Source organism: Saccoglossus kowalevskii, chromosome 21, assembly GCF_978046115.1.
Source record: "Saccoglossus kowalevskii chromosome 21, keSacKowa6.1, whole genome shotgun sequence".
Classification (NCBI taxonomy): domain Eukaryota; kingdom Metazoa; phylum Hemichordata; class Enteropneusta; family Harrimaniidae; genus Saccoglossus; species Saccoglossus kowalevskii.
The window spans coordinates 12,227,267-12,352,471 of NC_140661.1; the positions used below are offsets into that span (position 1 = coordinate 12,227,267).

At 34.1% G+C, this 125,205-nt stretch overlaps 5 protein-coding genes across 7 annotated transcripts; 2 read left to right on the forward strand and 3 right to left on the reverse strand.

Moving 5' to 3' along the window:
• The first annotated feature begins 3,852 nt into the window (after positions 1-3,852).
• Positions 3,853-14,308, forward strand: LOC100368890 (uncharacterized). The gene is made up of 7 exons (XM_085495031.1): positions 3,853-3,912; positions 4,120-4,448; positions 7,823-8,040; positions 8,353-9,647; positions 11,065-11,199; positions 13,162-13,342; positions 13,925-14,308. Exons 1-7 carry the CDS (start codon positions 3,853-3,855, stop codon positions 14,080-14,082), a joined length of 2,376 nt encoding a protein of 791 aa, XP_085351157.1. The 3' UTR covers positions 14,083-14,308.
• A 7,621-nt stretch (positions 14,309-21,929) lies between these two features.
• On the reverse strand, positions 21,930-44,189 carry LOC102809534 (UBX domain-containing protein 4-like). The gene is made up of 10 exons (XM_085495337.1): positions 44,006-44,189; positions 37,860-37,965; positions 35,410-35,438; positions 33,868-33,986; positions 32,610-32,768; positions 31,024-31,316; positions 29,871-29,973; positions 29,629-29,760; positions 25,246-25,490; positions 21,930-24,572 (listed from the first exon to the last, which is right to left on the reverse strand). Exons 1-10 carry the CDS (start codon positions 44,085-44,087, stop codon positions 24,425-24,427), a joined length of 1,416 nt encoding a protein of 471 aa, XP_085351463.1. The 5' UTR covers positions 44,088-44,189; the 3' UTR covers positions 21,930-24,424.
• A 244-nt stretch (positions 44,190-44,433) lies between these two features.
• Positions 44,434-72,954, forward strand: LOC102809269 (stAR-related lipid transfer protein 3-like). Of its 2 annotated transcripts, none has more exons than XM_085495336.1 (12): positions 44,434-44,661; positions 61,678-61,899; positions 63,120-63,278; positions 64,006-64,062; positions 64,823-64,982; positions 65,235-65,372; positions 65,630-65,757; positions 67,949-68,104; positions 68,858-69,033; positions 69,661-69,765; positions 70,091-70,187; positions 71,096-72,954. In XM_085495336.1, exons 1-12 carry the CDS (start codon positions 44,647-44,649, stop codon positions 71,207-71,209), a joined length of 1,527 nt encoding a protein of 508 aa, XP_085351462.1. In that variant the 5' UTR covers positions 44,434-44,646; the 3' UTR covers positions 71,210-72,954. The 2 variants fall into 2 exon arrangements, with proteins under 2 accessions (XP_085351462.1, XP_006819426.1); XM_006819363.3 differs by lacking the exon at positions 44,434-44,661 and adding an exon at positions 55,215-55,433.
• A 435-nt stretch (positions 72,955-73,389) lies between these two features.
• On the reverse strand, positions 73,390-108,117 carry LOC102809380 (transient receptor potential cation channel subfamily M member-like 2). 2 transcript variants are annotated; one of them, XM_085495334.1, is made up of 33 exons: positions 107,966-108,117; positions 101,493-101,656; positions 100,504-100,589; positions 99,942-100,113; positions 99,671-99,851; positions 99,049-99,218; positions 98,678-98,861; positions 96,079-96,289; positions 95,498-95,700; positions 95,189-95,289; positions 94,446-94,580; positions 93,950-94,009; positions 92,732-92,993; positions 91,581-91,788; positions 90,784-91,012; positions 90,297-90,398; positions 89,476-89,555; positions 89,008-89,155; positions 88,638-88,766; positions 87,407-87,661; positions 86,736-86,910; positions 86,298-86,445; positions 85,684-85,892; positions 84,528-84,660; positions 83,717-83,852; positions 82,582-82,690; positions 81,883-82,052; positions 81,101-81,297; positions 80,711-80,797; positions 79,976-80,081; positions 79,539-79,682; positions 77,961-78,074; positions 73,390-76,645 (listed from the first exon to the last, which is right to left on the reverse strand). In XM_085495334.1, exons 2-33 carry the CDS (start codon positions 101,616-101,618, stop codon positions 76,529-76,531), a joined length of 4,887 nt encoding a protein of 1,628 aa, XP_085351460.1. In that variant the 5' UTR covers positions 101,619-101,656; positions 107,966-108,117; the 3' UTR covers positions 73,390-76,528. The 2 variants fall into 2 exon arrangements, with proteins under 2 accessions (XP_085351460.1, XP_085351459.1); XM_085495333.1 differs by lacking the exon at positions 107,966-108,117 and adding an exon at positions 102,312-102,383.
• A 14,359-nt stretch (positions 108,118-122,476) lies between these two features.
• On the reverse strand, positions 122,477-124,024 carry gbx (gastrulation brain homeobox). The gene is given in 2 exon segments (NM_001164886.1): positions 122,477-123,171; positions 123,495-124,024. Coding segments are annotated over 2 exon segments (888 nt in total). The 5' UTR covers positions 123,919-124,024; the 3' UTR covers positions 122,477-122,707.
• Between the last annotated feature and the right edge of the window lie 1,181 nt (positions 124,025-125,205).

The following is a 125,205-nucleotide window of genomic DNA, read 5'->3' on the forward strand; positions in this document are numbered from 1 at the left end:
ATACTGCATTGAACAATAGGGATTGGTTTAGTCACAGTATTTATGTAAATTAGTTTGTGGTTGAGTTTTCACTTGTTGTCAAGTCATCATCATACTCGGAACTTTGACAAACAATGATGTACCGTCATACAAAATCATTATTGAATGTGAGTGTGTTTTCTATTAACATTAGTCTGAGATGCACACTTGAATCAAGTTTTTTCCTGTGTAGTCATTAGATTGCACCATTTTGAATATTGTTTTACTCATGTTTTTTTTTTCGGTCAGCGCCTTGCTTAGGACTGCCACTAACCATGTTGCATCACATCTTTTGCAATTGTGACAAAATCATGCATGGAAAGTATGATGTAGCATGTGATATATCTTTCTTCCAGTTTTAAATCCAACTCTCAGGTTGGTGCACTTTCATGATGGGGTGTGACTTACTGGCTGGTGCAGCCCACCTGAGGAAACACAAAGTGACCCTATAAAACAAAAATGCTGTCACGTAGCAGGCGTAGACCACCCTCTACGACCTGACAGTCGCGTAAAACAGGATACTTGAAATGGCAAAGCTTGGTATGAATGAAACAATCACAATGGAGACATGTACTATTTTGATTCCCGAGTTTGTCATTTACAGTAGTCCAAGATTCACAGACTGCCTATTCTTGGGCTAGGGTACCGGTTACAATAAATTGTTTGAAAATTTTCCTAAATATTCGATTTACAAAGAGTTAATAATAATAACATTGTTTTCTAAATTAAGGTAATAATGACATTAATTTATTTGTGCTCACTTTATTGTTGCTCCCATGTACCACTGAAACCTGGACTACCAAACATTACCATAGCACTATCAACTCAACCCAAATTATCAGCTCAGCTGGAAATGTTTAATTCCTGTCATACAATTTTACATTTTTCATTTTACAACCTAAAAATGAAAGGTCAAAATTTGTGTTTAAATAAAAAACAATTATTTCCACCATACCACACCTTTTATTTATAATTTTCAATGTTGTGTCGCATATTTAAATACAATGCATGATTTATGGTCACCAGTCATTTCCTATTCGACTAAATCACCAATTTATAAATACAGACATTTATCATATAAGCAACTGTGATATTCACGGTGTCCTGTTGTTCTAGCTGCTGTACTATTCTCTGGTATTCAATTCACACCACACAATATCTTTTGATACAAGTGTTATTTTTTGACTCCAGAGATAACATTATTTTCCAGCAACCAGTGTTTAGCATTTTGCAGTAATGTCTGTGATCATCGGTTTGTCAACACTGACAATGATACTGATGTTTTGATATTTTACCCATTTATTCAAGAACCAACTCAAATAATCTCTGACATGATGTCTTGTTTACTTTAGAACGTACACTCCATTCCCTAATGTGGATTTTCTCGTTTTGTGCACATTTAAAATTGTTTGCAAATTTAACATTGCTCAGTACTAGTAAATCAGAAATTGTTCAACATTCTCTAGTTTTAGAAATAATTTGCGTCATTAATTAATTATCAAATATTTGCATGTTTCACAACAAAAATGAGTACACACTTTGTTCTACTACTTTTCATTCTATTTTTCAGTTCGTTTTGTAATTTTCTGATACAGTTGTACTTATGATAAAGAGATCATTTGTGGGTAACATGTGGCATTGCTCAAAGCAATATTGATAATTTTTCTCACTACACACTCGAAAAATATAAATACTGCTTTTCACAATACTATATTATTATCTCCAGTTATACCCACGAATAACCTCTGAATATGCGTGTGAATAATTTCTAGTAGCTTACGTGCACATCATTTCTATGTACATTTTAAGTGTTTGCCAACTCTTTAGCTGACACCTGTTGTCTAAAACAGATGTCCATAATATTCAGCAGGAAAGCTATACTGTAGTGATGTTATTGAAAAGTATAGTAAACAGTGTTACTCTGCACAGTAAATGAAATAAAGTAAACATCTTAGAATGGATACATTTTATTTGAATATACTTAACCCTGGAAAACAGATGAATTTATCTCATAGGTAAAATAATGTCATTCTGACTGGTATGTAACGTTGACTAACAGTGACTAAAATGAAAAAAAAATTTACAGTTGTGCCATCAGTGTATGTGAAGAAAGATTCACCAACTGGTAGTTGTTGTTAATATAAAGCAGATTTTTCAATTTTTGCAATGCAAATATGCACATACAAACAATCAATGTTAAATATTGATTCACAACATTTCCAATTATAAAACTTCACTCCTAGCAAACATATTAATAATAAAAAATAGATTATTTGAATCCTATTTTAGTGAACCCTGCTGTTGCTTTTGGTCTCGACCTAATTTGTTGTCAAACTTGACAGTGGTCCTAATAAGCTTCACTCATAAGCTTACGCTACTCTGTCTCATTTCTGTTTTCATAATACGGATTTACTAAAGTTTGTCACGCATGTGTCGAGCCAAACACCATGTGCATTGCAGGACATTGATACAGAACAATACACGATAATAGTAAACTTCAGGTTAAAAAGGTTAATTGTTGTTTGATTAGTAATTCAAATAAGATCATTGTGCACTACTAGTGACCTACTCTGCCATCTGGAAGGGTCACATGTACATGTACTTACACCTCAATCATGCCTGAAACATGTTGAGACGCATTATCATAATCGGCTCAACAGATTTCAGTTAGGCAGCTGACAGTCATCAGTGATACTACCCTGACTCTTGACTGCTGTATTCACCCTCTCTCTCTGTACACTGATTCTTTCAACATACAGCATGATATTCAGGCATAATAACAAGGTAGGGGATATTCAGTTGACCTAAGTTGTGACAACCTAATTTGTGATGTACGGGTCAATACACTGCCGGCTAGGGAAACAGTTTGTTGTTCTGATGTGTGGCTACTGTAGAGTGCTACTATTTTGTTGACATTGATTGAGCTATGCTAAAACAGATTTGAAAACAGTTATACCCTGTAGCAATATAAGGTGGCACATAGAAATATACGTAAGCCCAACCATGACCCTATTTTGAGTTTCATTGATGATTACAAATGACCTGTGAAGTGTTTACAAATATTCATGTAGTCAGTCCTCAGGAAATGTTGGCACGCTGTCAATGGAAACAGATGTGTTGCATAACCTTACATCTGAAACAAATATTGATTGTAGAATTTTGTTCATGGCCCTTAAACTGGCACCTACCAGTACAGGGTATCAGTTTCAATTGCCTGCCATCCTTGTATTCCACCCTTTTTTACAAACATTGTCCACCACCATTTTGACAGGAACCGGCATTCAGGTTTAATGATTCTTGATTTTAACTGTGATCTGCTTGAATTTGCAGAATTTAGATTTACATTTTGCAAGGACCTTCACAAAAACAAATTAACAAAGTTAAAAGTTTAACTTCACCTGTGATTTTTAGGCTAGAAAGTAGGAATTTGTTCACCTATCTGCTCAGGGCAGGTTAATCTGCTTGCTTCAGACAACTGCAATTATATTCTTGTTGATGTTTCTGCAATTTATCATAGTGTTATTTCACATCTGTCTGCAAACACTTCAGATTTCAACATTGTATTTTACACATAGAGCCATCAAAGGCGATTGCTTTAGCTCCTATATGCCATGTTTTATAAATTTTGACATGGAAAATAGGTGCCTTCTCAATCCAACAATTTTTCTTTTATCAATCTGTCTTGGGTGAATTATTGCAATGGTACATAAATAAAATTGTTGAAGAATAATATAAATTTATTTCTGCTTCTTTCTCTAGGAATTCTCCTCAACATCTGGAACTAAGTTTTATGATTCTGACCTGCATAACTATAATAATGATGACACGCATATCATGGTTAACAGTAATACCTATCCGTCTGACAGCAAGGACTATACACATATGAATAGAGAGGTAATTAATAATTCTCATTATTGCACTTCGTTTTGTGTACCAACAAGTGTATGAATGAATTGTTAGTACAGTATCAATAAACACTTGGCCAAAGTAATTAAATTTTTGAACTCAGCATGACTCCGTTCAAAACAAGCATGTTTCTTGTAATCTGTTTAGTTTAACTGTAGAACAGCTGACAAACTTAATTTTATTTTATTTTTGTAGATCACACTCTATTCAGACAATGTGTTGCCTACTACTGATGATCACCTTCTACAAACTCTGAATTACAAACATCATAATACTGCATCTGACTACTACACACCTTGGTCCACAACAGTCGATAGTAATCAACAAAATCTTGCACCCAGTAAAGTGTTTTCAGTAGATGACGATATTCATATACAGTATTCGGATAGATCCCATCACAGTGATAATCCGTTAGATAGATCTGGTGCCCTAGATGATTTGGTAAATAAAATAGTTGATGAAGATAGTTTTGATAAATATGATGATGAAGATCCATACACTCCAGACTCAGCATTTTTTGAAAGGTATGTTAAAGCTTGCATCATATTAACTGGTGCTTTATTCTATGCTTGCACCAGTTTTTATTTAAAGGAAAACAACTAATAATTATTTTACTTTTTCAGCTCCGCTGTTGACAAAGTCGACACAGCGGAGCTGTTCATATTACTGATTGTCCGTCGTCGTCGGCGTCAACTTTACAATTTCAACTTCTTCTTCGAAACCACAAGTCGGAATGTTTTCAAATTTGATATGCAAGTACCTTGGATGGTTCTTTCTGAGATTTGTTCATTTCATGTCAAAATCTCAAATTCTCTATTTTTGACTCCCGTGTGCGAAGCACAAAAGGGAGTCCTTGCAGTTACCCTGTCTGTATGTCTGTATGTATGTATGTATGTCACTTTTTTTGTTCCACCGTTATCTCAAGAACCGCTAATCAAATTTTGGTGAAACTTGGTACATAGATGCTCTGGGATAATGCGCAGAGTTGATTAGGTTTTGGTAAAAATCTATGAATATTAATTACCTAATTTGCATGATAATTAGCTGATTTTTAGCTGTTCCAAGACTGTTCCACTGATATCTGAAGAACCACTCATTGGATTTTGATGAAATTTGGCACATGAATGCTCTGAACTAGTGCGCAGATTTGATTAGTTTTGGGTAACTATCTATGAATATTATTAATTACCTAATTTACAGAATGATTAATCAATTTTCGGCTTTTCCACTGATATCTCAAGTACTAATCATAACATTTCAATAAAACTTGGTACATAGGTGTGTCATATGACACTGCACATACCTGATAGTTTTTAGGGTAATATCAGTACATATTAATTACCTAATTTGCATAATTAATTAATTTTCAGCTTTTGATATTTCGAGTAGTAATGATCACGTTTCAATGAAACTTGGTACATAGTTACTTGAGGACTGTGCAGAGATCTAATTAGTTTTTGGGTAAATATTTGTGCATATTAATCACCTTATTAGCATAATTAGTTAATTTTCAGCTTTTCACCTGATATCTCAAGTACTAATCATCACATTTCAATGAGACTTGCGACATAGATATTCTAGGACTATGCAGAGACCTGATTAATTTTGGGATAAATAATTGTGCCTTTTAATTACCTAATTTGCATAATTAGTTAATTTTTTGCTGTTCTATGATGTCTAAAAACCACTCATTGGATTTCAATGAAACTTTTAAAGAGTACCCATCACATTTCAATGAACGTAAGACTATGCACCATATTAGTTTTTGGTAAATATTTATGCTTCTTAATCATCTAATTAACATTAATACTGATATCTCAAGTATTGATCATCACATTTGAATAAAACTTGGTACATAAATGCTCTAGGACAATAGACAGTCTGATTAATTTTGGATTAAAATCTGTTCATATTAATTCTCTAATTAGCATAATAATTAATATTTTTTTGGTTCTTATCACATTTCAATGAAACTTGGTACATTGTGCAGACATTATTAGTTTTACACTTAAATCTGTTCATATTAGTTACCTTATTTGAATAATTAGTTTTCAGCTATTCCATCAATATCTCAAGTATAAGTAATTTTGAATTAATTTTTAATGTGTCTCCAAAACTCTCAGCACACGGGAGTTCTTTCTAAGCTTTCTTTGATTGGTGAATATTTTTGTCATTTTTGGTAAAAAGTGATATTTTCGACTTCTTGTTAAAAACTGCAAGTCCAATTGCTTTGATATTACATATGTAGGTACTACATGTGAACCTCTTTTGGATTTGTTCATTTTGTAATGATATCTTTAATTCTCTAATTTTAGTGAATATTTTTTTGTCATTTTTGGTAAAAATTGATATTCTCAACTTCTTGTTAAAAACCTGTTCTTTTGATACTACCGTTAAAATCCTATTATAAACCGCATACCTAATAGTAACTGCGCACCCCCCCCCCCCCCCCCCCCCCCGATTTTGGCTTCAGTGTTAAAGGGTTCTCAACAAAAATTGAAAACATGAAAAGTACCTATTACTAACCGCACCCCCAATTCAACAAGACCGTGACTGACTTTGTTTCAACCAGCTGGTACATTGTTCCTAATCCTATTCATTTGTTTCGACAACGTGCCTAAAAATATTCACACCTCTTTATTGTTCAGTAGTGTTAGGATGTCAAACACGCAGTGAAACTGCTTTTGTTCTTGCGACAACTTTTGTCAATACTCAATCTGTCAACGTGTCACAAGTTTTCGACAATGAGCTGTTATCACCGAAAAACTGTTAAATGCTTTTTCAATGCTCAGTTTATCTTTCGAAAACAACAAATTTTTTAATTTAAAAAAAAGGCATGTCGTTTTTCCATGGAAATCAAAGCCAAAAGATTGCACGACATTATCGGTAAAACTCTTCCAGGTTTCGTTCACCATGAAGTCGGTGACCTGTCATTAACATATTTAAATGAATCAAGGTAATTTGAACACGTGGGCACCATCCAGCATTTTGATTGGTTAATTAGCGACTTGACCTATTTGGTCAAGTAACGTCTCGTGTGCATTCAAACTACATGCCGGATGTCTTATTGCATCGATCGTTTACATGTGACCGAAATAATTCGCTAACGGTAAAACTAAGTTGAATTTTACTTGCATTTGATAACAATTCAACGAATTTATTTTTCGTCCGTTATTATAATTACTACTGAGTAATAATCAACAATTTCAACACTTCGAAAACAAGTAAGTTATTCACTTGTGAGCTGAAGCATGGCCCACGGTACTGTACTTTTTTAGTGCTTGTTTTTATTTGAAACTCCTGTCAGAATATACTTTCCGTTACAAAGAAAATTAAAAAAATAAATGCATATTACACTAAAAATACTGAGTATTATTTTTTTTCATGTGAACAGTTTTTTTGTGATGTGACGCTTATCACTCTTCCCTGACATCTAAATTGGAGTTACCCTTATATTCAAAAGATGTACGGTGTATTGTTTGTTTTGTGCAAGTGATGTGGGGAAAAATGACCATGCTCATTTAGTGATTGCAATATGTACGTAATAGAAACCGCACCCCGAACTTGAGCTGTTGATCCCAATTTTGTATTTGATACATTGTAATATAAACCGCAGTTTATAATAGGATTTTAACGATACCGGTATGCATATTGTTCATTTTCTAATGATATCTTCTGTTCTTTAATTGCAATGTGCATTGCTAACAGCGGAGCTATCTCAGCCGACAGGCTGCTTGTTCTCATTTGCAATTCTTTTCATATTATCTCATAATTTATTATATATTCATGTTTGTATTCTAATATATATTAATAATACACCTTCACATACATGTACTTGTTGAGTATAAAGCATATTATATAAAAGCTCCTACAATATTGTTTTATTTTACCTCAACAGTTCTCCAACTTGTAGTTTTCAAAACCAGATATGGTCCACTGGCAACAGCGATTCACCCACTTCTGAGAAATTATCAGCATTGCCATTTACTTCAGACGTAAGCAATATTATGAGAAATGGATTGCCATCTCAACAACTGCCATCACCATCTATTGTCAACTCCTTATCTAGCAGGGGTAAAGAGAAAGAGCTGACAGAAGAGAGGCTGCAATACCATAGTAAGTGTCTATAGATTATGTATTACTTCTTCAAAATCGAAAGCAGCTACTGCACATATGTGTTTATGTCTTGTATATTTTTTCTTTGACATGTTTAAAAGTGAGACAATAAAAAAATTTATAGAAGCCATGAAGGCAACTGCCTTGATGCCCTTCATAATAGTCAAATATTTCCTTCATGATTTCAATCAGTCCAAGACAATTTTTGGCCTTGAAATTGGGTGCCCTCAGAATACTGAAATCCAACCCTTGATAATGTATTCAAAAATTGTGTTAACTCTTCCTGATCAACTATTTATTTGTGTCATATAGATATAGACCTACAACAGAAGAGGGGCTATCTACATGAAACTGGTGTTCAAGGCTTTCACACTTCATCTCATCTTCCAAACGAAACTTTTGATCCAGCAAGCAACAAAATGAACGGCAGTTTTCAGCGATACAACCACAGAGATAATCATGACTACACCAAGAACGAGTGGGCATGTGATGAGAACAATAGCAGTATTATTAACAGCAGTAAGAACAATAACAACATTGGTAGAAAGGTCAGTGGTAGATGGCCGAGTGGGGATAACAATGGAATGATGAAATCACAGAGTATGACTTCTCCTCCACAAAGCAATGGCAAAATAAGCTGGAGTGGAAGAATGGCTCTCCAAAGTAAATTACAACCTATCAGCGTAGTGACCACAACTGATACAAGCACGGTTAGCTCTAATCCGTCTTGTTCAAATCCCAGTACGCCTAACTCTGTCTCTGATATTACTAGTGTGTATGCTCCCAACGAGAAGGTTAATCGTACTTACGGAAACAGCTTCCATAATCATGAATTTCAGACTTCCGCTAACTCTCAGTATAGTCAACAATCGTTTACACAGAATACACCAACTAAACCTTGCAACAGTAACCCACTGCCCATAAATGGATATGATCCCAAATTGATAGCAGCGTTTCAGAAGATGAATAAGCCTTGTAATGGTGAAGTCACTAGTCAAAACTTGCAAGAACACAGTTCTGCTCAAAAGAGACCAGTGAAGCAGTTCGCTAACTATCAAGGTAGGAATAAAACACAGAATCCGGAACAAGACCAATACTGGCATCATACGACCCAGGATGATGTCAGACGCTCCTTTTCAGATTTACGCCCTCACAATGAAGAAGCTTTAAATGTTGATTACCCAAGAAATCAACAACATTATCCGCATAATAACATGCCCATGCCAATTTTCCACCCAGATGGGAAATATTCCCACCACTATCTGCCAATGCCTACCCCGCACATGATGCACCATCCGCATTCCAACCACGACATCCTGCCTGTTATGGACTATGATTACTACTATGGTGGCTACAACCGCAACCACCCAGGAAAACATGCTCCAGGCTATTATGGTATTCCACCACCTGAGATGTGTATGCCTGAAATGTGCCATCCGGAAATGTACTATGATATGTACCATCATGCTATGTCCTTTTACGGATACCCAGGAGCATTCGGTCAAATGCGTATGCCACGTAACCGCAGTGGACCATCTAATGAGTTACACTTTCGTTTGGAAGAATGCTATGACCAGTTTCGTTTCATGGAGAAGGAACGTAAAAAGGTGAGTTCATCTTTTGTTATTGCTGCTCCTATGCATTGATGTTATTGTGAACATGAAGTGTCTGTTACCACAAAGTACATCCCTTCCAACCAGAAGTCTTTGTTCTATGCTAAGAGCAATAGTCCAACCCTTAACAAACAAAAACACTTCACATTTAATATGACATAGAAATTGTGCTCATAATATAACAATTGTGGTACTGTCAAACCTGTGTATAGTTGTGGTGTATATTGTTGTTTAATAAGAGGCAATTTGTCAACAGATATTTGAAGATAGGGAATAAAGAAAAAGTATATTTGTTTGTCTTGATTAAATTTCAGTGTAGACACAAGCATAAAATACTAAACATGTAATCATATTTTTGGCCTTATACACTGCTAATTGTGTTAACACAAACCTAAATATTTATGCCGACCTAAATAAGTCACGCCTGGTAAGAAGTGTCAGGGCTAGCCTTAATTTTAATCCCAAAATTAGGACGACCTTACTACAGTATGCCAATTAGGTTTGTGACCTTTGTACCAAAGGCCAAAATCACAATCGCAACAACCATGCAAAGTGGTAGATGGGGAAAGTCCTGCGATCTCCTCAAAACCATTTGTGTCCACCAATAGGTTTCGTCATGTCACCGGGTTTCTTTTCAACAGTTCAAAACAAACCATATATCCCAAATCTGCCATTCATGATTCAAATTAATTAGAATGATTTAAGACATCATTCTGATGATGCAAATTATGTCTTCATCAAGATTTGCTTCAAAATACAAAAAAATGCAGATAGGAAACAACACATTGAGGTCCGCCAATCTGGACACTTCTGATATAACAAATCTGCATTACAAAGAAAAGAGGGTGCTTATGGCGGGCCTAAATAATGACATTTTGACTGTGTAAAAGGGAACCAATTTTAATCTTGTTTATTCAACAAACAACAAATTTGAACAGGTCTTAGGCACACTAAATGTGAAACAGGCTACTAACAAAGCTGTGATAATGCATGCTATAGAGTAGTCAAAAAAATAATTCTTATTCTAGAAAACACACATGTGGGTTTACAGTCTTAATTTAGGTTAAAATCCTTTGCAGATGTATCTTACTGCATTATATTTGTTGATTTTGTGTTTTGGTGACACTTACTGTACATGTATGTTGTGTCTAGGCTGTCAATAACATGTGGACATCTCTCAAATACCATTCAATCCCTTTATAGGTCATGGTTTTCTTAAATAAAAATATAAATTTTTATTGTGACAATTAAGCTAATATTGGTGTTTCAAACTAACAGATTATGCTGGATTTACATAAAATTTATAATATATTTCTATTAAAAATAATCAAATGAATGGCAAATATCACAAAGCTAATAGCACTTTCATCTCCCATATTCACCATGAGTTATCTTTTTAATGTTATTACAGACGGAGGCTGACTTAGCTAGAATGAATCCTGGTAAACGCTTGTCAAGTTCTAATAACACACCAATACCTCGCCTGCCATCAAATCCATCACGTGTTGATCGACTCATAGTGGATATGCTACGTGAACACAGTAGGGTAAGTGCAGTCTTCTATTGTACAAATTTGCCATGACAAATACCTATTTGAACCTTTTCACCACCAGTTTCTTTTTTAGCTCTGCTGTCGACTTTGTCGAGCGGAGCTTATCATATGAGTGATTGTCCAGCGTCCGTGTCAATGTTTTACTTTTTCGACTTCTTCTTGAAAACTACAAGCCTGAATGCTTTGATACTTGGTGTATATGTACCTTGGGTAGACCTCTCTCAGATTTGTTCATTTTGTAATGATATCTTTAATTCTCTAATTTTGGTGAATATTTTTGTCATTTTTGGTAAAAAGTGATATTTTCGACTTCTTGTTAAAAACCGCAAGTCCAATTGCTTTGATATTACATATATAGGTGATACATGTGGACCTCTCTCAGATTTGTTCATTTTGTAATGATATCTTTAATTTTTCAATTTTGGTGAATATTTTTGTCATTTTTGGTAAAAAGTGATATTTTCAACTTCTTGTTAAAAACAGCAAGTCCAATTGCTTTGATATTACATATATAAGTACTACATGTGGATCTCTCTCAGATTTGTTCATTTTGTAATGATATCTTTAGTTCTCTAATTTTGGTGAATATTTTTGTCATTTTTGGTAAAAAGTGATATTTTCAACTTCTTGTTAAAAACCGCAAGTCCAATTGCTTTGATATTATATATATAGGTACTACATGTGGATCTCTCTCAGATTTGTTCATTTTGTGATGATATCTTCAATTCTCTAATTTTGATGAATATTTTTGTAATTTTTGGTAAAAAGTGATATTTTCGACTTCTTGTTAAAAACAGAAAGTCCAATTGCTTTTATATTACATATATAGTTACTCCATGTGGACCTCTCTCAGATTTGTTCATTTTGTAATGATATCTTTAATTCTCTAATTTTGGTGAATATTTTTGTCATTTTTGGTAAAAAGTGATATTTTCGACTTCTTGTTAAAAACCGCAAGTCCAATTGCTTTGATATTACATATATAGGTGATACATGTGGACCTCTCTCAGATTTGTTCATTTTGTAATGATATCTTTAATTTTTTAATTTTGGTGAATATTTTTGTCATTTTTGGTAAAAAGTGATATTTTCAACTTCTTGTTAAAAACAGCAAGTCCAATTGCTTTGATATTACATATATAGGTACTACATATGGACCTCTCTCAGATTTGTTCATTTTGTAATGATATCTTTAATTCTCTAATTTTGGTGAATATTTTTGTCATTTTTGGTAAAAAGTGATATTTTTGACTTCTTGTTAAAAGCCGCAATCATTTATGGTGAAAAATGATATTTTTGAATTCTTGTTGAAAACAGCAAGTCCCATTGCATTGATACTATGCATATTGTTCATTTTCTAATGATATCTTCTGTTCTTTAATTGAAATGTGCAGTGCTAACAGCGGAGCTATCTCAGCCAGGAGGCTGCTTGTTTGGTTTAGCTGCTGATATTTCAAGTACTAATCATTAAATTTCAATGAAACTTGGTGCATAGATGCTCTAGGACTATGCACAGACTTGATTAGTTTTGCTGTAAAATATGTGCATATTAATTACTTAATTTGCATAATTAGCCAAGTTCTAATCACATTTCAATGAAACTGGGTACATAAATGGTCTGTGACACTGTGCATATCGTATTAGTTTTACATTAAAATCTGTGCATGTTAATTACCTGATTTGCATAATAATTATCAGCTTTTCCTTCAACATCTCAAGTACTGTTTTAGGAATTAATCATCACATTTTAATGAAACTTGGTACATTTAATAATAACAATAGCAAACAATACCATTAATAGAACTTTGGGTTGTACGTTCTGACCAGTTACCGTGCATACATGCAAAACATAAACAAGTGCACCTTCCTGTATGTATTTTTATATAATTTTGAATTATGTATTTATTTTCCATATGTTTTACTCTTCTCATTAAGTATGTACTTTACTTTTGCTAGGTTGTGACTCTCACCAGCAAGATAAGTGGACAAATTAAAGAGAGTTTACATGCTAATATTGGAGTAGCAATGGACAAATGGTTGGAAGGTATTCGTAAAGTACAGGCAAGACGTAAAGAGGAAATAGTAAATGCTACAAACAGACATAGACATGGTGGGGCCAAGTACCAAGAAGACAGAGGTAGGTTGAAAACTAGGAGAAAATATAACTTACTTGTGACCTTTGACATCTGTGGCTATGCAGTAGCCTCAGTAACTTGTATCTGTGATAAATACACATGGCACCTTGGTGAGCCGTGCAACAGGTGTCTGGCTTCATGTACTGTAAAATACTTAATTTTCGCTATTTTCACTGACAGAGTGATTCAGTAAAAATAAAATCCGGCAAATATACCCTTTTTCCTATATTTCACATTCAACTCGTCAAAAATCAGTGAAAATAAATTCCCTACAAAACACCTAAAAAGTCTTTTCAGTGAAAATTAATTCTAGCTAAAATAAAGTATTTTACAGAAATTAGTGATATTTTTACAAAGAGCATCTGTATCCCATAAAGATGTGTCATGTTGTTTTAATAGGAGATAATGTTCAGTGTGGTTCTAAATTAAGACAAAAATTATACTATAATATATCAAAATGCTGCACACAAGTTTTGGTCAGAAAATTGTGACACTCGCAGTGTTAATATATATAATCTCAGTAGAACCTTATTAATTACAAAGTAACCACACTAAATTTAACCTATCTTATGAATTCTTTTTAGATGTTTTGGCTTTGGCTGCAAGCATCCAAGAATTAACCGGACATACACGTAAGTCTCGCACGGCTCTGTGGTGTAGTTTACAGATGTCAAAGACAGCCTCTTCCAAAGGAGCTGATGAAGAATCAAAAGGCAAAGGCCAAGATACAGAACAAACATAGAAGATCATAATTCTGCTTCGGCTTTTGAATGTGGTAAATGATTAGGTGTATTTTAATTGGGAGGGTATTCATTCATAATTGTTACTTAACAGATTGTGCCAGTAAAATACATTTGTATTCTCCCTTAAAAAAAAGTATGGAAAGTTGATTTAGTATAGAATTTGTTCAAAAGCAGAAATGCAGAGAAGATTACAGTAATTAATGATAATAAAGTATCTTAAAATAATAGATAGACAATGGTTTAATTTTACCCTAAAGTGACAAATTGTCTTATCTTTATCAATCTGCCGAAAAATGTGAAATATACGAATATATTATCAAATGGATAGATTTTTAACATGATTCTGATTAATTAATAAGGAGCTTAATTTATTTTGAGATATATATGTATTATATAATTTTTTCACATAATATTCTTGGGTATACTATAAGTAATAGTCTGTGAACCGTTGGTTTCATGGAAACCATAATTAAAAAGGGGTTAGACATGGTGCCAGTCCACATTGTTGAGAATTACCACACAGTTAGGTATAAAGCATGCAGACATTTTGGGTGTCTATTCTTCCCAGTACTGTATTTACTTAATATGGAAATGTAGAGAGTGAAAAGCATTATAATTTGTTGTCTAAAATTTAAAATTATTCACAACAGGGTCTATTAATAATACTTCATATTTTATCACTTTGAAATCATTGCCTATTTGAGTGCACACGTCTTCTGTGCTTAATTGTTACTCTTCCACAAGATGTACAGAAAGATATATAGTATTAGCGCATGTGTACATCATTAATAATTCATTTCTATGTGTGCTGACTTACACTTATTTAGACAGACACAACCTCCATCACCTTGAAAGAGATAGAAATACCGCATTTAGTAGTTTTTTTTTGCCAGTCATAATTATTTTAAGCCTTTTGGCCTCATATCAGGGAATATAATATATGAGTACATGTGTATAGGTAGTTCTTGAATTCGTCACCAATGCAGTAGTTTTAGCACTGCAATACTTGTACCAAAGTGTAACTTTGAATTTAATGTATTTATCTATTACCAAATTTTGCAACAGATTTCTATTTCCTTATTTCCCTTTTGTTTGTGGTGCTTTTTTTTCTAATTTTTGACTCGTTTTGTTCCTAGTTCTCATCCTTGACCACCATCATAAGAGTGCTGAATGTGTAATTAATTAAAAGTTGTGAGTATTTTGCATATGAAAGATGAACTGAACTTTATATTGTACTTTGAGCAAATTTATGCAATTTAGCATTTTTTCAAATTAAATTTTTTCTAAGATTTGTAAAGATAAAATTAATACTATTTTCAGGTACCAGTATTTGTAAAAAAAAAAATCTGTATGGTTAACTTACTTAGACAATTCTGCAGTAGTTTCCAGAAAATGTCTGCAAACTAAAAATTTGTCATTATCTTTTTAAAATTGTATTTACAATGTGTGGTTTACAAATTCTTTACTAATTATTATGCAGATTTTGTTGTTTTTTTAACAAATGATCTGTGCTGTTCAGTCATCCGTCTAACGGGTTTAAGTTAACGCTTCTTAATTTGTTAATTTTCTCATTATTAAATAATTGGGCAGCTCTTATTAATTCAAAATATAAAACAAATGAACTGAAAGTTTCTGCATGAAACTATAGTTATATAAAAAATGTTACTCTAACATTAATTAATGTGGAAGCTTTTTTTTTTTAATATTTTGTCATCTGTTATTTGTGATGTAGAGTTAGTAGAGCATAAACAAGTAGATTTAATACTATCTTTGTGTTATATACCACTTAACACAATTGTTAATTTTTGATGTCGTTATCCATCCATTCAATTATTTAATTATCGATAGAATAAACCATGACATCTTGACAATTCAGATTAGATTGATATAATCCAGACAGATCTTATTCAACAGGAGTCTTGATGTATCACTTAGAGTTAGAATTTTATGGTTGCCGTATTTGACCAAAAATGTATATGCGAAGTGTTCCCTCTCATTTAACTGTCTGCAGATGATACGTCTGATTTCACAAATATAGATGAAAAAAGCAGAGCAGTGTTAGTAGTTTGTGAGGGTTCACTGCAGTTGAGTTAGGAAAGCCTACAAGGAAATGCCTTTTAGAGGATTTTTTTTTGTTCTAGAATTATGCTGTTTTATTCAGCTATGTTAACAGTTTATAGTTGATAGTTTATAAAAAGGCATCAAATCAAGTCTGTGATTAGATTTAAAAAAAATCAATTTTGACAATTGCACTGACTGCAGAAAACTGAGCAACCTAAGATATGCATGGGGTGCTTAACTGGTGCATGTTTAATATCAAAACTTCCTAGATGGATTTTTACTTTTTTTTTCATATTTTTGTTGAAAATAAAATGAACTTATATTTATTTATATTTTTTAATTTATGTGATGGTAATAACTAGTTCAAGTTGTAGAATATATTATTACTTTATTTTTTGAGGTTTTGTTGTTAATATTCCTAGAGGTAGCAACTTGGAACTAAAGTGAAATGAGAATTGTGTTAGTCTTCAAAATACACATTTTTTCTACCATGTACTATATCTCTTCTAGTAGCACACTTGCAATAGTAGCAAGTGGATACTGAAATTTATATCTTTTTAGCATGTATGTAAATATACTATATATTTGCATATTGTAAGTGTGCTTCTGATAGAAGAAGTATGGTACTAATTATCATGCTGTAGCAATTTACTGTAGCTAACTTTTCCATGATGCACTCAATGCATTATACTCATTTATTCTTAAAAAAACATTTGGAATATGGTGTTCCCTCTTCTGCATAGTGACTTCTCTAAGCTGAATGATTAATATAAATTGTCAGTCTTGTGCAAATGGAGTGACAATAAAGCTGGTGCTGAGAGGACACTCTCTGGTGAAAGGTGGTCATATGGTCGTTTAGCGACACTAGTAAAACTTTGCACTTGATACATTAATGTGTTATATGTCAGATGGGGGTATAGTGCAGTAATGTACTAAATCACCCTGTAGAAGAAAGCATTGCTCATAATATATTCAAAATCAAGATTGTAATTACATTTTTTTTTCTCCCATGAAATGTTTTTCGGGTGTTCTACAACCCAAATAGATGACTAGGTCATTAGTATTCAAGCAACCAGTTACGGATGGAGAAGGCGACTAGTAAAAAAATATGTGGAAATCTTAAAAGCACTACAAATTCTTTGTTAGTTTGCTGAGTGAAAGGTTCTATCAAATATTAAAATGAGAAAAAGCAAATACAAATTGGGATACCCAAACTTGTTTCTATGAAAACAATGACTTTGTGGTTTCCTCATTGGACAAAATACAAACAATTGAGATTCAGTAGTCAAAAAATAGTTTGGGTACCTTAAGTTATTTCTTCAGATTTTAAAACGGCCAATCCAACCATCCGTGACACAAATTGAACATGTATTTTGGAGACAGCGCCTGTGACATGTATGCGTAATGTGGTGATAATAAATCGGTTGTGGCAAATGTCAGTTGTCAGTGCAGATGTGATTTAAAATGAAATTGAAGTGTGCATGACTGTATAAGCTGACGTTGGTGTTATTTAACTTAAGCTTATTTAATAGTTAATTCTGGAGCAGCAAGCCATTTGTCTTGACTGGCTCAACACAGATTTGTTCATTGAGAAAATGTGAATCTTATGTTACTTGTTTTATATAGATTTCCATTTATAGTTGATTTAATATATTGTATAAAATATAAGGTTTTACTATTTTAGATATTTTTCAGTCTGAGACTGTCATGGGACCATTGCTGTACTTATACAATTTTTGTTTTTAACTGCCTTAGATATGAACTGGTTCAAATAGTTCAAATGTTATGAATTATTGCAATAAGTATCTGTACAAGGAGAACAACATAGAATGAACAGAAGTGAGAGAATGTGCTGTACTATTACTCAAAATTGAGACCTTATTATTAAAACTGTAACATTATAATCTATCATTTCCAAAGAGACAGCTTGGTACAATATCACAACTGAAGTACATACATATATATGTAATTACTCTGCAAATCACTACATTTGTTTGAAACTTTCTAATTGGGTGTTGAAAATTGCAAGTTTGGAAAAAGACACGGCCTATAAAAAGAAGATCATCTATATGTTGATCTTTTGCAGCCAGTCTGAAAAAGTGTTGAAAAAGTTAGAACAGAAATATGTAAACAAATACTTACCCATAAAAATACTATGCCGCACAAAAGATCTTATTTGATTGAATCAAAAATAGTTGAAAATGTATGAAGTTTTACTTCTGTAATGCAGGTTACGAAAAGCCTAACTTGAAATTCTGTTGTTCTAGGTTGTTGCCTTGTCCGATGCTGTTATGTATGATCAATTGTACTTAACCTTCAGATCTTCTGTAGAAAAGTAAAAACTGATAATATTTATACATTTATCAAGATGTTTTGTTGAATTGCTACCTTTATAAAATGTAGTATTTTACACCATCACCAAATATTATACCTTTTATGATGATAATTTTCAGTAAATTTTCCAATTTGATCTTTAAATTTGCAGTGCCAGTGACTGGTCTGCAAAAATTCTGCAAATGCATACACATTTATCTGCCATTTCAACCAATCCAGCTGGTTATGCCTTTCATTTATCTTTTTCAAGTTCTAAGAATTTGTTTATACTTCATATCATTCATGGGTGAATTTGCCAATTTTGTTAGCGGTCCATTAACGCTACAAGTCTGATATTATCTATTATCAGTAGTTGTTCAGATTGTGTAACATTTGTATTTTTGTTGTAGACATTCCAAGCATTGTGTGGTTTTACCACTGTAGTTGTACTTGTACCAAATTTTCTCTATCAGGGAACAGCTTTAGACATCGCTGTTGTTACTCCTATTTTACTTGTATGTGAAAGTCAAAACCCACATACAGTGCATTTAGCCACGGAAAACATATCCCATTGTTTGGACATTGACAGATTTATGTAATCATTTTATAACAATTTAAAGCTAAGTCCCAGTGTCGCATAGTTTAGTGATCAAATGGATCTCTGCCTGTGGCTTTGGCCTCCTCCACATGAGTCTGATCACTAGTCTAATGCAGAAACTACTGTGCTACTGGATATCAGTCTATAAAGTGTATTGCTTCAAACAAAATACTTTTCAATATGTCAGGCATACACAATCTTCATCTATAGAGAATCTATGGTACATGTATGATTTTAATTTCAACATAACTTGTATGAGAATACTGTATTTTACCTTAGCTTGTCACAGCAAAGAAAATAGCTTGTTACTTATTAAGTCAGGATTGCAGCTAGTTACATGTTGCACCAACTTGTAATCTGGCTTGATCTTAACAACTTAGATCAATGATGGATAATCTCATCATCTCTTAAAGAGGCATGATGCAGTAATTTAAATTGATGGACATTGATTCCAACAAATAGAAGTATCACATTTGTTTGTAGTGTTAGTTGACAGAAAGCAAATCGTGACAGATTTCCCCCAAGCAAGTTTTTATTTTTGGACTTTTTACGTAGAATATATCACCACTGGTGCCAGCCATATCCAATTGCAGCTTTATCTTTGAGTTTATACGACTGAATTGGAAGATTTTTATGTTGATACATTGTATAAATGATACAAATGAATGATTTTTTTTTTTGCTTTGGTTGTGCATGGATATCTATTGTTAAATGCAGTTCCTGAAATTTATTGATTGTATAGTTACATATTTATGCTGATATAGTCAGAATAGATATGCTATGGTGAGGTGCCTTAACTAAATTCAGCCATTTATATTAGAGTTATGTGCAATTGTTCACAATATTAATGTAAATGGAGAAGATTGATTTTACAATCTGACTTTAGGATGCATGTGCACACAGTATGTGGGCCAAATCTATCTATCAAATATATTTACTGAAAAATTATGTCAAATGTATACAGAAATCGTCTGGATCAACTAAGTTGTGTTGACTTTAATAAGTCTTATGCCAGATTTAGTTTTCTTTGTACATGTTCAGCAAAGAAAGTTGTATCCTATTCTAGCGCATATAATCCCCTATGCACTCTTGCTTGACAAGTCATGTATGACTGTCTAGTAAAGCTCAAATATATGCAATTCCTGCAGTTGACAACTGATTTGTTATGCATAAAACCATGCTTTGTCATCAGATATTTCAACTTGGTTAAAGAAACATAACTCTTAGTATCCACTATTTTGCAACAATTTACAGTCTGAACTGCATTTTCCAATCCATCCAAATGAAGGAAATTGTCAAAATATTTTCTCTTTTTTTTAGGATATTGTACATGATATTTTCTTTTCAGTTTGTGGCTGTTGTGCCAATGAGATTGTTTGTTTTAAATTCAAGTTTGCCAGAACCTAAATATTTATTAGATGTTTAAAATGTGTTGGTATTTAAATGAATTTGTTCAGGGACATGGCTAATATTATCAAAGATTTTGAATCAGGTTTTTAACTTATGAGTCTCAGAATCCAAATTATTGGAATTCATTTATTGCACACAGTAACATTGCTGAACAGGTGTAATCTATCACTTTTTTGGAATTAAAAAATAATACATGGCGTGTTTTGCTCATGTGAGAAAATCAATGAATGTTGTCTTCTTTTTGTACTTTCAAATACATTGTTACATAATACAAATAAACATGTGCCCTCTGTAACAGCCCTGAATTGTTATAATTGTCCACACGAGTCTTCCCTGATTCAATTGTGGTCTATATTGTGAAAAGGAGATTTTTGTAGCATGATATGCGTTTATTAAAATGAACTGTGGCTTGCTTTGTGCTGACAAAAACACAACTTTAATATGAATATTAATTGCATACACCTTATTGCTTGCCATCCCCTCTTTTCCTTCACATGCAATCCTAACATCCAGTCAGTGGTTGTTGTCATAGTAACCCATATCAAAGTTGACATGAAATACAGGTGAAGAAATAAAAGCTCAAATGGCTGATGCAAAATCACTTTGTAGAGTGTTTTGACCTTTTGCAGATGAAATCACACATGCCATTTATTAGTCCTCGGTCTCCGTCCAGTCATATTTTTGAATCTTTGAACTGAAACTGTTCATTCTTGACATATGTGCTTAGTACTGTATGTGCACATGCAGTGGTTTAGCAGTTAGATCCAAGTTGGTCAACAGTTCAAATTTTGTACATGCATTATACATGTTAGGATACATGTCCATGACAATTTGTTTTACAATCAGATCAAAATTGGTCAAATGGCAACGATCTTGTTTTTTTTGAAAATGTAGAATCTTGGACATGCTTTGTCAGAACCAAATGGTAGAGCAAATATATCTTAATTTTACAAATGAACAGTCACCATTAGCACACATGACCAACAGATTTTGTTTATCATTTCCACCTATATAAAAAGTGTGTGCAAGACATGCTGCACTCTTTCACTGTAAATTGGGACTTTTAGTGACAAAGCACTTCTATGATGTAAATTGGGAAACATGAAAGCTGTTAATTACATTGATCGTTTTAAGAGATTTTACTATATTTCAAAAACAATTGTCATTTTTATGTCACAAAAACAATCCAACACCACTAGAGGGCGCAATGTATGGTGTACTGTAAACACAATTATTCACTGGTTTTTAATTTTGCTGTCATTGTTTTCCCTGCTGAGTTTGTGAATTTAAAACCCAGTGAAAGTGCTTGAAGTATCAAAATAGTGAACTTAAATGGTTTTACAGTATTCCACTGTTTAAACAAGCAAAATTACTTTTTGTAAATTTTTTTTGAGGGTGCAGTTTTCTGCTTTTTTTTCCCTCGCCATAACAACCCTGATGATGAAAATAAACACTACTTGCAAACACAATAATTCAGTTTTATTCGCATTCAGGTGAATAGTTATTAGAAATTCTCTAGGAAAACAATATTTAGCCCTAGACTATAGATATGCAAAAAAATTGCCAAAGCACACAAGTGAAAATGAAACACATGAAAAAATAACATCCTGGTTTGAAATGTTCATTCATAATTATATTTACATGACAACTGATCATCACAAATAGAGGATCCACAAATCTTCTTGAAAGCCAGAATTAATTGCCTAATTTCTACCCTTGCACTAAACTATAAGCATAGAGACTGAAAACATTGTGGAAATTGACAAAATTTATGGAGAATCTCATATTGCAAGTGTAAATTCAAACATAACATTTTAAAAACATATCAGGCAAGTATTTGAAAAGGAGGTCAATGTGGTTGTGCAACATGCCACCAGACCGTATGACTTTTGTATAACCTGTCAATTTGTTGGCATTTGTATCACCCAATATGACCATGTATTTATCGCATGGGAGTCACATACTGCAGTTGCTCCAATAGAAGGCAAATAAACCCAAAATCACACTTGTTGAATCCTGGGTCATTAAAATATGAAGTACAAAAATACTTCTATAATTTAAGTAAATGCATACACAACTAATTTATTACCTTTCATTCTGCTTGTATCGAATATTTGTTTTGTATATTTTAACCATTGCAGTAGTGATCTAAACTGGGGGGAAAAAACAAACATTGCTGGATGACTTCTATGATCGCCCATATCTACAATTTCATTTCTTTGAGGGAATGATTTAATAAAAAATTAAATTATCGTGTCTGATTCAGTTTATTCAATCCTTAGTGTAGTGCGATAATAAATGTTATTAATATATGCAATGTGAGAGTGATGAATGGGCGATACAAATACGAAAAATGACCTACCAGATAAATGCGTGAATGTGACAGACAAAAAATGTACTGCATTTCAATGAGAAACTTTTGGAGATGTTCCAATATGGCCTCCAATTTCCATGCAACAATTGTTAAAATATCGATCATCCAAAGAATCCATTCTATACTTACAGTGACAGTGATTTTGAAATGAATGACTTTAGCACTACCAGCTTTGTTTTCATTGAAACTGTGGAGCAGTGATTTGAAATATTTCTTGGGTAATTCAATTACAGTTGAACCTGTGTTAGCGCCCTCTATATAAAGACAACCTACCTATAGTGACCACTTTAAGACAGTCCTAAGGCATAATGTACGAGCAACCTGTGTATAAAGACCACCTGTCTATAGCGACCACCTTTAGGCAGTCTCAAGGCATAATATATGAGCAGCCTGTGTATAAAGACCACCTGTCTTTTATGACCACCCTTTCAGAATTACTTTTGCAGATTTGCCTTTCGATAGAGACCAAAATAATATTTAACATTCTGTTTATAAAATAATTTTTAATTTCCTCAAGTAAAACTATTTGATTTTGATCAACTCAAATAAACGTATATTGTTTGCAACAGTACCACCTCATTATTTTCTGAACAAATATGATGTCAAATGAATGATTTGATAATCCATAAAAAGTAATCCAACCTGCATATAAGGACCATTTTAATGAAGTCCCTTGGATAGTCGCTATACACAGGTTTGACTGTATATTGCTTACTGTACAAACAAACAATTATGTATTACTAACATGACAAAGAGATAATAATAATTATTTATTTACTGTAAATTATTTTTCCTCACCAGAAATTAAACAATTTTAGGCTATATACGACGTAGTCTAAAATAAATCCAGTGAAATTGTCAGCGCTACATAATTTCTTGAATCGCAAACTTCAAACCCAATTCGCAAAAATCATGATGGGATGTATGTGTCATTTTTTTTTTTGACAACTTAAGAAAAGTTCACAACTAACATCTTCTTTAAAAAATAATGTTTGAAGATTACAACAGCCAATTATTACATAGGAATAATGATTGCATAAAATATAATAATAACCAATGCTTTCAATGTCTTGGAATTATTTAAAAATTGAATACACTCAACTGAATTTTACCAAACTAATAAGTCATCTTTAACTTAAATATTACAAGCATTACAGTAACAAAATTTCTGTCACGAAAGACAAGGTCATATGCATACATAGAAATAAAGACTACTGTGGAATACTTTATTTTCACTGGAATTAATTTTCGCTGAAAAGACTTTTTGGGCGTTTTGTGGGGAATTTATTTTCACTGATTTTTGATGAGTTTAATATAGGAAAAAAAGTATATTCGCTGGATTTTATTTTCACGGAAATAAATTCCAAGCGAAAATAAAGTATTCTACAGTATTTTGGGCTTATGTCTTAACTTTGATTTAAATTTAGCTTAGAATGTAACACGTGTACTAAAGACGTGTGCAATCGATTGGCCGAATTTTGTACGTCACTTCTTTCAAATGCGACAAGAAAGACAGGAATTGAGAAGGACAGCACCACAAATGAAGACACAAAATATTTACAGCAACATCACCAGGCATGTCTAATTACATCTGTTGCGTGGAGTTGCCGTTCCAAGTATTGTTGTCGTCGTCATCATCATCATCTGCAGGATTTGAGAATTTGTTGATATTGCCCTCTCTGCGATAAGGTGATTGACCTTTGTCAGGGGCAGTTCTTCGTCTCATGTACGAACTGCCAAGAAGGAAGCAAATAAAAGAAATTACATTCTGGTCTATGAATTAATCTGATGACCCACATTTATAGCACCCTCTATGGCAGCTAAAGTGTATTTGCTGTTTTGGTTGAAAATAGATATTTTGAGCTAAAATTTAAGAAGAAATGCATTACTGGAACAAAATATCATTACACTGACATAGACATAGAGTGGCATCAGAGGTGTAAAAACAAAAGTAAAACAAAATACACGATTCAGTAGTAAAAATGAGAGAATGGTGAAAAAGCACAGGATTGGGGTAACAAAAAAATTGCATGAGCAAAAGAATGGAGTAAAAACAAAGAATAGGGTAATATTTTTAGAATGAAAAAACGGTAAAAACAAAAGAATGGCATAAAAATAAAAAAATGTTGTAAAAATGAAGAATAGGCTAGAAACTTAAGAATGAAAAAAAAAACGGTAAAAACAAAAGAATGGCATAAAAACAAAAGAATGGCATAAAAACAAAAGAATGGCATAAAAACAAAAGAATAGTGTAAAAACTTAATAATGAAAAAAACAGTAAAAACTAAAAAAATGGCATAAAAACTAAAGAATGGTGTAAAAACCTTTGTGGTTTAAAAATGATGCAAGAACGATGAAAAAACAAGCACATGGTGTAAAAACAAAAGAGTGTAAATGACATCATACCTTTTAGGTCTGACTGGTCTGACTGGTCTGCTTGTGCTTTCTTCTTTAGTTTCTGGTTTTGTGGTTTGTGACGTTGATGGTGTAGAAAGTGTATTGTCAATCCTTGTTTCGGTGATGGACTCGGGTTCAGATGAAGATATAAAAATGCTGACAACTAAACTCCATATCCATAAGAATGGCATCAGTAAGAGTGCAAACAACCCAGCTGGATTTGAATCAGGTTTAGAGGCTGAATGCTTACTTCCCTGGTAATTGAAATGATAACATTTGATTCAGTATATTGTAGTAGTAAACATTTACATTTAGTTTCATATGCAAATACTGATGTTACCCATAGTGTATTTTGACTGCTATAAAATACTTTACTTTAGCTCAATTTAATTTTCGATAAAACAACATTTTGCCAGTTTTTCATGAAGTTTGTTATCACTAATTTGAATGATATATAAAAAAAAGTATTTTTAATGAATTTTATTTCACTGATTCATTCTTTCATAAAAAATAAATTCCAAGTGATAATAAAGTATTTTACAGAATCATCCTTACTACACATATATGCAAAATCAAGAAAATAACAATATTCTTATTTTTGAGTAACGCTCCAGCATTAAAATGAGCCAAATCACATGACCTTGCACCCCACCCCCAAGTCACATTCAATTAGTTGCTTTAGTCTTTTTAATGGAGTCTGTGTGGCGGATTTACAATTTAAATTCGACCAAATATGTTGAAACTTCATTGGACAACATTGTGTTATTCAACTATATGGCCAAATGTGGTCTTGACTTGATGAAATTATTGCTTTTTTGTAGAAGTGATTTCAATACTTGGGACAGGGAAGTGAGGCACATTGAATCTTAGTGCTCTAGGAAATACAATGCAATATAAGCCGCACCCCAAACTTTCACAAACCAAACAGCCACCACATATTTCGGAAAAAGATATACCGATTGCACAACAACAACGGTAAATCTCTTCCGTGTTTAGTTTACCATGAGGTCACTGAATTACATTAACATATTTAAATGAGCTATGGTAGTAATTTAATCACGTTGGCACCATCCAGCGTTTCGATTGGTTACTGAGCGACTTGAACTATCAGGTAAAAAAAAAACAGTTTCAAGTCACTAAAGACATTGACGCTGCAAGTCGGCGTCTTCTACACCGATTTGACGCATATGGCGCAAGGTGTGCCGGGAGTTTGTTCGAAAGTTCGAACATTTCAAAGTCAATCGTCGACTGGCACGTATTTTACAGACATTTTAAATCGTTTCAGGGGCCTGTTTACTGAATAATGATAAATGAAACTCAGAAAACTTCTAAGAACAAACTGGGCCCAAAATTGCGCAAATTTACAATAAGTTTACGCTGCTAGTGTCTGGTTCGGAAGGAGTATTACGCGTGATTTTATCGCATTTAAAGATGTTCTATTTCAGAACTAGTTGAAACCGGAAATTACGCAAGTACTTTCGAACTTCAAACACAAATTTGATTATCGTTATTATGTGTTAGTTTTTGTTGTTTCTAAGATAGAATTATTTATGACATTAATATTTCACACACTAAACAATATTTCACTAAAATACGCGATTAAAAAGAAACTTAAACTGTAAAAAGCAATATCAAGTTCCGTGTATAAACACTGGTGTAAAGAGGCGGCGGAGCGCTATTTTAGTCAAAATCGGCTAGTAAGGCGTCATATGACACAGGTCTGTGCTGGGACAGCGCTTCCTGTGACGACAACGCACTAAAGATGTTTGAACAAACATGGCGGATATCGTATCGGATCGAGCATTTATATGTGACCGAAATCATTCGCTTGCAGTGAAACTAAGTTGAATTTTCACAACAATTCAACGAATTTATTTTTTGTTCGTTATTGTAATCACTACTGAGTAATAATCAGCAATTGTAACACTTCGAAAACAAGTAAGTTATTCACTTGAGTGAAACGCAGCATGACCGTTACCTTGATCATTTGCTACGAAGAATGCATTTGTTTTTGTTTTTACTTCTTTTAGAATATACTTTTCGTTATCAAAAAAAAAATGAGAAAATAAATATATATTACATTAAATAATATACTGAGTATTTTTTTTGTTATCATGCGAACATTTTTTTTGATTGACTTTTTTAATTTTTTTATTTTAATTTCCCCGATGTCTAAATTAAACATGGAATGTACAGTCACTCTGCCGGAAGTTGAACATGCCAGTAGTCGAACGCAATCAACTGTGTCAGACGGCTGTCTCTCAGTTGTGACCTATACCGGTGATAACGAATTAGTCTATTCAAGAGATTGTAGTACACAGTACCGTAATCTGCAAATGCATACAAATCTATTTGTGGATATTATTTATTGTGCAGTATGTTATACAGTATGACATTTCGTTTGTGTACAAGTTTGTCTGTGTGTAAAAATCCGAAAGTGCGCTTATAATCGCAACAAAGTTGCAATCGAGTGTTGTGCAACTCATTAGCATATCATTATCCCCTTTGGCCTTTGTTTTTTGATAAAATTTCCCACTGTTACCGAAGTGAATGCTCTAATTAAAGCTGCACCAAGACTTCACACATCTGAATTCATCAATTGAAAAAATGAATTTTAATTAAAGCCGCGGCCTCAAAAAGGAATTTTACAGTAGATTTCAATTAAATGTCAAGCAACAGTCTATAGCACACACCCACCCAGGGTATGGATGATCCTTGATCCTTTTATAACTATATCAAGCCCTAATGTGAAATGTGTATATTATAATTAACATTTTCACCACCAGTTGCCTCTTTTAATCACAAATTCACAAAAATTCTCGTTTAAGTCTGCACTTTCCTTCAGAATGGATAAAAGTAGCCAAGCTTTTTGAGTAAAAACTGAAAATAGACTAAAATTTTGTTGTTGGCTCCAAAATTAGGGTTCATTTCCAGAAATAAAAGAAACAAGCCATGCATGGCACAGTCCCCGTTAGTTATCAAATTTAAGATATAAAGTTTTGTTTATAGTAATATAGCTGGAATATAAACATGTCAGGAATATGATGATTGTTTAACATTTAAATGATTGACATTTGTATCTGATCGTCAAATGAGTATTGAGAGATATTGCTCTGGAACAGCATTAATTAAAACAAAATCAGCCATTATGAATATATGTATAATGAATGAATATATGATATTTGAACATAGTCAGTCAAAGCATGTCAGAGATATGGCTCTAGAAGCCCATTCATTAAAACAAAATGGCCACTAGTCAGCTATTCAGAATCCGATCTAAAAAATAAAACAATTCTTTTAGCACAAAAATAGCCACCATTAGGCCACTTTGAAAAGGATCGTCAAACAAATAAATCCGTATATCTGTGACATGATGTATTATGAATATTAAAAATTTGAACATAATCAGTCAAAACAAGTCAGACATATGGGTCTGGAAACCCATTCATTAAAACAAAATGGCCACCGGACAGCCATTTTGAGTCTGATCTGAAAAAATAAAATGACGTGCATCAGGAACCCGTAATGTGTACCGGTAATGTATGTACCAAGTTTGAACAAAATCCATCCATAAATGCCAGAAATGCTTGATATTTGATGATTTTTTAGCACAAAAATGACAACGATTCGGCCATTTTGAATAGGATTGTCAAACCAATATATCTGTCTATCTATGACATGATGTATAATGAATATTTAAAATTTGAACATAATCAGTCAAAACAAGTTGGAAATATGGGTCTAGAAGCCCATTCATTAAAACAAAATGGCCGCCAGTCAGCCATTTTGAATGTTATCTGAAAAACAAAATTATTTGCATCAAAGTCCCATAATGTCTAATGTATATATCAAGTTTGAACAAAATCCATCTGTAAACAGCCGAGAAATGCTTGATTTTTATGATTTTTTAGCACAAAAATGGCCGCCATTCGGCCATCTTGAATCAGATCGTAAAACAAAATGATGTTCATCAAGGTCCTATAATGTCCAACGTATATACAAGGTTTGAACAAAATCCATCTGTAAACAGCCGGGAAATGCTTGATTTTGATGATTTTTAGCACAAAAATGGCCGCCATTCGGCCATCTTGAATCAGATCGTGAAACAAATTGACGTGCATACGTATGATATTATGTATGATGTATGTGTGAAGTTTGATTGTGACTGGTCCAGGCATTTCTAAGATACAGGTCCGGAGGCACGCACGCACGCATACACGCATGCACACACGCACGCACGGAGGTCAAAACATAAGTCCCCGTTTTCGGACTTCGTCCGAACGGGGACTAATATAATAGAACATAAGAAAAAAGTGCAGAAAAATTTGGGCAAGAAAGTCTGATGGTGAGAAGGCTAAGCAATGATGCAGTACAAATACAATGTACACTTACTGGCAATACAACCAATGATGCTGACGGAGCAAGATCCAAATCTAATAAACTTGTATTCATGTCCAACTCAGTGAACTGTCGCCTTGGATACACAGACGATAACGTAAACTGGCCAAAAATATTACCAATATGCTGTGAATGAAAAGATCGAGCTTAAGATATCTAAAACTTTAAGACATCTGACTTTGTATGACAGGGTTTTCATAACTGATGTCAGAATATGACATGACCTTTGAACTTACATCATACAGAAACTTCTTGGCATCTGATAGTGGTTTGTCGGAGGGGAATGTATTCATGATGGAAGAGCCATCAGGTAAACGGAACTGAATACGTGCTGATTCCCTGCAAAAATAAAATAAAACAACTGAGTGAGACTATATTGATTTATGCTTCTATTAGTTAGGCTATATACAGCAGTACAATTACGCTGTATTGTTAAAAGGTGAGTATATAGATTTCATTTAAATTGGTTTACTGTAAACTGCTGTAATTGAATTGAACTAGAAACATACTTTAGCGAATTTCACAAGGCAGAGACACTGGTTTCTCCAGGCTACCTAAAACTGATGATTTTCACAAAATTGAATAATGGCAGATTGTTTTGGCGAACATTTGCAGTCTACTACATTGTATGGAACCTCTATATCAAGCATTATTAAATTTTAAGTTACAGTGGAAATTGCATTCTGGGATACGGTATTTCTGGAGTTAGCATTGTTAGTGGCAAAAAAATCAATTTGACAGGAAACAAAGGAAAGAATAAATAGTTCAATTCATTCCACATGTTAACCATGTGATGTTTACGTAATCTTCTATTATTCTTGTCATTTTTAACTACCTTTATTCAGATACTAATGAAGAAAGGCCATTTCCTGAAACATTTTGTTATATTGAATAAGTACCAAGGACCACAATGTCAAAAGGCATATTGGTTGACAAATCTCCCACCAAAGGAGAGCAGCCTGAATGTGATTAGTTAGAGGAGAAGTACAAAACAAAAGAAGGTTGCACTGCCATGTGAACATTCCTTGGTGTTTCCAGGCAGGAAGATAATCTGTTATTGTTAACATTAAAATATTGCATCATGGGTGCAACACAATGTATGTCAGGCATTCTATTCTGTTCTTTTCTAGCAGGGGATGTGTTTGATTATGGATGGTTAGATACCTACCATATTCTCTCTATTAGTAGCGCTTATATAAATATAAATATTTATATTAACAGAGGTATATCAAAAAAGTCAAATTTTAATGATCCAGCATAATGTAAATGTGATTTTGGGTTTGCATGCGCCAACAACTGGAGATGTGCTCCTAATAGAGCAAATATGCTAAATAAACTTGTAAATTTTTTTCCTTCAGTTATATTTTCAGGGAATATTTCTAAACTCACATTTTGGAACGTTCAGTTTGCTGTTTTACTTGTTGTTCTTCAATCTTCTTTGCTTCAGATTTAGCAGCTTGTGCTTTCACTCGTTCTTCCTTCTGTTGCTGAAACTGTGCTGCTCTTTCTTCTCGATCTCTTGCAATCTGCTCTCTTATTTTCTGTTTGGCAGCTTTTTCTTCAGCTTTCTGTTTCTTAATTTCCTCCGCCAATTCTTTAGACTTCTCTTCTTGTTGCTTCCGACTCAATTCCTGTATACTCTGCCCAACTTTCCTTCTTTCCAGCTCTTTTCTGATTCCTTCCTACAAATGAAGAAACCACTTTAGAAATCTGTGTTTAAAATAACTGAAATATCAACCATCAACATATTCCTATCCTTGGGGGAAGAGCTACGTCACAAGACGTTCCCTGTTGCTAAGACGCGCACCACTGTACATGCATTTCTATGGGCTCTGTGTGCGCTGCTGTGGAACGCCGGTCGAGCCGGTGAAAATAGCTAAATTAAAGAAAACATCACAAACTCAACTTTGAAGTAATCCTGAATAACCAAATTTATATATGTTACACATGCAGGGATAATCTTGTTTCACTGTTCAGGGAAGTCTCAACAACCATCCCAAAGTACCGTTTTCTGAGAGTTTTCAGCCTTTTATTTCACCGTGATGGTTGCCAGGCGGTGAAAATGCCCGGATGTCCACTCCCGAGAATCGATGGAAAAAGAGGCATACAATTTTGCATATCAGAATCATAAATTGCTCTCACCCTATTTCTGTCTACATGTAATACCATTTTAGCAAATAATCAGAAGAAGCGATATGATTGGTTGTACCAAACAAAACATGTTGTATCAGTAACCTTGTAACAAACAAAGTGCTTGGATTTGATTGGATATTTTACATGTAATTTTTATTATAGGCGCACACACTGCCACTGTCAATATATATAAATATATAGATATGAATAATGGTGCTGCCAAATAAAAAGGCAGTGCTTAATTAATCTAAATAGTGACAAAAATACATAGGATCTTATTTATTTATTTGCTCTTATCTGTCATGAATTATCAGTTCATTCTGAATTAAAATTGCCAAAAACTACAGCCTTCACACCTATAGTACCAGAGAATACCTTTTAATTCAATGCATGGACAGCAATGTATTAAAGTGCGGTGATCGTCGCGCAGTGCGCGTTTGAATTTCATGGAAATTGCACCCTTTAGTGACGGAGCACTATGATGTCAAAATGACATATATGAACAATGTTGTTTAAATCAACAACTGTAATTGGTTGAAATAAGTAAAACCCCAAAATATCATCTTTGTTGATATTCAACAGATTAAAACAATATTGATGCTTACAACATAAAAGCACTTTGTCATTAGAGGGCATGATTTATAGAAAAGGTAAATGTATTTTGACCAATTTTCAATTCAAAATGGCCGACAGGGTAGGGCTCAACGCTATGAAGTAGTAACAAAATCAGTGATTCCAAGAAAACAAGTTCAGATACCCTCACTTTTTGTCACTTATTTGATAGAACTTTTCAAAATGTGTTTTAAGTTTAAGCCATATCCATCAATTCAATGCCGAAATACCTTCATTTCCTCTTGTCTCTTCATCTCTTGCTTCTCTTTAATCTTGTCTCTTGCCGTAGCTACTCGTACATCAAGATCTGGAGAAGCAATCGACTCTTGAGATGTGCTCGGTGTGGCAGACGTAGCAGCCACTTCACCATCACTGGAAGCTTTATGCATCTAACAATGTAAAAAAATTAAGTTAACAGTATCTCCATAAAAATTATATCAATAGACAACCACTTTACTTGCATTATATTTCCCACCTAAATTTTTTTGCATTATTTTTTATGTTTCTATAATTTTTTGATAAGCTTAGACCAAAGAACCAGAATTTTCAATTGGATCAAATTTTTTTTTAAAAACATAAAAACAAATTATGGCAGATTTTCAGCTTATTCATTAAGTATTTCTATAGCATTTGTTATCATTACGAGATCTTAATAAAAAATACGAGTGATGTTTTCATAGAACACTAAATCAAATTGGAACAACATATGTAGACGATAAACAATCCAACCTTGTTGTGAATTCCAAAGACATTTATTACGTAGACAGAGCCACAACGCAACCATTATACATACATCTGTCACTATATTAATTTTGGGTTCAGTCATTTCTTTGTCCAAATCAAATTATCTCATGAATAAATCATGTGATGTAATCATGTGACGTAATCATGTGACGTAATGCTAATTGACCCTAAACACCATTTAAGATACAAGAAATACAATATCAAGGATTTAGAAGATAAGGGTAGGGTAACTGGTGCGGTAAATGATGAATATCCCATTGCTAAACAGGGTTCGCACTAGTGTCTCGGCAAGACGAGTTCAAGACGAGTTCAATAAAAAATTTTAAGAAATAGAAATTTGACCCTGGATAACCTTATTGGAGATTGGACCTCAGCTTGCCTGAAAAACTGGGTTGCTCTTCAATAATTGGAGTTCGGGAAGCAAAATATGGGGTTAACGCAATCCCTGGCTCAATTAAGCAAACTGCAAGATGATCACATAATCAACTAATGTACATTTCTAGAAATACTAAACGAATGAGTGATTCTTTTAACAATTGACGCTTATGCATTTTCAGTTTTGGATTAAACACAATTGAACATTTCTAAGCATCTAATGCATTCTGTGGTGCTATTGGATAAAACGCATTTGATTGAGACATAAATAAAAGACTAGGAGATCTCACAAGATATTCATATGATGTAGACATCAAAGTTGTATACCCTCACTTTATAAATCCTTGACCAAACTCAATCCACATTTACCTCAATAACCTTATTAATTTTCACTGTAAATTCCTGTGACGACAGATGTCCTCCGACTACCTCTAGGGGCACACCATTAGTACCAATAAAGAATGTAGCAGGCACACAAAATACAGGGTCTAGACATTACATAGTTAAGCAACAAAACTAAATACATTTCAAGTACATACAATTTTGATTACCAGGTAATGTGACAATGATACATTTTATTATTATGCAAATCAAAGCCTCAAAAGGATCCACTGTAATAACATGTCCTTGATTAGGGCCCCAAACGATGCTCTGTACAACAAGTCTTTTAGCTAACATGCAATTTTAGCTAATTTAACGACCCAGTAATTTTTCTAATTAAAAAAACTATATTCTGAACTTTGAGATTGTCGGCATTTTAGCTATTAAATTTAAGATTATGTTAAGTCATGCATTTGTGATTACTATGGAATACTTTATTCTCGCTTGGAATTAATTTTCGCTATTTTCGCTGAAGGAATGATTCAGTGAAAATAAAATCCAGCGAGTATACTTTTTTTCCTATATTTTACATTCAACTTGTCAAAAATCAGTGAAAATAAATTCCATACAAATCACCAAAAAAGTCCTTTCAGCGAAAATTAAATCCAGCTCAAATAAAGTATTTCACAGTATTATATTTTGGAATTATTGAGTTGTGTGAAAGAAATAAGAGATAATCTTTTCACCAGCACACTTTCTCGCCCAATTTTGTTTGCACTTTTTCCTTATTTTCTTCAATATTTCTGGAAATGAACCCAAATTTTTGAGCCAACAGACAAAACTTGAGTCAATTTTCTGTTTTTACTGAAAACATTTGGCAATTTTGGTTTCAATCTTCTGAAGCAAAGTGCAGATATAAATGGTTAAAGTACTTCATTCTGTTTGATACGGGACCCCTATCAACATAAACAACACATGTAGATAGATTGTTAATTCACACAAAATTTGTACATTCACTGCACGACGACTACGGTAGTACTTTGAGGGTAGTTAGAGGCTGTATAGTGATTTTGGTTACATTTTGGAGTGCTTGGAATTTTGGACATTATTAAAATTATTTACCTTGAGTTATTCAAAATGACACAGTATACTGTAGAATACTTTATTTTCGCTTGGAATTTATTTTCGCTATTTTCGCTCAAAGGATGATTCCGTGAAAATAAAATCAAGCAAATATACTTTTTTTCCTATATTTCACATTAAACTCATCAAAAATCAGTGAAAATAAATTCCATACAAAATGCCCAAAAAGCCTTTTCAGCGAAAATTAATTCCAGCGAAAATAAAGTATTCCACAGTATATCAATCTACTGAACACATGACTATTCTATGCAAACATTGAATGTTCAATCTAGACCGGAATTATTCGATTTGACCTACAACAATTACATTATTGATTCAAAGATCAAACATAGTGCATGTTTCTATCATACATTCAGTGAAACCTATGGCAACTATTGCAATAATGCTATTTTATACACACAAGAATAATAAATTACTGGTACATGTATATTATTATATCAAGGATACAAATCTGTGAGAATTGCCGACAGGATTCACTGGAAAATAAGAAGAGGGAAAAAAGTGAAAAAACAAAAACCAATGTATGGTATAGTATCCTGCTTTAGATTAAAAACTACATTGTTGTAAAGAAGAAAAAAATAATTATACTGATATACCGTATTTCAATACACCAATAATGGAAGGTAAAAACAGTATTGAAACTTGAAGGATCAAGCATGTAAAATATACACTGTGGCTATACATTTTTCGAAATTTGAATCAACCAAAATGTAAATACATGTACCTCAGAAAATCCAGTAGAACATTGTGATCACAATTGCTGCATTGGATTGCAACTAGATGTGCAACACTTGGGAATTTGAAGATAATTTACCCTGGTTGACCTCACCGAATCTGGACTATATTTAGTACAGTGTGTACTATACTGAGAACATTTCTCTAGAAAGCAGGGCTAATGTTATGTGTAAAGTGCATAGAGCTACAAATAATGGGTAGTGTTATGATTGTGTAGTTACGTGTTAGAGAGGGAAAGGTGACAGTAATTCGCCTGTGGATCAAGACTCTATAGCAACAACATGAACTGTTACTTTGTCACATTTATTTTCCTGGGTGATTTGAGAATTGACTTGATTTGACTTGTTACAACTATATCGCTGGTGGCTCGCAAGGTTTTATTTTCAGCAAAACTTAGTAGCGAACCTTTTTAATTAATTTTGAATAACTTCGCCAAGAAACAAACCTGAAATTTATGGCATACATAAGTTATAAGATCAAAAGTTATCTTTTATTACAATAAACCCTGTCATGTATTGCGATTCAAATTTTGCTTTGAGTCCATGCTGAACACAACCAACCAAGGAGGTAGGTACGTAATGTTTGATGTGAACTCTACACAGTGGTAACACGAGTAAAATCATTCTAGAAACCTAAAAGGAAGGTATCGCATGGCTATAAGAAACAACTCAATGTATTACAGTACACATATTGTAACGTAATGTTTGATGTGAACTCTACACAGTGGTAACATGAGTAAAATCATTCTAGAAACCTAAAAGGAAGGTATCGCATGGCTATAAAAAACAACTCAATGTATTACAGTACACATATTGTAACGTAATGTTTGATGTGAACTCTACACAATGATAACACGAGTAAAATCATTCTAGAAACCTAAAAGGAAGGTATCGCATGGCTATAAGAAACAACTCAATGTATTACAGTACACATATTGTAACGTAATGTTTGATGTGAACTCTACACAGTGGTAACACGAGTAAAATCATTCTAGAAACCTAAAAGGAAGGTATCGCATGGCTATAAGAAACAACTCAATGTATTACAGTACACATATTGTAACGTAATGTTTGATGTGAACTCTACACAGTGGTAACACGAGTAAAATCATTCTAGAAACCTAAAAGGAAGGTATCGCATGGCTATAAGAAACAACTCAATGTATTACAGTACACATATTGTAACGTAATGTTTGATGTGAACTCTACACAGTGGTAACACGAGTAAAATCATTCTAGAAACCTAAAAGGAAGGTATCGCATGGCTATAAGAAACAACTCAATGTATTACAGTACACATATTGTAACGTAATGTTTGATGTGAACTCTACACAATGATAACACGAGTAAAATCATTCTAGAAACCTAAAAGGAAGGTATCGCATGGCTATAAGAAACAACTCAATGTATTACAGTACACATATTGTAACGTAATGTTTGATGTGAACTCTACACAGTGGTAACACGAGTAAAATCATTCTAGAAACCTAAAAGGAAGGTATCGCATGGCTATAAGAAACAACTCAATGTATTACAGTACACATATTGTAACGTAATGTTTGATGTGAACTCTACACAGTGGTAACATGAGTAAAATCATTCTAGAAACCTAAAAGGAAGGTATCGCATGGCTATAAGAAACAACTCAATGTATTACAGTACACATATTGTAACGTAATGTTTGATGTGAACTCTACACAGTGGTAACATGAGTAAAATCATTCTAGAAACCTAAAAGGAAGGTATCGCATGGCTATAAGAAACAACTCAATGTATTACAGTACGCATATTACTTGATATGTCAAAGGCTTCAAACTAAATTTTCCGACAATACAACTTTTAGACATGCACACAACCAAAACAAACTAAATCATGACACACTGAATACCACATTTCCTCAAATAATGACCTAGACACTTACAAACCATTCAACTGTTAACGGTTCTTACTTGAAGATTAAACAACAATTTTACAATGATAACGGATTTTATATTAGTAGATGCCTTAACATAGAGAGGCAGAATTCTGTACCCAAAAACAAATTTCTGGGAAAAAAAATATCTGCTAAATTAAAGATGAAGTTTAAAAAATACAAATAATTGTGAATCAAGCTTGATCTAAAGCAATCCAAATTACATTTAAAACACATACATGTAGACCTACCTGTTAGCTTGTAGTTGCATTGTCACCATCTTCTCTTGTTGACATAGTGTACTAACTGAGGTATCTTCCCAAGTCTCGCACATCTGTTTTGACAATTCATCCTCACCTGTCAATAGATCAAATAAATTTGCCAAAACACATTTAAAAAAAAAGTCGCAGTCCTGTAACTATGATGCACTTCTGCAATGTCAAAATGACATAATGATGGTTGAATGCATTGTACATGTAATTCAAATAAATAATGTAAGGTAGTGTAGCTTTACTATCAAGACCACAAACCCATTTCTTTCGATTTCATAAATATTTTTAAATTTCAATGGCTGTTTAATCTAACCAGCCAATTAACAAGTGCAGTGCAAACTGATCTGAAAATGTTCCAATGTTATCCTACTGACCAATACAGTGAGAATGCAAGTGAATGTTATAACTATTTTATAAAAAAAAATTTCCATAAATCAAAATGGCTGTTAGTTCTCAAATTGACCAACGCAGAAATGGTATTCTAACATCATCTTATGCTCTAAATAATATTAATTTGTTTATTCAATATCATTTACCGGTAATCAGCAAGCACTTCATTTTGAATAGTGGGCAGTCATGGTTGCTATTTCACATGCATCATATGCATAGACAATTATGTTGAGCCAATCACTAATGAATATTTGAATTTGTATAAAAGTAGATGAAAATTTTACCTTCGCACACATGAGAGGTAATTGTTTAGTGTATCTTGTGTGTGTAAGCAAAATCTCAAAAGCTTGGTACATACCGGTAGGTACATGTACCTCGAGATAATGTGCAGACATGATTACTTTTAGGGCCATGCCCATGCATATTAAATAGCTAGTTTGCATTATTATCTCATTTCAGCCTGTGTAAGCAAATTCATAAAAACTTCTCAGATTTTGCTTGCATCAAGTTTGAAAACATGTGTCAAATTCATTGAAAACCTACTAGAAAAAATAGCTAAAAAAAGAATGGTTGCCAGTCCCTGTATTCTTTAGTATCTTTGATTTAAATCAATATTTTGTTTTTGATTATATCAGGGGGGGCAACATCTATTCATCCTTAAGGGGTTAATCACTAGGAATTAGAATGAAAATTAATTTTTTTTTCCTTATATTTTTATTTCTAGCATGCCCAGTTTATAATTGTCATTAGTAAGTTAACACCGCCTTTTCATGTACAACATGCATAGAAGAAGTGAATTGTAGCATAATCAAATACCTAGGAACATTACTGGTGGTGTAAATGCCACTCTTATATTTTTGACATGTGCGCATATAGAAGTGATAATTATTTGCATCAAAATCTGTAATTACGAGTCAGCAGAATGTGGAATTTTTTTGTTCACACTTCATGTGTTTTTTTTGAAAAATGTCAAATACAAAATGTACTGTGGAATACTTTATTTTCGCTGAAAAGGCTTTTTGGGCGTTTTACTTGGAATTTATTTTCACTGATTTTTGATGAGATTAATGTGGAATATAGGAAAAAAAGTATATTCGCTGGATTTTATTTTCACGAAATCATCCCTTCAGCGAAAATAAATTTCAAGCGAAAATAAAGTATTCTACAGTAATATGCACAATTAAAAAGGCTTTACATATGAAAATTTGTGCTTACAACTGCTTTTTAATCCGTGTCGAAAACGTGCACAGAATGGTCGTTTTGTGCACGTTTTCGACACGGCTTATCAGCTACCTCAAGTGCCAAATCCATGAAATAAACAACCAATGTCAATAGAGTAGCCTAGGTGTTAAAAATGGATTAAGTACTGGCAAACCAACTTCTGCATAAGTATGTTTATAAACGCTTGCTTTTTAGCTGATTTAGTCATCATTTTTGAACTCAGAAGCCCGCAAAACCTAATATTACATGTGAGTACGAAACAAATCCGTCGAGATTTCACGTTTTCCCGTAAAAGGAATGCTGGCTGTTCCCTCTCTGGACTCCCTCCCCGCGTATACTAGTACTGGTACTACCATGGATTAGTACCTTCCATGGTACTACCAACTCTAACCATGTCCCCATTTGGTGACGCATGTAAAGCTATAAATGGGCATCAATACTCATTTCGCCCAATATTTTGCTTTTATAACATTTTATAACATATCACTTAATTTCCGACCGGAAACACGACCATGTTTTTATCCCTTTTTTTTCTCACTCGCTTATTAAAAATTAAAAACACTGACCGCTTGTTCAGCCACTGAACACTGGCACATGAGTTGTCGAAATGGTTGTTTTAGTGCTAAAGTTTGAGGATTCAATGAGTATTAACCATTATTTAATTTCGAACGACACTTCCAAACCATCATACTTTGTTTCGTTCGCGAACGTACAGCGGGACTGTGTTCCGTTTGAATCCAGGGCTGCTATATCGTTTCAACAACATGATTATCGAGACAATTACGTGATACAGGCAATGCTAACTCCTTAGGGCAGAGAGCAGATACACCAGGAACATATTGATGCCACGGCCATGTATTTAAAATGCAAGCATGCAGACAGGCGATATTTCTGGGTTCGCGCGTTCGAAAAAATAAGCGAAAATTATTCAACAGGCGGTTGCAAAAGCGATCAAAAATTATAATCGAAAAGCAGAAGCGAGCAGGAGGTTGGGTGAAATTAGTGCTGTACATTCAGGTCCTTTGTAAAAATACGATCGGCCAAGATCTATATCATTCTGAGGCACGCTAGAGACAGACAAAATGCAGTTTTAAATATTGACACCGTTCGTATTTTTTAAATGAGTCAAAAAATAAATAAATTGTATGCTGCTTAAGCGATGATGGATCGAAACAGACTCGTTTTGCAAGTTTTAACGGCTACGTTCTGCTGAAGATATAAGACTTCACTTTCGGAGTTATTACCGAAGATAATGTACAACAGCAAAAAACAACAACATTTGGTTATGTGAAATAGAGTAGCATTCATGTAGGTCCAATCAGTACTGTTGTTTCGGCTATTTCGTCAACCGAACGTTACTACCCGGACCTGCTCGTCGATTATTTTTGCAAATGTCATTTCTTCCAGAATCAATTGGGTATAAGTACGTTATTTTAGAATGATTTTCATTTGGTTTCACCAAAGACAATTGTCTTTGGTATCACGTGATAGTTAATCTGATTTATCATATAGCATTACAAACAGGAAGTCCTCGGCATGGGTCAGAGTACTAGTATACCCCAGACCACTCGTTTTGATCTCAGACTAGTAATACATGTATTACTAGTCTGAGTTTTGATGAATGGTCTGGGTGTGGCTTGTGGGTAAGAATAGAAAATGAATTTCGGTGAAGTTGTGATTATTTGGATTTTTGAGAACGGATTTTTACTATTGAAATGAAATTATCACGTCTAGGGGTGAATTGTTAATAGGTGAAGTGATGTTAAAAACATAAGTAGTTCATCTTCTTGCGTACACCGCAACAACAACGGTTTATTTTCTAACACAGATCTCCAGTCAAGAGGGTGGTGTTTGGACGTAACCCCGGAGTTAAATCATTGACAATATAGTAGGAAGGACAAGCAACTCCAGCGATTCTATTGTAGCAGGGTAGGCTGGAAAAAAGTTAAGCTGATTTAAACTAACCGTTAACATAAACTAAATATTTATTTCGATTTCTCGTTAAGGTAGAGATGCCTGATAGGTATTTTAGTTAGTTAATTAGGCAACCAAGATGACCTCCCTTGTCCACGAAACTATACACAGCCAAAACAAAGTCAGCTTGAACATTCAGTTGTGAGACATGACAAAATAAACGGTGCCAGTGATAGATTTCGAAAATGAAAGAACAAAATAAACGCAATCAAAGGCGCCGACCACGCGCGTTCAAAATAAATAGAACTGACGAGAAATTTCGCCAGCATCTTTCACTCACGCAAACGCACACACATTCTATTTCCGTATATTGAATACGTTGGTAACGGAAGGACAAGTTTAAATCATCTTTGTATTAACACAACTTGAAAGCAACAGTCTCACACTGAATATATGTTTATAAATTATCAAACTAAACAATCAATGAAGCGGACTGCGTAATTTCGTTGATGAGAGTCGCCTACGGTATTCCATGGGTATTCTAAATGGCTGTTGCTGATCACGAGTTCCCGTGTGTAGATGATTTGCTCGATGTTTTTTTTTTCGGATTTTGATGACGGTGGAAATGATAGTGAAGAAGATCCAAACGCAGTAGACACAGCAATTCATGTTAACAACTCTGTGTGTGTGATTCAGAGCCCGGGCATCAACATCAAAAATAGCGAAGATTTGCGTTTTCTTGATCGTCACGTAAAAGAAACCCTTTGAAACGCTAACAAAAAAACGAAAATAGTGAAAATAGAATAATAAAGACAATCGTGCCTCATTTATACACAAGTATTCGAGTTATTTTGTTGAAATTATTAATAAAAACAGGGTATAACGTAGGTAGACGTGCATTCAGGCTGAAAGACTGTACGTGTAGTCAAGATGGCGACAGACGTGAAAACTGAAAACGGAATGAAAGTCTATTAAAAAAATGCGAGACAGACAACAACAAAAAACAAGTGTAGTCAGTGAAAATAACAAAATTTGACGATTCATGCATCATGAAAACAATAATATTTGTGTATTTTGTCGAATACGGGGTACACACTTACACCTGCATTCCGTTTGAAAGAGTGTGAATAAGTAGTCAAGATGACGACGGACATGAAAACGGACGGATTGAAAGTTAATTTCAAAATAAGTGCAAGACAGAGAACAACAAAAAACGAGCACAGTCGGTGGAAAATAACATAATAAGAAGATTCATGCATCATGAAAACTAAAATATTCGAGTATTTTGTCAAAAACGGGGTACAACCTTAGACATGAATTCCGGTTGAAAGAGTGTGAGCTATTGTCAAGATGGTGACAGACGAGAGAACATACGGATTCAAAGTCTGTTTGAAAAAAAAATGCGTGGCAGAGAAAAATAAAAAACGAGCATAGTCGGTAAACAATAACATATTAAGATTCATGCACCATGAAAACAAAAATATTCAAATATTTTGCCGAAAACGGGGTACAGACTGAATATAACATGTACGGAAACATTACTGCCGTCTGAAACTAACTTTTAATTTTATTCAATTAAATAGGAACATATATATTAAAAGTCATATTTTTTACTAGTGAACCACGTTCACGAGAACATCTGATAACTATTGTGTGTTTGGAAGATGCGCATTGCGGAAAGATACTTGTAGTTTGATACGAAAGTAGTGACATCGCATGGAAGTAAATATGACGTTATTGTTTACTTGCTCATCATAATATTCCAGCCCTGCTTACGTTGGGCATACGGCGTTTGACATTGGTGTTACTATATTACTATACTGTCTATGGTTAAACAGGGCCCAAATTGATAGGGAGTAAAACACGGAAGTGGAAGAGCTGCCCACGCATTGACCAATCACACAAGAGCTCACAAACACCAACGAAATATTTGTTGTTGTACTTAACAAAGGGGTTTGGCACTAAAAACAATGGAACGTTTATAGGCTTAACGTTGGATTTAGATCGTGTTATAATCCAAATCCCCCACTAAGACTTGTAAGCACCAATTTTCATATGATTTTTACCTTTCAGTGGTGTTCTACCTAGTATCTGTAAAACATTCCACCTTTCTTGCTTGAACCAACCACAGGGAAAGTTCAGAAAACTTGAAAAGATGGTATTGGTAGCAGGGCATATCAGATAGATATTTGGATTGGCTGTTACTTGACAAGTTCTTATTTATCAGTGATACAATGAACTGCCAATATGTTAATCGTCGAATATGTGCTTACAGTGAGGGTTAGGGGATCATGGAGGTTTCGCCCCACCCCACCCCCAAAAAATACGTACGGACATAGAACACCAATCCTAGTACACCCATCAGAAGACTATCATCTTTCCTGGGCTACCTGTGCATCTCGAGACAGTGTTGAGTCCACAAGATTATATCAAGATTATATCCTTGGAAGCCGGATAAAATAGACATAAATCTAGAATTTAACATTCACATGATTGTAATTTAAAACACAGAACACTGAACATGTTGCGTTTAGAACGACAAACCAATTACCATGCCAGTGATGTGATCTTCTTTGATGAAGCTGCGGTAGCCATCTTACCTTTTATAAAAATTACAAAAACCGCCTTTGTCTGCTTCGCTTTAGCTATAGCCGACGATATATCACCTTCAAACCAATGCATATTGGTGAAACTATGAAAATATGCCCAATAAAAACAGAAAATGTCCAGACGCCAGAATCCCGGAAGTATACGTCGAGTTATACGAATTGAATTCTGGGACTCCAATGCCCTTTAAGCCAGTAACGAAAGAGATTGAAAACAGAGAGATAGGTGTTGTTTCCGTTTATGTCAACTAACTCAGACACTACATGCATCAACATCAATATGTATCATTACTGATGTCAGTTGTTGGTATTATATATCCGATTGTTAATAACTATTTATAAATTTCATTTTGACATAATAATTGACAAGCTACGTGGTCTATTTTTAAGCCTTCGCTGATTTTCTGAAAATCAGGTGATTAGGTTTATTATGTTGACCACTGTCATTTAATAGGAAGTATTCTATGTGTATTTTAGTTTGCACGATGGGGATGTTTACAAATGAAGAGACGTGCGGGAAGTTGAATTAGTGGAGGAAGACTTGGCCTGTTACTTCACTGTGCAACGACTTGACAAGGAAGTAGAAGTTCGCTGCGAGTGAGTGAGACAGCTTCTTTTGTTTTGCCCCAAGAAAAATGATCAATGTCGTGGTAAGTTGAATTCAATCACTTAACAGAACTCTCGTCAAAACTAAACCTTCACACCTACACAGTAGATGCACTAATACGGGTAAGTTAGCCGCATGACTATTTAATTATCGAATAATGCGCTCAATAAATGTTCCAAGACCTTCGACTTCAGTGTTAATAGGGCATATTTATTTTCAAAAAATCAAATACGACTCTAAACAACAAAACTTTAATATTTATTGATTTTATATCAATTAATAGATATGATAAAAAAATTATCATTCCAAACCTACTGTCAAAAATATGATTGATATTCATAGTTCCATCAATAAATAAAGTATTGGCCACACGCTATAAAGTGGTTGAACTGCACATTGTTTTAGGGATAAGTAGGTTGGTGGTACTGGTGTGTTTTTAGCATGCATACATGCTTATCAGTCCCTGTTTGGACACAGTCTGAAAATTACAGATTGACTTACAGATTGACTTCTGTGCATCCGTCCGTGCATGCCTACTTCTATCTCGGACATGTCTTGGCTGATCATATTTATACTGCACACATACATCATACATCTTGGGATGCATATGCATGTCCATTAGTTTCATATAATCTAATTCAAAATGTTTGAATGGTGGTAATTTTTATGCTAAAATGCATCAAAATCAAGCATTTCTGCCATTTTGGTGCCAGATCTTGGTTATACAAATGTACATGCACGTAGATAGCTATTGCCAATCTAAGTACATACAATGAACTTTAAAACTTTACAACTACATTATACATCATGTCATTTGTTTCAAGTTCTGATTCAAAATAGCTGGCTCATTTCAGTTTTATTAACAGGGACTCTGTCATGTCATGACATAACTGTTTATTTTAAAGTTGTACTATTGACACAAAAAAAAACTCAATTCTGCTTTCTTATTAATATTAGCTAGAACTTATGATGATGTCACAATACCATTTCTGGATATGTCAACCGTCCTTCACGTTGAGTGGAAACCCTGGAAAACACTAAACCTGTCGAAAAACACTAAACCTGTCGAAAAACACTAAACCTGACAATAAAAACACTAAACCCGAGGTAAAGGGTGAATTTGACATGATGTAGTTTTAGGAATTTCAAATCTAAAAATATGCCAATTGCTGTGTTCATAATTTGTAAATATATAAATAAATAAAATAAAATGTTTGGTTTGGGGCGCGATATACTAGTATCTAACATAGAGGGCGTCCTGCTGCCAAATCAGCTGCGGCCCTGGCCTCGATCATAAAGGGATTTTTCTTTAGCTTTCTTTTCATAAATACTCAACTGAACGATCATGGTATATCCATAATTCGCCCTTTACGAAGGGTTTAGTGTTTTTTCAACAGGTTTAGTCTTTTTCAACATGTTTAGTCTTTTTCAATAGGTTTAGTGTTTTTCAACTGGTTTAGTGTTTTCCGGGGTTTCCACTCAACGGTCCTTCATTTTAATTTATAAAAATGTATACTTATAAAACATTAAAGATCACAGTTTTCTGTCCTTTAATGTATTTTATTAAAAGCTTTTAACTTCAAATTGGAGTATGAACCAAATTCAGTGTTTGAGTTATGCAAATCAAATCATGGTTTCTGCTCTGTAGTGTATGTATCTTGGGCACCTAAAAAATCCTGCTATGCATTGCTGTTTTCAATTATACTCTGGATGCATGCTAAATACAAATATGGTAATCAAGGAGAGAAGTATGTAAGGTATGGTTTTGCTTGACCACAGTTACATTGTATGTAGTTTGACATGTAGGAGTGAGTGGCACCTTTGCCAGCCGAACAGCATCAGAAGTCAGATTAGTGTATGTCTCATCGGCAAGATCAATACTGCAAATTCGCAAAGTTCATGCCTTCTGGCAATGAGTTTCAATGAATATTCATTTTGGTGGTCAGGGTAACACAAAGCACAAATCACAGACTGTTTTCAACAAGATGAGCGGGAATAAACTCTGCCATGAATGGTTACCCTTTTATGGCTGTCACTATCTGATGTTCCTGCAATTTGATTGGTACGGACAAAAAATCATCTGGGGAATTGAAAAACTATATCATTCTGTCAGGCATGTGTTGGGTTTGTCGCACCCCGGAGGGCGCAACTCAAGCATCAGACTTTCTCACCCAAATTATTCTGTACTTTTTTCTTAAATTCTTCATTATTTCTGGAAATGAACCCTCATTTCAGAGCCAACAGACAAAATTTGAGTAAATTTTCAGTTTTTATTCAAAAAATTTAGCTATCTTCTGAAGGAAATTGCAGACTATAAGCGGGGTGATGTGATGAAAAGAGGGAACTGGTAATGAAAAGCTTAAGGTCTCCTCCCCCAAAGATTTTGATTCTCATTCTAGGTTTTTGAAAGAATAACACTAGAGGACTTAACAATATACCTAGATGCATGGAGACAGGAATAGCCACTGGTGGCGCTGTATACAATCAAAACCTACTGAAGCTTGCCTACGCTCATTCAGACTTGAGTGTAAAGGCCAGAAACAGTTGTTAATTTTGGTTGACAGTCTAGTATGATAGAAAGCATGTACAGTCTTCAAATTAACACAACAGACAGAGTGGGGTCAAGACCGAATATACGTGATTCTGGCATTTCAAAATAAATGCTTTCTTTAATAATTGCATTTTCAAATAATATTCATGAGTTATGTCATAATCTTGTTAAAGGTCATTAGCATATTTTGTACGCAAAGCGCATGCTTCGGCCCCTTTTACCGTATTCCACAGGCAATGCATCATCACAGTGATGTCAATTGCAAACCTCATTGTCAACCAAACCTCATTGATTATGCCTCAGACTAGTAATGCAACAGACTCGCAACGCAGCGTTTTCTTTTGAAGTAATGCGTGCCACGTTTGTTTAGGTTATCAGTTCTTATCGTACCGAGTAAACGTTGCTGAGCAACAACATTTTCATTATATTTCACAAAATAACGCGAGATCTATTCATATTACAATCAACTATCGCGATGCATCGCGAGACATAAAGACAGGAAGTGACATAGACGACAGGAGTTGTCAGTGAACTTTGAAAAATAGCATTTACAGAAAAATTTGGCGAATCTGAGGACGATAATTACGAGTGGGAAGCTATTTTAGGAGAACATTTTGACGAAGATAATGACAATTTCTCTGTAGAACTTTGCAACCCCTGATCGATCTCGTGTTTTTCATTTCCTGAAATTAAGAATAAAAAGAAATATACTGTAGAATACTTTATTTTCGCTTGGAATTTATTTTCGCTATTTTCGCTGAAGGGATGATTCCGTGAAAATAAAATCCAGCGAATATACTTTTTTTCCTATATTTCACATTAAACTCATCAAAAATCAGTGAAAATAAATTCCAAGCAAAACGCCCAAAAAGCCTTTTCAGCGAAAATTAAATCCAGCGAAAATAAAGTATTCCACAGTACTGGGCTATTTTTATACAAAACTATGACAGAAGTCAAACAAAATCAGTGAAACTCGAAATAACAACAATACTGACACACAATAGAAAATTGAAACAGTCACTGAACAATGCGTAGATCGCGTACTATGAAGTCGAACGCCACAAAAATAACACACCTCCAGTTTTTACCGTTACCAGATCACGCTGATACGTTGAGAGATATCATGTACATGACACTAGCTTTCTCATGTTTCGGCATCCCGGAACACGAAAACAAAACGGGTAACACACAAAGAAGTATGATCGTTCAAAACGCAGCGATATGCTCTCTCCGAAAAAATATTGGAAAACTTCCGCAAAATCCGCAACAGCGAGAAATATCGTTTCAAATTGCTCATTATATATATATTCAAAAACTATTTGAGGTAAACACTAAGACATTCAGTTACTTGTAACTCCCCTGATTCTTGGTCGATTCTTAAAATTCTTACACAGCTGCAAAGGTCAAAATGTCCAGAACGCATCTCTCATTTTTGACTCCTGTGTGCGAAGCACAAAAAAGGAGTCTTTGCAGTTAGTGCATCTGTATGTGTGTGTGTGTGTGTGTGTATGGGTGGGTGGGTGTGTATGTGTGTCCGTCTGTTCCACTGATATCTCAAGAACCATACATCAGTTTTTGATGAAACTTGGTGCATAGATGCTCTGGGCTAATGCGCAGATTTGATTAGGTTTTGGTAAAAATCCATGCATATTAATTATCTAATTTGCATGATAATTAGCTAATTTTTAGCTGTTCCATGACTGTTCCACTGATATCTAAAGAACCACTCATTGGATTGTGATGAAACTTGGCACACAGATGCTCAAAATTAATGCGCAGACTTGATTAGTTTTGGGTAAAAATCTGTGCAATATTAATTACCTAATTTGCATTATGATTAATCAATTTTCCGCTTTTCCACTGATATCTCAAGTACTAATCATCACATTTCAATAAAACTTGGTACATAGATGTAATAGGACACTGCACAGACCTGATAGTTTTTAGGGTAATACGAGTACATATTAATTACCTAATTAGCATAATTAATTAATTTTCAGCTTTTGATATTTCAAGTAGTAATCACATTTCAATGAAATTTGGTACATAGATGTTATAGGACACAACACTGCACAGACCTGATAGTTTTTAGGGTAATATCAGTGCATAATTAATTAATTTTCAGCTTTTGATATTTCAAGTACTAATCATCACATTTCAATGACACTTGGTACATAGATGTCGTAGGGCACTGCACAGACCTGATAGTTTTTTCGGGTAATATGAGTACATATTAATTACCTAATTTGCATAATTAATTAATTTTCAGCTTTTGATATATCAAGTAGTAATCATCATATTTCAATGAGACTTGCAACATAGATGTCATAGGACACTGCACAGACCTGATAGTTTTTAGGGTAATATCAGTATATATTAATTAGCTAATTTGCATAATTAATTAATTTTTAGCTTTTGATATTTCTAGTAATCATCACATTTCAATGACACTTGGTACATAGATGTCATAGGACACTGCACAGACCTGATAGTTTTTTCGAGTAATATGAGTACATATTAATTACCTAATTTGCATAATTAATTCATTTTCAGCTTTTGATATTTCAAGTAGTAATCACATTTCAATGAAATTTGGTACATAGATATCATAGGACACTGCACAGACCTGATAGTTTTTAGGGTAATATCAGTATATATTAATTAGCTAATTTGCATAATTAATTAATTTTCAGATTTTGATATATCAAGTAGTAATCATCATATTTCAATGAGACTTGCTACATAGATGTCATAGAACACTGCACAGACCTGATAGTTTTTAGGGTAATATCAGTATATATTAATTAGCTAATTTGCATAATTAATTAATTTTTAGTTTTTGATATTTCAAGTAGTAATTATCACATTTCAGTGACATTTAGTACATAGATGTCATAGAACAATGCACAGACCTGATAGTTTTTAGGGTGATATGAGTACATATTAATTACCTAATTTGCATAATTAATTAATTTTCAGCTTTTGATATATCAAGTAGTAATCATCATATTTCAATGAGACTTGCTACATAGATCTTCTAGGATTATGCAGACACCTGATTAGTTTTAATTGGATATTAATTACCTAATTTGCATAATGTTCCACTGATATATAAAGAACCACAAATTGGATTTTAATGAAACTTTTAAAGAGAACTATGCAGAAACCCAATTAGTTTTTGGTAAATATTTATGCTTATTAATCACCTCCCGAGGGGTAATTAACATAATTAATTAACACTGATATCTCAATTACTGATCATTACATTTGAATAAAATTTGGTACATAAATGCTCTAGGACAATGGACAGGCCTGATTAATTTTAATTAATATTAATTCTCTAATTAGCATAATAATTAATCATTTTTTTGTTCTGTTCTGTTCATATTAGTTACCTCATTTACATAATTAGTTTTCAGCTTTTCCATCAATATCTCATGTACAAGTAATTTTGAATTAATTTTTAATGTGTCTTCAATACTCTCAGCACACGGGAGTTCTTTCTAAGCTTTCTTTGATTTTAAAAATATCCGGATCCGTTTTACGAAGAAATACGCAATTTCCGAAGAAGCGCGAAGTGTGCAGAATATCCAGTGCTCGGTAAACTTCGACGGTGTCTATGCCAATGCTACAGAGCGTGGCACACATAGCATATACAATTAAGCCGATTAACACCTTAAACAATAGGCGTTGCGAGTCTGTTGTATTACTAGTCTGAGATCATGCTGAACTTTGGGTTTGTATTCAAAGCCCACACATAAGTGACACTACCAGATATATACCGTACAACAGTTAACAAGCCACACCAGCCCAAAGACTGCTTGCTCAGCAAAAGATTTGTACACACTCCTACCATGTCATACATACTCTGTATTATTACATATGTACTGCAGTTTATTTTGATTCGTCCCTGAAATCGAAATCGGTATTTCTACACCTCATATGCAAATGAGGTCTGAGAGCAAACAAAGTACATGTAGTACCGTTTTTCGAAACATAGCAGAAATAAACAATATTATTATTATTAAGAAGTACGATATTTTTCTTTTGGGGTACATGAATATACTTGCAGAGTGAAATGAAATTTGAACAACAGTAATATTACCTTTGGGCAGTCACTTATTTTGACTAATACTAATTTGCATATCACCCATGCAATAATGTTTTCGGTATTTTCACGGTCTATATGCAAATAAACATGGTATTTCCATTACTACCGAGCTATTTTTATTTTGTAAACACATTTTCGTCTGCTATTTTTATCCAGTTCAAATCGTTCAACAACATTTTTGGCATGTCAGGTGTACATCACATGGAATACTACGATTGGGAGAACTTAATGTATGTTGACCACCTGGAAACTGAGTTTTATAAACCTTGAAGGGCTCTCAGAAGATCCACCAGCAGTAAAATCAGCGATTACTATGCAGCCGCAACCATCAGCATCGAGATACCAGGTTTCTGCTGGCGACGTTGCGGCGTTACTCAGTTCCAAATAAAAAATACCAACGCCAAAAGAGCAACATTTTAACCGGTAATCAAGACTCAGTCAATCCACAACCAGCAAGCAACATTACACACGAAGTTGTAGCGTGCAGCTCAGCGACAACCGCTGTCGACGAAAGTCATCCCGTCAGTGGAGTACCGCAGTTGCATGGCATATTTGCCAATGCACACTTCTGTGGGGGAACTTTCAACATCAACATAAACTGTGTATCATAGTCGTCCAGTTCAAGTTCTGGTTCTGTCGTGGTCCAAACTTAAACGTCCATGACTTATTTATTCGGACAGTGACTCAGATAGTAACACACGTTTTCCAGGTGCGTTGTTCCAACAGTCTGCTAACCTTCAGTAATAGACAGCTTTTGCTCATCGTCTTCTGTCACCAGCGTTTACACATTTTAGTGTTTATGCAGATAGTGTTTATTCATATGCAGTTAAAGGTCCAGGTATATTATAAATTCGCTCCTAAACAATAGGGATTATTTCCTTGCTTGCCACGCTGTAGTAAATAGCTCCAGCCAAGCACCGGTAAAAATGCGTTTTCTCGAACTTACAGGTCGATTATGTTGTGCCAAAGTGGATGCATTTGACTATGAATATCACAGCAGTGACTGTGTGTAGTATTTATGACAATAAATAGTGTTCGAGCTGAGATTTTGACGGATAAAAGTCAAAAACATGAACCGGGGAAAGGGACATGCTACTAATCTTGAATAATTAACTACTGTCAATCAAAGTCATGTGACGTTAGACCGCTGAAACAGGATGCATCATAGGCTATGCAAGTGATTAACAACACTCATTAGCATAGCCACACCTCCAATTCACACTTGCCTGGGGCAAGTGAATTGGGCCTTTAACTGTACACAACTTGAAAGCTGGTAGTGTGGGTGTTTAATTTCACAAACAGACTTGGCAGAGAAAACAATGAGTTCTATTGTTATTTTACATGTTCACATGGATTTAATTTAGCAGATATTAGAATAGCAAAATTAAAAACCAATAATTAATGCATAATAATTAATCAGCTACATACATTGTACTGATAACTGAATAACATTGCTAGGAAAGTAGGTTTTTTTGTTCCAAACAGTTTACTAAGTAGTTTCTCTGTTTTTATTTACTAGTACAGATCCAACATGATCCAACTTTCCCCTCAATATCTTTAAATAATACATTTCTTTGAGCAACATCACCATGAATTCTTACCAACGATTTACAGATCTACGAGTGTTGGGAATACATAGTCCCTTTACTGAATGAGCTAGGCATGTGGTTTGTGGTTGAAAGCAACATGTATCTCACAATGATACAGACAAGTATCAGGTGCATCTACACAAAAGAAGTTACGAACATGTGTATGCCATGACAATGTACAACTAGACATGTGACTGCAGAAAAACCACCTAAAACTCTCTAAATGCACAATATTACTTTGCTAAAGAATGGCAACTAGGATGTTAACAGCCTGATCGACCCCCCCCCCCCCCCCCCCAACAGGTCACTGACTGCAGTTAGCCATTTTTTAACTCTCAGTAAATACCACAGTTTTGGTCAACATCTTGTTTCACACTATCAACAGTGTAAATGCAAATTTCCTGAATTTGGATAAAGAAAAACAATTTAAACATATCTTACAATCAAAAGATAAAGATACTATTATAGCCCTCTATGTGTACTTGAGTAACAGTAAATGAACAAACAAAAGAATACACTCAGTCACACTTATTTAACTTTTTATTTACTCAACTTTCACCTACTTACATTTTTAGTTATTCATTATTAACTTTATTACATTTTAAACACCAAATTAGAAATGTAAAATTTTCTACACGGTTGTAATAAAGCTGTTATCTAAAAAAAAAAAAAAAAAAAATCTTGTAGGAATGTTCATAGAATGCCGACCACTGTGGTGATTACTATAACCACAGTCCCTCTAGAGGGCTATGATGATTTACAATTACTTACATGTACCTATAGCACAATCAACACAGTTGTCGGAAATAGATATGGATAGAATTATTGTTTACTATTATTACTGATATTGTGTATCGTGTTATATTATTATACTGCTATATACATCGTATATACCGCCTAAGCTTGAATGTAACAAAACGGGATACGACCTTGAACACTGTGCTATGAGCGAACGTGAGAGGCAACACCACAATATTTGTATTGACCAATCACAGTATTGTATATTTGTATCTAAGTTTCCCCGCTCAAATTCAGAATCCCCACGAGGGTATATAAGCATCCATTGTAATTGTTCAGGGCTCTTCTATGTTATGTTCATGTTGGTTTCCAGTTTGTGTAATGTTACCTGTAATAATTACACTGCATATGAATACAACTGTAGTTTACAATATGCACAAAGACTGAAATTTGCTTTTATTTTTACATTACAAACCCTGAGACACAGAGAAATCTTGGATGGTGTACCCCAGTATGTAAATCTTGTGTTAGGAATGTCTGAGTTTAAATTAGTGAGTGTGTATATATATATATACCTGTATATAGTTCATAGTACATCTGTGACCTGAGTCTCAAATTCATGTTCTCACAAGAAAATGAATGTTTTGTTTTGTCTCCCTTTGAAAGGTTTCATTGTATTGGTTCCCTCTTTATTATGCAAATGAAGCTGGATCATTTAATGCTCATACTTAGTACTTTGCATCTGTTTTAATGATAGTATTAGATTTTTCCTGGGAGCCAACCACCAAAACGTCTTATTCCTCAGCCTACTCTCTTCAATAAAACCCCATTTTTAGGTCAAAGTTTACAACAACAAAATGGCAAACACATGGTATACGCAAATGTATATATACATGTAGCTTGAAATGTATTTTTACCTTTTTTTTTAGCAAAAATACCAAAAATAATCCCACAAAAAAAAGCAAAAGAAAAAATTTGTAACAAATATATGTAAATTTGAAACTGACAACCATGTATGAGACTGTTATACTGTAAACCTCTAAAATGTTGCAAGACATATTTTTTCATAAATTTCTCAGCTATGTGAAAATCCAGAAATTTTTCAGCAGTAAATATTTTACTGCACCTTTTGTAGAATTTTCTCCTCGCAAATGCCATTAAATCAGCAAATAGCAAAAATATCGAGTATTAACATTATATTTTAATAAACTGTTAACAGTAGTAGTACAAAGTACAAAAATCAAACTTGTAAAAAAAAAAGTTTGAAAATATTTTTTGTTATCCCTGCCGTGTCAACTGATAGTTGAGGTTACCATCTGTAATCTAAATTTAATATCATGATATCAGGCCACTTTAGTTTGTCAAAATTACAAAATTCTGAATCAGAATTTAATTTTGTCGCTACTCTTATTTAAATATTTCTATTGCATCAAAGTATAACACACAAATAACTCATGTGTGAAATTGTGCAGACAATAGCAGTAAAAGGAGAGTACAAGCTGTGAACTAAAGGTCAAAGGTTACCCATGAAAAAGTCATGTGACTGATTATGAGCTATTCTCAGTTCAAACAGTCAGCCATGGATATTGAACTATAGCCGTCCTAAATGCCCAGTTTAATCACCGATATAGATCGAAGCAGCGATCGATGACCCTAGTGTAGCCTGCCAAGTGATTGTTATGTGAATCTGCAGCTCATTTTTCTTGATTTGTCTTCCAATACTGAGTGTAATACAGCATATGAGGTAGTTGTTATTGTCATTCGCCATGTCACGTCCACATAAGCACCGATCAAAACAACGTGCTAGGCAAGAGTATTTGCCGCTTGTAAGTAAACTGTATTATTGATTTGAGTGGCTTTGTCCAAGCTTGCTGTATGTTTTGTTCTGTATGTGGTATTGACCTTGCTGTTAGTATTGTTCTTAATTGCATACTAACTGTGGGCCAGGCTTCTTGTATATTGAATAACAAGCAGCATGTCTATTTCTGTCGCATGATCAGGTCAAAGAGCAATATGGCATAGATTTCAATTCTCTGTACCTATCTGCTTTATCTTGTGATCTCTAATCCATAGTCCGAAATGCGGTTTTATTTTAAAAGATATTAATTGACCCAAAAAGTGTCCTACATGTTACAACCTCAATGCAAGTGTTTTATAAAAGTATTCCATACAGTTTTATTGACTTGCAATTTGCTGGGAAATTGATCTGCGAAAATAAAATTTAGTGAAAACATTTTTTTCTCCACTATTTTTAATGCAAATCATTTAACCTGCAGTGTTGAAAGTAAATGACCATTTATAGTATATTTAGGGATTTATAGTGAATTCAAGGATTATTAATGTTTTGTTAAATATTATCTTGTAAGTCTTGTGATATCAATAAAAGAAGGAATCCTATTATCTCTGTTAGTTCAAGGGCATGCAGTTCAACCTTGATGCTGATGTCAACTTATCATACACAAAATATAAAATGGTTTAACTGTTTCCAATTACATTTTTTTTTTTAAATTGTTAAAGGTCTGCTGGAAATTGTGTTGCTTTTTTCAGAATTTAACAAAGACATTTTTAAAAAAAATCTTAAAATACAGAAATGTTGCTACCACAATTTTAGTATGGTATTCAAAATTTTATCTAGTTTTACAGTGACACATAATTTGGGGCTTGTGATAATTACAGTACTCACTAGTATGTGAATACTTTTGTGTCACTGATTGAAATTTAATATATTTTGTTTTCTCAAATGTATTCAGATACTGTGTTTGTTCTGCTTACAGTACTGACATAGACTGTAAACTACAGAGGCATGTCTGTGGTCAAAATACATGCAAGTTATATTTTAATAAATCCAGTATACAATAATGGCAAACTGTATTGCTCCATACATGTAACAAGTGCTTCCTCAAAAGTAGTGCAGTTAAAATCCATAAATCACAATTACTGTATACTGTAAAATAAATTATTTTAGTCATAATTAATTTTTGCTCAAAGTACCGTACTTTTCAAGTGCATATATAGAATTCATTTTCACTGGCTTTTGATAAGTTAAATATGAAACAGAGGTAAATGTGAATATTTGCTGGATTTTATTTTTCACAGAATCAATCTAATCCTTCAGTGAAAATAGCGCAAATTGATTCCAAATGAAAATAAAGTACTGTAGAATACTTTATTTTCGCTCGGAATTTTTTTTCGCTATTTTCGCTGAAGGTATGATTTCGTGAAAATAAAATCCAGCGAATATACTTTTTTCCCTATATTTCACGTTAAACTCATCAAAAATCAGTGAAAATAAATTCCAAGCAAAACGTTCCAAAAAGCCTTTTCAGCGAAAATTAATTCCAGTGAAAATAAAGTATTCCTCACAGTATCAAAATATGACTTAACTATTATAGACTACTAGTAATAAACTAAATATGTGTTTTGCACTTGCTACTATGGGTGTTTTGTTTCTAATTGAGCAATTTAATACAGTACAGTAGATGTCCCATGCTGTGTGAGCTATTTAAAAAGATACAGTATGGTCTATCAAACATAAGTTAAGTCTTTCTTACCCAAATTTCTGTACTTTTTTCTTATATTCTTCAATATTTCTGGAAATAAGCCCTAATTTTGGAGCCAACAGACAAAATTTGATTCAATTTTCTGTTTTTACTCCAAAAATTGGTTATTTTTGTCCCAATCATCTGGAGGAAAGATTATAAGCAGAACTATTTTGTGAATTTTTGATGAAAAGAGGGAACTCGTGGTGAAAAAGTTAAGCTAGCTAAACCTTTTCACCACCAGACTTCCTCACCCAATTTTTTCTGCCATTGTTTTGATATTCTTCCATAATTCTGGATATGAACCCTAATTTTGTAGCCAAATTAACAAATAAAATTTAAGTAATTTTTCAGTTTTTACACAAAAAAAATAGGCTATTTTTGTCCCAATCTTCTGAAGGAAAGTGCAGACTATAAACAGAATTTGAATTTGTGATGAAAAGAGGGAACTCGTGGTGAAAACGTTAAGCTAGCATAACTTTTGAAACTGCCACATATCTAAATTTTTCTGAATATTCTGTCTAAATATGTCCTAGATTGTTAGCATTATACCACTAACTATAATTATTGATGACAATCATCCTCTCTTTAAAAATTATGAGTTTCTTTTAAAAATCTCCAAACCAGCACGCGCGTGAATTGAGTCCCCAGCGACGATAACAACACGCTAAAAACGCAAAGGCTCACGAGTAGACACTTGTTTGTGAACAATAACACGCTATGACCATCTGGCACAGGGATTTTTTTAAACAGGGTTGCAGTGTCCTCATGCCATGGTCATGTGCCCCCCTTACCCTGGGAAGCAGATCCTCTGGCAACCATAAAATTCTGATTGACCAGGGATCACATGTGGCCACAGTCTTCAACTGTGACCTGTCTGATAGTAATTTTGGCCCCAAGGAAACCATAGAATGCTCCATTTTAACTTAGAAAAATCTTTAATTTTAGTATTTTTGTTTTCAATTACATTTAACACATATTGAGCACCATGTGCAAACCATAATGTCCTGTGTAGGGCCTGATGGGTAGCTTTTTATTAGCTCCTCTGTCGACAAAGTCGACACAGTGAAGCTGTTCATATTACTGATCGTTGATCGTCGTCAACTTTACAATTTCAACTTCTTCTTCGAAACCGCAACTCATAATGTTTTCAAATTTGATATGCAAGTACCTTGGATGGTTCTTTCTCAGATTGGTTCATTTCATGTCAAAATCTCAAATTCCCTATTTTGTTGAATATTTTTGTCATTTTTGTTAAAAAGTGATATTTTCAACTTCTTGTTGAAAACTGTAAGTCTGATTGCTTTGATATTGCATATATAAGTACTACATGTGGACCTTTCTCAAATTTGTTCATTTTGTGATAATATCTTAAATTCCCTAATTTTGGTGAATATTTTTGTAATTTATGATAAAAAGTGATATTTTCGACTTCTTGTTAAAACCGCAAGTTCAATTGCTTTGCTATTACTGGTATATATATATATACAGGTAGGCCTTTCTCAGATTTGTTCATTTTCTAATGATATCTTCAGTTCTTTAATTGAAATGTGCCTTGCTAACAGCGGAGCTATCTCAGCCGACGGGCTGCTTGTTCAATAATAGCAAAATTTAAAACTAATTTAAAACTCAATTATGCTGAGCACAAAATGAACTGTCAATAATCAGTAAGTTTAAAACATGATGAATATCTCTGAAAATCAAACTCTCTAAAATTGAACGCAGTAAATATTTTGTCTTTTACAGTATTATTTTTTTTTCCCTCATTTACCTTTGTTGTAGTACATTTAACTGCAACTTTTATATTACCTGTATTACATACATGTAATGATGGAATTTCCCCTATATGCTATCAACACCACCCTAGTGTAGTTGAAATCTTTTCCATAGTGATATAGTATGACTTTATATGCAAAGGTCATTCACCTCTGTCACCATGGGCAGCCATCTTTATTGGCTTGATGGTGTGTAAATTACTATTCCAGCTACCAGTTGTTCATTCATTCTCTCAACCCCCCCCCCCCCCCCCCCCATCTACTGTAGAATACTTTATTTGCGCTTGGAATTTATTTTCGCTATTTTCGCTGAAGGGATGATTCCGTGAAAATAAAATCCAGCGAATATACTTTTTTTCCTATATTTCACATTGAACTCATGAAAAATCAGTGAAAATAAATTCCAAGCAAAACGCCCAAAAAGCCTTTTCAGCGAAAATTAATTCCAGCGAAAATAAAGTATTCCACAGTAATCCATCTAACCAAGGCCTTTGCTACCTGCTTGGTTTCCCTTCATGTAAAGCATATCTTTTCAATTTCCTTTTCCACTGTTCTTCCATGTTTCCTTTTTTCGTGTTACATGGAGAGTTCATCTAAAATCATCGCAATGGAATGCATTCCTGGGACATCGTTTAATAGTGCATAGTATCTGATTTCATCCAAGCTTCTTGATCTCCATGACTACTGAAATCTTGTTATTAGTTATTACTAATCTTTCGAAGACAATAATAATGGAAGACTCCGCTTCATAATTACTTTCCAACGAAATTTCACTGATCACTGTACAATTAATATGTGACAGTTTTAAAAGCATGCAAAGCTAGTAAACTTAAATGTTAAGTTACATTGTATATTCGGACCTCACTGTAAATATGGTGACAGGCATTTGTCAGGTGAAGTGATTAAATCACACACAGAAGACAACTTCATGAGGCAACACATGTAGTGCTTAGTGCAACCAGTCTTCCTAGATTTGTCAAATTTGTATGTTTCAGCTAAACTACACAAACATTCAATAATTCACAGTAGTCAAAACAAATTGTTTGTAGTAATGTAATTAATTAAAGAAAATACATGTAAAAAATCTTAATAAATACTTCTCACAGCATTTTATCCTGGAATTAGGTGTTTTAAGTGCTTTCCCTACAGTGCATAAAAGCTAATAATTATTCTGTTGTTATGATGTCTAAATCAAACCATAAATATTCCCATTAAAATTTGTTTTTGTGTGTACATGTACTAATTGTTTTGATAATTTTTGGTCAAATTGACGTATTTGCTGCAGATCAAAATCATTGTTTCGGTCAACCGGAGGTACTTTATTGTATATGCATAATATCAAAGCTATTAGACTTGCAGTTTTCAAGAAGAAGTCAAAAAAGTCAAAAGTTGGCTCAGAAGCCAATGGACAATCACTAAGCTCTGCTGAGCCAACAATGGATCTAAAAATCACATTTCTATACTGAATCATTAAAATATTATTGACCATGACTGTTCCTGACAGTATACTGTAAAATTTTAACTGTTGGAATTAATTGAGTTGGACGTTTATTGAATTGAGTGTAAAACATAGAAAAACAAGTATTTTTACTGGATTTTATTTACATCGCAATATCCGAAAATAGTGAAATAAGTTCTGAGTGAAAATAAATAAATAACTTTACAGTATGAGGCCTGCTGCAGAAACCTGTCAATGTCGATGCGTGACCTGGGATTACAAAATCATGAATATGTATGATACTGCATGCCTTGGGCTCTATGAACTCTTGAAACAAACAATACAGTATATTGACCTGTCTCTGTGGAATGACAGTGTGATCAATACAAGTAAATACTGCCACTCTGCCACTGCATACAACTTTATTGTTCTCATTTCCATCGGTGGATTTTTGTATGTCCTTTTCAACTATTCTTGCTGGTGTTTGAGCTGCACTCAAACTGCGGCATTCTGGTTGGCCGGCTTTAACGGGTATCAGACGATGATTCCCAAATCCGTACCCCTAGATGTTGGTTGCTGCGTCTCCTTCAGTATGAATGACATCATAATCATGTGATTTTGGTATAACAATACCGTCGCCACTCACTCTACTTATGATTGTAACATGGACAAGGAATAGTTTTGGTTTGAAATGGCAGTTTGGTAGGAATTAACCATAACTGTTGATTATGATGTATATTTTACTGTCCTGGCTAGCCATCGTGTCACTCTATGTCTGCCTAGCCATTCTTTTGGTATGGCTAGTTCTAGTGTATATATAATTACCAGTACACGCACATTCACATTACATGTGTCGATTTCACAGTGGTAAGTACAATTATACTCGTATGCACCTGATTCATGATATTTCTCGTGTTCTATAATTTGCATATTTGTATGACATGTACTTGTGTATGCCCTACTCTAGTGACTCTCAACAAATTTTGCAGAGATTTTCTGTGCATGTGCATAAATGTATTGGTGTATGTAACTGACATGTCTTTGTTTCACAGCATTATCTTTTGTTTGTAATATAAAAATATATTAAACAACAAGATAATGAACACTGGGATCCTAATATACATATATTCCTAATATAATTTGGGAACTGGAACTCAATGAAAATGGTTCTGTCTTCCCAGAACTGATGACACAGGCACAGGTTTCAATGACATAGAACGACCAGGGTATAAAAGCTTTATTTTCAACAGGGAATAACATGGCTTGTGTATGTGATAATGTCTATTATATATCTACCACTATCTATGTATATTTACAGGAGGAAGACATGGAAGATATCCGAGCCCAGGAAGCCAAACAAGCTGCCGATGTACTGTATAGCGGAAGAAACAGGGATGTTGAATCAAATCCTCGACCTCCACCAATGAGGTCTCTTGCTGACCAAAAGGAGCTCAAGTTTTCCTCAGTTCGTCGTCTATTCTGTTTAGTGACATTATTTGATTTGCTGTTCATATTTCTACTATGGATTTTACATGCTAGCGTAAGTTATATCATATTTAATGATTTCAGGTTAATTACTGTTACAGTGTTTGCTGTATTGGAAGCATATTTAAATAGATGGGCATATACCGCACACAAACCAAAGTTGCATTTATTAAAATATGACTTGTATTGACCATAGACATGTAATTTATGTTAATGTAAGGGCTATACTGAAATAATAACAGTTCAGTATAAATTAATTCTTTTGATAATAATGGTGAAATGTTCAACTTGTGCTTACCATATAAACGCAACAATATATATGTGGAGATGAAAACAGCTACTGTAAAATACTTCATTTTAGCTGGAATTAATTTTTGCTGAAAAGACTTTTTTGGTGTTTTATATTGAATTTATTTTCACTGATTTTTGACAAGTTGAATGTAAAATATAGGAAAAAAGGTATATTCGCTGGATTTTATTTTCACCGATTCATCCCTTCAGCGAAAATAGCGAATATTAATTCCAAGCAAAAATAAAGTATTTTACAGTATTTCATTATGGTTTAGACCCGCCTGTACATTCCTTGCAAAAATGTTCAAAACATCAGTATCTGTTACTGCTTATTATTGCCTGTGTTCACATTTTGCTTGTCAAAATGAAACATCTTCGTGAATAAAGACTGGATTTTATTTGAAAAACGTGCTATTGTATGTAGGAATATGTGATACTGTACATTACTTTATTTTTGCTTGGAATTAATTTTCGCTTTTTTCGCTGAAGGAATGATTCAATGAAAATAAAATCTAGCGAATATATTTTTTTGCCTATATTTTACATTCAACTTGTAACAACTTGTCAAAAATCAGTGAAAATAAATTCCATACAAAAGATCCAAAAAGTCTTTTCAGCGAAAATTAATTCCAGCTAAAATAAAGTATTTGACAGTATATAATACCACAAATCTACTTGGCGTCATTCAAGCAACTTTCTGGCCAATAGCGTGACAGCAGCTCATCTCAAAATTCAACAAGCGACATCCTGATGTTGCCAGCCGTTAGTATCCATTCAGTCAGAAAATGTATTTTCCATAATTAATATGCGAGTCTTTGATTAAATATACTGCAAAAAGGAGGTGGTCGTCATTTTATTTTATTTGGCAATAATTAAAACACAACAAAATTTATATAGAACAGAAACACTGTACAGACCATCGCACGATGTCTGACCTTTGATTGTGGATAGGTGAATGTAATAACGACTTCTTGTCTTCTGCAGATTTCAACTCTCGGCTTACAACAAGAATTTCATTGTCAAGTCATCAATTACTCCTTTGATACATCGCTATTTGATATCGTTTTATTGTCGGCTGGGAGAGCAATACTTCTGTTATTGGCATATGCCTTATGTAAAGGCGATCATTGGTTTATGGTGGCAGTAAGTCAATATTTTAATATTCTTGAACTTCTTAATGATTAATTTTCGTGGCTCTGCTTTGTCAGTAAACTTGATAAATGAGAAACAAAACAGAGATCGTATTTTCTCTATCCGCGCATGCAGTTGCAGCAAATGCAATGTTTTTTTTGCTCTACTAATAGAGCAAATACTGTACATTCAAATAGTAACATTTTACTTTTATCCAAGTGAATCTACAGTGATTAGCTTGCACCTATTTCTCAGCAGTGTAGTACAGGCTGCTTGTTTATAATTGTTATACCCGCGGTACTTTTCTGGTTATTTTTATGTTCATGAAAAGGGCGATAGTCATCGTGCCTCGCATGTGTGAGTTTTATAGGTCTCGTATAAAGATGGTAACTTTGACTGTTGCGCAGATCCACAAGTACAAATTAAGATGTTATCAAGCTTTAATTAGCTATTTTAGGCGATTGGAAGATATCGAAGGAGTCACCGACAGTAATTAGTTCAAGTTGTGCCCAGGTCAAACCTACTTGTGATTTCCATGAGAAGAGCGCATTGAATTATGGGAAAATCATTGTTTATCAACGCATATGTGCAGCACGACGACCACCACCCTTTAGTTGACAAAATTTATTACATATAGGCTTGAATTCCGTATTTTGAATTGTTCATGTTTTACTAAAAATCAGTGTTTATAAATATTTGATTTTTGTGCATAATAAGTTGTTTTTTTTTCACGTTTCAGATAACAACTTTTATCACGTGTGCTTTTCTGATATGCAAAGTTATACTATTTAATTGGGTAAGTTTAAGTTTGAATAAAAATTGTGTTTCTGTCTGCATCGCTGTACCTTGCTATTTTCCGTCCTTCCCGAGCTCCCATGTTAAGCATGAAATTGAATATAAACACAGGATAAAGGTCATAGCGGGGTTGTGACATCAAAACATCCGGTGGAATTCAACAAATATTTTTAGGTATTTTACACTTAATAATATACTACTGTAGAATACTTTATTTTCGCTTGGAATTTATTTTCGCTATTTTCGCTGAAAGAATGATTCCGTGAAAATAAAATCCAGCGAATATACTTTTTTTTCTATATTTCACATTAAACTCATCAAAAATCAGTGAAAATAAATTCCATACAAAACGCCAAAAAAGCCTTTTCAGCGAAAATTAATTGCAGCGAAAATAAAGTATTCCACAGTATTTTGTTGAAGTAAGGATATCTCAAAGCAATATTCCACTTGAAAAATTGTTGTTTCAACATTGAGGTATAAAATCGGCAACTCTTCATGTAATAAATACATAAGATCTGGTGGAAAATCACCTTTTGTCACATTAAGGTGACACATTTTCATACATATAGTCAGATACTAATAATGTACTAGTAGTCAAATTTATGACATCATATGACAGCGCCATCATTGGTGAATGTTGAGATACCTTTTTAACCGAGATGTGGCTTGCCGAAAAAATCTTAATTTAATTTCAATTTTTGAAAATAACAGTTCTTGGAATTCTTTTTAACAAAACCAAATAAATGTATAATTTTTTTCAGAATCCTTCAAAAGATGAAGTTCCTATTGGATGTCATAGAAGTAGTGGTAGTGGTCACCCATTGGACTATATATTGTTTCTATGTTCATTTGCTATGGCTTGGTTCGAAACATGGTTACTTGACTGGAAAGTGTTGCCTAGGGAACGCAAACTCAAACATTGTAAGTGGCTGAACACATTAAAAGCTTACTCTTCTGCCCAGCACACTCAAAGTTTTCAGAGTGCGCCCTCTGGAGTTCCAAATACCACCCTCTGTCATTCCAAATACCGCCCTCTGGAGTTCCAATTACTCTCCTCTGTGGATTTTAAATTGGACCATCTAGAGTTGCATGTTGCAGTGTCATGTTTTGGGACAACAATCATATTTTTTTTTGTTCTTTTGAAGTACATGGCTTTCTGTTTATTTTAAATAGTTTACAATGGAAGAACTGGAGAACGTGCACCATTGATTGACCCAGAATATAGCAGACCACAATACACTCATTATCATAGACAGTATGATCAATCCGAGCAAGGATCTACTTTTTATTCACCGATCGGAACACCACACAGTGAGTGACATGAGTTTGAAAATATTAAAAAAAAATTAATAGCTGGTGAAAATTTGATATCATAATATTTACAACTATGTATAAATATATTATTTTATTACGTTATTTGTGTTACATGTGTACCGTAAATCAGCAAACGTATCATTTGCACAAAATACTGTACTGATGATGTCATTCCACATTGTCATGGTTACAGTTTTAAGAGATTAATATCTTGCTCTTCTTCCATCCTAATATGAGTATATAATTTGTTGCAGGTAGTGAAAGTGAAAATGAGTTTGTCAGTGATGAAGACGATCAGGGAATAAATAACAAGAAATCTTTTCATTCTTTGCCAGCAAGTCAGAGTGCCAGTCTCACTAATTTACTACATCTCTCACAGCAGGTAAATATTCAGTAGTTTTGGTGGTGGTTCTCAAATCAAATCATCTTAGATTGTGCATTAAAAGATGTGTGATAATCTCAATTTATGGGCTTTCCATGGTCATTACCGTAAATGTTTCAATACCAAAATAACAACATTGCAATGTAATTTGCTGACTGTTTTGCTGCATATGTCTCACGATCATTTCTGAGTGTATCTGTTTTGGTTACAAGGGGTTATTTCAATAAAGAACTTTTGTTGAGACTCCACCAATACAGTATTCTTTTCTGCTGTTTTACCAACCCTGGTTATTTGTTGTCTTTTGACCACATATTTTTTAAAAATTTTTTTGTTGGATTATTTCACTTTTTCATTTTCATTGTCTGTACTACATGGATAATTGTCTGTATATTTCTGTAAAGTTTAACTTGTGTACGAGGCAGAAAAAAAAGCAGAAATTTTCTATTTACAAGAAATTAAAAAAAAACAGGTGTCAGTTAGATGAAATGAGTACTGTATAGGCTGTTACACTTGTTTATGCTTTGTGCACATGGGTAGTGACTGTACTCCAAAATAAAATAGCAGCATTGTTCGCTGCTATTGTTATTAAATACTGTAAAAGTCTTTATTTTCACTTGAAAATAATTTTTGCTATTTTCGCTTTGGATGCAGTCTGGGAACTTTTGTTTTGACCTTTGTGCATTGTGTGTCCGTATGTCCAATCACAAACTTCGCACATACATAATATTATATATATGCACATCAATTTGTTTCACGATCTGATTCAAGATGGCCAAATGGTGGCCATTTTTATGCTAAAAAATCATCAAAATCAAGAATTTAATAATGGATTTTGTTTAAACTTGGTACATACGTTGGACATTATAGGACCTTGATGCACATCATTTTGTTTTACGATATGATTCAAGATGGCCGAATGGCGGCCATTTTTGTGCTAAAAAATCATAAAAAGCAACCATTTCTCGGCTGTTTACAGATGGATTTTGCTCAAACTTGGTATATACATGAGACATTATGGGACCTTGATGCAAATTATTTTGTTTTTCAGATAACATTCAAAATGGTCGATTATACATCATGTCATAGATATATTAGTTTGACGATCCTATTCAAAATAGCCGAATGGTTGTCATTTTTGTACTAAAAAATCATCAAATATCAAGCATTTCTGGCATTTATGGATGGATTTCGTTCAAACTTGGTACATACATTAGACATTACGGATTCCTGATGCACGTCATTTTTTTTTCAGATCAGATTCAAAATGCTGTCTGGCGGCCATTTTGTTTTAATGAATGGGTTTCCAGACCCATATGTCTGACTTCTTTTGTCTGATTATGTTCAAATTTTTAATATTCATTATACATCATGTCACAGATATACGAATATATTGGTTTGATGATCTTTTTCAAAGTGTGCTATTTTTGTGCTAAAAAAATCCTCGAACATCAAGCATTTCTTGCATTTATGGATGGATTTTGTTCAAACTTATAACACACGTTAGACATTACAGGTTCCTGATGCATGTCATTTTATTTTCAGATTGGATTCAAAATAGCTGACTGGCGGCCATTTTGTTTTAATGATTGGGCTTCTAGAGCCATATCTCTTAAATACTTTGACTGATTATATTCAAATTTTATATATTCGTTATACATCATGTTATATATATATATATATATACATGTATTCAAAATGGCTGATTTTGAATGCTGTTCCAGAGCAATATCTCTCAATATGGACAAGTACTTGTTTGACGATCAGATACAAATGTCAATCATTTTAATGTTAAAAAAATCATTTTCCTGACATGGTTATATTCCAGCTATATTACTATAAACATAACTATATATCTCAAATTTGATAACTAACGGGGACTGTGCCATGCATGGCTTGTTTTAATTAATGCTGTTCCAGAGCAATATTTCTCAATATGGACAAGTACTCGTTTGATGATCAGATACAAGATGTCAATCATTTTAATGTTGAAAAATCATCAAAATCAAGCATCATCTTCTGTTCCAACTATATTACTATAAACAAAACTATAATATATCTTAAATTTGATAACGAACAGGGACTGTGCCATGTATGGCTTGTTGCTTGTGTATTGTATGTGTTCGCTATTCATCAGTTTGACTATTTTCAGATTAACTTTGTCAGTTGATCTAATTCAATCATCTTATTTTAGGATCAGGATTATGTTTTAAAAGGAAGAGAAGCGATGGAAGCAATGGAAATGATGTTAAAAACAACTGAGGGTTGGAAAATGGAAAAAGACAACGGTGCTGGAGTAACGGTGCAAGTAAAAGAGTTTGAAAAAATTGGAAAAATTTACAAAATGGAGGTGAGTGTTTGACTTGATCAAGTTTGCCATTGATGAGATTTCAAAATTCATAGTACATTGAAATTCACGCTGTTTGATGTTTTTAAATCTTTCGTAAATTTCAATCACCATCATTTTCCTGTCAAAATACAAATGGTCTATTAAACAAAAAAAATGTTTTGCTTCCTGTTCTAATAAAAATTGACACAGTTATATAGTTTTTATTTTGTATTAAGGTCGTATTAAAATCACAAGATATACCCGGTACTGTAAACCACTTTATATTTCAAAAGACAAATTTTTGCTAATTTCACGAGTGAAAATCACTCAAGTCTTACAACATGTAGTCTGAGTCTTAACCAAAATTATTTTGTACATCCTGAAATTAAATAAAATTTCTATCAGTGAAAATTAAATTGTTTACTGTATGTTCTACATTTAACATTTTTAAACGCTTTTGAATACATATATTAAAGGTTGATACAGATCAACAAAACATCTTCTGAATCAGAAAACAAACATTATCAAATTCTGTTGTATGTGGCGCACTTACCAGTATCAAAATTGATGAAAATAGAACAAGGTTTCAAACGAGAAGCAAAACATTTTTTGAGTCTTATTATGTATTTTTAATAATTTTTTGAGTCATATTTCTCATTAGCTGGCTGCAGGACTTGAATGATAATCAAATATTTAGTGCCACTTATGTTGCCTCAAATGTTTTAATTTTTTAATATAAAAATAATTAATACATTTTTAATATGGATCTTGTAGGGTCCTGTTGATATCGATGGTAAGTGGTTATTTGAAGAATTATTTTATAAAATCGAAGGTTCACCTAAGTGGAATCCGACAATAGCGAAGGCTAAGATTCTACACACCGTGGATGACTACACTGATATTTCTTATAATGTAGCCAAGGAATCAGCGGGTGGTATTGTCGCTAGCAGGTAAGCCAAGATTAACATTCATAGGGTATATTGATAAAGGTCGGTACCTCATATGTAAATTGCAAAAATGCACTGTGTCAGCGCTTGCACTTACAAACAAAAAAAAGTCAGGAGAGACAACAGTGACACTGTCCAGACAGTGTCCAGAACTGTCGCCTGGCACAAAAACAATTTGAAAAAAAAAATCTATAATCTATGTAGTAGTAAAAAAAAATGGGGGCTTACCAACATTTTTTCAAAGACTAGGTCGGTATGTATATTATGCAGTTGATTTAAGGTAACAAAGATGATCTCAGATGGCATGTCACTTGTCTGATGTAAACACTTGGTATATGATGGATGCCACATGTAGCTTAATGCGATCACTCTTTTCGAATCACCTGACATGAATTTATGTACACCATGTTTCTCACCGATTTGACTACCAAGTATGTATGTAATGTCTTTGTTGATATGTTTGTTTGGTTTGTATTCTTGAATTTGTAAATTTTCATTTTGACTATTGAGTTGGATATAGTATTTATTTATACCTTAAACCTAATCTTGTAAGCGATAAAGGTTAAAAATAATTATTTGGAATTGGTTTGGAAGAAAAGTCACAATACTTTCACTATGTTTTATTGACAGGGATTTTGTTACCGTTCGTCACTGGCAGCTTACCAATGGTATGTATATATCTAGTGGACAGGCGGTAACATATGCAGATATGCCACCTACAAAGGATGTTGTCAGGTATACAGTTTTCTTTAGTTCACTATTAGGAAAACGAACTACTGTCTTCTACCATAAATACTGTAAAACCATTTATTTTCACTGACATTTAATTTCACTATTTTGATGTTTTGGGCATATTCACTCCGTTTAAATTTCAGGAATTTGTCAAGTAAACTGAGTTTTATTGATATTTTACATGTTCACGTAGATTTATTTTATCATTGAAAATAGTGAAATTAAAACCCAGTGAATAATTAATGCATTTACAGCAGTTATACTCTGAATTCTGAGATGATTTCAAAATCAGCAATTTGTCATTCTTCTGTCCTTTTCTAATCCGCAGAGGTGAGAATGGTCCGGGGGGCTGGGCAATACAGTTAATGCCAGGAAAGCAACGCTGCAAGCTGATCTGGATACTCAATACGGATTTAAAATTTCAGGTAAAATAATATACCATTATAAAAATGTTTTCCAGTCAAAAATCTTGTGTAACGTTTTAAAGAGGGGGGGCAAGGGGGGTAGCTGGTAGTTTTATGGGAAATAAAAAGGGCTTTTTACAATTTACAAGGAAAAAAGACATTTTTACAGTGAAAATTGAATGTTTACAGTTTACAGAGAAAATAAAAGTTATTTTATATTTTACGGAAAATTAAGAAAGAAAACCTAGAAAATTCTTGTACGTACCAAGAAAAATTACACATTTTTACAGTGTACGATAAAAATTTTTGATCACGTTGTACCTTATTATTTATTTTTTCAATTTACGTTGTACGAACAAAAAAATATTGCAATTACGTTGAACGAAAATAACCCTTGCCCCCCCCCCCCCCCTCTTTAAACACAAGGTCATCTTTTATCTTCTTTCACAAAAAAAATCTGCTTTATTTTTTGCCGAGCGTTTCACAAATTTTGATTGTGGGCTAGGAATAAATTACATCCATTTGTTCCAAATCATAGAAAAATACATAAAAATAAACGTGTATAACGTTTTCCTGATTTGAAAAAAATGATCAAGGCCTGAAGCCAATTGAAAATAAGTTTATTTTGTCTGAAACTAAAAAAAGAAAACATGAGAATTGCATCAAAATAAACTTTAATTTTAAAACATAATAGCATGTAGATAATGAAAAATTTTATTTTTGGTCCAAAATAATGCATGAAAATGTGTATAATGTTTCACTTAAATGTATCTGCAATGTTGGCAATAAAAATTTAATTCATTTCGTACAAAATGCAAAAAGCGAAATATACATGAAAATGTGCAATGTGTTGCATCAAAGTTATGGCTTTGAAAAGATGAAAGGCTTGTGATATATGATGGCATTTCCTTGTCAATTGTTGGTTTCAGGGATGGATGCCACAGTACATAATAGACCAGGCTTTGACGGGAGTACTCGTGGATATACATAAATATGTCACAAAGCGTGTGGAAGTCATTAAAAATATACAAAAGACAATATGAGACGATAAAACTTCAAACATGAAAGAGGCTGAAATATTGAGTACAGATGTGTATACCCAGGGAGTGTGGGTAGCTGTAAACTCCAGTCACAATGTAGCCAAGAAACTTTGATGGATTTTGTTACAACTGACTTCAGACTGTGTGATGTTTCAAGTAATTTTCCATCATCTTTTGCATACAAAAACATTTTTATGTACGGTACTCACCATGTAGGTAGTGAACTGGATAGGCTACGTATAAGTGTGACTTCAGACTGTGTGATGTTTCAAGTAATTTTCCATCATCTTTTGCATACAAAAACATTTATATGTAGTGAACTGGATAGGCTACGTACAACATGTATAAGTGTGACTTCAGACTGTGGGATGTTTCAAGTAATTTTCCATCATCTTTTGCATACAAAAACATTTATATGTAGTGAACTGGATAGGCTACGTATAAGTGTGACCGCCTGACAGCTGTCCAATCATGACGAGTCACAAAATATTTGCTTTTCTACTAAATCACTGTATAGAATAGAAAATGTTTGGGGGGGGGCGATATCGGCACACATTTTTGTAAACCCACATGTAAATAACAATTGTTTATTGTAGTTGATAATACTGATACTACATGTAAATATCAAATTAATATTCAAATTATTTTCGTAACCAGGGTTGGATTGGTATTAAATTATAGTTTCTATTGGGTTTGTTCTAATGGCACTGCTAAGTTGAAATGTGGAAATTTGAAATGGTTTTATTTCTTGATAATTTGATGAGAAAGGCTCCATCAAATGAAGGAAAAAGAGGAAATAAAGAAAAGATTGTTTCCCTGCAACTATGACTTCACTCTGGCGGCCATTTTGAATTGGGAAATTCTCACAATGGAGATTCACAATTTAAAAAACTTTGGGTACCCAAAAGCTTTAGCAACCCACAGGATATAACTTAATAATATTTCAGGAAATGTGTTCGCCTTCATGCTTCACATATTGTAAATTTCATAACTGTGCCACATTTCTTTCAAAATAAAAATGCATGTCAAAATTTTAAATATAATCCCGATATTGTGAAGTTGCATTTGGTATGTTTGTGGGTGGCCATTTTGAACGACTTATCTGTGCATTTGCAATTCTCTAAGAGACAGTAGATAATTGAAACATGAACACTACAGACATAATCTCCTTGCTTGGTAGGTCAACGGTGTTTTTAATTACTGTGAACTAAAATGACATGTTCACTCATACTCATCCCATTTCACATGAAATTGAGAGGAACATCTCTGATGGTTAGTGTTGATATATAAATACTTGCAGTACAGGTAAGTGCACATCATTGTGGAGCATGTCAGTAACCCTATTATGCAGAAACAATTCATCTGTTTTTGACTTGAACATTTTGAAATTAAAGTGACTTGTAATGCATCTTATTGAAACATTGTAGGCACACGTCCCTGTCGTATGTTATTGAACTTTCAATGGAATCTTGTTTTTTTCTTGAACATGCATACTTTCACATACAGGGAGGGAAGGGGAATTGAATGTTAAATGTGAAGTGATTATGTTTTTAATGTACACATGTTTTAAATATCTATGTCCCTAAGATATGCAAGTTTTTCTTGAAAACATTTACTGTTTATATTTTGTATTTGTTCATTTATTCGGGGAGGGAGGGAGGGAGGGGGGCAAGTTTAAGTATATTTTATAAATATATGAACATTTACAGTACAATTTACTGGTACTAAATAAACAATGCTTGAGATAATTTTTTGAATGATGCGTGATACAGTAAATGTGAGGTAACTACTGTAAAATACTTTATTTTCATTGAAGGAATAATTCAGTGAAAATAAATTCCAGCGAATATACCTTTTTCCTATTTTTTATATTCAACTCGTCAAAAATCAGTGAAAATAAATTTCATACAAAACTCCCAAAATCTTTTCAGCGAAAATTAATTCCAGCTAAAATAATGTATTTTACAGTACTTCGAGGATTGGAGGATGGCTAAATTGGCATGATGCAAGACTGAATTCAAAATATTTTTGTATGTCATATCAACGAAAGGAAAATTACTTTTATTCCCTCTTAGTTTAATCTCACTATAAAGTCATATTTGCTAAATGTGTATAAATTCATAAATATGGCTATCAAGTGACAGACTTTGTATAGGCAAGCACTAACATCAAAACAGTAAAAGTATTATGCAGTGGATATTTAATCAAAGTTATTACAAACAATACAAATCTATGATAAATGGAAGACTAAATCTATAATGTGGTCCTGAGTATTTTAGACTAGAATCTAGAATTCTGAGATTTATAAACTGCTTCACAACAGCCGAGATGGTGAAGGTGAACTTTTTTTCATACCTGTGGTTTTTCTGCCCAGCTACCGTGATAGATCAAATTTAAAAATGTCTTGTCTCAACTTTTGTGGGGTAGCGTATAATTTAAAATACATTATATTCGCTTGGAATTAATTTTTGCTGAAAAATTGATTCAGTGAAAATAAAATCCAACAATTGTAGCTTTTTTTTACATTCAACTCGTCAGAAATCAGTGAAAATAAATTCCATACAAAATGCAAGTCTTTTCAGCAAAAATTAATTCCAGCTATTTATTATTTCACAGTATATATATATATAATTGCATAGTATTTCTCTACCTCTACACTAACGATATTGATAACAAAGTTGCCAAAATTAAAATGTTACATTCGTCATGCAGCATGTGTTTGAATAGCATGTAAACGATGCATTTTTATACATGCATACATTGCTACATCTTTCGGCTGAGTGGGGTGGAAAAAATACTCTGGCGGACGAGAATGACATTGCTTTGGGTTCATATCAAACATGCTGCAGTGTCGCGATTGTAGCGCTTCAAACCCTATCATTTTCAACCAGACTTTGTTGCAATACATTTTTAAGTACATTTCTATAATCATTTACATAATTTTGGAACAAATGGTTATAATTTCCCATTTGTTACTGATCTTAATTAAAATTTTGTGAAAGCTCACAAAACAGTTGGCCACTGAATCACAGTCAGCTGGCGCACACGTGATAATAAAATAAATACGATATTTACTATATGGGGGCTGCCATCTTGAATGACGCATAAAACTAAATAAGAGACAAGTTGTGAAATGCGTTTTTCAGATTCCTACAAATCAGGACAAAAATACCAATCTTTCACAAAAATACGATCCATTGGGGTTATATTAACAAAATTCGGCCTTATTCGTCGTTTTTGTGTGGAAAAATCCCTTGCATACGAACACCTAATTACACAAAGAATCTAGAACACTTTCCTGGGGTATTTAAAACTAAAAATTTGCATTCGAGCTCAGCAGCCAATCAGCGACCCCCATGTAGTAAATATCCTATTTATTTTATTATCACGTGTGCGCCAGCTGACTGTGCACTGAATATAATACGAAAATATCAGTCTTAAACATCACTATATATGTAATCTAAAATTCAAAAGAAAATAGCATAGATATCCCACCTGTCAGAAATATAAAAATTTTGGCTTTCAAAAAATCCTATATATCTTAATAATATACACAATAGGAAACAATTTTACATACATATATACATACAGGATCAAATATTTGTAACAGAATTATTAAAATAATTCTACAGAAATTATCTCTGTATACAAAATATACATTAAGTTTTCACGTAAAGGAAATAATTAAGTCACTTTCCAGTTAAGTACCGACACAAAATGTTTCTGGTCGCCTGGTTGGAAACATAATCAAACTCCTCATATTTTATTCATTGACAAATAAATGCAAGCTGTTTATGGTGTAGTACGCCCTCTATGGTGTAGTACGCCTTCTGTAGCATAGTTTAAATATCTAAAGGTAGACAGCCAGGATTTAAAATGCCAGAGTTGTCATTCAAATTTTGTTTAAAATATATTTCATGAATTTTATACCGTAAATGTCCCGCAGGACCGTACATTAATGCGATGGGATGTGTTCGACAATTGTGATACTTTAAAGGTTGCAATTACTCAATAATTAGTAAACAAGCAGCCTGTCGGCTGAGATAGCTCCACTGTTAGCAATGCACATGGCAATTAAAGAACAGAAGATATCATTAGAAAATGAACAAATCTGAGAGAGGTTCACATGTAGTACCTATATATGTAATATCAAAGCAATTGGACTTGCGGTTTTCAACAAGTCGAAAATATCACTTTTTACCAAAAATGACAAAAATATTCACCAAAATTAGAGAATTAAAGATATCATTACAAAATGAACAAATCTGAGAGAGGTCTACCCAAGGTACATATACACCAAGTATCAAAGCATTCAGGCTTGTAGTTTTCAAGAAGATGTCGAAAAAGTAAAACATTGACACGGAGGACGACAGACGACGACGGACAATCACTCATATGATAAGCTCCGCTCGACAAAGTCGACAGCGGAGCTAATAAAAACAGTTGTCAAAATTCATTCCCAAAACATAAAAAAAATATCACATTTTAGCAGCATTCAAGTGTCCATTATATTTGAAAACTAGATACATTCATTGAAGGTTACTCATTAAGATTTACGAATAATTTATAGATTTTTTAAAAACTCAAAATGGCAGTTAAAAACCAAATGACCACTCACAGCAATTTGATGTCATTAGTGGAGATAAAATGCAAGCTAGAAAAAAATATGAATGCCCTCATAGGGCAATATTAAAAAAAAAAAAAGTATCCCAACAGAAAATCATAATCTTTTGTTTGGAACTTGAATCTACAATTACCGGTATAAATATTCAAACACAAAAATCAAAATACAATTACAACATCCATGATTAAAAATACCCCTGGTAAGTGTAGATGGTAACAACTTAGAAAAATACAAAAATGTCTTTTTCATTCACATACAATATATATTCTTTTTATAACCGTCTTTTTTTAGTGAGTATTTAGCTTTTAGCACTAATTCAAACTGTAGCTAATTCCAAATATATAATCGCCATCACATTGTTGACATTGGGACAATTTTGCTAAAATGTATCTCATTGAACACAGGTTGTCATGGTTACAGTTAAGTATTCTATTTGAGATGCACTAGAGGAAATGCTGATTAAAAAAAAAATGATTAAATCATCTAATCAAAAGATCGGTGTTTTTTCCGTATGTCAAACACCTCCAAATACTGTCTTCTGGCTGATAAGTACTGGACACATTGTATAAAATAGTCAATTTCAAAACACTGAAGTTGTTAAATTTCATGTAAATATGAACATAAATTTTACACTTGTAGTATTTATCACTTGGAGCTCATTTCAAACAAACACGATGTGGTCTGATGAATATCAATGTTTAGAAACTGGCATCATGTAACTGTGCTACTCGCTTTATGATTGCTTGATGACTGGCAAATAGCGGAATACGAGAACTGATTCGTTGCCAGCGGACAGCTTGAGCATCGTCACCTGCCTGTAACCAAGGCAAGTCAAAATAATATTAGATAAGATTATGCAGTGGGTCGAGTGTTCATGGTAGATGCATACTTATGATTATTGATAAATTTATTCATGTTCATTGGTATAATTATTTACATGTAACATCATGGACTTATTGTCCCATGGCACCATGAAATTGCATTCTTTTTTGTGTTACAGTGACGTATTTTGAAGAAGAAAAAATTATTTTTAGAAAAATTCAATAAAACACAATGTTAAAAAATTGTATTTTTCAACACTTAAAACCCAGATTTTTGAAAAATGATTCAGGACAACAAAGCATATGCCATCATTTACAAATATATGATTTTTACAGCCTACAATTTGAGATAAGGCATTTTATCCACTAAAATACAACAACCATTTTTTCGAAAATTAAGCTGATGACCCCCAAATTTTTTTTTTAAGTCAGTATCATAATATCAACTTGGAGTATAATTTGTGGCAAAATTAAATTCTTGGTATTTGTATTTATGAGTAGACTTCTACTTTAATATGAAATAATCGTTTGATTATCATGATACACTAACGAGAGACTGATACAGAGAATCTTATTGTATGTTAACCCCTGTGACATTGTCTTGATCTCTTGCAGCACCTGATGGTTACTATGGAGAAACCACAGTACAATACACCCACATTGATACAGTAGAAACAAAATACACTGGTGAATGTGAATGACCGGCATCTGATGTGAGGATCAGTAGAAACAAAATACACTGGTGAATGTGAATGACCGGCATCTGATGTGAGGATCAGTAGAAACAAAATACACTGGTGAATGTGAATGACCGGCATCTGATGTGAGGATCAGTAGAAACAAAATACACTGGTGAATGTGAATGACCGGCATCTGATGTGAGGATCAGTAGAAACAAAATACACTGGTGAATGTGAATGACCGGCATCTGATGTGAGGATCAGTAGAAACAAAATACACTGGTGAATGTGAATGACCGGCATCTGATGTGAGGATCAGTAGAAACAAAATACACTGGTGAATGTGAATGACCGGCATCTGATGTGAGGATCAGTAGAAACAAAATACACTGGTGAATGTGAATGACCGGCATCTGATGTGAGGATCAGTAGAAACAAAATACACTGGTGAATGTGAATGACCGACATCTGATGTGAGGATCAGTAGAAACAAAATACACTGGTGAATGTGAATGACTGGCATCTGATGTGAGGATCAGTAGAAACAAAATACACTGGTGAATGTGAATGACCGGCATCTGATGTGAGGATCAGTAGGTAATAGATACCCGCACGGGAGAAGTACTTACCTCAAGCTTAAAATGTTGAAGGATTGTGTTATTTTCGTCGTGATAATTCACAGCAACCGTCTCCATCCACGAGTTGTCTGTATTTCTAGGATCATCGACGTAACCTTTGTAAACCTACAGAAAAACAATAAACATGCATTTTTTTAAAAAAAAAGTTTGTGGCTATTTATACTTCTCAACAATCTATTGGTGTTGACATTGTAAATGGTGTCATTCAATCAGGGCAGCTTCAAATCAACTATTATTGGATTGCTGCAGCTACATGATTGGCTGATATTAACCGTGACATTGATTGGTTGATATATATAGCATGCATCTAATTTGAATATGTTACATGATTGGCTGATATTAACCGTGACATTGATTGGTTAATATATATAGCATGCATCTAATTTGAATATGCTACATGATTGGCTGATATTAACCATGACATTGATTGGTTGATAAATATAGCATGCTTCAAATTTGAATATGCTACATGATTGGCTGGTAGTAACCATGACATTGATTGGTTGATAAATATAGCATGCTTCTAATTTGAATATGCTAATTTTCCAAACACTGGATGACAGTTATGATTTTTCCTAGTATGTGCTATATCAACTGATAGTTACCATAGCGACAAAAATGATACTGCCTCATTCTTCAATGGTCTGGTTGCTATGCAATACTACAAGTATTGAACTGGCGTCAAATTACACATGAGCCATAACAATTGTTTCAGTTCTCTGGTTGGTCTTTACTAGCTCCTACACACTACACTATTTGCAGTTCAAACATAAATGTGAAAGGATTATAACTACATTACTTTATCGTCACAAATAACCTACAATGATAACGAGGCAGAAATAGAATTTTGACAGTTGTTTCACTCGCTTGCATGTTGATGTGCAACTGATCTCTAAAACTGATCACTGTCACTATTCATAACTGTGAGAGCCTCGTTCCCCTTCACACATGCTCAGTTCTGACACAATCCAGCATTTACTTCAAAATCCATGAATTAAGATGCTATATGGACAAAAACATATATTTTTTTCAATATTGCCGTTCAATAGTCCACACTGAAGACTACCGGTAAATCAGACTATAAACTAAAAATGCATTTGCAAAACACGCAACAGTATTCGTAAGGGAAAAAAATATGCATCTACCGGTAATATGCATGTGCAGAAATTGTTTTATCAAATGAAAAGTCAGCGTTTTCAGTTTCATAGTCCAATTGTATCAATATATATATCAAACAAGTAAATAAAAAAATCACATAATCTCGCTCACATTGCATCTTTAAAACCCATTATAATCAAAATCAATAATTTTTTTAGTTTTTGAACATTTTAGGAACACAACTTAATGCTTTCTATCATCTACAGATATTCTAATTGCTATCTATAGTATCAAATCCAGATTAAATGTTTTTCCTTCCGAGCCTGTTTTTTATTTTATGATTGTCATGAGTACAATTTGGTGCATGAATTTGGTGTACTTTTCAAGACTTTACTTTTTAATTATAATCTATGTTTGTCTAGTTGTGGTAAAAGATTTGTTTAAAAAAAATGTTGTAATTTAACAACTTACATCTATACCATCTTTGAAGAACTTGTCCAGATCAGCCTGGATTTTGATGATTTCGTCCTCACATTTATTTAGTTTTCCAAGCGCCTCTTCACTGAACTCTGATTTCAATGTATGGCTCACTAACTGACCTGGCTCAACCATTCCCTATAAAAAAAAGCAGTTTAATATCTTATCACTACCGGACTTTCTCGCTCAAATTTGTCTTCACTTTTTTCTTATATTCTTCAATATTTCTGGAAATTTAAATTTAATTTTGGAGCCAACAGACCAAATTTGAGTCAATTTTGGGACTATTTTGTGACGAAAAGAGGGTGGTGAAAAGTTTAATGATGCTGCCAACTAGGGTCACTAAGGAAATAAGACCTCATCAGGTTTCTAAAAGATATTCATCGTTTTCAGAGTTGCATGAATTCAAAAAATTTAATTTGAAAACTTACACCTGGTATAGCCCATTGCTGATTGTCCATTCTTTGAATCGCGACAAATTCCAATATTTTCTTGCCATCGTCCACCATGATAGATCCCTGCGGATTCCGTTTCCACCTGCATTAAATAGAAGTGTGGATACTGATGAAGATGAACATGTAAACACAGGAATATGCATAGTATGTTAGACACTTCAGTGACCAAACACTTCTTTAACTCTAAATGTACCAGTGTCCAGTGTGATAAAAAATAGATATCAATATGGTCACTGTAAATTGGTAATATCATGATTAATCAAAATGAAAAATGTGATTATTTTTTTTTTTGATTGATGACGACGAATCAAAACAACATCAATACAATGAAAAGCCATTTTACATCCAAGAAGCCCTTCGTTCTAAGGGAACTTGAGGTGTTTTGAAGGGTATACATGTTTTATGAAGAGCTGAATCAGCTTACTATCAGTATGAAGTATGGTTTTATTGCAAACATAGTACAACCATTGTAACCTTGCCCACATATTTCTTATTAAGTGACATTGATTCAAATCGTACATGATGTGTCCCAGGATGTTTCCAAAGAATTTCACCATGCTCTCTGGGTCATGTGATTTTTTTTGTCTAAATCTGCCATTATGTTCTTCATATTTTGTAGGTCCTGTAATGTTATAATCATTATTTGAAATTCAGAAATCCATATAATGGACAATTTGAAATCTGTACTTCAGCCATTCTCTATTGTCATACCTTGTAACAATAGGGTCCGCAGCGTGGTTTGGACCAAACCGTCCAAGTAAACCACGTCCAATCATTCCAGTACGACCTTTTGGATTTCTATAAACAAAAAAAAATTCACAAACTAAACATATTTTTCACAACATCTCTATCAGTAGATCACTTTCATGACCTCTCAAGATTACGCATACTGGTACTTTCAATGGTATGCAAATCAAAAATAAAATATTCAAGTTCCTAGTCATTTTTTACATCACTTTTTAGATTTTTTTTTTCAAAATTTTAGAAAACAATAAAAATCACAATGAAGGTACAATTTTAGTACAAAAATAAAAAAAACAAGAAGCCAGAAAATAAAAATGACCAGAAACTACATATCTACAATAAACATTGCATACTCACAATGGTAATCCATCCTTGACAGTGTAAGTACCAACATAACTGATTCTACTAACTTTAGAGTTAGTATCCAACTGATTATAACACATTGGCGGTCTTTGATCTTTACTCATTGCAATCAAATCAATGTCTGCCCAGGGCGGGTTCTTTAATACGACGTCTGCCGTGTAATTCGTAGGACGGTAATCAGCGAAATCAATCTGAAATGGAAAAATAGAAATATTGTTACCGTACTATATATTTTTCATATATGACTCTTTTAACCAGTGTAAGGCTTACTCTCAAGAAGAGCGGCTAACTCACTTGCATAATTACGTAGGGGTGCACAGCATGCACCTCACAAACATAAATTTCGCACTGAAATGTTAGAGCATCCAACTACCTTCTAGTAATCTAGCAGCCATCATGACCCTGTGAATTCATGGGAGTGTTTTTTCATCCACTGTATTCTCGAGGGCAGACATTCAGGCATTTTTACCCCCTGAACAGTGTAACAAGATTACCCCTGCGTGTGTAACATATATAAATTTTATTGTTCGGGATTACTTCAAAGTTGAGTTTGTGTTGTTTTCTTGAATTTTTACCGGCTCTTCAACCGGCGTTCCACAGCAGCGCGCTCAGAGCCCATAGAAATACATGTACAGTGGTGCGCGTCTTAGCAATGTGGAACGTCTTGTGACGTAGCTCTTCCCCCAAGAATATGTAACATTGAACCCAATATTGAACATGACGTGGGACGATAACTTAACACTTTAAATAGAAAAATAGATTTTTAATTTTTTTACCTCCCAATGTACTTTTTCGTCAGGCACTTTAAACCGCTGCACGGCACACATTGGATAGGGACTTGACCTTGATTTGTAATGTAACATGAGTCCAAGTTCCTCAATACTTGTTGCTACTTTCAGCGTTTCATCTTCCTCATCATCGTCTAAATCATTGTAATCAATAGATTCTGTCGAATAAACACATTTAAATCTGTCAAAATGAAGGTAGCACACTCAATGCATATATCACGCAATATAATGATTAAAGCGCGGTGGTCGCTGCGCAGCGCGTGTTCGAATTTCATGTAAATAAACAATGTATTTTACACGCGTTGTATACGTCGCTATGAGTCCCATAACGAACAGGACGCGGCGCGACGACTGCCGCCCTTTAATTTTTGTAGATGAAAAACATTGTCCTTGCATTATACTGGTTCCCATATGTTTTGTAAGGTTTCAAAATGGTAAGTAAATATTAAATAAATATTTTTATGCCTTATCAGCACACACGAGGATAACGACAGATACAAACCACACTTTTTGTGACATAATTTGTGATCTATCAAATTAAAATGCAATCATGACAATCTGGATGAGTTGTCTCAATTTTCAAATTAAAATAATCCGATTGAACTGCAAACGAAACAAACTTATAAAATCACCATTACAGTTTGCATCAAATAATCCTGTTGCCGAAAAAGAATGATCGATACTTACGATCTTTGCCTCGGGAATCTTGCAGTTTTGGTGGTCCGCTTTTAGCCGTTATTTTACTGTCTATTAATGCCTGTATGATCCAATCCAGTGCCATCTGAGTTTTGGCCATCTAGAAAAAAAACACATCATCAATAAACTGAAGTTTTGATTCATTTAGGTGTTTAAGTACTGAAAAAAATTGGAACAAAATTTTACATCAGTTTTTTGTTTTCTACTTGATTAAATTTTAAAATAAAGTTTCAAATAAAGTCAATCTAATGAGTGTTGGGAATTCAGTCACATTAATAATTGTTTTAATATATTCCTTTTTATTTTAATGACATTTCATCGTGACACGCATTTTGGCATGGTTACATACATGTACCATGGTAGTTATAGCAGTAATGTTATTCAACCCTTGTAATAACATTATTTTTCCCGTAAAAATGTTGGTGCACATTGCACATTTTGTAGTACTGGTAGAAATGAAGTCTAGGAATAACACGCAGCCTGTCGGCTGAGATAGCTTCACTGTTAACAATACACATTTCAATTAAAGAACTGAAGATATAATTAGAAAATGAACAATATGTATAGTATCAAAGCAATTGGACTTGCTGTTTTCAACAAGAATTCGAAAATATCACTTTTTACCAAAAATGACAAAAATATTCACCAAAATTAGAGAATTGAAGATATCATCATGAAATGAACATATCTAAGTGAGGTCTACCCAAGGTACACCAAGTATCCAACCATTCAGAGTTGTAGTTTCCAAGAAGAAGTCGAAAAAGTTGACACGGACGCCGACGGACGACGAACAATCACTCATATGATAAGCTCCACTCGACAAAGTCGACAGCGAAGCTAAAACTATCAGGGAAAAGGACCAATTGTAATTCTGAGTGCACCAAAACAGTTATTTGTTCTCATTATTATTTATTTTATTGAAAAAACTACACTGTGTCTTTGTGACTCCTTATATGGAAATAAGATTTCCTAATAAGGTATAGATGGAGATGCACACACAGATGTATAATAATTTATAATTTATGATGAATGTTTGTTTTTTATTATATTTTTTTATATTTTCAACATAATAATGATACAAGTTTTACATTAAAACAAAAAGAGATATTACATTGAACTACATTACCTGGTTCTCCATCTTACCCATCCGGACACTCAGTTTTTGCATGGGTCCACCGGATTCCACGGCGACCGACTGTTCATCATCTTCGTCGTTCACGGTTTCCTCCCACTTTTCCATGTAGTTCACTAATGCATCAACCCTGGTAATGAAAGTAAATACACAGTATTAAAATAACTCTCTTTCCTTAACCCTTTGAGCATCAACATTTTTCCCGGCAAAACTTTAATACAACAATTTGTATGATTTTTATTTTTTTTAAATAATTTTAAACCAAATGAACATAATTTCCAATTGGCTACAGGTAGTCAAAATCATATGTAGTTGTTATAATGGTACACCTACATATTATTACGAAATTCTGATGGTTAATATTTATTATTGTGATAAATCTACTCCTATCAATTTTTTTCACAAAAATTCAAATTTTTTTAAATATTTTCAAAATATTTTATGTGGATATAAAAAAAATGGGAAATTGATTGTCCAAATCAATAATTATATGCCACATTTGAAACATTTTGACAAATCTGGCACTACACAACATAATATACAGTAGAAGACTTTATTTTAGCTGGAATTAATTTTCGATGAAAAGGCTTTTTGGGTGTTTTGTATGGAATTTATTTTCACTGATTTTTGATGAGTTGAATGTGAAATATGGGAAAAAAAGTATATTTGCTGGATTTTATTTTCACTGAAGCATCCCTTCAGCAAAAATAGCAAAAATAAATTCCAAGCGAAAATAAAGTATTCTACAGCAAGAGAGCAAAGTGCCAGGATGTATGACCTTTTGTAAAAGGTCATATCAACTTACTTTTCATGTGTGTATTTCACCCTCTCATCTGTATTTGCTAATTCCAACAATTCTTTACTCTGGATGTACTTCTCTGCATTAATCATTTCAAATAAACTCAAATGTTTATGTTCCTCAACTGTTAGATTTTGTTCTGGAAAAAAAAATATCAAATAAAATAAATAAAAAAGAATATGTAAGGGGCTGTAGATGATTAAAACATGCGCACAGCAAGTATAACCTTTTGTTTTAGGGGGGTAGAGAGCATCATAGGTGATTTCAACTACTACGTGCATATACTTCTTTCGCACTTGCAAACTTTTATGCAAATGTTTATGTTCCTCAACTGTTAGATTTTGTTCTGGAAAAAAAAATATCAAATAAAATAAATAAAAAAGAATATGTAAGGGGCTGTAGATGATTAAAACATGCGCACAGCAAGTATAACCTTTTGTTTTAGGGGGGTAGAGAGCATCATAGGTGATTTCAACTACTACGTGCATATACTTCTTTCGCACTTGCAAACTTACATTTATGAGCACGGAGGGACAAAATGATAAATGAAGAAATTTAGTTTGCTATACTCGTGTTTAATTATCGATGACCCCTAATACAGGTCATTGGCATGACGATGTCCCTGTCGATAAACAGCAAACAAAAGTGAAATTAATTGCTGTGTAGTTTATGCTGCCAGCTTGAATAGCAAGTTAAAAAATTACTGGAAGTATTACAAGATGCTGTCTTATTTCTATCACAAATTACACAGTTTAATCTTATGCAAATGCAACACAAATTAATCAATATTAGATTTGTATAAATCAACCGTAGAGGGCGCTTTAACTTATAAGAAGTGTGTCTCCAATAAATTTACATATAAATTATTTTTCACTATATGTTTTTTTATAGAGGCTAGACAGGCCTATCTTCCAAAGGACCCTCTAGGTAGAGGTAAATTCATTCCAGGAAAATTTGCCATAAACGGAATTCTATATTCCCTCTATTAGAATTAAACGCATATAAGTGTATGTACCGGTAAACAAACAATTGCATTTATTGTCTCCGAGTAAAGCTAGGGAATCTGATCATTTGTAGTGAGACTCCCTAGCTTAGTTAGAATGATTCTTCAATGAAAGTATGTCTGACACTAAGTAAGATGGTACATGTTGTTCATACTTACTCAATGGCCTTGAAAGATGACCCGCAAACGGACCCCTGCGAAATTTACAACAGCAGTTTCTAACAAGTGCACGGAAAAATATCCAGAGATGAGACAGGATGATTAGAGGCGGGCATAGCGGAGGGCGGCGCATGTACTCAACTATCAAACCATATCGTTGGAATTTCCAGAATAAATCAGTGTTATCTTCGACTGCAGAGAATGTGTAACTGTAAACAATTATAGAAAAAAAAAATGTTAAGAAAAGTTCAAGTAAGAGTATCAATGATAAAATTGTTAAAGACAGGAACATTTCACCCACAATGCATATCTGAGTATCAATGATAAAATTGTTAAAGACAGGAACATTTCACCCACAATGCATTGCTGCCTTCATTGTCATTACAGAAAAGATAATCTACAATAGAGGATTAAGACATTCAGGTACGAAATTCAATACAATGCTATGCTATTTAACCCAGAGTAGACAGACATCATTTACATAAGCACATTATCTACTACCGGTAATACAATTATATTAATATTTGGTAGGGCATTAATTCAGATGGGTACTACCCCGGTAGTTACTTAGTATACTTTCTCATACACTGTAAAAAAATAAACCCATAACTTACCTGAACATAGCAATCAAAAGATTAAGTAATAATACATTTGATAGCATCATGTATAATGCTAGTAACACCATGGCCATCCAATGAACCTCGGGACACCGCTGACCCCCAGCATCAATCTCACTTTGAACAGTTGTACATGTTATGTCACCTAGCGAAGTAATAACATTACAGTTAATAAATTAATTATCTGGTACAACCCATGAAATGTGAACTATGAAGTTCAATTGTGGTACAATGACATTTCTAAAACTAATGGACTGATCTCTGAAACTGATAAACAGAACCGATCTCTGAAACTGATGGACTGATCTCTGAAACTGATGGACTGATCTCTAAAACTAATGAACTGATCTCTGAAATTGATGAACGATCCCTAAAACTGATGAACTGATCTCTGAAACTGTTAATCACTACACAGCAAGCAGTATCATAACTTACCTTCAATTTCTTCAAGAAACAATTCTCCATATATCTGATAATAAGGTTTATAAAGTATTCCAGTGAAAAGAGCAAGTGGTCTCTGTTCATTCGGGTAGAGTATCGCTTGCACTGTTACGCCATAACCAACCATTATAACGAACAATATACCGATAAAAAACATCAAATCCACCATCTGAAATTTGAGTGAAATACAAAATATGTATACAATATAGAATCAAATAAAACAGATTAACTGAAAAACAGAAAACATAAAGTATCTTTCTAACTTGGCATGTTAACATTATTTGAACAATAATGGACAACTCGCCAACCCATAGCAGACAAACATTTGTTTGACATACATGGCCTTCTTAATTAATCAAAATTTGATGGAAGCGGTTTGGAGATGAATATCTGCCCCTTACGTTTTTGTGTACCTGTGCATTTAGGCCCCTTGCTTTCAAATAGATGTGATATAAAATTAATTTACACTACGCTCAAGCAGATTTTAAACATGGAACATTTCGTACTTCCTAGGATAGCTTGTCTCAAAGCAGGATTCAAAACTGAAATGCAACTCTTACTGGAATTTTTGGTTGTCCTGACAGAAAATTTCAGATTTTGGTTCGTGGCTCCTTAGATGTTGAAAACTGTCAAGTAATTTAGAAGACATAACAACTTGAACTTACCATTTTACCGATCATGACTAGCTTGGGTCCCATTTGCCGATTTATAGCAAAAGTGTGCAATAATCGGATATAGAACAAGAGTAAATCAAATGACCATACATATCTAGCATTTTGAAACGAGTAATTCCATGGTAACAATCGTAAGACTAAACCGGTGTAAAAAAGTGTTAAGGTGATGAGGTCAAGAATGTTCCAGTATTCACTTATCCAATTTGTGAATTTTAAATACAGACTGGAAGTCTCTTCTTGAATGACCTGAAAACAGAATAAATACATTTTTAGTTTGTACGGGCAAAGTACATTTCTGACTCCTATTCTACTGTCTCAAATACACCAACTTCATATCCAAGCAAACAAATCTCACAAAAAACAAAAGTTTTCTATGTACCTGCCAATAGAGGGTGCTATATGTTAAAACAACAGTGAATCCAAACTTAGAATGGAGAAGTTTTGGAAAGAATTATTTGTTAGACCCTTCATGTGATTGGTTTGGGAGACACATACCAATTAAATCCAATGTTTTGAAATATTTACAATCACCAATTTTTTTTTTTTTAAATCTCGCCATTATTTCATGAAAATCAGTAAACACATATTTATACATCAGCAGCTCACTTCCACATCGCCAATATTTGGAAAATGTGTCAGTATAACACAACATTATAATTGGTTAATAGCAGATTTAATAAATCAGGTCAGAGGGCGCTGTTGCAGGTCCAATAAATCAGATCAGAGGGCGCTGTTGAAGGTCCAATTGTGCATAAAATCATCATGGCAGGAATTACTCTGCATCAAGAGTTTGCATAAAATCAAATTCATTCTAATTTTGACTGTTGAATAATTTTGTATATTTTGTACACATTTCTGTTTCTTTATCGTTTTAGTAATCAATGACTATGATGCAACTCATTTTGCAATTTTATTTTCCCAAAAAGACACAGTATACTACCTAATCAGGCACATGGTAAAAGAAAATTGTCATTCAGATAATTTTTCATGTTAGGAGTGCTCCATTAAGTGCCCTGGATGATTAGACAAATAGAGTAAATATATAGCATAAACAAAAGATTTATCTGTACTTGACAATAGAGGGCGATATATGTTAAAACTACCAACAATAATTTGTTGCATTCTGTATATTTGTATGACGGATTATTATTGCAATAACAACATTTTTGTTGCACTCTGAGATTCGCAAATGTTGGAATATTTTTAATACATTACAACCAACCTGTCTGATTTCTTCAAATAGTAGACTACTGACCCAGACTACCAACACATACTCAGCAATAGACATCTCTGGATTGAAACTAACAAGCATGATGTAACTGAACAGTACTAAGAAAACAATGTATGAAAACTGAAATAAAGAAAACATGCCAATGTCAAGGGTGGATAAAATGAAGGGTAGGTAACTAACAAATTGATGATGACAAAAAAATCAGATTAGTTACGTAGACTTGTATACAGGCCCTTGTTTGTTCGTAAAATGTGTAAGATGCTGAAAGCACACAATGATCAGGGGTCAGAGGTAACACACACAAAATTTGATGACTAGTTCACAAATAAAATAGACGGAGAAGAGATTAGAAGTAACTTACGACATTGTAAAAAAATGTCACGACTGGGGCATTGAAGAAATATTTGAATTTGTCGTAACTTGTTAAACGACGCTTCGCACGAATATCAATTCCTTCTTCAGTGTGTACAAATTCTACCGTCGGCTCTTCATCGGTAGTACTCAGTAAACTAAAAAATAATAAGACAATAGTTTTGAGTTAAAGCACCATCAGTTGGTTTTCGTGTATAAATAGGGGGTTCATTTCTAGCTCATGCCATTTTTTCACTGGTTTTTCAAATTTGTCTGCACTTTTATTCTTTTATTCTTCAATAATTTTGGAAATAAACCCTTATTTAGGAGCCAACCAACAAAATTTGAGTCATTTTCAATTTTTACTAAAAAAATATGACTATTTTTGTCCCAATTTTCTGAAGAAAGGACTATTTTGTGAATTTGTGATAAAAAGACGGAACGGATGATGAAATGTTTAACTGTACATACAACTCACCTTTTTTTACTACTTGCCATGTCTTTGTGAATACTGACCATATTTAGACTCTGGTTCAATTGATCTCCTGATAAGCCATCCTGTGAATCAACAAAATACTAACAATATTGAGTTATTACAAAAAAAGAAGGAATACATCAAGAAAAACTGGAAAGGAGAAATGAACTTGCAAATGTCTTCACAAAATGAACAAATCTGACAAAGGTCCACCCAAGATAGCTACATATTACCGGTATGTATTAAAGCAATTTAGTTGGTAGTTTTCAAGAATAAGTAAAAAATAACATTTTTTACCCAAAATGACAAAAATGCTTGTTAAAAATACAGAATTGAAGATAATGTCATGAAATAAACAAATCTGACAGATGACCACCCAAGGTACATACATACCGAGTACCAAAGAAATTGAGGTAGTAGTTTTCAACAAAACGATTAAAATGTAATTAATGGCTGTTGAAACATTTGAGTCTGAAGTACATAAAAAGTCAGCAAAAAAAACAAGTAATTCTGATTTACATGTACCTCTATTGGAGATGCACTTACAAGAGAACAAACACAGTACAGACACTTTGTTACTTTAAATGCTGTATCCATATTAATGTTCTGTATTCAAGAATTGCTAACCAGTAAATTATCGTAAACTTAAAAGTTTAAATAACTACACTAAATCTAGGCTGTATTTCATCTACTATCTCAAAATCTTTGCACATTAAAACTTGGTAGCAGCAGTTGGTAGTATCAGAATAAATAATAACAGAATGAAAAAGTAAAACCTGTATACAGAAAAATTCAATGCCTTGTTATAATAAAAAAAAAATTACCTTGTTGTTTTTAGTAACAGTGACATTATCTATTTCTTCTTCTGGCTCCCGAAATTTCAGTAAACAATACAAAAATGGCGGAAAGACTAAACAACAGAATAGCTACAAAAAAAAAATATATAAATATCTTTTGTTTAACACATACCATAAAGTTTTTCATTAATTTTAAACATTAAAATGGCCGCCATTCAGCCATCTTGAATCAGATTGTAAAATTATTGGACATGCGTAGGTATCCAAAGATTTATGCGTCCAAGCAGGAACTAAAATGTTCTGTTTCTCGTCAGCAGCGAAAAAAAAAGTATTATTTTCATTTATTTTGCCACTGCACAGTGCCTCTGTTGACAAATTGATGAAACCTGCAAAATTATTGCCCGTCAAATATTTCAACAAATTTTCCAATTCGACCAGAATCATTGTTATTTTTTTGGCAAGGACAAATTGAGAGAGGAGAGAAACAGAAAACTTTCAGCTGATGATAACTAACCCTTAGTGTGGTGGTATGTTCTCTGTCCAGTTTACCATACCATATTATACTGAAGAGGTTTTGCACGGCCGTATGTGCAACAAAGTTTTTATCATCGGCACTGACAGCTAGACGCAGACTGGTAGACTTCCCCCAAAATGGCAACTCTCTCACCAATAAGAGCATTGCGCGTTCTTCATCATCCTTGTAACATGCCGTTAGTATACCTGTGGCCATTTCTTCATACTCCCTGTCAAAAATTGATTTAACAAAACACAGGGATTACAGATCAATTGGAATAATACACTTATCACTGTATGCAAACTGTGAATTTGTAAAACATGATATTTGGATTGAGAAGAATGAGTTAACCAATCAGAGAACACCTGACGAAACTAAATAAAATCTAGTTAGTATTCTTGAGGGCGGGGTTACGTCACAGAACGTTCCATGTTGCTAAGATGTGAACCACTGTATCAAGTATTTCTATGGGCTCTGCACGAGCTGCTGTGGAACGTCAATTAAAGAGCGAGTGAAAACAGCTAAAGTCTAGAAAACATCACAAACTCAACTTTGAAATAATGCTGAGCAACCAAGTTTATATATGTTGTACATGTAGGGGTAAATCTTGTTATACTATTCAGCAGAGTCTCAACAACTATCCCAAAGTATCGTTTTCCGAGACTTTTCACCATGATAGTTGACAGGCAGTGAAAATTCCCGGATGTCCGCCCCGGATGTCAGTGTTCACAAAAGAAAGAAAATATGTGTCATATTCATGACAAATTGCAATAAAATGGTTGGAAATGGTGACATACTCTGCTTTTTTCTCCATGATAGTAGAGGAATCCTTGTCATCTTCGTGTTCTGCCATGGACTTCAATATTTGACTCGCTGCCAACGCTGCTGCCATTGCATCACGTCCTTCCTCCCAGAATAGATTAGCCAATTCATGATGACTCAATAAAACTGACCACATGAACAGTTCACGCATTGGGTAATCAAATCGGTGCTCACGAGCCGCCACTAAGAAAGATAAATGAGGAACAAGGGAATAATATTTAGTATACATCGCTTTGTAAAAATGTATTTTTTTTTCAAAAATGTATCTGCACTCATTCTAACATTCAAACATCAAATTATTTATATCACATCCAAAGACTTTTTGTTTTATGTTACTGGTACTTCAAGTGTTATAATCAGCAGGTTTTGTCCAGTCAACGTGACACCTCCTAAGAATAAAATCATTGTCACAACGTACAAAATTGTATAATACACATATAAACCGGTTGAATATTTTGAATTAAATACCAAATGTTGTTAAAATATATTTTTTATAAATGAAATCAGCCAAAGTATTCCCATGAAATGAGCCATACAAAAGTGTGGGATGAAAAATGGCCACCAGTCGGTCAAACATCATCAAAATGAAAAACAAGTTGACCTGCCTAGGTACATATCACAATGTCTTTTCTTTGCACTTACTTACAACAACAATCAGTCGAGCATGTTTAAGAAATGATTATGGACAAATGAAAATAAATGCAATATGGCTGCCTAAATCAATATGGCTGCCTAAAGCAATATGGCTGCCTGTCGACCAGTTTGAATCAAATCACAAAATAAACTTGTGTGCATCAGTAACCCATCTTGTGTGATTTCCATACCAAGTTTGAATAAAATTGGCTCCAGGCATGCACATTTTTATGTACTTACAAATGTTTTGGTAATTTTGGACCAAATCTATAATTTCCCATTAACTGTAGGTCTTGGTCAAAATTTTGGGAAAAAATGGAAAAAAATCATGCTGTTTATTTTGTTAAAAATGATGAAAGTTGAATTTTATGTTCAAAACGTTGCTACAATTTGCACACATGAATGGACCTGATAAGTTTAGGTCATGTCACAATGACTCATTGGGTGTGAATGGCTCACTTTTTCAACACAAGATATTATTACAACAACATACCTGGGTTAGGAGCAGGAACAGCCTGCAAATCAGCAACACTGGCACGAACAGCATGATCAATTTCAGTCATCGGAACTCCGGCACCAGAATCGAAAGCTAAAGCTGATGGTTCAGCCCAACGTACAGTATCTGCTGTCAAGTCTTTCTCCGAAACCATGTATCTGTCTGGATCGTTTTTATCCAGATACAGAGGTTCATAAGTGTCGTCAGTCAAATTCTCCATCAAATGGCCAACATCTTCTAACGTGAACATGCGATTGCTCTAAAAGTGAATGGAAAAGAAATATTTAGGCTGATTTTCACTGATTCTACATGATTCTACTGATTCTACATGATTTCTTGCAATTCTCTAGCATGCTTAACTTTTTCACCATCAGACATTCTCGCACAAATTTTTCTACACTTATTTTCTTCAATAATTCTGAAAACGAATTCTAATTTTGAAGCCAATCAACAAACTTTTAGTCAATTTTCAGTTTATACTCGAAAAATTTGGCCGTTTTTGTTCCAATCTCCTGAAGAAGTGCAGACTGTAAACGGGACTATTTTGTGAATTTGTGATGAAAATAGAAAACTGGTGGTGAAAAGGTTGAAACAATTTAATTTTACAAGAACTGCATTTTGAGAAAACTAACTAATTTCTTAATTTCTTTTAAGTAAGAAGTGTACTTATAATTGAGCAAGTGTCACAATATACCTTTTGTGTAAGTTGTGCCCTACAGATGACAAATCCTACTATGATGCGAAAATGATGTAAGGTAGATGTCAAAGCAATGTTATTCCAATTACAAATGTGTTCATTTGTGTTGAATTTGATTCTTTAGAACTCAGTAAATCTCTCAAATACATTATCTTTGATCAACGAGTGCTTACAGATACTGCTTCTGTGATTGGCCGTCGCTTTACCCATTCATGTCTTAGAAATGTTCCATCAATTAGAGAGCCTGAATATAGGGACCAGTGTCTGCTGTCAATTCAGTTTTTACCACCAAAGATTATTTATAAGTTTTTGGAAATTAGTTCTATCAGTAGCACATTTGATATGTAAATGACAGAGGGATGCAATGCAATGGCTAAAATAAGTCCTTTTTTAATAATTGAATGTACAATATAAGGGGCTTCTAAATAAAGCAAAAACATTATAATATTATAGGTTTGATGTTTGAAAATGAGGTCAAAGGTCACATCCAATATTTATTAATGCAAGATTTCACTTACCACTTTACTCTTGGAGCGAATTTTGTTCAGCATCTCGTACAGTAATGTGTTGTCTTTAATCTGAAATGAAGTCGTCAAGATGGTTACAAATTTGGGTGGTAGTCAACATCTTCACAAAACTTTCCTGACCCTGATTCATTTTTCTAATCTTTTGACTTTTTGATTTGAAATTATCACTATAAAAATAAAAAGTTATCTTGAAAAATGTATTATTTTCAAAAAACAAGGTATCAGTAAGTGTGAAAACAAAGGAAATCTGAGGTCAATTTATTTTTGTTTGCATTTTAAGTCACCTGTAGCCACATACTAGTTTGATGCTTTATCTAGAAAACCAGCAATTGTTGGCATTCCATTTCGATTCAATATTCTTACAAATGAGAAATGTTAAAAAACATACTGCAGTGGATTCTCATTACTAATACAATATTCGTGTAAGAATTTGACAGGTTATCAATCCAATAAACAAGCAATGCAGTGTTTGTAAGTTGTCTCTCACCTCGTTATAAAGCTTCGTTAGCCGCTTGACCGTCAAAAACTCCCATAAACTGACACCATTCTCCATGAATAGCTTCACAAAATCTACTTGGTTATTAATGAGGGCGATATGTAAGGCTTCGTCCAAGTCACCTTGCTGAGAAAAAACAAGTGTTGTTTGGAATCATCAGAAATATACTGGTAAGTATATTCACTCTCAGTATATTCCTTGGGCATTTTAAGAACAGTAGCTTAACCATGAATAGCCAATTTAATGCTGCACTTGCACATTCAAGAAATAATGGAAGTTTTTGATAGATTGAATATGCAAATTCTATAGTACCGATATTACTAAAAAATACACAGAACCACGAACAAATATAATGCGAATGACTTCTACTGATGATAATAATCTTTAAAACGTTACTTTCCTGAGACTGTTCAGTAATTGGTTGTGAATCCCACTCAAATTTCCCTTTGTAAGATTATTTTAATGCCACAAAAGCTTACCGTACTAATACAGCTCTCACTACATTTTGTATGTCATCATGATTAACTAAGCGCAATACATAATGCTTCATGATATTTGTGAATTTGGCAATTACGGGAATAAAATTACAAAACGCTTTTAAAGATTTTATTTTCACTTTGACACATTTCTAAGTGGATGATCAATAGATGTATGACATTACTCATGCAATATAATGGTAAATGCAAAATAGAGAATCCTGTTTCAGCTTTAAGCATGAAACCAACGCTACCCACCTTCCACTTCTTATTGTCAGTGAATATTACACTCTTAGCGACATCAATCCTATTCCAGGATAATGCTAGTTTTAATTGGTCTTGTTCTCTGCCTTTATTAGCTGTAAAAAAGATATATAATCTTTAAAACACAAACCAGGAAAAGATTTTCCAGTTTGTAATTTACAGAATTACTGTGCATCACGATTTAAAGTGTCTGCCAGTACGTAAGCCAAAGTTCAGGTAACTATTAGCAACCTTGCAAGAACTTCTCACTCACATAAAGTACAGTATCAAACCCACCCGAGAGACAAATACAAGAATATTTACCTTTCAATAATGCTTGTAATATCGCTAGATCAATGTCTTGGGCGGAATTTTTGCCGTCCAATTCAAAAATGGTTATGTAATCTTTCCTTCGTAAACAATCTTTTACCCATCCAACCATCTTATCAAGATTATTGGAACCGAATTCTTCTTTAATGACTTGTTTCAACTTGGCTTCAAACGTGTTATTAATGATTGCTCTTTTCCTAGAAAATACAAATGATTATAAATTTATAAGCGATTGTGGTGCATCGCAGTTCCACTTTCATGTAAACAAACAATATATTTTATGCACGTCATATATCAAACGCAATAAATAGCGACAACCCTTGAACATTTCGGTGTGAAAAATTAAGCTTTGAAATCTATGCACATTCTTTTAGTTTTTCTTCTAGTATATTGTAAACTGTTTTAATTTTCAGGAGTTGGTGAAAATCACAAACTTTTGTAGCAGTTGAATTTACCTGGGGTCCCATATGTATCAGTACCTGTCACGATATTTAATTTGCCTTCATGAATGCGAAAAGAATTCCTAGCAGCAAAATTTGAATGGTTGCAGATTTTTTTTCAGATGTATGACTTACTGATTTATCAGTTTTCCCGTCAGATCTTTAACTGGTATGTCTTTCTCTGGTACATTTTCCACAGCCCATGTCAGCATGTCTGCAGCTCTGCCAGACCCAGCTACAATTACAGCCGGTGTTCCATTCATGATTGCGGACCACACGGTCTCTATCGTACCTGGACCACCCTCCAATACGACACATACAACAGGTACCGTTACGCCACTCTGACCTGCAGCAACAAAAACAAATAGTATTACTATTATAGTACATTGAGGGCGCTGTTTTATTTCTACCACATGATGTGTTCAAACTGAAACCTTATTTTCAAATTACAGACATATTGGTGCATCAGTCCATGTTGGCAACTGATAGGTTTCAGGATTACTAGTTGCTAAGCAACCAGATAAACAAAAAAATTGATATACTGTGGAATACTTTATTTTCGCTTGGAATTTATTTTCGCTATTTTTGCTGAAAGAATGATTTAGTGAAAATAAAATTCAACTTGTCAAAAATCAGTGAAAATAAATTCCATATAACACACATAAAAAGTAATTTCAGTGAAAATTAATTCCAGTGAAAATAAAGTATTTTACAGTACTTTTATTTCATTCTTTCTTTCATTGTTTTTTTAAAATAATCGGATAAAATGATCAAAATTAGGTCAAAATAAGACATAACAAGAACAGAATAAAATAAATCCAATTTTTAGTTCATGTTCGCTTCTAATTCAGCACATATGGGTAAGCAAAAACATTATGAACTCTCTTTAAAATAAATATAAAATATTTACTTACCTGCCTATGTGAGTTTTAAGTTATATAAAAGAAACACCTTTGCAAAGAATACATCAATACATGCAATTAATAGCAAAGAAACAGTGGATTACAAGTGGAAAAGAAAAGCTATGCAACTCACCAAAACTAGGAAGTGCATTGTGGGTACTGCAGGACAGAAGAGACTACATACCATACACCAAATATACACCAAAAAAGAAATTATATTGCATAATAAGCATAATAGAACTTTTACTTTTCACAGTGAAATTTGTTTTTTTCTTATAAATCTTCAAGGCCTACAAGAAATTGTTTATAACAAGCTTACTTGGTCTAAATTTGAAAAAAAGTATATAAAATGTATAAATTTTGTGAATCAAAAGTTGTACGGAGAAATGTGAGAGTGTTAATATTATAATAAGCGGAGTTATGTTTCAAGCTTAGCATAGATTTTTAAAAAAAATCAATAATAATAAATCCTGTAAAACTGATTTAATTTCACAAAAGAAATCAGAGAGAATCAGTGTAAATCAGAATCAGTGTAAATCAGAATCAGTGTAAATCAGAATCAGTGTAAATCAGAATCAGTGTAAATCAGAATCAGTGTAAATCAGAATCAGAATTTTGTAGCAGTGACAATTTCTCTGGGGTCATACTACATGGAATGTCAGCGATCGTTGCAAACAATTTTTCTTCACAAATGCTATAAAATTATCAATTCACGAAATTCCCTAATAGTGAAAAATAAGTGGTTTACAGGAGTTAGGAAAAACAGTTTGCAAAATACAAGTTGTATTCGGTGTTAACGCAATCCTTGAAGCAATCAATATAAGTATAAAACAGAACGATCAACAAATGTGCAGATCTGAAGGACTGTCCCTTTAATGTGAATAAATAATAAATTGCAAAATAAACTACTTTATGAAAAATGTAGTTACCATATTTACTGTATTAGTTGAAGTCTAGGGTCAAAATAAGTCATCTTTATTTTTTGTTTATATATCTATCAGAGATGTGTTTCTAATAGAGCAAATACAGTATACAGTACCATATTTACCTTTACCCTATCAATTGAAGTCTAGGGTCAATAAGTCATCTTTATTTTTTGTTTATATATCTATCAGAGATGTGCTTCTAATAGAGCAAATACAGTATACAATACCATATTTACTCTATTAGTTGAAGTCTAGGATCAAAAAAGTCATCCTTATTTTTTGTTTATATATCTATCAGAGATGTGTTTCTAATAGAGCAAATACAGTATACAATACCATATTTACCCTATTAGTTGAAGTCTAGGATCAAAATAAGTCATCTTTATTTTTTGTTTATATATCTATCAGAGATGTGCTTCTAATAGAGCAAATACAGTATACAATACCATATTTACTCTATTAGTTGAAGTCTAGGATCAAAAAAGTCATCCTTATTTTTTGTTTATATATCTATCAGAGATATGTTTCTAATAGAGCAAATACAGTATACAATACCATATTTACCCTATTAGTTGAAGTCTAGGATCAAAATAAGTCATCTTTATTTTTTGTTTATATCTATCAGAGATGTGTTTCTAATAGAGCAAATACAGTATACAGTAGCATATTTACCCTATTAGTTGAAGTCTAGGATCAAAATAAGTCATCTTTATTTTTTGCTTATATATCTATCATGCTTATGTACATTTTTATTGGGAATGCACTTCTAATAGAGCAAATATGGTATATATTACAAAATATTATATTCAAGGTTGGGTAAAAAAAAGGACAGTACTAGGAGTTATAAACAGCAGATGCCATTATACAGTCATAACATATATTTGACAAATGTCTTTTTTTTATTACCTGGATTACCTCCTTGCAATCTCATCTCTGAAATAGCTTTCTCTATTTTACTGCGTAATTTAATTTCTGTGCCAAATCTATAGTGAGTACCATTATCTACCATAATAAAATGTGTATGGTTTGGATCCAATGATGCTTCCAAACCCTCAGGTTCTTCCAGTCTGTAGAAAGCTGGCCACTTGCCCTATAAGATAAGAAGATAAGATAAAACTTTGCAAATTTGTATGTTTTTCTTAATCCTTCTTTCGTTAATGTTGGTCCTAATGAAAATAATTCCCCATCAGATGTACCGGTAGGTCTTGATGAAGACTTAAAATAAAAGTTTCTGGTCAGTTTGTTTCTTAAAATCAGCACATTAAATTTATACTTACGTCAGGGTTTTTGAGCTCATCTCTTTTATTGACCACTCCCCACGGTATGATACCGATATTAACGATCTTGCTACCACCGTATGAACTACTCCCTAATGTGTAGTCACGTACTGCTTCACCGACATGTTTCATCACACCAGTATGCGTACCTCCAGTGATGATCCAAGCATCTGAAAAATAAATCAGCATTTTTCTTCAAACACACTTAAAACATTCAAACAATGCCCTCAAGTGGTACTATAGTGCCCCCAAACTTTCATCTTGAAAAATATTTTGTTTACAGTAATCAGTATTCATTAAATATCAGTAAATTCATATATTTTTTTTTAATTAACCTGTTTTATTTTCCATTACAAATACATATACAGCACAAGTAAAAAAGAAAAAACACTGTACAGGAAATTAAAGATTTGTTTATATCAAATTTCTTTTCTACAAAATATCATATAACCTTCATTACATGTGATACATTGTATTCCCCGATGTTTGAGTAAAAACAAAAAATTTTTTATATTTGAAAGGACATCCCACGTCAATATCTTTAACAACTTTCATAGGTCAGAGAATAAAAACCTGAAAAAGATACCAAATTGTTATCATACAATAAGCAAATAAAACATACTTGTACTCAAAGCCACTTTAGTCAATCCTTTCCGGAACACTGCTTTTAGTCGGTTAGTCATCGTAAAGTCTTTAGCACCACCGGTCACGGATATCAGTAAGTTAGGGGTGCCTAAATGCCACTGATCTTTCAATAATTTTAATATTGTCAGTGTGGGAGTTTCATGGTCCATCCTAACATACTGAAAAACAAACAATAAAATTTAATGAATGCATGTGTCTTTTTCCTCAACAAGAAAATGGCAACAAGGGGTTCAGAGTAAACAACTAACCTTCGCTGGTTTCGCACTGTATCCCACAAAATCGATTTCACCATATGCGTTGGTATTTGTAGTTTGCGTATGCGTCACCACGTTCCATGGCGTCGTTGGGTCAGGATTGTACAGGTACCTCTCATCATGTATGGAACGTAATCGACCACACTGACACTGTGGGTCTACAAGCCTTAGTTTTGAACAAATAAATAGTAATCAATTAATACCGAATACTGATAGTGACCCGAAATGTACATGGAGAATATACAAGTATCAAAAGGTACTTGACATTGTGGTGTTTTAAACCCTTACATTAGATTTTAAGATTACTATGACATTGACAGAACGCATTAATACCATCTCCTAAACATCATTAAACTGACACAACAGGACCAAAGGCAAGATTTTTCCAAGAAACTTTTTCTTTTTCGTTATTATGCAAGACTATGACATGACGAGGCATTATATAAAATTCATCTTTTCGTTGATATCTAACAATGATGCACATAGTAAAACATTAGTTCCGTTCAGTCATTTTAATTAATTTTTAAAATTTTAAATTATTAAACAATTGACGTACCATTGACTTGGATTGTCTGTCTGTTTTTCAGTGAATCGAATACATTGACGCATACGAAAACTGTTGTGTATCCAGGATGAATTCACCTGAAATGTAACATGATTATGTTTAGATATGCAAAGAAAAAGATGCCATTAAACAAAGACAATCACATTATCAGATGGTCTTAATATACAAGGTAGGAATGACCAAATATGGTTACATAAAGATTGTCTAATACATGTACACGTATATAAAGTTCATTTTTGCATGTGACTATTATGCAAATAACTGAGTTCCCAGTAATGTATATGCCTACATAAATGACTGAGATGTGTCCGTGGTAAAAATAAATTATATTTCAGTGTACAAAATATATGCACATGTCAGTTTACATGCACTGCTATTAAAAATGTGCTTTTAATAGAACAAATATGGAACCGTATATTCAGAGATTATGCCAAGTAGAATAAATAAACATGTACATGTATTATGGTATGTACTGTAAAATACTTTATTCTTTTGGAATTAATTCTTTGCTGAACGAATGATTCAGTGAAAATAAAATCTAGCGAATATACTCATTTTCCTATGTTTTACATTCAACTTTTCAAATCAGTGAAATTAAATTCCATACAAAACAACCAAAAAGTCTTTTCAGTGAAAATTAATTCCAGCTAAAATAAAGTATTAAGTAAATTTTACAGTATTCAACAAAATAATATTGACTAAGCCTTTCAATTTTCGCTCTACGTATTTTCACTGTTTGATGATTTAATGACATTCATTTGGTTGAAAGTCATTGTTCTATGGTTTAGAACCTCTGTAAAATTTTCACAGTTACAAATGTTGCCGATTCATACTGATTCACAAAATTTATGAATATGTTACTCAAATTTCAAGCCATCGAAAAAAATGGTCTGGCTTCAGTCAAAACAAAAGCTAAAATGATTGATGACACCAAACACTGTTCTAAGCTGGTGGGAGTGTGAAATGACCCTTCACCTTACCTCTTCCATCGCAATATTTATTGAGCTTCCAGCTACAGACGTTCGTCGTTTTCGACTACCAAGAGTCGTGACTCTTTTCTTTTTAACCTCGCCATTTGACTGTTCGGAAGCGAAGAGATCAGACATTTTGTATATTTCTTCTCTTTGCTGACTAGATGAAACACCTAAAAACAAATACGACCAAACATATTTCAAAATTTATTGCCAACATAAATATGATAATATGAACAAATCCCTTAACACTCCCTGAATGACCTTTGATCCTTTGAATGAGCCTTTCTCCTGAATGACACGAGATTTCAGGGAACCAAATGAAAAAGTGAAAAGTGAAAGTGAAAATTACCAAAAATTTGAGCAACAAAACGGTTACTTGTGTACAGATCCCAAAATAAATTTATGGAAAATATAACTGTCTCATTTGTTCAATTAACTTACATACTTATTACATGTGATAACATATGGAGTTGGAAGGCTTACTAAAACAATAATCACCAACACAATACCAGCCTGAGTGTATCCCATAATTTAAAACACCTAGAATTCACTGTGATAGAATACAAAATGCAAGAAAATGATTCTCAGAATGTTCAATTTCACTCAAATAAATTTTGCGAAATATTATGAACACTGCAGGATATTTGGAACACTGCCCACTGATCACACTACAACAAGTTACAAACAAAAACACTCATGGTACCAGTCCAATAAAACTAATCCGCAAGCTTTTTATGCATGTATCACACAAACCATAGAGGAAGCACTGAGGTAGAATACACAACACAAAGAGTGAACTGTGAATAAAAATATAACAAACTATACCCATATTGTGAGGAGACAATGGTATACAAGTCTTTAAGATCTCAGAATGTTACAGACGCCACTCCCACACTATATATAGTATTAAGGTATGCCATCTGTCAACAGGTATTGTCCCGATTTGATGTGTGTCTTGAAGATTTCAGGATGTAGTACAGGTATTGCTACCGCAATTTCATAGCACATTTCTGAAGTAACATATTCTTTGAATCCCATCAAGTTATATATTTTTAGAAAGCTTATTTTTCAAATAATATGAAATAAATATTTCAACAACAAAAAAAGAAACCGTGTAATCACTTGATCACTGTGCAATAGATAGGTGTTATTTTCGAGGAAACCGAAGTAAGGCCACAGAAATGATGTTTGCGGTACTTAGAGATACTTTAAAAGGTTTGAATTCAATTTCCCAGTTCATCTACTGTTGCGTGATCTAGATTTTGACAACATAACACTTCAACAATCTGGCAAAGATAGTTTGTCTACCACTTTGACTTTAGAAAATACGACACAACTCCGCCCTTTGTGAACTCTGAACAGGTATCATATTTCAAAACAACATCCCCGATGTTTTAAAAAAGTGTTATGTTGTCAAAATCTAGATCACGCAACAGTAGATGAACTGGGCAATTGAATTCAAACCTTTTAAAGTAGCTATCAGAGAATACCTATGCCGAAAAAATCAATGTCGTTGAACAAGGGAGTCAAGATCAACTCTCAAGTCTAACCCCAAATACCAATGATTTTTTATGCGTTAAAAATCACAAAAACCATAAAACACACTACACTGTATCTCAGATTTACTCAAAATGTATTACCCTCTTAAACCATCGCTACAATTGTTTTTTCTAATTGATTGCATGCTTTCTATATTCTTATAAGAGAATGTGGGAAAAAGGTAAATTTAATATTTTCACAGAAAAAAACCTCAACTACATCCTTAACATTTCTCAATGTCTTGGTAATTTTTGAAAATGACAAGTTTCCTTCTCCTACAGTGGTTTATTAACGCAACTGAACTTTTGTTTTTAATTTCATTATGGAAATTATGTCTATTTTATGGAAAATAACAATGAAGTTATAAAAAAATAATACATAAAAATGTACACCAACATTATGGCGAGAAAAAATGATGCCATTCAAAAGGTGAAAAGTACAAATATTTTAAGTACATAAGTACAATACAATACTGTAAGCTTAACTAGTTATTTATTACTATAAACACATGAATTATTCGTTTGGTTTTAATTTCCTCTGGTAAGTAAAATCCGCTAAATTAAATCTATATGTAAAATAACAATAAAATTCATTGTATCTCTGTTATGTCCATCAAATTAAAAACAAGTGAAATTGCTCAAAGCATTGAAATAGTGAAACTAAATAAATGTCTACGTATAACGAGTACAGACTAGATGGCAGCAAGACACTATACATGTGCCCCTTGTTTGGGACAAAGATAATTCTCATGCTGAGAAATACTATATGATCCATTTAATAAAATATATAAAGTTATTTTTATCTAAAAAAAGTATATGCAGCAAAATGTTGCATATGCCACTGATAGGTCACTGTTGTCTTCTAACCGAGCTGACCAAATTCACCTTTTCACCACCAGTTCCCACTTGTCATCACAAATTCACAAAATTGTCCCATTTATAGTCTGCACTTTTCTCCAGGAGTTTGGAACAAAAATAAATTATTCAAATTTGTTGGATCCAAAATTAGGATTCATTTCCACATATCTAAACTGTCTAAATACGCCTCATATTAGTAACATAGAAAAATAGCACCAAAAATAAATTGATTATTGATGACAATGACCTCCGTTTAAAAATGTTGAGGTTTATGAAAAGGCAAAACCAGCTTGGAAGTTAACCTTGATTGTACTGTACAGTATTTGCCAGAGTTTCAATCACTTGGGTGCACAGTGTCGTTTTTCAACCTGGACATGTAGACCTGAAACATGATGTGCATGTAGGACACATACAAAATGTATGCAATTATAATCGCTTAATTTGAAAAAAGATTCCATCATTGAATAAAAAAAAAAAAAAAATCAGATGAAAAGTCAACATACAGTAATGATACACCATGAAATTTGCATGTGTGTTTAAACTTCATTGCGATTTGTGTTTTGATTGCACATCGGTAGTAAAACAGAAATCTAAAAACATTTTTATTATCTTACACCTCAGTGCAGGTAATTCCCAAAATCAACCTGCATACTGTATTAGTACATGCAAGTAAAAATTTCTATTTCAATCCTTAGACTTATGTGTTTATATATGTTTCAATTTCCCTGTCTTTGGTACACTTGGTATACCTAATTTGACATATGATGAAGATTGGACATCGTGAGACACTCCTACCTTCTTACTAGTACGTACGAGAATACCCCCTCCCCCACCTCCGCCGTCAGATTCACCGTGCTGGCAATCAATCTGTTTGGTCTATGCGAGGAAAGAGATCACATGCATTTACATAAATAACAGAAGTATGTCAACCGCCAAATTAAGTCACATTTTAATGACCCAAGATACAATACATGTAATTTTTGGTTTATCTGCATTTATATTCCAGATTAGACTGGCCCAGCTGTGGTAATTTTTTTTCAGTTAAAATGGAAAAATAGTTTTGTGAAAGGTTGGTTGAACCCGAAACCACCACAGACTGGTCTTATTTGCAGCGAATCTGTTGCTATTATTTATTCATGATATGCAGTGACATCACTGAACGGATACAGAAAAAGAGTTGGGGCGTGCGCGCTGCATAATGAGTTTAAACAATGTGGGTCTTCTGTGCAGATTGCGCTTCACTGTAACCCAGACGAGATAAAGCTACACGCAGGCTACTTCTCTCCATTAGAATAATTTGTACGGAACGTTATAAATAGTAATTCGTTTGTTATGCTTGACGATCAAGAAACTTGAAGAAAAGTGAAGTCTTCAGGTACAAAGGTTAACTAGATATAGTTTAAAGGTCAAATTACTCTGATTGGATAACGTTTTTGCCTGTCATTCTGCTCATTAACATAAAAACTAGTATGAAAACACACTAGTTCCTGCTTTCACCACAGAGGGCACTGCAAAAACGTCCAGTCTGGGTGATTTCGCAGTTACAGGGGATTTTGCGTTAACACCTCCATTTCGCTATTTTTTTATTTAATTTTAAATTTAAAAAGAAATAAATCGCCCAGATGTGCTTAAGGTAAAAACCTAGTCATGAATAAAAATACCCAGAATTTTTTCATTTTGCAATAAATTGTACTCCAAGGCAATATAAGCATTTTGACCTAAAAAAAGTTGGGCGTCACCAGCCTTATTTTCGAGAAATTGATGGTTGTATTTTAGTGGAGAGTCGCCATTTTGACACTATTATAACACTTTTACCACAGGTTCCTATGGCAGAGATATTATGCAATATCTCAAAATCTAGCATGGTGACATAGGCTGGCAAAATCATATATTGTTAATGATGGTGTACTTTTTGTTGTTCTGAATTATTTCAAAAATCTAGGTTTTAAAAAGTGTCAAAAAATGTAATTTTTCTTTAACATTGTGTTCTATGGAATGTGTTCTAAAAATAGCGATTTTCAAAAAATATTAGGACACATTTCTGTAACACACAAAATAATGCTATTTCATTGTACCATGAGACATTAGCTTCATGATTGTACATAATAAACTAATGAACATTGTCAAGCAATTTATGACCAAAATTTTTTCAAAAATAGTAGGCATCTTAAGATATGGTAATCAAAATGAATTTTAATTATATAAAGGTGTTTTTTTTATTTTATCATATCTAAATCTGTATTGTTCTGACAAATGCTGGTATAATTATAACGATAGCAATAAATATACAGGTACCAGTAATTTTAATTATCGATGGGGGTGGTGGATTGACGAACATTTCAACGACTGAGGGCAGTATTGCATTAGCTAACTAAATACGTAACAGTCTGCACAATACGATACACACACACACACACTGTGTAATCAAAAACATGCATTCAGTAGAGAAAATTAAATTTAAGTTTACATTAATGACGGATGACAGAGAAATGACAAGAGTATTGTATTCTCTCTGGTAATAAGCATAGTGTTACACAAAAGGGATTGCAATGGACAGTGCATGTACGTGATTATAATATTTTAATTAATTTGTTATCTCTTCTGTCAAATTAATTTGCCTATGCATAGATTACGTAGTTAATTACAATAATAGAATATTTAATGAAAGATATGAAGCCAGTACGGTACAAATACCATATTTCCTTTATTAGATACCTCATTACAATGCATATCAGGACAATAATTTCCTCCATCATACATCTTGCATTGCCTGGCCTTGTAACGCTATGGGAAGTGCGCCCTCACATCAGGGCAATAAGTTCCGGTATCACGCCCGGCTTTTATCAATCAAAACGTATCATCCTAAATTACGTCGTCTGTTTGAATTCACGTCTTGGTAAAATTGTAATTACACCTGTAAGCTAATATGATAAAACCTTCATGAACTGGATAGGGATTTTTCTGCACTAGGTCGTATGGCTTACGTTCCCTTGCATCTCCGGTGTACTCCCGTCACACCACCTCGGGCCGCAAAAGCCATATTTAGTCCATAAAGATTATAACCCAAAATTGCTAATAAAATTGAAAATTTTTAAGACTAATGAAATGATGATGAGCCAATAATTAAAATTGTATTTAAAATAATATATTTTAATTTATATTGCTACGGACAGGTACATCAGCAATTTGGACAGGCACTTTTATTTTCTAACTTTTCGAATAGATAGAAAATTTTAATTTCAACCCCTGGTATATGTCAAAGGTATATTTTTACACAAATATGCAACTGGGATATCCAAACACAGCGATATACAATGAAGATCCCATTTCAATTGAGCCCCATTCACTTGCATAAGTATTTCTATAAATTATGTATGTTTGTCTTGATTTCAAATTGTAAACATGATATACCACATCCCCTGCTGATTCTATTCTGTTTTCATTGATTTTGGTATGTTTGCAGAGGCTTCAAGAAGGCAATATTTGTAAGACATTTTTACCAAAAATTCTCCAAATCTGGAGCCAAATTATGATCTAGGCATGGAACTAAAATTGGTTGGGCAAAATAAATTTGGGTAACTTTTTTGGGGAAAAAACCCTATATGTGGTCCGATTTTTGGACCATATTTGCGGGGGATGGGGATTTTCACCCAAATCTGCATTTTTCACCTCCATTTTCCACTCATTTTTTAGAAGCAATCCCCCCCCCTCCCAAGAACATGGTGTGACATGATATTTTCAGTTTGAGGGACACTTCTTACAATTTATGTTTGTTACACAAACACACACCCCTCCGATTAAATTACAAGATTATAGGCGAGTCTTCACCTCAACTGTGCTAACGTTTCAATATTCGGTTTCTTAGTACTAATTGTCTTCGCTAGACCTGGTGAAACCTAATTTGACATATGACGAAGGTTGGACAACGTGAAACACTCCTGCCTTCTCCCCCACCCCCACCCGCGCCGTCAGATTCGCCGTGCTTTGGCAATCAACCTGTTAGATCTGTGCGAGGAAAGCGATCAACCTTACAAAATTGAACACTTGATTATCGACCTCCGTTATCAGAAATGACATACTTACAATCAGTGATCCGTTAATCTAACTACGGACGGCAACATTTCACAATCACGGGTGTTCAAAATATGTCAGCTACGAGTACAATCCATGAAAAGCACAACACACGTCAATATGGCCGATCGTTTACCCCATTCGGAGTCGGTTAAAAACATTGGCTGAAAACGAAAGTGCGTATAGAAATCACATGCATTGCATTGTGGGAAGTAATTGAAAGTATCGGGTGTATTTGTTTCCGGGTTGCCTGGCGATAATGTTGTTTGGTGAGAATGTATGTATTTGTTTGGTACAGTGACACATACAGAGAATTACTGTGCGATAACTGTTAGAGTGACTGTGCTAGTATATACATTGACCTGAACGTTAATTACCGTAACGATATAGAAATTATTTATTATACAAATAATTATTGTTATTGCACAAACTGTGATAAGACAGACATGGTTGGCTGGAAAGTTAATCACCCGAGAATTCATTAGTGCAACAATGCGTATATTTATTCAATATTATTTTATTTTATTTTATTTTATTTTATTTTATTTTATTTTATTTTATTTTATTTTCCGATCGCGTATACACCACGACATCATTTATAAATATAGGCTTTTGTGTGTATTTTGTAACAATTGTGTTGGCCTTATTCGTATAGGGCAATATTTTACTCTCTGCTCACCAAGCGTACCACCCATATTATACGGGGTACCAACGACGGAATGTTCTATACAGAGATTTATAAGTCCATTTAATAACACACAATAAACTGAATTACTGGCAACAATAAAGAGAGAAAAAACTATTAACAGAGTACATTGCATTATATAGTTAAATAAGTAAGAGAAGTATATATGGACTCCATGGTATACAGGAAGTGATGTCAGTTGTATTGAAAATAGTGAGCACATCCTTTTCCACATTTGGCACTCGCCATATCTTTCTGAGTCACAATAAAATTATCGTTTCTGTTGAAAACTGAGGCCTAGAATAAAAAGTAATAAAATAAAAAAAAAAATGCACGCTACGTCAGGAAACGATATTATTTCAATCATGAAATACTGTACGAAACAATCTTATCAAATGGGTATAATAATGGGTATAAGTATAGACGCAGAATTCTTAAAAACCCTAAAAATTGGGTTTTGTTTTGCATTTTGCTTGTTTTGTTTACATAGGGACTGTCATGGCTTCATACTTTTAATAGTAGCGTTCACGCACAGCTCCTTAGCGCATGGGCTTAGGGGTCAAATACCTTGGAGGTCGATTTCTCAAAGTTTTAGATCGATATTAGATAGCATCAGAGGTACATTACTTGGGGTTTGCAACGCGCATAGTACTGTATGGTAACATCATGCCAAGATCCCATTCAAGTCTCATCTCGTAGATAGCGAGACTGATGCTACGACCTTCTGACATGACATAGGCGGTTTGTAATAAAACAATAAAACATGTATTACCACATTCATAGTGAAAAATGTAATACATCGAAAATGTACAGAAAATATAGTTATCGTAATCCGTCATCCGTGAGCAGCTATTTTAATCCACCTGGACATCCCAGTATCATAGTTACCTCGGGCATGCGCATTCGCGTTTTTCTGAGTTGGAACGCTTATGCGAGAGCGAGATTGAAACGGGATCATGTCACCGTAGTTGCAAACCCCAAGTAATGTACCTCTGATAGCATATATGACTTGAGTCGCATTTATTTGAGTCTTGAATTCTCAAACAATATGTTCGATTATTATCAGATAATTATTCAGAGATAATGGGGAAAAAACAATATCCCTCCTTCAATGGCTGGCACATGAGGGCCGCCATATACCATATTTCAAGCTGATACAAATATATTGAGGAACGGACATCCGGGCATTTTCACCGCCTAGCAACCCTCGTGGTGAAAACAAATGCCCAAAACTCGCAGAAAACGGTACTTTGGGATGATTGTTGAGACTCCTCTGAACATTGTAATAAGATTAGCCCTACGTGTGTAACATATATAAATTTGGTTGTTCAGGATTACATCAAAGTTGAGTTTGTGCTGTTTTCTGGAATTTTCACCGGCTCGACCGGCGTTCCACAGCAGCGCGCACACAGCCCAGCGTTGTAGCAACGTGGAACGTCTTGTGACGTAGCTCCGCCCCGAGGATAGACTCATTTGTTTGCTCGATATTATAACAGGCGCTGCGAGACGACCGCCACCATGAGTTGTACATGTCGTATATTGTAGACTTCCCTTTGATAATCCCAGTCACGCATGCGCAAAAATTCCACATGATGAGTGATGAACGTGCAGCATTCTCCGAACATACATACATGGTAACAATGGTAACCAAAGAAGATGAAGATTTTAATGATGACTGATGACTAAAAATGTTTGATGTTTGCAGTAAATAATAATTTCACGATTAAAGTCACAATTTGAATAACTTCAACTATTATTGAGCATCAATGATGTTTAATAAATATTTACTTCAAATATTGCATCTTAATAGGGTGTGATTTTTCATAAAATAAAACCGTTGCTTTAATAATAAACTTAGCAATATTTGTTCGATTAAAAACAGAAAATTTGAAATGCGCATGCGTCTTGGATTTACCAGTAGTACGAACCTGCAATTCATGGACACTCTTATTCCCAGCATGTCATCAAACGAATACATCTATGTTTACAGCAAAAACATTATTTTTAATGATTCTTTCAAGATGTAAGTCATGCTCAAAATTATCAACATCGACTAGAACTAGTGCGCACACACAGTGAACTTTGGATAAGTAACAGACTCTGGTAATTCCGGTGTTACCTGCCGTTGTACACCTTATTTTTAGTTTTCCGTCTCTTGTTTCACGTGTAACATCCCGGTAAGACAGTCTCGGCTTAGACAATTACAAAACAAAATAAAAGAACCTTTAGTTGTCTGACGTTTCGGGAATGGAGTCTGCTTCTATCTCACTTGACGCATTCGAATATAAACGGGAAATCACTCATTACTCTGGACACGGTTACTAGTACTAACCGCGCTCTGAAACAAACGAGACCGGATCGGCATCGATTTGAAGAGCTTTGTTATTCTAAATCCTGCGATAGGTAAACATAGCATCAATGTTGAACTTTGACACGCCGACACAAATATTTGTTGTATTTAATCACCTGGCAGCTCGATGCCTTGGCTGTCAGCTGGACCAAACGCCATCCATTCATTCACCTGGTTTGATTAGCGTTCTGATCGTATCGGCAAACTTGCTATCGCCCTTGCCGAGGATTAAATGTAATCCAGCTTAAGAATAAGCCGTAATATTATACTAGTAGGCTTATTATATAAGTGATATTTGCCAGGTGCTATAACGCAATTTTCGGCTAACCATAGACTTATGGGCTAACGATACGCTCCGTTCAATAATCACAATTAGAATGTTCACGGAAGTATTTTGTGTCCCTTCACGTCGGCCGAATTAAATAACCTTTGCTAGCGAAGATGCTATGTTGAATGAACATTGCGTTATGTTTCAATGAAATACATTTCTCGGAACTCGGACACAATTCTGAGGGCCTGATCTCGAATTTAGAAATATCGTATGTAATCGGGCAAAATGATACGAGTGATTCCAACAATGGAAGTGATATTTGTTCTGGTGTTTAGATGCCACGACATTCAGTGCAGTGTAGCTTCAGCCCAATATTTTCCGATTTGCAGCCAAACCAATTTATTCCATTAACAGAATAATAAGTGGGACGTTTCAACGGCTGTTACCATGGCACCGCGAATATAACACACGCGCGGAGTTGCAGATATTAGTAGAAGAAAAACACATTGTAAATTGAAATAAATTTCATGTACGTACCCAATTAATTATTTATGGCGGTATCGTTTGTAGTTCTAAAGAAGTCGGATTATATCCGAGCCTCAGTTCCTGTCAAGCCTGGAATCAGCTCACGTTCCGTACAAACAATACATAATCCCGTACACAGAAGCTAACGGATAGACTTGCTTACAATCTCTTGTTTATTTTTTAGTGTTTATTTTTCAGTAAAAAAAAAAAAATGTTCGCGGTAACCCGTCTTGCGCCATTTTCACACTTCCATGATATTTTATTGAAAAAATAATAATAAGAGATTGTATGCAAGTCTTCTAATGGGTGTATTCCATATCTGGAAACGAGTCACACTGGTAAGATTATGGAGCCACGATCTCTGTGCCCATAGGAATTATGATAGTGACTAAAACAGTCTCGTTTAATCCAAATCGGAGTCAGAATTATGTACAGTAATTTCATGGTAATCATGTATTCTTCCGCACGCAGCAAAGACCCAAAGTCTGAATGTTATTATTCATTTTTGGTTAATGCGTACATTCATCAGCCATTTGAATTTAAATCGTCTATATTGAAATATTCAAGTATTTTTAAAAAACTTTCACAGTCAGAAATCAAAATGGATTTAAATCTGATATATCAACACATTTTACTATATCCACACTCTCAGTCAGACGTTACATCGCCGGCATAGTTACAACCGTTGCTTGGGGAGGTCACATTTGACCTTTTGAACGGACATCTGGGGTTACTTTTATTATTCAAATATTATGAAATGTGCTCATGAGCTAATTATTAGTCAACGATATTGATTAAACGTATATAAAAAATCGCTCGGAACTAATGCTTATTGATAACTAATAGATTTTCTTAGCAACCCTGACTAAATTATAGATAATCCTCTGCAAATCAGCCTGAATGAATTGAGTATCAGGAAACGAATGGTTTGTGGATTACTTTTCAGTTGCGTTCATGAATTCCTAAATTAAACAAAAAGACTGATAACTATAACAAAGGATGGTTGTTGACGCTGGATTGTTGTCACAAGTTCTCATGCAGTACAGAAATAATTCTGCAATACATTTTAATTGTTTGTGTTTTACGAAGCAGGCACATGGGTTAAACCATTCACAATTGGGAGAGATAAGAAGTTTTAGAAGGTCGGGCAAATACGTTTCTGGACCCATGGAAAAATCTAGTCATTTTGTTATTGCTAGTACATATGTTATTTTTTTTATAAATAAATTGCCGTGTATACATTGTATGTTCAAGTTTCGAGTGGAGGGCGCAGCCAAGTGTTCAACCGAGTAAATCATTTTGTTTTTATGACGTTCAACACGCAAACGATAGAAAATACGAGAACCGGAAATGAAAATAAAAAATAAAAACAGATGCCTTCAATATGGAAAGTATACTTTGCATACTTTGTTGTCGCGCGCTGATATTGGGACGCATTTAACTTTCTCGTCAGTACGCATTTCGGATCATAGTTCCACATCCGCCTTACATGCACGTGGCCACCGGTAATATTCGCTTCAAGTTATCCATTCCGGGTATTTTGATGTTCATGATAACCTTTGTTTCGCTTGCTTTTGTTTTATTATAAATTAACTATTGAGAGGGACTTATATAAATAGAAATAAATCGTGTGCTCCGTAACATCGGAAGAAAAACGTTTAATAATTAGTAAACGTTATGTGACTTACGCCAGTCAATGTAAACCCCGACACTTTCACCTCGGGCATTCAAGTTATGGGGCAAGTATGGGACTAATCCGGTGACATTGATGTTCACAGCAACCCCAGAGGCTCGGGATAATTCGGACAAAAGAAGCTATCGAAAATAAATCAGGTTCACACATAGATTCACTCATTTACTCGGATGTTTCAATATCCACAATGAACATAGGAAGACCCAAGAATGAATAAAGGCGGAGAGTGGAGGAATGGGAGAAAGAATGTTCATGGTAGTAAACCACTTTTTGTTTGCCCCAGGGGCACTACGCACTTAGCAACTTCACTCATTTTTCTTGTTAGCACATATCCCGAGATGGCGGTGGTCGGTCAGAGTTTACATTGCCTGGCGCGTAACATAGAATAGATCTGTTATTGCTACCGTACCCCATACTTGAGGGTTTGCTGAGAAGTGCAATGAAGTAATAAATTCTGACATAAAAAATAACCAAAACTAACAATGTGCGGAAAAACAAACAAATGCAACTAATAAAGCGTTTAGATGTATTCTGGGAGTCTTGTTGTAGGATTCTTGTACGCATGACAAGGTTGTTAGGTTGTCAAATTTTAGGCTCGTTCGAAGTTAGGGTTTGACGCGCACGGTGACGCCAAGATAAAATGAGCAAAACGAATGCAAATTTCACGATTTTGTGGGGTTTTAAATCAAGCAATTATCTGCAAGGCAGTAATGTGATTGATAGACAGGTTTTAGGGAGACAAATGTATGATCATTGTATGGATGCGAACGAAACAACAAAAAGTAAGATGTACTCGCATTTATAGATATCCAGACTCCTGTCGCCGATCTGTAACTTCACCGCCGAGGGCAGCATATTAAAACTGTATTGAAAAAGTACCAGCACAAGCAAATCAAAACATGGATAGGGCTTCTATCCGGCCTAACTGCGTTTGTACACAAATGTTAGAGAACATGCGCATGAAACATGAAATTGGCACAAGTTACATTCGTACGCGGGTCATTGCCTCCAGATCCGGACTCAAAAAACACTCCGCCCGATCATTATGCACGGTGCATCCCGGGCTGCTTTGAAAAAGCGTTGGTGGCTTTCAAGTTACTCTGAATAGATTCATACACACAATACCAATCGATAACAATGACGTTTTTTAAAAGTCACTTCTACAAAGACTGCTTTATATCTAGAGTCTAGACGCACACGCTTGTCCTGAATCACATCAACGGAAAAAAGCCTACGGGAAATTGCGGAGTGTCGATCACGTTCACCGCCGGGCATTCCCGCTGCGATCACACTGATATATGGGCGTGTGACAGGGTTTCTCTGTTACTGTTTGTATAAAGGCTTTACTGCCGTTAGTATTTGATTCTAAGATCCTGTTTTTACAAGTGATAATATGTTTTGTCAGTTTAATTAACTGGAAGCGAGGTAACGCTATACTACGTACTTGGCGCCTCCCTGTGATGAGATTAAGTCAGTTTGACCCCTTGCTGTGTTCGGTAATGAACAGACAAAGTAGAGGTGTCAATGACGAAATCAAATTAAATCCAGATATCCAGTTAAAACGATACCAGCGAACAATGACATCGGATGGTGACCTACTATCGAATGTTCTGTTAACACTATGGTGTTTTTTTTTTGTTAGAACTTCTCCTTTTGCAATTAACAATCTCGCTCCGCCTTTTTTATTTGTGTGTATATCTATTTTGGTTAGGCCAGTTGTTGATGCCGGTGGAGGTCGGCGATAATGGACCGGACGTTGGCACACGTGATCCGATGTTTACGTTACAATTGTCAGCTGAAACTGGAGAGATACACTAACACATGGCCACTAAACACATGGCCGTGGCATGAGTTACACCCCGTATAAGTCCATGTTTTTTTGTTTTTTTCAGACGCAGAGTGAGTCATGTACATTCCAACACTCAGAGAACAAAAAACAAACAAAAAAAACAGGAAACATAAAATAGGTGTCAAGGGTACGATGCGCCATTTAGAACTAAAGGGTTGGTCATCGCTAGAGAATCTGGGAATAGTAAAAATTGTACAAATTATTCTTTTCTGACAGTTCTGGGTTCCCAAAATTCATCCCGAGTTTGCAAAGATCGCTGGCTCTAACAGTAATTAAATTCCAACAGTAAGGAGCCGTATATAACTTACATACACTAACCAATTTAAAGGACAGTGGTCGTCGCGCAGCGCGTGTTCGGATTTCATGTAAACAGATAGTGTATTTTACACGCGTTGTGTACGTCGCTACGAGTCCTATTTCGAACAGAACGCGGCGCTACGAGCACCGCCCTTTAACCAGCCATGTAAAATGAAAGCACGACCGTTCATAATTCAGAAAGCGACCTTTTACTTGAAAGGATGGCTCTCAACACTGGGTAATGGGTCAAGGTCATCGGCATATCACAAATTAATTATGATGGCAGGACAGCATCATAAATATTTATTGAATTAATCTTACTCCAATAACAAAACTATTGAAATATTTATTAAACAATTTTTAAAAGTGGGTACAAATTTGACGTTTCATTGCGATATTACTAACGCATGATCACAGTGGCCACATCGCGTCGAGTTAGGTGTGGTTCCCTTGGAAACCCCCTGACGTGTATACAGCGCTCGTAAATAAACGTTGTTTTCCATGAAATCTGAACGTGCACTTGACGCTTTAAATTGAGAGGGGCGCCAAAACAAATGTTGAAATTATCTATTTTTTTGGTCAAGTCGTGATTGAAAGTTCACTTACTAGTATCAATGTGTTATCTGGACGTTCGACAATGGTGGTATATAACTGGGATACTCTGGAGTGGGCGGCAATTTTGTAAAAAAAAAAAAAATTCTATATTCAAAATTACAAAAAAAAAGTTTAAGAATAAAAATTCACACATTGTCCTGATAAAAAAATCTAAGTGAAAGAAAAAAATACAACATATGCCTGCAATGGTTTTTCTACACAACTTTGAGATTTCAAAACACATGATTTTTATTATATGCTCGTTTTACTCAGTTACTCCCGCCTTGGGAGGAATGGTGCATGCCGGTTAATTAGTTTGGGACGCTGATGCAATTGGTACTGGTTACCGAACCAGAAATATGATCAAACCGGTTCAAAGGTCACACGATCAATTTAAGTCAACGGAAAATTAGCCTCGGGCTTTAGAAACAATTCTTTCAAAAGTACGATGACCGAAACATCAAAGCTCAGTATTGTACATGTAGTTCTTTACATTGAATAGAAATTGAATAGATGCAAACTGAACTAAATCGAGAACAAATATTTTTAAGTTATTTCTTAAATAAACTGAATAATATATATAAAATTACGCGATCAAAACAGGAAAAAACACATCCCCATGGCAACCAGAAACCAGAATCTCAATCAAGTGTATGTTTTGTTTATTTAATTTGTTATGTCCAACTTGAAATGTCTGTGAATGTAATACTAATGTTGAGTGCAACCGTGATGCACAATTTCCTTCCCATCATGCAATTATTCACGGATGCTATAAAGATACTTTCTTTTTTCATTTTTTTTAGTCAAAGATTTTTATAGGTTTGACTCAAATGAAACTTACGTTTTTCACTGTATTTGAGAGATTTGTTAAATTTTCTAAAGAATCAACTTCAACATAAATGAACACATTTGTAATTTGGAATAACATTGCTTTGACATCTACCTTACATCATTTTAGCATCATAGTAGGATTTGTCATCTGGAGGGAACGACTTACACAAAAGGTATATCGTGATACTTGCTTAATTAATGTAAGTACACTTCTTACTTAAAAGAAATTAAGAAATATATTAGTTTTATCAGAATGCAGTTCTTGTAAATTAAAGTGTTTTAACCTTTTCACCACCAGTTCCTTCTTTTCATCACAAATTCACAAAATACTCCCGTTTATAGTCTGCATTTTTCTTCAGAAGATAGGGGAAAAATATCCACTGGCAAATGTTTTGAGAAAAAAATTAAAATTGACTTAATTGTTGTCCGTTGGCTTGAAAATTAAAGTTCATTTCCAGAAATATTGACGAATATAAGAAAAAAGTGCAGACAAATTTGGACGAGAATGTCTGGTGGTGAAAAGTTGAACACATCCATGATGATAACATGTTTGTGAACATTCCCTCTAACTTCGACTGTAATGATTTATCTAGTTTTGGATGTATTTTGGTTTGTCGTCTTTGTACGAACCACGTGTACCAAATACAACAACATGCGTCGCTATCCACATCGAACACTGGGATTGGTATAATTAATGATTAATTTGAATAATACTTAGATTAATATGACCCGTCTCACCCTTGAGTCAAGGAGATACCAGCAAAACTGTGTCATTTAGTGTTTGACTTAAAACATAGACCTTAGAAAAAGATTCTAAGGTCTATGCTTAAAATAACAACTATCAACTTGTTCCCTCAAAAGCTAGTAATTTAGTGGTAAACAATTCAATATGTTTATTATTGTGTTACAGGCCAGATACGACTTTTTTCGATCCCTGCTCAAAATCAAATTTACGAATACTACTGAACAAAAGGCGGAGGTCTTGGGCGAGCCTAGTCACATCATCTGTGCTTATAATTAGGTGTTACAGTTCGAATCCCGTTTGTAAGAAACCACTTTACTGTGTGTTATACCTCAGACTAGTAATACAATTGTATTACTAGTCTGAGGTTATACGTAATTAGACCATATTACTAATTTCTAACATGTGGCAGTAAGGCTTCACATTCTGGTTGGTGACGTCATTAATAATTTATCCAGACACGAAATATTCGTTATCCAGAACTTCGTCCCGCGTCTGATTTCCAACTTTTTAACAGCGCTGTTTCACGCAGTCATTACGTAATACTGACTTGTTTTGGGCGTGTTTGTCTTGAGTTGACGGAGCACTTCGGTGAGCCTGTCTGCGTATCTAAATAATGTACGTTTCTGCACTTAACAACGCCCGTTGCCATGACCATATGAAGTACCAGTTTCAGTTACACAAAAAAAACTAATATTTTAACAGATGACACGCGATTATTCGACCTTAAATACTTTGCTTTTATCCCGCGATAATATGACCCATAGACGTCGATACCTTGGCAGCGTCTGTCCGGCTTACACATATCCGCCACAGTATGCCATTTTATCAACTTTACATATGACAAACACGAAGATACAGTCAACATCAAATAAATGACAATCTTTTATATAATCCCCAAAATCCATTATAACTGTTGTCGCCGTTTAGAGAGCCATTTGTCATACGCTACTGGTTGCTAAGCGACGCGTTACCGAGCACAATGGTAGCCGAGAGATGCGTTCAACGCGATTAGAGACACCGGGACACTTTTACTTAACAGGCCATCCCGTACTTGACGAGGTTTTGTGACTCGTCATCTGAAAAAATATCCCATGAAAACACGTCATTTCGGCTTGATACTTCTATTCAGTGGCCGCTAAAGGGCGTTTATTCGAGGTTAGTTGGCAAAACGGCGTATGGATTATAAGTTTGTCGATACATCATTGGTGTACCCTAGCGTAATATTTGGCGAAAGCGGGACAGGGGTCAGTGCCAGCTCAAACCGTGCAGCAAGCCCTGCTTCTTCACCATCGTAACAGTGTTTGCATTTTCAAGAGCAGAATTTACTTGATACACAATCAATGCATGCATGTATATCGCTGTGCTATCCGATTTGAACTGATCTTAAAAGTACTAGTATGTTGTGAAGCGACTCGACTCCGCCCCACTAATAAATCTAAAATTTGGAGCGAATAAGAGTTTTTTCAAAAGAAACCCCTAATTCACTACTTGTTAAAAATAAAAATCTCATTTTTTTCTGAATTTCGTTTTCTATTGAAGTCGCTTCAAGTTAACGCACACAGAATTGTGAGAAAATCAACTATACACACCAACGACTGCAAATAAGCGAACTAAACGAACAAGAACAAATAAAAACAATGTTAGAAAAATTAAATTGAAATTAAATGTGGTAAGATATGGTTAATTTCAACAAACTCTCTGGATACACAATGAAATCAACAACCTATAACAGCCATCGCGAAATATAGCATTTTTAGCAATTTATTTTTCTCTCGAATGCAGACAAAAAAAAAAAAACGATATTGCTGGAAAAAGAATGATTATTCATATATGCATTTTACATTATACAGTTTCTGTGGCTAATTTGAAACACTTCCTTTGTGCGCCATCACTAAGGCGTAAACAACAAAATTCTGCTCGCTTTTGTCCTTTTTTCACGCTGTTTCGTCTCATTTCCCAATAATGGCGAATGCGTGAACCTATCAGTCGTCCCCCAGTCATGTTTATTTTATCATCTCAGAAATGGACTCGCTAATTCCAAATATTTCTCTACAAATCACAAAACGTCCGCATGTTTATTTTTCGGAATTAAAATTCCCAATAAATCCATTAGTCATTTATTTTTATCGCATTTACAAAATTAAATGGCTATTAATTATATGGAAATGAAGTCCGTACTGCTGTCACGTGACACGATTTTAATAAGGTAGTATGTGTCATCCGGGTGTTTCTTTGATGTACCGCCTCGGCTGTGCAAAACTAACTGCACGGCGAAATGTTTGATTCACCGCCTCGCACATTTAATTGTTTTTAACGAAAACACAATGTTGTTTTTGTTTATCTCACCATTTCTTTGAATCAAGACAAAAACAATACATTGGCAAGGATTATGTGAAAGCGTCGATGACGCGAGTCAGCTGCGATCTGCCAAACAACAAAATAATTATAAATAAACACGTTAGCGAGAAACAAAGGGGACGATTCTTTTACTATGGATAAATTTAGTGACTTGACTTCGGATAACGTCGACGGCCGCCGTTGAGCGGCATAACTTGAAAGAACACTCTCCCAACTGTAAATTTTTAAACAACCGATTTTTGACTTTACAGTCGTTTACACACACCGTGAACAAAGACAGAGAGTTTACAATGTGAAGGGGTTACAAGAGGTACCCAGTCGGCCATGCTACGGTCAACATACCGTCTCAGTCGTTTCATCCATAATACCGTCCATGCAGCCAAGTAAAAGTTGAACTGTTGAACCACTATTCATATATCCCTACTACACATAGCACTTACTCGAGAAGGGGGTTAAAACACACGATATCTTACGTCAAGTTTACAATTTGACGTTGAGAATACAACTATGTTATGTGGAAACAACGAAATTGTAGATTGGGAATATTACCGATAAACGTGTGCGTTCTTTGAGTGTAAGAGTCGTTGAGAAATGGTACGAGTATCTCCGATTTCACAAAGATGGCGGCGGCCATTTTGAGAAAAAAAATACGATCAACATAGAACTGCCAGTTGGATACAAATAAATGTGTTGCGTGTAATTTTAATTTCCTTATTCTGTTTTACACAACATATGTACATATGACACAACGAATATTCACGCTTTTATGCGTGTTTTTGAAGTCCAAAATGTAGATTTTGCCGCACTCGCCTCGCGAGCTGGAATCGAAGAGTTGTAGCGTATACTTGTGTTATTTTATGGTCATTGTCGAGTTCACCTATTTTTTGTCGACTAAGGTCAAGCCACATTAGTAAAGAATACATTAAAACTCTTAATTCTCTTCGTGTTTGTATTTTGGCTTAGTGTACTAATTCGCTCTCCGCTCACCGCCGCGGTATGGAGACAAGCTTCCGAGTTGCCGACTGCATGAAAAACCAACCTCATAAATTCAAACTTAGCATTCACTCCTGAATATTGGACGAAGTTCATTTTATTTAATGTTACTAATTACCCATGTGAACCAACATTAATTGTACTTTTAAGTTCATGGAAATTCGAAATCGGCTAATACATTGTTATTTTTATTCGCATATATGTCTACTTGAGCGGTCATGGACAACCCATTCGTAGAATTTAACACTGTTGCTAACATCACAACAAATAACCATCAACCGCCCGTGTAGGGGAATAATATTGACGACAAAAACGAATTGTTTTAACTGCCAACACGAAATACCATTAAAAAAATATATACATAATAATACAAAACACAGTAGGATCCGATGTAAAATAAGATTTACAAAATTGGAGAACGTCGATGAATTCAAAATCCCGAACAAAACAACTTTGAACAAACTTATAGAGCTATCTATTCAAGACAGCAACAACAAACAGACAAAGCTAACCTATAACTGAAAACGGCAATTCAAGTAGAAAAAAAAGTAACTCGAACGAGTTATTAATTCTAGCGATGCAGTGTCGTCCAAAACAATACATCAATCGTGACAAAAACGGACATATTGTAAACGCGGAAGACGATCATCGTACATGGGTGGTAATTAATTACGTTATATTAATATATAGCATGTTCAGTTCTAACCTATGTTATTCAAAAATCGACTGATGTTAGTAGTCCATTTTGTGTAAATCCACCTCTGACATTGGCAGCCACATAACAGTGGGTTCACATAGGTAATAATAGTAGAACATACTGAGACATATTGACATTAGTTGTTCGAAATTTATCTTTCTAAAACCTTCGAAGTTAAAACTATTTAAAACTGGGAAAAAACACAATAAATTTGATTTTTTTTCAAGAGAACTATGTCAACGTTGACCCCAAACACTGTGTTGAAGCCAAATATACAGCCTATAAAAAAAAGGAAACATGCCTTATTTTTTGGAATAGTATTTTTTTGTCAATAATTTATTTTAAATAATAACAAGGGTAGTAACAAGAAAGGCACATACACATATGTACACTGGTTTCCTTAAACTGGTATTGCTTGGCGAACCTTGCCAAAGTGTCGATGTTTATAATTTCAAAAAATAGAACTGTTAAAATTCTTGAAAAGCACATCGAAACATTTACAGATGACGATAATAAAAAAAATGACATTTTTACGTTACCACGAAATGGACAATTGCAACTATTATTGGCAAGAATCTGCATCATACAGAACTGAAGCAATCCCTGCTCGCATATCACCGGCGTTTGTTTTTACACACAGAAACATAACAAACGCCAGTAGTCGACGAAATCCAAATGATTTTCAACACAAAACTAACGACAACAATATTCTTTCAACCAACTATTGCTTGCTTTCGTCTAAAATTCGTTGTAAATGCGCACTACTTTTTAAGGTGGTTTTTCGTCTTTACGGCAATCGGTGGGGCTGATTTCATTGTTCTGACTCCGTCCTTCATAAACTGATGTTGTCTTAAAAGATTGTAATGTCATGGTCTTGGTAGTTGCTGCTGCATGTTGGGTGCCATATTGTGTTGTTGAGTGCGTATTGCAAAACGGTTTACGTGGACTGGAATAGGGACGACTATTTTCGGTGCGTTATTGTTCGTGGTGGCATTACTTCGAGGGTTTGTAATACCAGCTTTAACACGTTTCCATTTGGCCCGTCGGTTTTGAAACCAAATTTTAACCTGCACTTCGCTCAGTTTAAGGGCACTGGCAATCTGTGAGCGTTCGGTTAAAGATAGGTATTTCTTACTGTGAAATTCTTTTTCCAGTTCGAGCAACTGTTCGCTGGTAAACGCCGTGCGACGACGCCGTGTTTTACTCGACCCTGTGCCAGAGTCATCGTTGACTAGGTCATCGTCATCGTCACCGTTGTCAAACTGATCACACTGTTCGTCCCTCCATTTTGAGACCCCGTCCGCGTCGCTTTCATCTCGATCTGCACATGCTAGAACAACAAAAAGAAGAAGTTGAATTATATTAAAAACGAATACAAAATATATATTTAAAAAAAAGCGATAACATCGTGGTCGGGCAACCTAATGGCTGTGAAATAAGAACAGAAATACAGCATGGACGTATTGGCAGTTGATATTATAATGAAGCTAGAGTTCTGGGTCAGCTTCCTTTGAAGAGTGTGCGCCCATAAAACGGGGTCTGACACATCCGTAAATTATATTCCCGTTCGTTACGTATGTTAAACATCAAAAACGGGGCTAACACCACCATTTATCAAATTAACAATATTCTATCGATGGATCGGTTACTCACCTTCCGAGTCGCGTCTTGTTATAGACGTTTGATGATCGTCAATGTGTTGTTGTTTAAGACAGGCTTCATTCGGTATATCCAGAGTAGTGGCTGGTTCACTGGACAACGCGGGACTACTGCTGCTATTTAATGTGAGTTGTTGTTGGCTGGGCTGTCCCGTTTCTCCTGACACCCCGGTAATATATTGACTCTTGCAGCTAACTGTCAGATGCTGAGCGTTTGTGACGTTCATATAGGTGGATGTTGGCAGTACGACTGCTGGTGTTTGCTGCGGTATGGGACACAGAACCGCTGCTGTCGTGACGGCGTTAGGTTGGCGATGAAATGCACTATACCCGTTGTGCAATATCGGAGTTGCAGTCGTCATAGGAGTTGACATGATAGACTCAATGCTAAACGCCATAGTTGTGCTCGGCTGATGCATTTCCACGTTTTTTTTTTAACAACAAGAGTACTGCTGTCGCATGTTGGAGCTAAAATTGAGGGAGTTCCAGCCGGGTCTCATCCATCATAATCAAGTTACAGCTCAAGCTCACCATTCAAACTACCTCCCAAATATTACAAAGCCAACACGTGACAGTAATAAAAACAAGACTGATTGGTTAGTAGGAACAACATAGGGGTTTATAAAAACATGTATAAGTTATACCAAGTGCGATTGGTCAAATAACGGGAAAAGTCGGCACCCAGTGTTCTATTATCCAATCAAATGCGTCGGTGTACCCAGCTAAGAAGGAAAGAAACTGACAAGGTCGTAGTACGGCCCATTGGCGAGTTTCGCTTTGATTGGTAGAGGCTACAAGCCACGCCACGCTAATCAACCTCCGGTTAATTATGATCAATTAACGCCAGCATTTTCGGCCTTGTTTTCTGTCTGTAATTGGGCATAAACTATGAGGCCCGTATTTATAATAATCGTTCACATGTTTCCGCGTAACGATTAAACTTTACATTAAACATAACTTTGTTTAAAAATAGACTGAGTTCGATGTTAGCGTCAATTCGTAAGAACCACGCCGCCTCATTGAACACAAACCGACCAATCATTCACGTTATATTTGGAAACAATGCCGGTTGAATGCGATGCACGATATACGCAAAATTATAACTATTTTTTTTTTCGCATAATCAGTCCAAAAAAAAACACACACAGAAATATCATCAACCTATTGTTCATACAAACGGTCTCCTTGAAACCAGGCTAGCGTGACAGCTGAGTTTAGTTTATATCCCGTTTCTATGTATTGCCGGAGAGCCCGATGGCAGCTGACTCTCAGCGGATTGACTCTATTGCGAGCACACAAGAAGCACAATAGAGGGCTAACAGGTAATTATGTCTGAAGCGTACTTCATGGTATTATCTTATTAAATCGATACCCCTACACAGCGCTACAATACCGGCTACAATCAGCACCCCACAGGCAATAAACAAAAGCACTCTTCCAGAATAATCCTTAATTCATGTACCGGTGCAGAAGAAGATGATATACAGAGTGAAGGAAAAAAAAAGTGTTTACTAGTTTTGAACAAAAAAAATGAAATCCATGCGATATTTGGTCGGTAGCAGAGTATGTAATACGAGAAGGGCGCTTTCTAAGGCGCACGTACAATGGCACAATACACTGCTTTAACGGGAAATTCATTCATCCACCGTTTGTGTAGCACAAACCACGAGTTACAGGTCTAGTGTTTTTGAATACCAACAATCTGT

Bases quoted from the DNA above. Each gene is read 5' to 3' on its own strand.
- LOC102809534 (XM_085495337.1), bottom strand. From the start codon at position 44,087: ATGCATTGGTTTGAAGGTGATATATCGTCGGCTATAGCTAAAGCGAAG. The intron at 37,966-44,005 runs GTAAGATGGCTA...ATCTATTGACAG, and splicing joins TTTTGTAATTTTTATAAAAG to GTGAGGATGAATTGTCAAAA. The intron at 24,573-25,245 runs GTATGATGTCAT...CCTTCTTGGCAG, and splicing joins AGACCAGTCAGACCTAAAAG to TTCGTACATGAGACGAAGAA.
- LOC102809380 (XM_085495333.1), bottom strand. The intron at 89,156-89,475 runs GTGAGTTGTATG...ATTATTTTTTAG, and splicing joins ATGGCAAGTAGTAAAAAAAG to TTTACTGAGTACTACCGATG. The intron at 84,661-85,683 runs GTAAGTATGAAC...TTTTTTTTCCAG, and splicing joins TCATCTTTCAAGGCCATTGA to AACAAAATCTAACAGTTGAG.
- LOC100368890 (XM_085495031.1), top strand. From the start codon at position 3,853: ATGGTTAACAGTAATACCTATCCGTCTGACAGCAAGGACTATACACAT. The intron at 3,913-4,119 runs GTAATTAATAAT...TTATTTTTGTAG, and splicing joins ATACACATATGAATAGAGAG to ATCACACTCTATTCAGACAA. The intron at 4,449-7,822 runs GTATGTTAAAGC...TTACCTCAACAG, and splicing joins GACTCAGCATTTTTTGAAAG to TTCTCCAACTTGTAGTTTTC.
- LOC102809269 (XM_006819363.3), top strand. From the start codon at position 55,374: ATGTCACGTCCACATAAGCACCGATCAAAACAACGTGCTAGGCAAGAG. The intron at 65,373-65,629 runs GTGAGTGACATG...AATTTGTTGCAG, and splicing joins ACCGATCGGAACACCACACA to GTAGTGAAAGTGAAAATGAG. The intron at 68,105-68,857 runs GTGAGTGTTTGA...TGGATCTTGTAG, and splicing joins GAAAAATTTACAAAATGGAG to GGTCCTGTTGATATCGATGG.